The 102,049-nt window shown below is 34.0% G+C and overlaps 1 protein-coding gene across 2 annotated transcripts; it reads left to right on the top strand.

Annotated features, from left to right (window-relative positions):
* Positions 1-13,962: 13,962 nt before the first annotated feature.
* On the top strand, positions 13,963-101,215 carry LOC129005074 (protein abrupt-like). Of its 2 annotated transcripts, XM_054433865.1 has the most exons (8): positions 13,963-14,063; positions 19,663-19,896; positions 49,722-49,910; positions 51,848-52,102; positions 65,378-65,461; positions 67,189-67,257; positions 70,660-70,759; positions 100,613-101,215. In XM_054433865.1, the coding sequence occupies exons 2-8, from the start codon at positions 19,663-19,665 to the stop codon at positions 100,831-100,833; spliced, it is 1,152 nt and encodes a 383-aa protein (XP_054289840.1). In that variant the 5' UTR covers positions 13,963-14,063; the 3' UTR covers positions 100,834-101,215. The 2 variants fall into 2 exon arrangements, with proteins under 2 accessions (XP_054289840.1, XP_054289841.1); XM_054433866.1 differs by lacking the exon at positions 67,189-67,257.
* The last annotated feature ends 834 nt before the right edge of the window (positions 101,216-102,049 follow it).

Genomic DNA, 102,049 nt, shown 5'->3' with positions numbered 1-102,049 from the left:
ATTTATTAAAACGAAATAATATGTATGCACAAGTAAATTTATTACATTTTTGGACTGAATACTTTAAAAATGCAGGGAGCATGACTTTTATGTTTAATTAAATTAAACGTTATAGAATAAAACATATTTTGGCTAATATCAGGTTATATAATACACACTTGTATGATCCAGATACAGAGCTACAGACAAAACCTGTGGTCCGATTTAGATTAAATTTTGTATCTGGATTTATCCACGAGTCACTAATTTTTTAAGCACGGGTTGAGAAATAATGGCAAACATTTATAAAAACTGTTCACCAGTTTAGAATATTTCTCAGTTACTGTGAGTTGCAAAAAAAGTGTATACAGAAGCATTTGTGTACACAGAAAATATAGAGGACTAGATGTATACAGAAGATATATTAAAAATACAATACGCACACAACTATCAACGTTTACATATGTAAAATTAATGAATTTGTTGTATTGAGTATTTTTAACATTATGACGAAGCCTTATTAAAAAAATATTTTTTTAAAGGAGTTCTAGGGTGTTAAACTATATTGTATTTATCTTTTGTGGAAGATTCTGTCCACGATTTATGATTGCTAACAATTTAATACAAAGATTTAAGTCTCTGTACGTGAAGACTAAAAACACGAAACAAACTTTAAAGTGATAGAAAAGATTTGCTCAGGAGCTGGCGTTTGATACCTTTTGGGAATAAATATAGCCTCTACTTCAAAGGTATATACATGGTGAGGTAGCCTCTGGATCACTAAATTTAAGCTAAATGGTTTAAGTTACCTGGCTTCGTCAAGTGATCCTTCTTCAGTATTACACTACTATAGTTTCGGACTTGAAAATAAGTCCATCTTCAGGTTAACAAAAACGTCAATAGGTCAACTAACCAATTTGGTTAGATATTGACGTTTTCTGAAGATGGACTTATTTTCATTCATCCAACGGCGATAAATTGGGTGAAATATACATATTTTGAGGATTTAGCATTGTTTAAAGAGTAATAAGTGTAAAAACAATAATGATATTAAGTTAATTGCGTTGAATGAAATTAAATTGAATGAAATTACTTCCGTGATTTCATCAGTGTAATATGATTTTATTTCAAAAGAAAATATTTTTTGGGAAGACATATTCTAACTTCAAAGAAGGGTATATCCGTTACAGTGTAAGTTTGATTTTTCCTTTGTCACGTCGCGTGTCGCGTCAGTTCATATCGTACTTATGTGCCAATGAATAACCATCTAGCATAGTTTTGAGAAATTGACTGTGGGGTTACTGAAAGCTGGAATTCCTTGACATGGGGGATGTCAGTTAGTTGTCTCAGCCTTATCAATAACATAAAGTTGTCGAATATAATTTTTCTACGGAATGTTAGGTGTAGTAAAATACTTGAGGTAAAGTTGGCTTTTATTCTTGAACTGTTAGGGGCCTCCTGGTTCATTATGGTCTTGCAGCTTCATTGGCAACAAATAATGCAAATGACATAACAATGGGACATTTCCAAAAAGCAAAAATACTGTAAATTGGTTGTTACGTATATATTGACGTTTACATATTGTTAATCAACGTATCTTATAAAGGATTTTGTGATCTAGTTTAAAAGGAATACAGTATGACCTTTCTGTCATGATAGTAGCTGCTTAAATAGTATTTTCTCTTTGTACCATATTTTACAGCCAAAATGTCATGTTATTTTCAATAATGTTACCAACCCAGTGCGCCAAAGTCCTTATAGGCAGGTGCAAATAATTTGTCAAGATGGGTACCATTTTAGGCAAGGTTTCTATGTTTTAATTGTATTAGACTTGATAAGAGCAGATATTTCTACATAAATATTTGATATGTGTAGAATAATATGATAAAATGTAGGCAAAAGTGGTAAAAAAGGCAGACACCAACCCGTATAATAGATATAAGATAGTTCAATGAGAAATGATTTAAGAATTGCTGATAAAAGGATTTTCCACTGATTTCGCAATGGAACGTTATATTGCAAAACATAACATGATAAAGAAGAAAATCAATTTTAAAATCAGAAAATAACATTGCAAATACTTATTTGGTAGAATTCAGTAACTCCAAATAAATGTGTGTTGTTTGAAATACAATTTAAATAGCTTATTCCCTATGCGAAATTCCCTAATAAAAATGAACAGCTGTTTCATTAAAAAGTATTATTCACATGACCAAAATGTAAACAACTCTGTGGAGGGATCTTTAAAGGCTTATGGGGCAGAGTCCTAAGGAATTTTGCTTAGTTTTTCTTTTGATAACTCATCTACAGACCAAGACCTTTCTTTGGACACCCCTACCAAGTTTCTACACCCGTTCTCTCAAATTAGTGGGGACAAAGTATCCAATAAAATATTTAGATTACCCCATGTTAATCTTATGGGAGAAACTCCAACTTTGATGGCCTGTGGGGCAAAGCCCGAGGACTTTTATTACATGAATTGGTGAAAGGGGGCGACTACACAAAAAATACTTTATTTTGACACGTCGTTTGTAAAAATCTCTTTCACCATCTCCTCGTCACTATAATCAGCAAGATCAGTGGGTTGAAATGTACTTTCATAAAAATCTGCCAACAGTTCACACTTCTGTGAATCAGTCTCACAGATTAGGTTGTCTTTTTTCAACGTAGGTATGACCGAAGGAGTACTTAAAAGACGTTTAGTTGCTTTCCACATATTTGGGTCACTCGGATGAATATCAGAAACATACTTCTTATAGTTGTCTATTCTAAATTCCTCGACGGTATCGCTGCCAAAGTCGTCTAACTTTATGTTTTTCTCTAATCAGACGCATTATTCTCATCGGAGGATGATAGTAGTCGTTATTTGGCGTGGATTGTGAGGGATTTAAGATAGCTTTCCTGGCACAAGTTTTTAATGATTCGGTAAATATTTTTACAGAGTTTTCTATTTCGATGGAAGACGATAATTTAGGCATACCTTCTAAACATTTATCCGATTCTGCACTGAAAATTTCCCAATTTATCTTTCCATTAATTAATTAATCGTTGAGGTGGACAACTGAATTGAGGTTGCGTGAAGAAAGTTACTATAACAGGAGAATGGTCAGAGTCCAGCTCGGGTAAAACATTTTGAATGATTGGAGCTGTAAAGTTTTTGTGCAAAACCAAATCAAGTATATCTGGTTGATAATTAGGTTGCCATGGAAAATGTGTTGGTTCTTGTGGCGCATCAATCATTACGTTTGAGTTATTTGTGAGTCGTAACAAACGGTTTCCATTTGGGTTTGTGGTTCTGCAACCCCATATCTGATTTTTACAATTTAGGTCCCCCATAACAACAGTCAAACAATTTTCTGCAAACAGCACCTGCAAGTCATTATTGTGTAGCCGTTTGTTCGGGGGTTTGTAGACTTAAATTAATTTTTACACCAACAGCTTCTACCGAAGATAAACGAGGTAAAAATATATTATGATGGTCCAAAGTTCTTCGCACAAAAATTGCAACGCCACCTGAAGCTACTGGATTAGGCCTATCTTCCCTGTATATAGAATACCCATTAATTTTGAAATTTTCCACATTGGTCAGGTGTGTCTCAGTAATACACGCAATATCGATGCTATGTCTAACCATAAACACGATAAAAGTAGCACGTTCATCTCTAAGCCCATTGGCATTCCAGTTAAGGAGGGTTAAATTGTTAATTTGAAAATAATTGACCTGATCCATTTGAGAGAATAGAGCTTATCACATTACTTATTATCTTTTTGAGAGTAGGAATGAACGATTTCACCACATCTAGGATTATTTGTTCAAGGTTTTGAAACACAGACGTATCAGGAGCATCATCAGATTGTTCTTGTGAGAATGAATTATTAATGTTATTCTTAGGTTGTCGGTTAATAATAATAATAACATAATAAGAATAACCTTAATAATGCCATCACGAAGGAAAAAACATACCGGAATGAATTAATGAACTATTAATATTGCGGCGGCTCGTAGCAGTAACTTTAGCAAATGAAACTCGTGATGTAGAAGGTTCCTGAGGCGAAAAGTTTGTATGAATCTCAGGAAAATGAGTAGCAGAATTCAAATCAGGGGGAGAATGAGTATTTTCTTTTTTCTCAGTAGCATTTTGAGTGCGATTGCGAGGACTACCCCGATTGTGATCTTTGTTGGTCATTTTCTGGTATACTTGACAGCCTCTGTAGTTAGCTGTGTGGCTTTCGCCACAATTAACACATTGAGGAGCTGCAGTTTTTTGTTTAGGACATTCAGAGTAGTGATGTTGACCAGTGCACCGCACGCACCTTGGGTCCAGCTTACAAAAGTTCTTCGTGTGCCCATAGCGTTGACATCGAGTGCATTGGGGAATTTGCCTAGATTTTCTTTTCATTTCGACACTTACAACTGCAAAACAGATAGTGGTTAAATTAAAGATAGCTTTGCCGTCGTCGTTGTTTTCTAAGTCTACTGCACAAAGAGGGAGTGGAAGTTTGTTTTTGTTGAGTAACCTAGTGACTCTAATGACAGGATAGTTTTGATCTGTTAGCTCAGTTTTAGTTTCATTCTGAGATAATGATGTAGGGACGTTCCTGACAATCACTTCTAGTTGTTTGTCATGTAGGGGTTGAAAAGTATGATATTTAATGTTAGAAGAATCATAAAAGGCTGTCAAATTTCTAAAGTCATCTATATTAGACAAGTTCACTTTAAGGGACTGCCCTCGAACTTGAGTTGAAAAAGTTGCCTTTACCATATTTCGGACATCTTTTATTATTTCTTGGTGGTTGTTTACGTTGTCCAAAAATATAGGAGGTATTTTTAACTTTGGGTCATTTACTTGGTTTTCCAAAGTAGAATCATCAATCTCGTGTGATTGATCCACGCCATTGCCATTACCATTAGAACAATAAGAATGTTCAGATAGAATTTGATATTTATTGCCATTACATAGTTCACTTGAATCTAAAACATAGCGTTTCGGTTGAGATTCAGAGGAAGAAAAGGTAAGTTTACGTTTTGGGAAGACATAATCATCATCAGGATCACTTACATTTTCATCATAAGGCATAGCAAGGAACTTGTTTGTTTGTTGTACATTATACCATAGACAAATAGAATAAATATTTATTCTATTTGTCTATGATTATACTTAGCTTTGTTTACATTAGATGTTGACATTCTTGTAACAGGAGGAGCTTGTAGGTTAGACCTATGTTTGAACAAAGTTTTGTTGTTTAATTTAACTATTTCCACTATACTATGAAACAAGTACAAGAACAAACAAAGAATTAAACTTGTCACAACTTTAAAAGAGAGTCCGAGCTCAAAAATACGTAAAAAAGATAATAATTCACAGAGCAAAAATCAACACACTCACTATAAATAAGAACCAGCTCGCACTCCGAAACGGCACACACACACGGAAGATTTCTAAGGTGCCGTTTGACGTCACTAACTGCTGACGTCACTGAGGGAACACCAATACCGCAACGATACGGTTTGAGCCATCGGCCTCGGTGGTGCAGTGGATAGCGTTGCGGGCTGATAATCCGAATGTTCCGGGTTCGAATCCCGCCGGCGGCACTAACTTTTTATTAACAATTTTTTCACATCAGCAAGTTTGGTTGGTTTGGTTAGGTTATGACAGTTTAATTTTATAATGAAAAATTATAAAATTGAATTTTAGGCAATTATAATTTTATTTTATGAACAAAACTATTTTTTAGATTAGTAAACCTTTATTCGATTTTTCCATTATCAGCACGTTTGGTTAGTTTGGTTAGGTTATGACAGTTTAATTTAATAATAGAAAATTATAAAATTGTCTGTTTCTTCAGACGCAGCAGTTAGTGACGTCAGCAGTTAGTGACGTCAAACGGCACCTGAGAAATCTTCCGTGTGCCCCACCGGCTCACACTCCCACAAATTTTTTTTTATCAGAATTTATTTTACAATCTGTTCAAACTTCAAATATGAGAACAATAAGTAAAACATATATCAAACAATGTCAGGAAGCAAGCACCTGTTCATCAACAAGTCTTGCCAAAAATTGGATCAGTCATTTAAACATTTACACAAAATTTAAAAATTTAAACAATCAGAACTAACTGTCAAATTAATTTTGATTTCACAATTCCACACAGCTGGTTCAAACATATTAAATACTGCATGATTATTAGAACAGGAACGGTAGGGATCATAAACATTAATCAAATATGTCACTCGCCCGAATCATTTTTGTCTATGCCCGAATGTAAACATTTAACATTGATTAAATTGAACTGTCAAACTATATGTTAATGTCATTAGTATGGAATTCTTTCAACATCATTTGTTGATCGAGTTAGTTTCAATATTTTTGAACTGCTGTAATAATATTTTACAGGAAATAATTGTTAGATAAATTCGTGGATATAAGTAATTCAGATTCTTCAATCTTTGCTGTTATTAAAATTGTGTATCTGCAGCAAACCTTCAGACTAAGCGAATTTCCATTTACCTGGCTTAATTAATACAAAGATTAATTATTCCCTTAAAATGGTCATTTTTCCTTTTTAAATAACATTAAGTTAATTTTAATATGAGTACTTAGGTTTGCTGCTACAGGGAAGATAGGTGTGTTTTTGTTGAAATGTTGATAGCTAAGTATGATTGTTATTGGTTTGCCAATCCTGTAATACTTTACAATTGCTCGAATTCGAGCATCATGTACACTAGTACTTATTTAATACGCAAGAAGGATTTTTGTGACGATTACTCCTCCGAAACTACTGAACCGATTGACATGTTTTTGGTCTCATTGGAAAGAGCGTAACGTGAAGTTGTGCAGGAGACTTTCATTTTAGGGGAATAATTATAAGTTATTCACATCGAAATACATTAGAAATGAAGATTTACCATCAAATGTCTCATCCTGAGTAATATTTGTTTCAACATACTTATTTTTTGCTTCACTAAATCGTTTTGTACATTGACTTATTCCCCCTTGTATGCCTTTTTCTAGCATAAGATAGATTTCATAATCTAGTATAAGATCTAGGGTTATGTTTGTCATTTTAAGACATGCATCTCAAGACAAACCGGGTGCTGTATAATACCAACATGGATCAAGATTATAACTTGTATTACAAACAGCTCTAAAGTTTTGAAACACATCAGTTAAATTCAAGACGTCGGTAAGCAAATATAGGTCAGAATACGATCCTATTGTTAGGACATTAAAAGTATCCCATACATTTCTAGCATGTTCATATTGCTGTTGAGTAATATCTGAATTAGTTAATGAACTATAAAACTGCTGAATTGGAGGCAGAGATTGTTCATCTAGTTTATTCCAATCTGTTATGTACTCATAACAGAAAATACCTTTTTTGCTTACAAGACCTATTTTGTCAATCCCAAAATGGGATATAGTTTCCTTAAATTGCTGCTTAGTTAAATTCTTTGCCAGTGATTCTAAGCTACTGCTCATAAATCTGAAAGTATCTACATATCGAATTTCAAACTTTTGACATACTTTTTTGCTTAGTGAAATATATTTCTCTTCCGTACTAGGTATAACTGTTATATCATAGTTATCAATATTTAAAATTTGACAGATGAAATGAAGATCGTAACTACTTGAGTTATGCATAAAACAGGTAAGAAATTAGGACTTTGAAATTGTAAATTACAGCTATTGTGAGCCGCACCTCTGAATATGCCAGTTAAATGGCAGTGATCTCTAACCTTGATATCATCTTGATAAAATTCAAGTTCACATATATGACATTTAGTTGATGAATTAAATTGATCTATTATATACTAAACTTATACTATATATATTATATTATATATTGACCACTTATACTAAAAAACTATGTTTACCACAAACATTTTTGTTTGGGTTTTACATCAAAATTTCCTGGGCTGCTTCCAGTTCTATGTTTATTTAGAAGCAGCGTCAACAAAGAATCGTCAAAGTGTCAAATGAAAGTAACGTAATTTGTGTAACCACTATGTTTACTAAACACTCGCTAGAGGTTTTGTTTGGGTCTTTTACCTGAAAACTGCGTGAGTTGCTTCCGGTTCAATGTTTATTTGGAAGTTGCGTGAACCCAAATATATAAGTTCAGCAGTCAAATCCTGAATTGGTAATTTCCTATCATAAATTTCTTTAATTTTTAAAGCTTCCTCTTTCAATTTTTCAACAAAAACTCTAGCAGCATCAGGACCACGATACACTACTGGTTCGTATTTTAAACCTAACGTGTTTACTATGTAATAACAAAATGACATAGGTACATGTTTAGTTTGTAAGACAGTACTTGGTTTATTTTTGCTAGCAATATTTTTATAATTCTAATGAGCAAGTTTTTGGATTTTCACAAGTTGCCTTATTACATACTGGACATTGTATTTCTTTTAGAAGCATGACTTCAAAGTCTGCATAAACAACAAAAGGAACAGATTGTTTGTTTTTAAAGTTTGTGAATCTTAGTTTACTTTCTGTCGAATCAGGCATTTTTACTTTTAGAGGTGTGTGAGAGTCACAAAGTATTTTATGTTTATCATAAACCGTTTTTGTGGTAAAATGAATAAGGCAACTTTTACATATAAAAATTCTACCATGATGCCTAGTAACCTGTGAGCAGATGAGCCGTTCAAAATTATTTTTATACGCATAATGCATAGTTGTATCATTCTTTAACAAAGGCAAGTCTCTATGATCTATTTTTTCATTTTTACATATCTTTATCGGGTGAACAAAATGGTTATTTCCCTTGGGATTTTTTTCAAGGCCGAACACATTGATAGAAATATTATTTGCTTTTTCAAATTTTGGTATACTTTTAACAGTTACAGGATATGAAATTACATCCCAATTGTATCTTTTTTCCATATCTTCATTATTCAAATATTTCCCTATTCTGTGAGCATTTCCATCGGTAATGAACATTGCATAAATTGAATATTTAAAACAGTAATTATCAGTATTTTGAACATTTATGATTACTTTTTTAGACGCAATATCTGGTGGGAGGGATATGTGTTTGTGACCCTACAAAGGGTTATAACGGTTTATCCTAAGTTCCATACTAGTTATTTCATTTAAAGTCCATCCTGATCCACGCCCCATAAAATTACTTTCTTCTTTCACCATCTTTTGTTAAACATCATTGTAATACACTTCTAAGTCAGTCGACATAAGTATAGGTTCATTTTTAGTTTTAAAGTTCAATTCACGTTTCTCAGTCTCTAAACTATTTTTTATGTACATAGATTTCACTATAACATTACACTTTATAGATTTGTACTCATCAACTTTTTCATCAATTTTGTCAATTACAAAAGGTTTGCAATATTAAAAAAAGCTGGGGTAATCTAATAGCCCTTGTCCATTTGGAAGGTGAAATGTTTGTAATCTACACTTAGCAGCAGATTCAATCAACACGATTGGATCATAGACGAATAAGTGTCGCGAACTTTTAAAATGATTGTCTTGGTTGCGATACCATAAATCACACACGCGACAGGGTTTGAGTGTTAGTGTAGAAATGTATTTCTGCATTGTTTTAATCTTATATTGTCACTTGCACTGCACTTGTAAAATTTAAATTTAATTTTTATGTCTTTATAGTTTTAAATTTATAATCCACTTTTTTACTAACACCAAAATAGCTAACTAATACTACACAGTTATTTTTCTCTTTTACTGACCGTTGTTGCGGCGCTGGGAAATTTTTCTCTTTAGCTCAGTGAGTCGCTTCGTCTGATCAATTGACAGATCCGCACCAGCGCTGACAACGGTGACAGCATCAGCATAGTCAGCAAACTTTGCCTGCACTGATGATATCTTTGTGCAGTACGGCAATTTCATCCGGTACGTGATTTCATCTCGCTTGGTTATCTGAAATAAATCAAACAATTAATTAGTAAAATAAATTATGATCAATATTCAATCCATACTTTACATTTTTCAAATATTATACATACAAATTATAAATACAATTATATCATTGTTTTATATCATAAATATGGATATTACTAATTATCAAATTTAAACAGCAGTATTTTTGTCTGTTTATATTTTATTTATGGTTTTTAAGGTACATTTCTACTCAATTAAATGTAATATTTGTCAAGATAATTATCTCTATATAATTACTTTACAATATTTGTTCCAAAATAATCAGTAATATATTTATAATATTCATATTGTTATTATTTAGCATTATTTGTTTCAACATGATTAATACAGTTCGTCCCCATCCAGATATTATTTAAAAATTACTATTTATATTAATAATTATTCAGGTGTATAATAAAAAAATACTCTAATATAAATCTCAACTAAAACAATTATTTCAGTTTATAAAATATATTAAAACTATCTTACCTCAACATTTGCCTGAGGAAATATAGATTTAATGACGATGTACAGGTCCTCGGTGTTGTCCAGTCCTGCACCCTCCACCAGGCTGATATCCCAAACGCTGGGAGTGGTAAGGGCCGATGATGCCATGCTGGAGATGTAGGTAGTGGTGAGCAGAGTGACAATTCGCAGTGAAGATACTGACGTCGGTATCCAGTCATGGGGTTATATACCATTCAGCAATCACAGTAAAGGTCATTGAATCAGGCTTTCGTGGCGGGGAGGGCAACGCGTGCAACCAGCGAGGCGTGCACTTGGTGAGAACATCATGGTCATTTACACAGACACGTTCTCTAAAAACACATCCAAGGTTGTGATAGCGATAAGTCGCGCCCATTAGCGCGAACAAAGGCTACTGCGATAACACCTCGCTCATTATGCAACTTCCGTCCGATATGTAAAACGCAAAACAGAACTTCAACAATAGCAGCAAGTATTCTTTCACACAAATACTAATTATTACAATTAACCAAATCTGCTTTAGCAAATAAATCAAAAATACAAATAACTAATTACTAAAAAATATAAAAAAGTTAGCACAATTAATTATTTTAAACAAAATAAAATATACTTTTGATTTAAACATAAGTTAATTATACCTTCCCACACAGTTACGCACCAAACCGTGCCAAATTACGCTCCACCATCTGCACGCTCCTACCGCCTGGGCTCGCCGGTCGAATTGAATTTTATTTTTACAAAATGGATTTTTTCACCATTTGTTTTGCATGGTGTTTCAGCTCACCCCTTTTACACCTACTACTATCACACATTATCAATGGAGAAGAAAGGCCCATTGCATTCGTCTCAAGCTCACTTTCAAAATCAGAGTCCCAATACAGCCAACTTGATCGCGAAGCACTCGCTATTGTATTTTCTATTGGAAAATTTTTCAACTACCTCTATGGAAGAAAGTTTGAATTGATAACAGATAATCAACCATTCACACGAATATTTCACCCAAAGAATGTTCCTCCAATGACAGCTGGTCGACTTTTACGCTATACAGTTTTCCTCAGAGGATTTGAATACAACATCAAACATCGGAAAGCAGAACAACACCAAAATGTAGACTTTCTATCCAGGACTTATCAAACAACGGAACATCGTGGTATCGACACAGCACTGAATAAAGAAGAAGATGAAATAGAACAGAATTCAATCCTGCAAATCTCATCAATCAACATCACGAGTGATTCAATTTCAAAAGAAACTTAGTACGATCCAGGAATGAAAGATCTTATGAAACAAATAAAAGAAAGTGCAAATGATCCAATCTACTCAACCAATCAAGGAATTGTATTCAGAGGATAACGTGACTACATTTCTAGATCACTACGCTCTTATGTTTTAGAAGAGCTTCATGCAAGACACATAGGAATGGTAAGAATGAAACGACTCGCAAGACTCCACTGTTATTGGCCCGGAATCGACAAAGACATTGAAAATAAAGTTAGATCATGTGCAGCTTGCGCTTTACAGTCATAACAGCCAACAAAAGTTTTTCACCCTTCGGAAATCCCTAAGGAAAACTTTGAAAGAGTTCACATCGACTACGCAGGACCATTTAAAGGACACCATTTCCTAGTAGTGATTGATGCTAAATCTAAATGGCCTGAGGTTCGAATAACCAAAAGCGCACCATCCACTGCTACGACCATAGAATTTCTAAATGATATATTCTCTTCACATGGATATCCTGCTGCACTATTTATCCTGCGGTATAAGTTATAAGTTACAAGTTATAAGTTATCCGGTTATAAGTTATCCTGCGGTAACTTATCCTCCTGGCCTGATAATGCCACAATTTTTACTAGCCAAGAATTTACAGACTTTTGCCGACAAAGAGGCATATTTCAAAAATTTATCACCCCAGGACACCCAGCAACCAATGGATTAGCGGAACGCTGTGTGCAAACGTTAAAGACATCTTTGAAAAATTGTGCTGAAGATCCTCGAAAGAATATTAAATCACAAATTCAATACATACTGTTTCGCTACCGAGCTGTACCTCTACAATGCGGACAATCACCGGCTGAACTGTATTTGAATCGAAAGATCAGAACAAAACTATGCTCTCAAACCCCCTAAGAAAAACACATAATTACATCCAGGCTTTCAACAAGTGCCTTTTGAGGGTCTCAAGTCGGTGCGTTGACCCATAAACCCTTGGCAAGCCCTCAAAGTACGATTTTTGCCCATTTAAATAACATGGGATTAAAAACAAAACAAAAGAAGGGCCAGCTGCGATTAAATCTCAATTAATTTAAATGTTAGAGAAATTCATAGGAACAGTTGAAAAATTATTTTAAAACTTTTTTAAAAGTTTTTTTTTCAGGTATACCGAATGATTTGAACTACTTACTATATAAAATTACTTAGACCAGTGATATTCCCCGATACTTTCCATTGACAAATGCAGTGTACCGATGGTACACTGGTACAGCAGCTCGTCATTTTTAACAGTTTAATACACACACAACATACACAACGGTTTCAAACTTATCAAAACATATGAAACCTAGGAACTTGAAAATTAGTACCAGTACTAAGGTTTGTTTTATGTTTTGATACACTAAAACAAGTAAACCGATCGGGAAAATCACTCCACGTATGTTAAACAAGCAATTAAAAAGTTTTTATGTAAATTTAGGATAAATGAGTTTTTCAATATTTGTTTTGCCTTATGCTATTTATAACAAACCTGATCTGTTTGATTACATTTTTACTTCTCTAATAAGGGCTCAATTTACACTAGTCTTTAGATACACGGGTTTAATTATCAGAACACTTATGTAACACCAACGCATTTTATGTTGTTCAAGATGACTATTGATGAAATTTGAAACTGAGTATAAGCCCAGGGGGTTTGTTAAATAGTAATTTTGGTACGTGTGTCAAAAAGTTTTTAATCGGTTTAAAGCAGATAAGACCAAAAATGTAGAATTTAGTTCTACACGAACAATATTATTGAAATTAAATGAGATGTAGTTGTGCCGTGGTCTATATATCAGAGAAAAGAGGATTTTTATTTTAACTGTTAGTTTTCTACAAAAATAAATTTATTAAATTTTTTGGATTGCTGACTTGGCGGGGAAAGTGTTTTACCACTTAGTGGTTTTTTTTGTTACATTTATTTGTAAACATTGTAGTTCAAAAAGTCTGACATTGACCAACTTAAACCTCTAGGGCGGAGCTGTTTTGACGGATCTCCACCAAACTTCACACAAACCATCCTTGAATAATAATAATGCCTAAAAGTTTCATTACAATCTGTCGAGGGGTTTCGGAGTCCATAAGGTACATACATACATACATACATACATACATACTAGTTCCTCGTTTATAGATATAGATGTATTCGTTAATTAATTTCCATACATTTAATAGTTCAGTAATTAGTAAACACCCCTGGCATGGTATAAGAACGCCAGAGTATCCATGTTGTAGGCGTGTTGGACCGAAGGGTGTGTGGTGAGCAAAAACCAGATCAATAACGTTGCTCACGCAATTTCTCAGTTTTGGGCAGGCTGCGCGCAGCCGTCTAACATTTTGAGGTCTTCTGTCTTTCTTGCAGGTGTTTGAACAAAACGAGTCCAAATTACGAGTGGCAATCAAATATCCATTTCGATTTTATTCTCTACCTCTACAAGTAATAAGGTTAGCTATGAGTTGTTATCATCAACGTTTTTTATAACTAATATTAATTTTTCGTGAGTGAGCTAATTAATAGATACTAACAATGTGTTGATAAATAAGTTATAGGCTTAATTTTCAGCTGTCAAACATTGAACTGGGTTTAAAAGGTTTAAGCTATCTCGACTATGTTTAGATTAGCCTCAACATTATTTTAACGGGTAAAAGTAGTTTTATAGGGATTTGCTTTGATGTTGATATAGTGAATTTAATTATTTATTATTGTTTCCATATTGCTTGACCAATAGGTGTTGTATGGTTTTTAAATACTGGATTCTTATAATTAGTTTACTTGTTTTTTAATATGTTTTTTTACAAGATATATTTCAGGATTGTTTGTTCCAAATGCCAAACCACTTAAAACTCATGTATACGATTTTAAAGCAATCTACGACTGTTATCAAATCAAATAATATTCCTGTATTGTTCCATTATTCTCTGACTCGGATCAACACTCAAGTTGTATTGTATGCAGTATTTTATGTTAATAAAAATGTCAGTTAAATAAATAGGCGGTGTATTTTGATGTCGTCGAAACTCTGCAAGATTATTATCAAGTTTATGATTATGAAAGCACATTTCCCTCATAATTCACAGACCTGCCTTCCGATGGTAAAAACATTTTGGCTCTAAAAATCAATACTGTAGTGTCCGTGTGCGAGTACCGCATGCCCGGCATTCCTGAACCAAATAATCCTCTACAGTCTACAGTCTCAACGCGTCTGTTTACCTACTGCTCATCTGTGTTGACCAAACGTAAAACTTTACCTCTGTCTGGCATGCTTTAATTTTTAAACTGGTAGGGATTTTTTTGTAGGTACCCTTAAATAACATTAACATACATATATAAATAACATATTTTTCGCCAAAAAACAGCTTTGTCCGAGTCCGAATATAAGTTCGTTTATATATATAGTTCCTGTGGGACCGAGCTTTGCACAGAATTTAGGATATAATGAGAAGAACAGTAGTTATCAATTTTAGCAATGCGTTTGGACGTAGTTAGCAAAAAGTTTGAAAATCTTCGGTTTAAGAAAAAAATAGTAAATTAAATTCCCTACATGGAGAAATATCAATACATTTAGAATGATCCTAAAAAATATAATCAGGGTGTCCCACAAGTAAACAGCCTAACTCATGGAAATGGTTCTATATTGGTCAAAATATAACAAAATCCAGAATAACATTTTTTTCCAAAATCGCTTTGTTAACCAGATATTTGCCATTTTGATTATTTCACATTACCATTTTTATATTTTAAGTTTTTCAACCGATTATTAAGAAACTTAGTATTTATATTAAAGTACTAGCAGAGTACCCGTCCTTCATACGGGGTTGGCATATAAGTATAAAATGTTTATTGCAGCTATGCTTAAGCTTTCTGTTTGCAATGGGGAAGGACACAGTTTGATAACATTTGCTTCTTTAAATTTAAGGTATACTATGGTATCACACATCTACCATAGCCATAATGTTCTACCACTAACAATAAATTATTGAAAATTTGCAAAATATCACAAATTATTCATGAAATTAAAAACATAAACATAACTGTAATCAATCCTTATTTGACAGTTCTCATTGTGTATCACAGTTTTTTGTTTCTGCTTAGTTCAAACTAGTGGAACCCCGTCGAAATCGACGGTTAATCTTGAGGTTTTATGTAAATTCAGCTAACTGCGATAGATAGAGTGAAGTCATTAAAATCTTAGTTAAATGATGAAGGGAGGATAAGCATAATAATAAGTATGACGATTGTGTTCCCTAAAAAACGTGATTGTTGAATTCGTTTAACACAATATTTCCTACCTTTTATCGGCTTTAGGTTGCCCAAAAGGTTTTTTAGGAGTCTTTATAATTGTTTGTTCATGAGTTTGTTTCATGTCAAAGCCACTTTCACTATATGGGAGAATGAGTTCATATAATTAGTCTATCATGTAACGGAAAGAGTCAATATTTATTACTAACAACTAATTCCATCTGCTTTAGAAAAATCATTCAGATTGTATCCAGATTTATAAGTAAAATCTTCATCTTTCTTTGGTCATAAAAATACAGAATTTTATCAGCATTTAAATAATTTTTGTTTTGTATTTGATAAAAATATCTGATTCTCCAGATAGCAGTAACATTCTTACTTCGATCTAAGCAACTTTAATTCCTTCTCTTGCCATATCGACCCATGTATTTAATCATCCTGTTCTTACTTGATAATTCATTAACTTATGGGGTAGTTTTGCCTGGCCATATCGACCACATAAAGCTGTGCATGTTTTTCGTGGATGGAATGAACCATAACTGTAGGAAATTTGATCACAAATCTTGAACATTTGCGGAACCAAATCCATAACCTAGTCCAGCCTTGATAACAAATCATGCAAATGCGATGAGATGTGATGACACTGTTGTGTTTCCGAATGTTTTGTATGTAGTGAGGTTTAGATGCATTGTTCGACCTAGCTACATGTGTACATCAAAGTAAAAACCCTGTAGGCCTACACTTTTTTTTAAATACCTGAATTGACATTAGTTCACCTACTCATCATTTTCATCAAATTCATCATTTTGTAGAAACTATAAAAAACTTGCCATGCAGTGGAGAATCAATTTAAAATCATAAATAATAATGTAAACATTTAATTTTGGCAGTTTCAGTAGACCTTTGAATACAATTTGAATATTAACAGCTGGTCCATTAATAGCTGGTAGTGTAAAATTATCCATATGGTCATAATGTAAATACAATTGCTGAGTGAACTTTAAAGGCCTCTGGGGCAGAGCCCCAAGGAAATTTACCTCGTTTCTCTTTTGAGGGCTCACCTACAGACCAATACCTTTCTTTAGTCACCCCTACCAAGTTTCTACACCCAGCCGTTCTCTCAAATTAGCTGTGACAAAAACCCCATTTTCCTTCATAAGAACAACATGGGATGGGACTTTAAAGGCCACTGGGGCAGAGCCCCGAGGGAATTTACCACGTTTCTCTTTTGATGGCTCATCTACAGACCAAGACCTTTCTTTAGACACCCCTACCGAGTTTCTACGACCAGCTGTTCTCTCAAAATAGCTATGACAAAGAAAAACAGTTTCAAATTAATATATAGATTATATTATAGTTGTTTTCATAAATGCAAAAAAAATTGTGCTGCACCCTTTTGGTAAATCTTATAACTTTAATGCTATTGCATATCATAGAACATACCTTTTTATTGGAAACAGCTGACTAAATTGTTTTATTCCCTTTAAATATGAATACTCATAAAGTTAACATGGGGAACTACAGAGCCACTGGGGCGGAGCCCGAAAGGATTTTTGAGATAGGAATATGCCTATATGTTAATCGGGAATGTAAGCTATCATCATGCCAAATTTCAGCAAAATCCGTCCAGTAGTTAATGCGTGATTGAACTTCAAACAAACAAACACACAAACTTTCACATTTATAATATTAGTAAGATTAGAGACCTATGTTAGGAAAAAATTCATCATAAAATTTCAAAATGGCTGCCATTTTAATTTTTGAATTAAAATTACTAAAAAATGGCTGATTTTATGAAAAAATGACGAGTACACTTTTATTTGTCATTTTTAATTCCCTATCAAACGATACCAAATTCAAAAAGATGGAATAAGAAATATTACGATTTTTATTTGTAAAATGTAGAAAAAGGCTAAGCTAGTCAGGTTTGCCCTATTTTACAACTAAAAATCATAATATTTCAGCTATTTCTTATTCAATCTTTTTAAACTTGGTATCGTTTGATAGGGAGTTAAAAATTCTAAATAAAATATTCTTGATCTTTTTTCATGAAATCAGATATTTTTTGGTAATTTAAGTTTAAAAATTAAAATAGCCACCATTTACAATTTTTCTAGTTAAACTAATGCTATTTAAGTAGGGAATAAAGTAAATTATGATATTTTTAAGGAGACAAGTTCATCAAGAACCTGGCTAACATAATGTAAACAACATAATTAATAATTTTTTCTTGAATCTGGGAATACTACATAAATTCTACATTTATTTTAACAAGTTTGCGAAACCAACATGATCGGACATTGGGAACGAGGAATTGTGGGGGGTTTTATGGGGTAAAAATTGGGTTTTCACATTTTTGACCCAAAATACTTAAAGTTTTGCAATTTCTTTCCAAACTATTTTGAAGCTTAAAAATTAAATAATTTAGTATGTTGAAGCGTTATCATGCGCCTAATAGTTACGAAGAAAATTTCAAAAAAATGGTAAATTTTAAATTCCCATTATTCTTAAGGAGAATAGGTAAATTGTTGTAGTTTGCTTGTTAATGAACATATTTTGATCAAATTTGGAAAATGCATTTATTTCTTACTAAACTATTAACAATTTACAATTTACAAAAAAAAACACACTTTTACCCTCCCGGTTGCAGCAAACCTAAGTACTTGTTAAACTAATTCTATTTAAATAAGGAATAAATGTAATATTTTTAAGGAAACATTTTTGAAGTGTAAATCCAATCAGGCAAATGGAAATTCGCTTGGTCTGCAGGTTTACTGCGGCAGGGGTATTCAGTCTTACAACATGGTATGTAGTGAAATTGAGAAATTATATGTTATAAGGGTCAAAAATGAGAAAACCATTTTTTACCCACCCCCCATAAGTTCCAATCGTCCGATCACACTGGTTTACAAACTCTAAAGTAACAGATTTCTAAATTATACCAATTAAAAATAGCAACCATTTACAAATTTCTATCTTAACATTTTGACAACGAGATATTTTATTAAAAACTATAAAGTGTGAGCGTTTTTAGGAAATTGTATGACTAATAATCTAACGGTACATCAATAGTAAAGATTGGTTAATAAAGAACAAAGAAATCACAATTTTTGTGATACCATGTATACGAATTTCGTGCCTTCACTATAGGTGGCCCACCATCAACATATCTGACTCAGGTTTAACACAAGCCGAAAATCTGAATATGTTTCGGCGTGCTCTCTGGACGTAAAGTTATAGCATTGACTATAAATCCTTAAGGATTTATAGTCAATGGTTATAGCCTAAGTGTATTGGCTGCCGCCAACTGCAGACTCTCATGGCCTGTAATGACTTTTCCTAATTGGTTTGTTTTTAGTATTGAAATCACTTGTTTATGTTTATGATCTATACTGTCTCTGTTGTAATATTCAAGCTGTGTTAACAAACTAAATTAACTTGTGTTCAACAGTAGGCTACATAGTGCTAGTATCGGTAATCACTATCAAGCGTTGTTTCGTTGTTAGTCACGGTAAATAAAGAAATTTAATTTAAAATTGGTTCCTAAAAGCGAGGGAGAATACTCATTTTAAGATAGGCTACTGTGTATCGAAAAATATTTGCGGTCATTGCTGGGTAACATCGCTTTTGTTCATCATGTGGTGGTATTTATACTTCTTAAAACGCTACTGGATATTTTACCAGTTCATTCTAAAAAACAAATTCTGTATAGGCTTACTTTAAAAATTAATTTAAAATATGTAATCTAGGCATTAATCCTCCTAACAACCATGACACTGAACTATAGTGTGATATATTTTGTAGATGCTCTCACATTACGTTGTCCACTGGGCTGGCTACCAGGCTCATCTGCAGTCTGCATGCTGTGATCAGTTTCTGTCAGAGAAGTTTGTTGATGTCACATTGGCAGTTGATGCTGGTCTGATCAAGTGCCATCGTGTCATATTGAGTGCTGCAAGTGGTTATTTCCATCAACTTCTCTCCCAGCATGATTCTTCACATCCTATCATCTTCATGCGAGACATGCAGTACTGGGAGGTATGTTACGTATATACATAGATAGCAATTTAATTTTGATTATAATGGAATGTGGAATCAAACCATCATTGTGGGTCTTACATGTTTGACCAAATATATTTTGCATACAATCCCCTCATTGAACTGCCATTTATGCTGAGGCTGTGAGGACGGTGCGATGCTAGGTGGAAAAAGGATTACACTCTAAAATATATATGCGTTCCCGGTTATGTTTGAAACGCGTGAGAAAACATCATTTGCCATAGTGAGTGTATAACCGCATGTATGAGTTCGTCAATCTCAAACTTGCATGGTATCAAGGAGCTTTCTAGCAATGCTCTCAATTATTTTAACATGACATAGGTATAGTTTCAAAATTCTATGTAGGGGAACTCGGGGCGGAACGGGATACTTATTGTTTACTTTACCATACACAGTGTAAGGTGTAAAATAAATACGACTTAAAGGTAGAAAACGAAACCTTATTTTATTTAGTACTAAATGGTAACATTACTAAAGGTTAAATTTATTTATTTCATTTTTATTTTTTTATTTTAAATAATGTTTACATATTTCCCGTTTCGCCCCACCCACGGAGCAGAATGGGATTTTCCTGTGGGGTAGAATGGGATATGGGGAATTTAATGAGAAAACATTAAGTGAGAAAAACAAACTAAAAGAAAACTAAAATGTAAATAGACATTTAGTTATAGATTCAAATGTAAAGAAAACAAACTTTGTTTTGGTATATATCTTTATTCTGAAAAGTATTCATTTACATGATTACATCACAATATTAAATTCGTCAACATGAAAGCAATTCAAAATTCATATATTCATCTTTTTCACGACCCACTTCAACGGAAATAACCGCTTCAACTGCTTCTGTCATTGATTCTTCATCTCATTTCTGTTGATCAGTTTTCTGGTATAATTTCTCACACTCTAGAATATTAAGACAACACTTACTTTATATGTTTGCAACAAAAACATAAGTAGAGGCAATATAGTGGTTTAACGTCACTTTAGGCACGTTTTCCCCATAAGAATAACATGGTGAGCTTTTTTTGACCACTTTTTTAAAAATCCAGCTCTCGGCCAATACAAGCCTATATAAATGATCAATACCATTGTATAACTTCATTACTATTTCAAATCCATATCCATTCACATGTATATTCTCAAAATCGAGTGAGGTTTGCACGCGCTCCCGGCTCATGGCGATCTCCCCAATACGTGCTACCCATATAAAATAATGTTACATTTTTTTATTACTTTTTGATTTTTTTATGTTGTAATATTGTTTATAATCAAAAGTTGACACCCACTATGTGTGCTAGAATTTCAACCGTTGTGCCGTATCTCAAGCCGTTTTCGAGATATAAGCGTTTTTAGACAGTTTTACGGACTTAGACGATTTTTCATGGTAAATTTTATTTGTACCCATATAAAATAATGTTAAATTTTTTTTTTACTTTTTGATTTTTTTATGTTGTGATATTGTTTGTTATCAAAAGTTGACACCCACTATGTGTGCCAGAATTTCAACCGTTTTGCCGTATCTCAAGCCGTTTTCGAGATATAAGCGTTTTTAGACAGTTTTATGGACTTAGACGATTTTTCATGGTAAATTTTATTTGTACCCATATAAAATAATGTTAAATTTTTTTTACTTTTTGATTTTTTTATGTTGTAATATTGTTTGTTATCAAAAGTTGACACCCACTATGTGTGCCAGAAGTTCAACCGTTTTGCAGTATCTCAAGCCGTTTTCGAGATATAAGCGTTTTTAGATAGTTTTACGAGCACTGCCACAAGGGCCAAGTGAAGCGGTCACAAGACTGGGGAATCCCCAGGTGGTGACGTCACCGGGGACGAGTCTATATATAGAAGTGGCATCCGGGTGATATTTCATTCTCGAGCGTGATGCCGACCTGTCAACACTGCTCCGCCTCGCTGTCCAAGAAGAGCAATTTGGTCCGCCACTACAAGTTAGTACATCAAATGAAGGTGAAACTGTGCAAGGTATGTGATTTAATCTGTGATGATAATGTGGTTCTAAAATCGCATATATTACAAAGTCATAAGAATTGTAATTTTTGTAAGAAAAATGTGGTTGGTCATTTTAAAAGACATATCAATTCTTGCAATAATTGTCCATACACAATGATAAAATTTGTTGGTGAATCGATTAGAGCTGACCTAGAAAGTGCTCTGAAGTCTTGTCCTCTGCCAATAAAATGGACTTTAGTTAGGAGAATCAAATTTATAAAATATTCAATGGATCAAAATGGAAAATTAGTTAATGAAAAAGAATGTATTGCAGATTTTAGAAGCCTTACTACCTTAACTATTGAGAAGAGAGATTTATAGTCTCAAATTCAAAATGCACTTTTAAAGATTGATACATCTATACACAAATATCAAGCCCAAGGCAGTGGATGGATTTATGACCATACTAAATATTGGCAGTTACATGTTTACAAGTATAAGCCCCTAACTCCAAAGTCATACATTCCAACACAAGAGAGTATTAAATCGAAACATGCAGTTTTAAATATAAAAAAACACAGATAATAAATGCTTTCTTTGGTCGATATTAGCAGCTTTATATCCAAGGAATGCTAAAAATGAAAATGCTAATAGAGTCTCCAATTATGTACCCTATGAAAATCTGTTGAATATGACAAACATAAAGTATCCTGTGAAAATATCTGATATAGATAAATTTGAAAGACAGAATAATATAAGTGTTAATGTATTTGGAGTTGAATATGATAAATTTATATATCCATTAAGAACAACCAAACTAAATAGTATTACTCACATCGATTTATTATTATTACAAGAAGGTCGTAAATCACATTACTGTTTGTTTAATTCGTGATTTTGATAAGTTAATGTTCCACTCTACAAAATACAATTGTAAGAAGCATTTTTGCAAGTTGTGTTTGCAACATTTTTACACTAATGATAAATTAGAACGTCACACAACATACTGTAAAAACTTTGATGCCCAACGAGTGGAAATGTCTAAACAAGATACATTACAATTTAAAAATTATAAATATCAACTTAAAGCCCCTTTTGTAATTTATGCAGATTTTGAGTGCTTTATAAACTCAAACAACCATACTCCATCTGGATTTGCATTTGTTGTAGTGAGAGATTCTAAGATTATTTCTGAAGAGTTATATAGTGGTGCAAACGTTATGGATGTTTTTTTCAAAAGGTTGTTTGAGACTTATGACTTCATTAAACGTCAAATGTCAATATACATTCCCCTTGTAATGACTCCTGAGCAAGAGGTATCTTTCAAAAACTCAACACATTGTCATATTTGTGAAAAGCCCCTATATTTTGATAGGGTGCGAGATCATTGTCATTCATCTGGCCGATACCGTGGAGCTGCCCACAATGATGGTGGAGCTGCAATCCCAATATTCTTCCATAACTTGAAAAATTATGATGGACATTTAATAATGCAACACTTGGGAAAATATGCAAAGTTAGATCGTAAATTAAATTGCATAGCCAAGGATATGGAAAAGTACATTTCATTTTCAGTTGATGATTTAGTATTTTTGGATTCCTATAACTTTCTGTCCCTTCCATTATACAAATTAGCTTCCAATTTAAATACATTTAGATTCATAGACAATCCACTACTACAACGTAAAGGCGTATTTCCCTATGAATATATGACGGGACCAGATAAGTTTGCAGAGTCTCTACCCCCCATTGAAGCATTCTATAGTACTCTAACTAAAGAACATATCTCCCCCATCGAATATGAACATGCAAAACATGTCTAGACCCATTTTAATATAAACAATTTACAAGAATATCATGATTTATATCTTAAAACAGATGTATTGCTGTTGGCTGATGTGTTTGAGACATTTAGAGACCTGTGTTTAAAGGATTATAAACTTGACCCCGTACATATGTATTCACTTCTAGGCTAGGCATATTAGGAATATAAGTGGCAGTTAGCGGAAAGTTTAGGTACAGTCCTAATCACCATTGTTCTTTATGTTTTTTGGGTCGCTGAACACGAATATGAGGTTTGCTGACAGATATTATGCCCGGAACATTGTTTTTTTTTACGAAAAAAGTCAAAATTCGGGTATTTTTTTAGGTTTTTGGGCTAAATCTTGGTGTAAATGGGTTTTCTGAAAATACCCGGGTTTGTAAAACTAAAGAGCATAAAATTTACTACAAGTTTTATATATAACACTTGTTTCTGCGACAAACCGTTACGTCACTAGAGCACACTAAAAATAGGTAAAAATACCAAAAATGTAAATAAACGCTAAATTGTGCCGTTTTACATTTAGTCAGAGAAATATAGGACATGACTTTAAAAAAATTGCATGAAAACGTTTTATGGTTTTCTTTTGTAGTGTTGGGTCTGCAGAGTGACATACTAAAAGTTGCCAAAAATCGGTCCACAGGAAACCACCTAAAATCACGATTAAAAATGGCGGCTTTTCCCAACATTGGTCAAGTTTGAAAATAGATACCACATGCATTCTTTGTTTAAAATTCTTTGAGATATTGAATTGGGACGGCCACCGATGTTTATTGGGTGGTTAGTACTTCATTTCAATAGCAAACTCATTTTTGGCTGCCATCTTGGATCCGCCATATTGGATATAGATAAAAATATGTAAAAGTAATGATAACGTTGTGACACATCATTACAAACTAGATTTTCACGCTGATGTCAATGCCGAAATCCGTTTTTAAATATCTTTTTACGTTTTGAAGATATATTCAAACGAAAACTCTTCCCCATACATTTCTTATGGACGTTTCGTACTTCCGTAGATTTTTTAAGATAATTTTTCTTACATCTCCAGTTCTGATCAACGCTTGCAGTTCAGTCTAGCCTTTAAACATTCTGTGATGTAAGGGCTTTCATTTGACCTATTGATCATTCAAATCGAACAAGTTAGAGACGAGCTACAATCCTAAAAACAATATTAAATTTAACTTTTGTTATTAAAAGATTTATATCTTGAGTTGATTTTGAATTACTTAGTAAATGGTTGGCTTTAATTTTATTAATCACTATATAAATCACTATATAAAATCTTACAAATCTAAAATGAGTCGTGGACTTTCATTTAACATTAAATTATTTTTTTTTATAAATTTGTCTTTAGTTTAAGACATATATATATATACCCAATTATAAATAACAATCAATAAGTAATCTTTAGCTAAAATAAAACTCAATACTTTGATGAATTATTTAAGATCATAAAGAGTTTTGGAAGTTATTTATAATTGGGGATATATGTATTTAACTAAAGACAAATTTCAAAATAAAAATTATTTTATGTTAAAAGAAGGCACACGGCTTATTTTAAAGTTGTCAGATTTTATTAAATGATTAATCAAAATAAAGCCAAACATTAAATGAGTAATTTGAGACCACAAATAACTTGGTGACATATTAACAACCCGAGATATAAATCTTTGAATAAAAAAAGATTTATAAAAAGTTAAATTTAATATTGTCTTGAGGATCGTAGCTCGTCTCTAACTTGTTCGATTTAAATGATCAATAGGTCAAATGAAAGCCCTTACATCACAGAATATTTAAAGGCTAGACTGAACTGCAAGCGTTGATCAGAACTGGAGATGTAAGAAAAATTATCTTAAAAAATCTACGGAAGTACGAAACGTCCATAAGAAATGTATGGGGAAGAGTTTTCGTTTGAATATATCTTCAAAACGTAAAAAGATATTTAAAAACGGATTTCGGCATTGACATCAGCGTGAAAATCTAGTTTGTAATGATGTGTCACAACGTTATCATTACTTTTACATATTTTTATCTATATCCAATATGGCGGATCCAAGATGGCAGCCAAAAATGAGTTTGCTATTGAAATGAAGTACTAACCACCCAATAAACATCGGTGGCCGTCCCAATTCAATATCTCAAAGAATTTTAAACAAAGAATGCATGTGGTATCTTTTTTTCAAACTTTACCAATGTTGGGAAAAGCCGCCTTTTTTAATCGTGATTTTAGGTGGTTTTCTGTGGACCGATTTTTGGCAACTTTTAGTATGTCACTCTGCAGACCCAACACTACAAAAGAAAACCATAAAACGTTTTCATGAAATTTTTTTAAAGTCATGTCCTATATTTCTCTGACTAAGTGTAAAACGGCACAATTTAGCGTTTATTTACATTTTTTGTATTTTTACCTATTTTTAGTGTGCTCTAGTGACGTAACGGTTTGTCGTAGAAACAAGTGTTATATATGAAACTTGTAGTAAATTTTATGCTCTTTAGTTTTACAAACCCGGGTATTTTCAGAAAACCCATTTACACCAAGATTTAGCCCAAAAACCTAAAAAAATACCCGAATTTTGACTTTTTTCGTAAAAAAAACAATGTTCCGGGCATAATATCTGTCAGCAAACCTCATATTCGTGTTCAGCGACCCAAAAAGTATAAAGAAAAGTGGTGATTAGGACTGTACCTAAACTTTCCTTTAATTTTCCTAAGATGCCTAGCCTATTCCAGGACTAACATGGGAGGCCTGTCTTAGAATGACTGGTATAAAATTACAATTATTTCAAGATATTGACATGCATTTGTTCATAGAAAGTGCGATCAGAGGAGGAGTCAGTATGATTTCTACACGTTACGCTAATAATAAATAATATAATAATATAATAATAATAAATATAAAGCCAATAATAGATATATGGGCGAACATTATGATTCCAATCAAGAGAGTGTGTATTTAATATATTTAGATTGTAACTCGCTATACTCCACAGCTATGTGCGAGCCACTGCCTGTGGATAAATTCCGTTGGACTAATGAGATAGACTACAAATATAATCAAAATGATGAGTTTGGATACATTTTAGAAGTTGATTTAAAATATGATAAAAGCTTACATGATTTACATAATGACTATCCATTAGCACCAGAGAAAATGAATGGCAAATTAATACCTAATTTAAATGACAAAACTAAATATATTTTACATTATAAAGCATTACAAAAATATGAGGAATTGGGTTTGACTGTTAAAATATACCATAGAATTTTAAAATTTAGACAATCTAAATGGCTTGCACCCTATATTAATTTTAATATTGAAAAACGAAAAAGTGCTAAAAATGATTTCGAAAAAGACTTTTACAAATTGTTAAATAATAGTCTCTTTGGTCGAACAATTATGAATCAACGCAAGTTTCGTGATATATATCTCAAGGATGAGTCACTATTAACAAAATATGTCACTAATCCAAGGTTTGACTGTAGCAAAAAGTTCGATAACAATTTACATGCTATACATTTAAATAAATTAGTTGTAAAGTTTAATAAACCAATATATTTAGGAATGACAATTTTGGATATTAGTAAAGTAATAATGTATGATTTCCACTATAATTATATGTCAAAATTTAAGAACAAAAAATTTCTTATGACAGATACAGATTCTTTAATGTATTCTATAGTTACAGAGGACTTTTACAAGGAAATAGAATGTGACTTGCACTATTTTGATACCTCTGGGTATAGTAAAAACCATTTCTTATACTCTGATAAAAATAAAAAAGTTACTGGCAAGTTTAAAGACGAATTAGATGGTCATATTATGTGTGAATATTGTGGTTTAAGACCAAAGTTATATTCTTACATTCCTCTAAAATGGTTATACGAAGAAGACAAATAAGCTTTAGAGGTGAAGAAAGCTAAGGGAGCTGATGGTGCTACAGTAAAACATCTCCTCAGACATCAACATTATTTGAACTGTCTTGCAACTGGGCAAGATTACTACGAGAATGTGACGAGAATTAAATCTACAAATCATCATCTTCAAACCTTGACCATGAACAAGAAAGTACTATCATTTGACGACGACAAGAGGTTTATTCTGGAAGATGGCATCAATACTCTTGCTCTTGGTCATTATAAAATTGATCAAACATAGATTGTATGTGTAGATATAAAATAAATGCAAATGTTAAAAAACTTTCATAGATAAAAGTCTTTTATTTATTTACCCTTACCATCCTCTTGATAGAATTGGTCAAACATAAATCTATATTTGCCATTATTCTTTGACCTTTCTTTGTCTATTACAAAAAAGCCATATTTAGTTTTATCCCAACATTGATGACAGAGATTTTTAAATTGGTCAAATGAAAAATCATTACCAACATGATTGTGATATACATGTTTTAAATTTTAATCATCTTGTTTGAATAATATTAGGAAATTTACATTATCACGTAAATGTTTGTGTACTTTGCTGTAAGATTGACACAAGTAAAAACAGTTAATATTTTTATGTCGACCCATTGAAAAAAATTGTGTAATATTTGGTCTATTTATGTCATCAAATACAACAACTGACTGTGATTTTACATCATTTGGTGTGATTTCACAGTCAGTAAACGTGTGTAATTTCACTTCATCACACAAACTAAATATGTCAATTATTTTTTTATATTTTTCTTGTTCTAAAGATTTAGATATTAAATATAAGTTTTCAAATTTTAATCCTTCCTTTCTTACAATTAAATTATAAATTACAACCGTCTTCCCACTTCCACTTGGACCACAAATAACACATCGAATATTGGTAGGAAATAGACCCAACTTCTTTGGTATATTTTCCTTGGTATGTACTATTTTAAATTTGTGTTTTTGTTGAATAAAAGACATTTTTTATATAATAAAAATGGTAAAAAATGTCAATAAGAAAACATGTAAAAAGGGCAAAGGTTTATTCCTAAAGCCTTACAGGGGTCGAGGGTTATTGAATACTCTTATAAATAACCTTCCATTCCCACTTCACATACCATCATATCGGTACTGTGGACCTGGAACGAATATTCGTGAGAATTTAGCTAAAAATGTACCTCCAAAAAATAAACTAGACTCTTATTGTAAAGAGCATGACATATTCTACATGAATAATCCTGATACCGCTGCTCGGAACAAAGCAGACATGAGATTAGCAGATTTAGCTTGGACAAGAGTTACGGCCAAGGACGCAAATCTCGCTGAAAAAGCTGCTGCTTATGCAGTGACAAATTTGATGAAGGCAAAAGCAAAAATGGGAATGGGATTAAAATTTAATAAAAAAGATGGACAACTACCAGCTGTTAGAGGCCGCAAAAGACGTGCCTCACTTCAGGGGGGTGTACCTAAAAAACGAGCTAAAAAATCTAACACCAAGAGTAAAAGAGTGTGGAATAGTTAACTTAGACAGTTCATCTGGCACACATTGGACAGCATATCGTAAAAATAAAGATATTGTAATTTATTTTGACCCATTTGGAATCCAACCTCCAAAAGAAGTAATTAAATATTTTGAGGGATATAAAATATTCTATACAACTGATCAAATACAAGATTTAAATAGTTCTATTTGTGGAATTTTATGTTTATCATTCATAAAAAATTTTTGTTTATAAAAATGGATTCATTTACTATAACATTTTCGGGTACAGAGCCAGAGCTTAAGTCAGTGTTCTTTCCTCCCATAGAATTAAATGATGATTATGTAATTGGATTAGTAGATTTTCAAAGTTATAATTCTATATTTAATGTTAAAAAAACTCTAAATACTTTAACATATTACAAAGTAGAGAAAAAAACATTGCCAAAGGGAGAGATCTCAGTTGATGATTTAAACCAGTTATTAAATGGTAAACTTAAAGTTATAATAGATAAAAATGGAGAAGCATTAATTAATACTAAATCCAAACTTTTATTCAAAGGGCTTATTCCAAAATTAAATCAACTTAAAGGCAACAAATTAACCATTGGAGAAGGTGATGATGTTTTCTATTATGACCACAATGCTCCAGTTACAATAGAAATTTCTGAAGGAACATATGAGGTGGTTGAGCTTGCAAAGGAAATTCAAAAGCAAATCCCCGACTTTTTCCGTACAGCTAATAATAAAACTATGAAAGCAACACTACTTTCTAGTCATGTGTTTGATTTTACAAAACCATGTTTAGGGTCTATTTTATTGGGATTTAAAGGTGTTTCTACTCCTGGTGTTCAGTTTGAATCTACAAATAAAATAAACATTAATAATGTAAATGTGATTAGAGTAAAATGTAATATTGCAAACGGGTCCTATTTAAACGGCAACAAATCACACACCATACATAGCTTTTATCCAGAAGCTCCTCCTGGCTACAAAATTATTGAAGTTCCAAGAAATATTATATATTTTCCTGTAAATAAGAGAAGTTTAGATGTTGTCAGTATTACATTTGTCGATCAACACGACAAGGCAATTGACTTTAATGGAGAAGAAACTACAATTACTTGTCATATAAAAAAGATATGAGAATTTATAAGAATTTATCTATAAGTGTGCAAAATGCTAGGTTCCTAAAGTCAATAGGACTAAAGTTAAAATTTTCTATTAATAAAAATGGAAGATTTTCTAGACGTTACAGGGAAATCCCAATTCGACGATAGTGTGGTTAAAATTACAAATCACTCCTATGTTCCTCACAACACTTTAGCAATAAATAATTCTGATGAAATTCGAATATGTATTAATAATCAAGATTTGCTAACTCTCCCATGTAGGAGTTATCTGTATATTAAGGGAGAAATTGAAAATCATGATAAAGGTCATTTTATAAATAATGCATTTGCGTTCTTATTTGATGAAATTAGATACAAAGTCGCAGGTAAAGAAATAGACATTGTAAGAAACCCAGGAATTTCTAGTCTTATGAAAATATTGAGCTCTTACAATAAAACTACTAAATTGTCAAATGTGGCATTTGATTCTGACACAAATTTAAAAGAGTTCCATAAAGTTGGTAAGTTTAGTACATGTTTGCCATTAGAGCTGTTAATGGGTGTATTTGAGGATTTTAATAAGGTATTAGTAAATGTCAAACAAGAATTGGTGTTGAAAAGATCCAAAAATGATTTGAATTGTATATTAACAACCACTAGTGCTCCAGCCAGTGGCACTGCTGATACAATTCCTAAAATTACACTTAACTCAATTCAATGGGTGATGCCACATGTGATACCATCAGATGGGGAGAAGTTACAATTACAAAAGATGTTATTGCAAAAAAAAATTGGCAAATTGCATTTAGAAGTTTAGAGCTGCATGAACTTCCATCATATCCCAATACCACAAGACATACATGGTCAGTAAAGACCTCTTCAAGTTTGGAGAAGCCTAGGTATATTATATTTGGTTTTCAAACAGCTAGGGATAATAGTGCACGAAAAAGAACTGATGAATTTGATCACTGTAAGTTAAAAAATCTCAAAGGATTTCTAAACTCTGAATATTATCCTTTTAGTGATTTAAATCTCGACTTTGAAAATGGAGATGTCTCTAAAGCTTATGAGATGTTTATGAGGTTCAGAGAGACTTACTATAATACTATCCCAGATCCTATGATTAGTAGGGCTGAGTTTATGAAGAAATATCCACTAATTGTAATAGACTGTTCTAGACAGAACGAAACAGTGAAGGAAGGAATTGTTGATATTAAATTAGAGATTGAAACTGCAGAAAATGTGCCAGCAAATACATCTGCATATTGTTTGATAATACATGATAAAGTGTTTGAGTACAATCCTTTGTCAAATGTGATAAATAAAATGTAAATAAAAGATGAAAAACATTCAACAAGAATTGGTTGACTCTGCAAATCAAATAAGAGAGAAATATAGAGCTTTAAAACGTGGCAAGTTTCTAGAGGCTGAAGAGAGGTTCCAAACATTCCAACCTTTAATAGAGCCATTACAAGAATTAAAAAAATCGCATCTATTGGTAAAACTGAGAGACCTCGAATGGAGATTCTCCCAATGACTCCATCTAGAATACCAATAATACCAAGATTACAACCATTACAACCATTACAACCATCAACCCCACATAAATTAGATTTTGGTCTTTTAGCATCAGACTATTTAGGAAATTACCTCAGTAAAAGTAGTATGACAGACACTACATATGGTATTAGACGAGAAGCAAATAAATTTTTTATTGGAAATAAGGAAGTTGATATTGCCAATGATGATGTTACAGTTGCAAATAAAACCTACAAGGGGACAAAAGGTTTGTGGCAGTTGTTAACTTTAAAAGAACCTGAGGATTATACTAAGGTTGATTTGCAAAATTATAAAGACATTTTAGAAGCTACAAATGGACATTTAAAGAGTTACAAAGATGGTGCACCAATTTCAAGTAATAGACATACTAAATCTAATATATAAAATTCTCGTGTCACAGTGTTTGTCTGCAAACTCCTCCAGAACGACTTCACCGATCGTTATGAAATTTGGTGTGTAAATTCTGTAGGTATGCGAATCGGACGTAAACTATTTCCCGTTTCGAAATTCTTAAAAGGGCTCCGCCCCAGTGGCTTTGGAGTTTCCCATGTTAACCTTATGAGAAATGGAATTAATGAATCTTAACAGCTGTTTCAATTAAACAAGTTGGTTCTGTTCTATGATGTTCAATAGCATTAAAGTTACAAGGATTACCAACAGGGTGCAGCACTATTATTTATTTTACATTTATGACAACAGCTAATTTGCAACCAAAAGGTGAGTGAGCGTAGCGAACGAACTTCAACCTGGAGGCGAGTTAGCGTAGCGAACGAGCTAACCTGAAGGCAAGTGAGCGCAGCGAACGAGCTCCAACCTAAAGGTGAGTGAGCGTAGCGAACGAGCTCCAACCCAAAGGTGAGTGAGCGTAGCGAACGAACTTCAACCTGGAGGCGAGTTAGCGTAGCGAACGAGCTAACCTGAAGGCAAGTGAGCGCAGCGAACGAGCTCCAACCTAAAGGTGAGTGAGCGTAGCGAACGAGCTCCAACCCAAAGGTGAGTGAGCGTAGCGAACGAACTTCAACCAGGACGTGATTGAGCGATGCGAACGAGATCATCTTGAAAATTAAACGTAACGGTACTTTCTTTCCATCGGTCTGTCTTAGGGGAAACCTATAACTTAGGCGATACGAAGTTCGCCGGGTCAGCTAGTATCTTAATATAATTAAACCTCTTTTTAAATCTGTTGGTGAAGGTTTGAGACAAGTGACTGGTATTAAAATAGACTATATTTATTGGGATGATCCTAATGAGCTTGTAGATAGGTTAAGACTTCTTTGGCTAAGTCGCCAAGCCGGTAACTCAGGAGTGGATAATGAAATAGATTCCATTATTGAGGAATTGAGAGAAAGTGGTATTATTTATTAAATAAAAATATGTTTCTAGATAAATTTTATCATTTATATAATCCATATAATAAGCCTGCAGAATCCAGGGCTAGAAGTGAACCTACTTTAAATTTAAAAGACGATAGTTGGAATTGTTTAAACCGTAAAATTGGTAATGTTAAAGATGGGGAGTTTGTAGATGATGAATCAACTTTGGGACAGACATTAACTAGAAAAGGTGATGTCTTTTTACAAGGTAAAACTAAATATGAGTTTTTAGAATCTAAGAATAAAAATTGGAATGCTAAAAAACAGAAAATTACTAATGTGGAAAAGGGTGAAAGTTTAGATGATGTGCCCACTTTACAACAGACTTTAATACGTAAAGACGGTGGTACATTTGTACAAGACAATAATAATTATGAATTTTTAGAATCAGAGAATGGTGTTTGGAATGCTAAGAAACGGAAAATTACTAATGTGGAAAAGGGTGAAAGTTTAAATGATGTGCCCACTTTACAACAGACTTTAATACGAAAAGAAGATGGTAAATTTGTACAAGACGATAATAATTATGAATTTTTAGAATCAGAGAATGGTGTTTGGAATGCTAAGAAACAGAAACTTAGCAATTTGATAGAAGGTACAGATAGTAAGGATGCTGTGAATGTTTCACAAGTTCCAAAAATGGAAGCAGGCTATTGGGATTTTAATAATAAAAGGTTAGTACGTGTTAAACCTGCCATTGATGACACTGACTGTGTTACAAAAGAACAGACTATAACTTTTGATAAAAAAGAAAAATGTTGGGATGCCAAAACAATATATAAGAAATCTACCAATGGGGGAATATTTAGATGATATTTGTTTAATGTCACAAGCTATGTATTATGACGGATCAAAATTTGTATATGGAGGAAGAAAATTTAATTTGATGGAATACAATCCTGATTTATTAGTTGCTGACCCCACATCTTTGAGCGGATTTAAGTATATAGATAATAGACCATATATACCAGAAAACTATGTATTTAAAAGAATGGAAGATAATCTATTGATTGGGGCTAATGGTAATATATTTACAGTACAAGGAAAGAGTGATGTTATAAAAAATGAATGAAATTGCATACGAACTTCATAAGCCTGCAAGAAAGAATTTCATTAGAAGATCTTTTAAAGTATTAGGTATAAACGAAACCGTACAAATAGATTTAATTGTTATGCAAAACTATGCTAGAGAGAATTCTGGCAATAAATATATTTTAACTTTAATAGATACATTTTCTAAAAAAGCTTATGCTGCTCCGCTAAAGAATAAGACAGGGTTGGTGGTTACAGAAGCCATTAAAACCATTCTACCAAAGGGGGTTAAAAACATTCAATCTGACAATGGAAAAGAATTGTTTAATCAATATTTTAGCAAACTAATGAAAAAATTAAATATTAATCACTATCACACATTTTCTACAACTAAGGCTGCAATTGTGGAGAGGTTCCAAAGAACTTTAAAGAATTGGTTATATAGGGAATTTAGTGCTCAGGGGAGTTATAAATGGTTGGATTTACTTCCAAAGTTAATTCGAAAATATAATAATAAGGTGCATAGATCTATAGGTATGAAGCCTAACCAAGTAAATATTAAGAATAGTAAATATGTGCATGAGAGGTTGACTTCTTAAGTAGTGCAAGTTAAAAAGCCAAGATATAAGGTAGGTGATAGTGTGAGGATTTCTAAGTATAAACATGTTTTTAGTAAAGGATATACCCCAAATTGGACAGGGGAGCTATTTACAATAGCAGAAGTTAAGAATACAAAGCCTGTGACTTATATCTTGAAAGATGAAAATGGTAATATAATCAGAGGAGGATTCTATACAGAGGAGTTGTTAAAGACCAAGTATAAAGTACATGTATTTAGTAGAGAAGGTAATTAGGAGAAAGGGTGATTTATTGTATGTCAAATGGCTTGGGTTCCCAAGTAGCCAGAACTCGCCCAAGTTCGCGTACAAACCTCGCACTGTCAAGTTGATGATTTTGAGAATATACATGTGAATGCATGTGGATTTGAAATAGTAATGGAGTTGTACAATGGTATTGAACATTTATATAGGCTTGTATAGGCCGAGAGCTGGATTTTTAAAAAAGTGGTCAAATAAAGCTCACCATGTTATTCTTATGGGGAAAACGTGCCTAAAGTGACGTTAAACCACTATATTGCCTCTACTAACATATTGGGGTAGAACGGGATACCAATGCATTTTGCCCTATCCCGTTCCACCCCGACAACACAGTTTAGGTTATCAAATTATGCTGGATTCAAAAGACGTCTATTTCACCTTAGAATATTACTAGGCTAGAGCTGAACAAGCATACTGTAAGGATATATGTAAGTAAAAGCTACAAACTTGATATTAAATAACTTACCTTACGCAGAAAACTGCTAAAAGTTGTAAAAAGTTGATGAAATACCCATGTCACAACAATTCAGATGCGTAACACTTTTCCAATAGAACCAAGATGGCCTCCGAGGCTGCCTTTTGAGTTGAATAGTTAGTAAAACGCTTCACTACTAGGTTACAGCACCATACAACAAAAATAATACAGCTATCCCGTTGTACCCCAGTATCCCGTTGTGCCCCGACTTCCCCTACAGAAAAGTTATTAATTATTTTGCTATTAAACTGTGTGCTACATAAAATGAGAACACTCCATACCTCTAGAATGGATCGTATTAGATCCATATACTGGGTGTTCAAAAAAGGTGGGGACATATTTTACGTACTGATTCCTTGGGCCAAAATAAATAGAAAATCTAGAATAACTTTTTTTTTATCGCTTTGATAACCAGATATCCAACTATTTTGTATTTTTTTACATAAACTTTTTATCTTTGATTTTTTTCAACTGATCTTTATGAAACTTGTTATGTATGTTAAGGTAGAAAAGATCTATAGAAAGAGTTTTATCTCAATTCAACTTAAATTTTAAAAATAGTGGCCATTTCAATTTTTAAAATTAAAATACCTAACTAAAAAATGGCTAGTTTTTTTTTAGAATGTCAGGAATACTTTTATATAGCGTTTTTAATTCCCTATCATACGATACCAAGTTTAAAACTATGAAATAAAAATACTTGAAATATTAAGATTTTTAGTTGTAAAATGGGGAAAACCTGACTAGCTTAGTCTTTTTCTATCCCATTTTACAACTAAAAACGTAATATTTCAGCTGTTTCTTGTTTGATCTTTTTAAACTTTGTATCGTTTGATAGGGAATTAAAAATGCCAAATAAAAGTGTTCTTGACATTTTTCATAAAATCAGCCATTTTGTTTGTTTTTTAAGTTAAAAAAATTAAAATGGCCGTCATTTGTACTCGTATTTACAATTAGATTGTTGATTCCACTTAGTTTCGAGTTAAATGAATCTTGTTGAATGGACAAAAGTCTGTGAATTATCTATAGTCCAGGAGCTGAGGGGGTTTAAGCATGCATGAAAGTAGTACGCAATGTTATTGCTGATTATTATGGACTGTGGTGATCAAAATTACGTATGTCGCCTATTTCAAAAGTGGTGGATAAGGTGGGGGGGAGGGGGCAAACATGGCGGATTGCGCTATACGTTAAAAAGCTGATAGTTTGAAAACGGTAAAAGATAGAACATCGGTTAAAACGTCGTTGGAATTCTAAAAATGTGGACAAAGAACAAAGACAAAGGAGTGTCGCAAAGAATTAATATCAAATATCTTTGCTGATAGTTGTAATATGGACTGTGGTGATAAAAAATACGCATTTCGCCTACTTTTCAGGTGGTCGAGAACTTGGGGGGAGGGGGGCAAAGATGGCGGAACGCGCTATGCATCGAAACGACTTTAGCTCGAGAACGGTACGAGATAGGACATCGGTTAAAACGTAGTTTTAATCCAAAAAAATATTACCAATAGAAAAGGTCATTGGGTAAAAAGTTGTATCTTAACTAATAAAAAAGTTATAACAATAATAAGTTTAACAAAATCTACATCGTACAGCTATTTTTTTCGAAAATCGTACGGATTATTGATAAATAATAGTGTAATTACTTAATTACTCGGCTAAATATTAACTAGATGCATTTTCTTATAAGAAAAAAAAATATCATTACGTATACATTAGGTTTAAAATGTAAAACACGGCCTCCTAAGAATTAGTGTATTAAAGTGTTTTTGTACGGTGAACGGTTACGGAGAAAATTCAAAAAATCTTTAATTTAAAACTAGAGGACCCATGCTGCTCCGCAGCGTTAAAATAAATATAACATCAGGGAAATAATCAAATTCATGATTTTTAATTGAGTAATCTATCTTGAGCTTAACTGATTCAAACAAAAATTAACGCCATAAATTTATTGATTATTTTGAGTCTATAACATATAAAAAAAAATACTTGGAAAGATTGATTTTTTATCATAGAAAAACCTTATGAAAAATAATTTTTATGTTGGTTATTCACCTTATGTTTGCTTGAAACTCGTCCGATTTGAATAACTAATAGCTTAAATGAAAGCGGGTATTTCACTGAAGCTTCTTATACCCAAATATATAGGATTACATAATTATAACTGGTGAAATGCATCTTAAATTGAAGTAAGAATTAAAAAATGAATCAAATTATGTTTTTGGTCGAGTTATACTGTAGGTAAATATATGCCGAAGCTTGATGTGAAATCTTTGCGTGCATACCTTCAATTTGAGACCTCAATCATGAAAATCTGTCGGTTAGTAGAGCCAAACAAACGAACTCGGAAAAGGAAAACAAAATGTAACTCCCATAAGAAATACATGGGGAGCAAATTTCGTTTACGAATAAACCGAGTGGAAAGATAAATACATGCCAATGGATGATGGCAAATCTGCGCGTGCATACCTTCAATTTGAGACCTCAATCAAGAAAATCGGTCGGGTAGAAGAGCCAAACGAACTCGGAAAAGGAAAACTAAATTTAACTCCCATAAGAAATACATGGGGAGCAAATTTTGTGTACATATTGTAGTGAATAAAATCTACAGTCAATGATAAATACAACTAAACTTAACTCACATGATTGATTATTTAATATGTTTACTGTCATATGTTATTAGTAAATACTCAGCTTTGTTTATATTCTAATTACATATTACAATTAATCTGGGTTTACTTTCATTACAATTTATTAATCTGAATTATTCAAATGTTAGATTATTTATAATTTAATTTTCCTTACCTCTAACTCTTAAAGTATGGAAAGATTTCTAAAACCAGATAGATTTGACACTGATCCAAGTTCTCCCAACAGTGCTAAACTTTGGAAACATTTCCTAAAAACATTTGAAAGTTTTGTAAACAAAATTGGAACAAATGAAGAAAGAGTAACTTCAGAGGACAAACTGAACCTCAATTCAAATGGATTTTGGAGGACATAAATCACCATTAAACATATGCGCTCTAGCTCATGCTCAAATTGATCCTCCGCCGTTATTCAGCAATCTTACTGAAAACATAAGACCTATAGCGACTAAATCTCGCAAACATTCAATGAATGACAGCCTCTTCATTCGAAGCGAAGTTCAAAAACTTTTGTCGGAAGGAATAATTGAAGAAAGTCGATCACCATGGCGGGCTCAAGCTCTAGTCACAACCAATGAAAACCATAAGAAACGAATGGTTATAGACTATTCTCAAACTATAAACCGCTTTACGCTGCTGGATGCTTATCCACTTCCTAGCATAGAAAGCGTAGTTTCTAAAGTATCAAAATACTCAGTGTTCAGTACCATCGATTTATCTAGTGCGTACCATCAGATTCCTATTAGAGAGGATGAAAAGCAATATACAGCTTTTGAAGGTGATGGTAGACTTTATCAATTCACCAGGATTCCATTTGGGCTCACAAATGGAGTAGCTTGTTTTCAGAGGGTAATTGATGATATCATTCGAACTGAAAATTTAAATGGAACTTTTGCATATCTCGATGACATCACAGTATGCGGAAATGATCAATGTGACCATGATGCAAACTTAGACAAATTTCTTGAAGCTGTCAAGAAATATGGCCTTACTATTTAATAAATACAAGCACTTGTAACTTGTATAACTGTTTATTCATAACTGGAGAGTCAATATTATTGTATGAACAATGTAAATAAATAATTAACATATGGATTAATACAAGAAGTACAGAAGCAAAATATCTAACAGTGGTCTCCCCCTAAACTTTCGTACGCAACATTTGATCGATGTGGCGTCTCCAAATTTGTCCATCGTCCATCTTGATAAAATAGTGAAGGTGACCGTCTCTACTTTGGACATTTCCGTAATTCCACTTACAATTTCCGGAATAGTTCCGTGCTTGTACTCGTTCACCTGGGTTGAAATATCTCACTATTCCTTTGGGTTGTTTAGTTTCTTCCTTTGTCTTAGGTAAGAGTAAACTTAAGTATGTGCGGATCCTTCTATTGAACATCAAGAAGTATGAGCTGTTGCCAGTTGAATTCGGAGCTTGACGTATTTTCATCAGCAGTTGGTGAAGCTTTTCTTCAAGTGTACCAGATTCATCTGACATACAGTTGATTAATTTCTTTATCGTTTGTACGAAGCGTTCGACTTGGCCGTTCGAAGAAGGATGGTAAGGAGCTGTCTTTTTGTGCAAAGTTCCACATTTCTTCAAAAAGTTACTAAATTCAGAAGAGGTGAACTGACGACCATTAAAAGAGACAATAACACTTGGTAGTCCAAAGGTGGTGAATATTTTACGCAGCTCTCTGATTGTCCATGAAGATGTAATACTCTTCGTAGGTATGACTTCAACCCACTTGCTGAATGCGTCTACTACCAACAGAAAGTAGTTTCCATTGGTTGGCCCAGCAAAATCTATGTGGACCCGCTCCCATGGTTCACTTGCTGGCTCCCAAGGATGGTTAATTTCTTTCTTCGGTAAATTTTGTTTTTCCCTGCACTGTCTGCATTTTGAAATATTATCTTCTATATCTCTGTCCAAACCTTTCCAGTAGCAAAAGCTCCGTGCTAAGGCTTTGGTTTTTACCATACCCAAATGACCAAAATGTAGTTCTTCGAGGACATGTTTTTGTAAAGATCTAGGAATCATCACCCTCCAACCTTTCATGATACAACCATCATGTAGACATAGCTCACCATTATGATAACCATAGTTCTCCAAGGATTTTCCAGTTTCCAAAGCTAGTAACAAGTGTTGCATGTTTTCATCTTTTTTTGTTTCTTGAGCAATTAGGTTATGGTTAAGGTTGATCGTTGCAATTTGGTTCATATAGAAAACATCAGTCTGGTCCATGCTGGCATTTGAATGTTTTTCAATTGGAAATCTTGAAAGAAAGTCCACATTTCCATGATCATTTGTTCGTCTAAATTCTATTCTGTAGTCAAAACCTGATAAGAAGTGTGAATAGTTAAAAAGTCGTGTAGCTGACATAGAAGGAAGGTTTTTATCAGGATTGAATATTGTAACTAACGGTTTATGATCCGTTACTAGGATGAATTTACGTCCATAGCAATATTGGAAGAACTTTTTTAGTCCCCAATAAATTCCAGTGGCCTCTTTGTCAATTTGGCTATATTTCTCTTCTGGTTTTGTCAATGTTCTTGAAGCGAAGGCTATAGGTCTTTCACTTCCATCTGGAAATCTATGTGACAGTACTGCGCCAAGTCCCACCGGAGATGCATCTGTTGCCAATACCAAAGGTAAGACTGGATCAAAATGAGTAAGGACAATTTCATTTGTAATGATCTCCTTGACCTTCTGAAAGCTTTGTTCACATTGATCTGTCCACTTGTATTTCTTCTCCTTTTTCAGTAGTCCATGTAACGGATTGAGAATCGTTGCCAGGTTCTCGATAAATCTGTTATAATAGTTGACAAGACCTAAGAAGGTTCTTAGTTCACTAACATTCTGGGGTCTTCTTGCTTGCCTGATAGCCTTAACTTTATCTTCTGATTTGTGGATTCCGTGGGCATCTATAGTGTGACCTAAGTACTCAATTTGTTTGTGTAGAAACTTGCATTTATCTCTATTTACTCTTAGTCCGTTCATTTTTATTCTCTGAAGTACCATTTCCAACCGAGTGAGCAACTCTTCTTCTGATTTTCCTTGGATGATTATGTCATCGAAGAAACATTGAGTGCCTTCTATACCCAATAAGACCTTGTCCATGATTCTTTGCCAAATTCCAGGAGCTACTTTAACGCCGAACATGAGTCTATTAACTCTGAACTGTCCCTTATGTGTACTTAAGGTTTGTATGTCAGCACTTGCTTCATCCATTTGTAGGTGTAAGTAAGCCTTTTTTAAGTCCAGAGTACAGAAAATCTTGCCACCGCTCATATTTGCAAAAATATCTTCAATTCTCGGTATTGGATAGTGTTCGTCTTGAATTTGTCTGTTCACCGTAACCTTATAATCAGCACATATTCTAATTTCACCATTGTGTTTCATTACTGGTACTATGGGTGTTCCCCATTCAGAATTTTCCGTCTTTGTTATTATTCCTGCAGTTTCTAAGCGTTCTAGTTCCTCTTCTACCTTTTGTTTCAAGGAATAAGGTATTGGCCTTGCTTTCATAAATATTGGTCGAGCGTCAGGTGCCAGTTGTAAGTGGCCTAGTTGATCAGGTATTTGGCCTATATCTGGCTCGAAAACATCCTTGTATTTGTTTAGAAGTTCATCTAAACGTCCTCCAGTTTCTTGTTTGATTGTTTTTACTTCTTTCCAGTCCAACTCTACTTCCCGTAGCCAGTCTCAACCGAAAATAGGATCCAAGTGGACGTCTACAATATAGAGTTTACCCATAAAACTCTGGCTTTTGTATGAACATTGAACAAACACAACGCCTTTGGGCTTGAATAATTCACCTGTATAAGTTTTAAGTCGTAGCTGTGTATTGAAAAGTCTTCTGTTCGTATTAAGTTTCTTGAACATATTATATGGTAACGTGCTGATGGCTGAACCTGTATCCAGCTCCATCTGGACTGGATTCCCTTCTAGCAAAATATCAATAAGTATTTTATCACTACTGCTATTGTTCAATTTGTAAATTTCATGAGTTTCTTCTTGATAACTATCGTTTCCATCTTCTTCAGTCTGGTGAACTTTTGTTTGCTTCGCTTGCATACAGACACTGGCAATGTGACCCTGCTTTTTGCATTTGTGACACGTTTCAGAAGCAAACTTGCAGTTGTTGGCTCTATGGTCCCGTGAACCACAGCGGTAGCATCTTCCTTTCAGTTTGTCAAAGGGTGAAGGCTGAGATTTCTTAGGTATATAGTTCGATTTTTTGTTTCCAATCATGTGAACAGTATTGTTTGTAAAATCCGTTGATGTTTTGACCAGAGAACTTTCGTCTTTGGCTAGTTCCATTGCTGTTGCCAATTTAACAACGTCTTGAAATGATTTAGTTGTTTTTTCTTGTAGTATCCTTGCTCTAACATCAGCATCCTTAATTCCTCTGATGAACTGCATGCGTAAAAGTGTGTTGGCTATGGTTTTCCCACAATTCTCACATGAAAAATCACAATCTGTTGTTAATTTTTGGAGTTCAGCAGAATACATTTTCACCGATTCTGATGGGTCCTGTACTCTTGATAAAAACCTATGCTGCAGTGCCCATGTACTTGGCTGAGGGTCAACATAATCTGATAGTAACTTTACCAGATCTGAATAGGTCTTATCCAGTGGGTTCTCAGGCGCACACAAATCATACAATTTCTGATGTAGGGTAGGAGACAAGGCGTGAAGAAGGGTGTAAACCTTGTCCCTGGGCTGTAGTCCGTGTCCATGTAAATGCATAAAAATCTCTAAGCGCCTGATGAAGTTCTTGAACGTTTCATCGTCTTGAAAAGGAGTGAATGATATAGCCGAAGTAAGAGAACGGTACATATGATTACTTCTGTTGGTCGTACTACCTTGTTGCAGACCTTTTTCTAGTTCTATTTGTGTTTTTCTAATTTGTAACTGATCTTTTACTTTGTAATATCGTTCTTCCATGTCAACTCTGTATCTAACTTCTTCATCAACATCTTCTTCCTTTGACTTCAATTCTATCTTCAGTTGAACCGCCTCAAATCTTTTCCAGTTTTCTTCTAATAAATCCATTCTGTTTTGTAAGACTTCTGTTGGTATGGTGGATACATCATCTAAAAGTCTGTCTGCCTTTGTAATCTGGCCTTTTACAATAGCCCGTACTTTCTTCAAATCTGTTATTGAATCAATGTTATGTAATATTTCCATTATGTAGTTGACTAGTACAGATATGAACAATTAAAATAGGTAATTAAATAATAAAATGTAAAAAATTGAAGGTAATAAAGTGTAGTTTCTTTTTTTTTATCCTCGTCGCCAATTAATAAATACAAGCACTTGTAACTTGTATAACTGTTTATTCATAACTGGAGAGTCAATATTATTGTATGAACAATGTAAATAAATAATTAACATATGGATTAATACAAGAAGTACAGAAGCAAAATATCTAACACTATTAATGAGAACAAAAGCAGGTATTCGCTAAAGTCAATAAACCTCTTGGGATATGAGATAAGTAATAAAACCATCCGGCCCGATCAAGATAGACTGAAACCATTACAGAATCTACCGCTGCCTACAGACACTGCTTCACTGAGAAGAACTATAGGTATGCTGTCTCACTACTCAAAGTGGGTCCCACATTACTCAGAAAAAGTACATTGTTTAATACAAACTAAAACGTTTCCAGTTTCATCTCAGGCTGCCGCAAGCTTTGAAAATCTGAAGCAAGAAATAATCAAATCAGCTATTTCTGCTATTGATGAGGATATCCCCTTTGATGTTCAATTGCAGCAAGCCTTTCCCAGAACGGTCGACCTGTTGCATTTTTCTCAAGAACCTTATCATCAAGTGAACAAAGACACTCTGCTGTTGAAAAAGAAGCTTATGCTATAGTCGAAGCTCTGAAAAAGTGGCGACATTTCCTTATTGGTCGACACTTCAAACTCATTACGGACCAAAAATCTGTGTCCTTCATGTTTGATAACACCCACTCAAGCAAAATCAAGAATGAAAAAATACTTAGATGGCGTTTGGAGCTTGCATGCTATAGTTATGATATTATTTACAGGCCGGGAAAACAAAATAATGTTGCTGATACCTTATCCCAAGTCTGTGGATCAACCAATTCAAACAAGCTGCATCAACTGCATGCTCAACTTTGTCATCCAGGAATCACAAGGATGGCACATTGGGTGAGAAGTCGGAATTTACCATACTCCTTGGAAGAAATAAAGAGAATGACTGCTTTGTGTCCCTCCTGTGCGGAAATAAAACCTCGTTTTTACAGACCTCAGGAAACAACTCTTATAAAAGCAACTGCTCCATTCGAAAGGTTGAATATAGATTTCAAAGGACCATTGCCAACAAATTCTAAAAATAGGTACTTGCTGACTATAGTAGATGAATTTTCATGCTTTCCATTTGCGTTTCCGTGCCAGGATATGACGACTAACACAGTGATAGAAAAGCTATGTGATTTGTTTTGGTTATTCGGTCTACCTTCTTTTATTCACACTGATCGAGGCGCATCATTCATGTCAAGAGAACTAAAAGATTTCTTAAACACTAAAGGTGTAGCGACAAGCCGAACCACGCCATATAACCCACAAGGAAATGGTCAAATCGAGCGGTATAATGGTACAATTTGGAAAGCAATTACACTATTGTTAAAAAGTCGCAATCTTTCAGTACATAATTGGGAACTTGTATTCAATGATTCCCTGCACGCTATTCGTTCGCTTCTATGCACTGCCACAAACCAGACTCCACATGAACGGATGTTTATTCATTCGAGAAAATCCTCCAACGGTCAGTCCTTACCAACTTGGCTTCTTGAATCCCAAAAAGTATTATTGAAAAGAAATGTTAGACAAAGTAAATATGATCCATTGGTTGACGAAGTTGATCTGATTGACGTTAATCCTAACTACACAACAATACGACTAACAAATGGAGAAGAAAAGACAGTCTCTCTTAGACAGTTGGCTCCAAGGGGAGACATTGAGCTCACAAACCGTTCTGAAGAGTGTACGGAGCAAAGTGTAGATGAACCTGAGCTTGCTGACATCAGGGAAGAATGTCATTTGACCATAAATGAAGACACCATCTCTCAGACAAAACAACAGCAACTGAACACACATGTTCAGTCACTTCCAACTGTCTATCAATCTCAACTAAACACCAACCAGACCAAAGCTGACCAGTTGAATAGTTTAAGTGATGGTCAAGCAACACTAAGGCGAACATCAAGAATCAGATATCCTCCAAAATACCTGAAAGACTATTCTCTATCTAGGAGGGGAGAATGTAGTGAATAAAATCTACAGTCAATGATAAATACAACTAAACTTAACTCACATGATTGATTATTTAATATGTTTACTGTCATATGTTATTAGTAAATACTCAGCTTTGTTTATATTCTAATTACAATTAATCTGGGTTTACTTTCATTACACATATAAGCCGAGTGGGATTATACATAAATATGTCGATGCTTGATGGCAAATCTGTGTGTGCATATCTTCAATTTGAGACCTCAATCATGAAAATTAGTCGGGTAGAAGAGCCAAACGAACTCGGCAAAGAAAAACCAAACTTAACTACCATAAGAAATACATGGGGAGCAAATTCCAATTAAGTATAAGCTGAGTGGGATTATAGAGAAATATATGCCAATGCTCGATGGCAAATCTGTGCGTGCATACCTTAAATTTGAGACCTTAATCATGAAAATCGGTCGGGTAGATGAGCCAAACGAACTCGGAAAAGGAAAACAAAATGTCACTCCCATAAGAAATACATGGGGAGCAAATTTCGTTTAAGTATAAGCTGAGTGGGATTATAGATAAAAATATGCCGATGCTTGATGGCAAATCTGTGCGTGCATACCTTCAATTTGAGACCTCAATCATGAAAATCAGTCGGGTAGAAGAGCCAAACAAACTCGGAAAAGAAAAACCAAATTTTTTTAATATACAAGATTCTTATGTTATTCTTATGGAGAATATTGTAAAATGTTGTAGTTGGCTTGTTTATAGATATGTTTTGATCAAACTTGACGGATTTATTTATTTCATACTAAGCTATTGATATTTTAATAAAAAACACACTCAATTAGTTCCCCTCTGTGGTAACCTAGGAACTCGTTAAACATAAATGTTAATTTAATAGATTAATTGAAAATCAATCCAGGGAAATGGAAATTTGCTTAGTCGGCAGGTTTGCTGCAGCGGGGTTATTTATTAAAAGAATATTAAAATAGGCTTGGACATGTAGTACTTCATTTTAAAACTTAACTACCACATAAACTACACATAACAAAACAATGGATACTATTTCCGTCATCCTGTTTGAAACGGTCTTAATGATAAGGATTTCTACAATTTTTAAAACATTGTAGAAATTTCTTACATTCTGGGATTTTCAGGGGCCAATTTATTATGACTTGCTTGAAGGCTGAACCAGGGGTGCCCATCCCCCCCAAAGCTCACGTCGCAGAATCCCCCCCAAATTCGTTGTTTAACCCATGCCGGAAGGTCTGGGGGCTAACCCATAGTTATGTTTATAATGCGGGGAGGGAAGGGGTGCCCCCGACACTTCTTTAAATTTATGGGAATTTAAGCATTTGAATCAAACTTTTAGCCCAATTTAAATGGACAATTTTGCTTTATAACTCTAGTAGCAAACTATTTTTTAGTTTAGTTTTAATTTAAATGAGTTGGATTTTTTACATGCACACAATTTGAATCAAAATTGGCCATGTAGTTTTTTTTAAATCCGATTTTCCGTGAGTTAATAGGTTTTAAAAGGGAAAATCACAAAAGTTGCAATAACTTTTGAACCATAATTTTTACGGCATAGAGGGTTTGTACAATTTTTGCCATAGTCAAAAAGTATAACATGTTAATTTTTAATCAAAATCGTTCGGGCCAATTCTGAGAAAATTTTATTCATCCTTTATTTTATAGGGTTTTATGGAATATCACTATTAAAAATCCAAAATGAAAAAAAAAACATCTGGAGAGACCATGGATTGGTAGGTACCTAAAATACCAAATTTCATCAAAATCGGACTCGGACCATAGGCGTGGTCTGTAGCTCTGTACCATTACCATACATACACACATACAGACAGACAAACACAACACTTCGAAAACCACTTTTTTGGGATCAGGGTTTAAACAATTCTTTTACCATATTAAATTGTAGGGGAGAAAGTACTTAAAGTTATGTCAAAAAGTTTGCGATATTTTCTAAATTGCCCTTTAATCCACTTCTGAGTTTCGTCCTTTTTAAATAAGTGTAAAATTTTCAGTCTCAAAAATATTACTAGGCCTAAACTTAATAGTATATTTCGTGCCTAGGGCCAAAAATGAGGTTTTGCTGGTTCGAGATAGTTTTTAAGTTCGATACGAAGTCGAGGACTTAAAACGATCGAGAACTGCAAAACCATTTCAGTCCGTGGTACGAACGCTATTATTCACCACACTATACCCTATTACCACTAATTCACCTCAATGATAATGCACTGCACACTGATATAATCAACACAAACAACTACAACTTTAAGGTCATGTGGATAAATAATTTGAGGAATCAGCAAAAATAATAATAAATAGTTGCTAGGCAGCGGTGACAATAAAACAACTCTATTGCAATGCTATGGATACTGATTGTGTATTTAATATGCATTCATGTTTTAAGAAAGTAAGCGGGCAGCTGATTTTGCGGCCCTAGGGATGTAAAAACCTGCTCAATCCCCGAATGACGATGACAGCTGGCATGGCCTGCAAAACGTAACTTTCAGCCACCAATTAATGTATCTATATGTAAAACAGTTAAAAACATCATAGTGTGGTAAAATAGTATATTACGTTACTAGTCCTGAATCCCGTGCGAGACGAAGTCGAGTAGTGGTTTTTTTATACGAGTCCGGCCAACACATTTTGGACGAGTGACGTACGATAGTTTACGCTATACTACTAAATCAGTTCAAATCCTTATACATTACCACCAGCAACTAAAGGACTAAAAATCACTAGTCATAACCTCTAAGAGAGGTTATGTTTTTGTTATAACCACTCATTGCCACCCAAATACAGTATTATCAGCTGATTGGTGTCCGGCAAAACTCATTACAGTACAGTAGTACTGTATGAAACCCCATTTGATTAAGCTGGCGACAAACAGCTGTTTTCTGGACTAAATCCTTGCATGGGAAGTTCGTCAAAATAGAGTAGTGTGGCGTAAAAAATAATTATATATCTATTCTAAGACTAGTAACATTTGTTTGATGCTCTTTCTAGATTCAAGAAAAGACAATATCAAATACAATTTAATTAATCCAGAATCATGTGTTTCGATTCTTGAAGTTAACGTAAACACATAGCCTATCAAAAGCCTTAATTAAATTGTCACAGTACTGTATTTCAATTTCTTCCAATGAATAAATGACCCAGGCATAATTATTTGGGAGAGCGAAAATATTATCACAAGCTTTCATGTTGTTGTTCATGTTGTAAAAAAAGCAAAATGATTATCATTATCATAATACTGGTTTTTTATGAATCAAGCTATATATTATAATAAACAAACCTAAAAAAACCATCAATAGGTCCTCAAGGCATGGAGTTGTTCTCACTGTCAAACATGATACGAGTCAGAAAGTGGAAATCCACATAAAAGTATCTATATATTTTATAGCAATTATAAAATGATTTATTAATCAAGATAAACTGTCAAACGGGATTTTGATTGCATAATTACCCCAGTAATAAATTAAGAAGGTCGTAAAAATTATATGATTAATCTTTTATGTGCTTTTAACCAACCACTGGCTTGAATCCCCCCCAAATAAATTTCTGATGTCACATTTTGCGACATCAAACCCCCCTGTGGGCACCCCTGGGCTGAACAATCGACAGCCAGTATTACAGTATGATGAAAAAAAAATTCAAGATCCAGCCATCTGCTGGTAAATTCTTATAGTATTATGGGATTTTCAGGAGCCAATTTATTGTGACTTGCTTGAAGGCTGAACAATCAACAGCCAGAACTACAGTATGATGAAAAACAAGATAAGGCCTGCAATTTGACGAAACACGATGGGCCACCTTGACTGAAGTCGTGATTTGATTTTGCTTCATGACAACGCCCGTCCACATACGGAACAGTTGACGAAAGAAAAATTTCAGAAACTGGGATGGGGGATCCTTCTACACTCCCTCTCTTCAGCCCAGACCTTTTCTTATCAGACTTCCATCTGTTTGGACCCCTAACGTGGGAACATCAACATATTCGTTCCAATGAAGAGGTAAAAAATCAGGTGCAAATTTGGCTTTGTGATCAACCTAAAGAATTTTACGCCATGGAAATTTACAAGTTAACAGAAAGAGGGGACAAGCAGTGTATAAAGTGTTGCTGGGAACTATATTGAAAAGTAACTAAAGTTTTGTATTGATTCAATAACCAATACGGTGTAATAAAAAAGTGGGTATAGGGCCATACTGCCAAGTCTCAAACAAATACTGTAGAGGGAAGATGGGATTATTGACTTTGTGTTTGTATGTCAGCTGATTGCGCTGGTGGACTTTATGTATCGAGGGGAGGTGACAGTGGAGGCGGACAGATTAGAGCAGCTCATGTGGTCTGCCAGTCAACTGCAGATCCATGGATTAGCTGCCTGCCTCAAGGCATGTCTCCAGCGCAACTCCAATGCCTCAGAACAAGAAATGCCCTCATCGATTGATGAAACTCAACAGGTCAGTTTTTCCTATAATTTGAATTTAATTTCTCGACAAATCCAAAACACTCGCTAACCTTTTCCCTTGTTGGTCTTCTTTGAGAAGCCTGGGTTCCACACAACAATTACTTCTGAAATGGCCATTTTTAAACTCCCTAAACCATTGCTGCACTTTACCCTCACATAGGGTCATAAACTTATTCAGTCATCTGGCAATGAATGTCTGCACCTATGTTACTTAGAGTCAAAAAACATCACTAACCACTAACCTTATTTCACATGCGGCGGGGTATTCCAACATTTTTAAGTTTTTTAAACACATATAGCAAAGCATATACGTTAGCTACGGATCTGCATATGGTGCCATTCTGCCATGGACAAAAATAATTAAATATAGACTGTCAGCCTTGCTGCGGTTACCATGGTTACCATAGGTTCTGGTGCACACCGCTGGGAGCACCATAGTTAAGTAGCGCTAAAGCCATAACTACAAGGCGCTCCCAGCTGTGTGCCAGAACCTATGGTAATCGATCGCAGCACAGCTGACGGTCTATATGTAATTCTTTTTGTCTATGATTCGCTGCTCACCATCACCACCATGGTCTCACCATGTGGTGTTTCGCTATTCTGTTGCGAGTAAACAGCGAGCCGCTTTGTAGTGGTGTACACGTGAACTACAAAACTATACTACAAAACGGCCCTTACTTTAAAAACAACCATAATTACTACTAGATTTTTTTTCGATTCTATGTTAGATGGGAACGGTGGCATCGTCCTGTAATCCAGCTGCTAGGAGGGAATTGTGGATATTTAGGCATGCACTGTGGATGCGATATTCCCTTATGTGGATTAACGTCCATACTAGTGAGTACTATAATTATCCGCAGTGCTATCCTGATAATTATACCAATTTCTTAATTACAAGGCAAAAATGTGGTTCGGATTCCACTATAAACTTTAGGCTAGGTCCCTTAGTTGCCATTGGCTGTATGGGATATTAGACATCTGTGTCCAAAGGACAAAAAGTCGGCCTTGCCTTAGTCACTAACAAAAGGCTACAAGATCGCGCCACTTATTCTACACTCATCATTCACTCATATTTTGGTTAAAATACAGACATAGTGGCGTCCCCATCTTAAATAATTATTTGATTGATTGATTGATTGAACCCTCGTACCTTAGTGAGTACTACATATTTAGACAAACCCAAATATAAAAAAAAACTTGATCTTATTGCAATTTCTACCATAAAAGATAAGTAGTGCACAACTTAAACATCCTAATAGTTAGACTCACCCTTATCCGGACTCCTCGGGACCAAGGCCAGTCCAGATATCGGTTTTTCCGGTTAAACGGACGTCCCCAAAAACTCGTTAAAATGGACTGTTTACTGTGATATTTGACTTAAATTTAGGAGAGCATTGTATTTAGACACATTTATCATTGGTCTCAAATCTTTCCCACGAGAACAGTGGTTTCAGTGCTGCCCACTTCCTGCCAATCTAGTCCGGTTAAACCAATGTGCTGATAAAAATTGTCTGGTTAAAGAGATGTAATTTCCACCGAGTGTAGTCCGGTTAAAAGGTGTCCGGATAAGAGGGAGTCTACTGTATCGCATACAACAATGGTTTGGTGTTGATAATACGTATATGTTGGCCATTTTCCATCATGAAAAGTCCAAAATATGTCATGCATGATGAAAATTTCTCTCAATATCTCTCAAATACATGTTTGTAAAAATGATAAACTTATGTGGCCTACCAGGTTACGTGAGCATCCCTCTGTCACAAAATTGGTTCTTCTCCTGCTGATTCACAATCTCTCACTCAAGGCTGGATTCCCTCAAAAGTAAGCACTTAGGCCATTGTTGCGCCTCCTCTATTCATTTTTATGGACCAGCATTTATACTGAACACAGCACCATTATAGCTCTGTTTCAATAATCAACTGGTTTCAGATGGTAACTGAAGCAGAACTAGAGGAAGACTCCCAAGAAAGTAACGATTTAGGAGACACTGGTATACCTCATTCCCTCAGCAAGTTGTGTGAGTTAAACTGTGAACTGGAGCTTCGGCCTATAACTCCATCCACTTCCAGTAACTCAGCTCCTTCCACCAGTGGCTCTGGAGTGGGTAGTAAAGGTAAAAAGAGGAGTTTACCATTACCTCCACTTCACGCCCTCAGCACTGAAACTGTGCCTGTCTCACAGAAGGTTTGTATCATCCAATTACTCTGGAATGTTGTAGTTGCCAATCATATTGGCACAGTCAGAGGAACAGGGGTGTCACCCAAGGGGAGGGGGAGTCCCCAATCATTTTTTAAAAGTGCTTAAGTTGGGAATTTTCAGGTATTTGGAAGTTGGATTTGTTGACTTAAGTGAAGGTAAATTACTAAAAACTAAGGTTTTACTGTTACAATAATTATCTTTTATTTTACTGAAGTACACACACACAACATTTTTTTTTTCAAAAACATAACTTATTCAACAATTCTCATTACAATAAAAACAATCCTAACTATTTACACATGATCAGCTGTTACCAACATAAATTAAATTAAATACAGAACAAGTAACAGCAAACATATTATATAAAAATAAAATTACATTCAACACCTTCCCTTAATTATAATTTTATATAAGAAACAAAAAAATAAATATCTCGATAATCGTCTTCTGTTCAAGATTTTGGATAGTTGATCAAAGCTTTGCTAAATTTATGAAACTTAACATTGTTCAAGGGTTTTGTAAACATATCCGCAACATTCTCGGATGTAGAAACAAAAGAAATGTTTATTTTACCTTGCCTTACATTTTCAGTCAAAAAATGGTAGCGAACATCAATGTGTTTGCTTCGCTTATTAAAAATTCCATTTTTACAAAGCTTAATAGCACTTTGATTGTCCATGTTTAGGTTTTTTAACATTAGTTCCACTCAACTCTTGCTTGCTAATTATAACAACTCTTTGACACATTCCGCCGCTGCAATGTATTCTGCTTCAGTACTGGACAAAGCTACAATCGGTTGTCTTCTTATACACCAGCTTATTGGATCTTCTCCATACATTATGACAAATCCAGTAGTACTTCTTCTTGTATGCTTGCAATTTGCATAGTCTGCGTCACAATATACATTTAGGCAATTTTCTCCTGATGCTGAAAATAATATTCCTGCGTCTTGAGTACCTTTAATATATCTTAAGGTTCGTTTGACATTTACAACATCTTCATTGCTTGGATTCTCAACACGTCTACTTTCTAATCCCACAGCAAGTGTAAGATCAGGTCTGGTTTTATTGGATAAGTACAGCAAACTTCCTACAACTTCTCTGTAAGGATAATCTTTTGTCAGGCAGCTTACTTCTTCATCAGGTTTGCTCGTTTTCACTGGACAAATGGGAGTGTCTACAGGTTTACAATCTATCATTCCATATTTTTCGAGAATACTGTTTGAATAGTTCTTTTGTGTTAACAATATCCCTTCCCTTGAATATAAAATTTCCATTCCAAGAAAGTTTGATGGGTTTTCGTCTGTTTTTATTTTAAAATCTCTAGACAGCTCGTTCAAAAGTTTCTTCATCTCTCTTTCATCTGAACCAGCAAGAATTCCATCATCAACAAATACAGCAAGATGAATACTGCCATTTGTAAAAACACAACGGTCAGACTGAGTTTGTTTTAAGCCATATTTTAGTAAGCATTTTGTAAACAACTGGTTCCATTTAAATGGAGCTTGTTTAAGTCCATATAAAGTCTTTCTTAATTTCAAAAAGATTAGGCCTACTTCTTGTTTTTACAGTTATGGTTGAATTAATGAATTTTTCTGGGCCCCATAACCTGTTGACTTAAGTGAAAGTAAATTACTAACAACTAAGGTTTTACTGTTACAATAATTATCTTTTATTTTACTGAAGTACACACACACAACATTTTTTTTTTTTTTCAAAAACATAACTTATTCAACAATTCTTATTACAATAAAAACAATCCTAACAATTTACACATGATCAGCTGTTACCAACATAAATTAAATTAAATACAGAACAAGTAACAGCAAACATATTATGTAAAAATAAAATTACATTCAACAGGATTTGGGATTTTGGGAGGTGTTAAACTGTAATTTAACTGTCAACCTTAAGGTTTATTTAGGCCTGTTTGAATCTATATCTATCCATCTTCCATCTATATATTAATAGGCAAGCATGTTTCTTTAAAACCTTTTTTCTCAGCTCGTGTGCGTTGCAGGGAAAATCTATGCATACTGTTAGAAAGATATTTGCCTGTAGATGTGCAGAATCCCTTAGTAAATTAAAATAGGCTCAAAAATAAGCACAAAAAATTAATTTAATATTTTGCCGTGATGGTGACGAAATAACAACAAAATATAAACAGAATATCAAAACAAATGGAATAAATTCCAATTAAATGTTTTATTTACAGCGTGGGGTGAAAATAGAAAAGCCTGTACATTACATATTTTTGTATTAGTAACACTGGACGACCACTAGTGTAATTAATACGCCAACATGAAGTCAGTTCCAAACGCAATTTCTTAACCAATTTTGACTATTCACAACTCGAAGAGAAAGAGTGTGTTGCAATGTCGTGAAGATGTGCAAACGAACCTTAAATTTTTGATAAAATCCCTTGGGCTCTGCCCCAGTGGCTTTTAAAGTCCTCATGTTATCCTTATAAAGAACATATATTTTTTTTTAATTATCAGCTGTATAATTTAATTGCTGTTATTTAAAAAGTTTCAATTCAAGGAAACACATATGCTACAAACATAAAATTTTACTGACTTGGTTGGAATTAAATATTTACTACTATAAGTGTTGTACCCGTGCTCTGCAACGGGAAGAGGATACGAAATAGAAACATTTTGATCTTTATAAAATTTTTACATCTGTTTCATAAAATAGTTAGGTACACATCCGCCAACCCTTGTAGAAACAAAATTCAACCTTTAATTATGACCTTTATGGAAATGTTGTGGCTTTTAAACCTGGTAAGTAGTGGAAACCGCCATTTTGGTTTTGATTGATTTTAAATCTTGTATAGGCTGATAAGAGAAAAACTTACCAAATTTTCAAATAAAATTTTCACCAATATGATTTACCTTAATCTCCCTTATTTAAATTTTGATTTAATTTTTAAAGTTTTTTTTTGACATTTTAAATTTTAATCTTAAAGTCTTAACACTAAAAATAATTAAATATGAATGAAAAATTGTTTAGGCCAATCTTCTTCAAATTAAATTACAAATCCTTCCACCTACACAATAAATCTTAGCCATACTAACATCAGCTGTTATAGACTTTAGAAATATTGTTGTGCCCTACCAATAGTCTTTTGAATTAAATAAACAATAACTAATGCAGAGTTATAAGTTTGTTCTAATTTAAGTTTATGTCGTCACTGTACGTGATTCAATTCCTTTGATATCACGGACGATTAATATCAAACATTAGAAATGACAAAATAAATTTTAACAAAAACTAGGTACCTCTTTATTTTATTCAACAAAACAACACACTAAACTATTTACTGTTTTTTTTAACAAAACAATTGAAAAACATATGATTGTTTATTTATTAATCATGAAACAGTCTTTGGGCAAATTTATATAGAAATATCTATTGAGGGTTTTCTTTATAGATATTAATCATCGTAAGTCAAAGTAAATAGGCCTATATAAATTTGGAAGCGTGAAAGAAGTTTTTTTTTTCACAATTAAAGTATTTCAGTTTCAGTTAACATTATCTTTTTGCTGATAACTCAACTACTCCAACTAACACTTTATTTTCGTTTTATAATCACAGCATGGTATTGAGAACATGTTAAAAACAGTCTTATTGGAACGGCTTTGACACACTCCGGTCACTTGAGAAATTTCTTCAACACACCTGGTTAGTCTCATCACGGTTAATTGCAAGAGGGTAGAGTAATTTTTAGGTTGAATTATTTTCTTTTTGCCGCTTAACATGTTCGCTCCGATTATGTTTTTACCGATTTATTACGTTTTTGAAAACTCCAACGTGTACCACCGATGGTTCACACAGTGAACCCTACGTGCGCCACCGCTGGACACCGTTACAGTTTTCGTGTTTGTAGAAGCCACATGAAATGTGCAGCTAATTTGGACAAAGCAGAAACAAAAAGCTGTGATACATGGAATGGATGGATTTTGTACAGTTATGTTTATGTAGCCAGTTAATAATAGTAGTAAATTAATAAAAGTCTGTCTACATACAGCAGATCTAAGGAACATAATAATTGTTCTATAGCGTTGTCAAGCTGCTTGCCATTATTTTCAAGGAACCAAAATTGTCTCTTCCGCATCTTGACCCCGTTGCAAGGCACGGGTATAGCGGCTAGTTTAATATAAGACAAGATTTTTATGATCAAAATACAAGGAATAATCAACAGTTAGACATAACGGCTCATAGACTTAAAAAGAATAGCAATATTCATAGACTGATAACTGCATTAATTTTTTAATAAATTACCTGATTCAGCCAGAACTATATCCTTCAAGATTTCAAATCTAAATTATGTGAATGGTTGATAAGCAACCCTTTCTATGGCATCCATGAATTTCTTAAAACAAGAGTTGATATTGAATTTTGATGTGTATCTACATGATCCATATTCTTTAGACATATCATATTTTAACTAAGTAAGTATTTTGTAAACTTTGTATTTTATTTGTTAATTTGGAATGTTGTTTATGTGTTTTGACTATGTCTAATTCTATTCCTTTGTAAAAAGAAAGGTCAATGGCAATAAAACTCCTATGACTGGTTAACTGATTATTGATTCTTGTTTAGTGTAGTATGAGTGTAAAGTGTTTTTCTTGTTTAGAAGATATAAATTATGAAAATCATGTCTCATGCTCATTAAGTAAAAAATGTAAGTTACATTTCAACTGTGCACAAATTTCCGAAAATACATGTAAGCAAATGGGTCAGTCTAGACAAAAAAAAATACATCTGTATTTTATGTAGATGAAATAAAATAGAATTCTGTGATGAATTAGAAAATATTTAATCTCTTCTTTCTGAAGCTCAGTTTTCAAAATTATAATCAATTATTGATCAGACAGTTCAAAAAAAAATGTGTATCTACTTATTTGGACAAAATAAATAGGAAATTGAAGGGAAAATGGTAGAGATTCAGCAACTTGTGGATTTTTGATCTGGGAAATGTGATGAAGTTATTGATAACTCAAAAGAAATGTCAGTTACAATGAAAGAAGTTACTAATGAAAATAGCATACTTAAAAAGCAATGTGATGAATTTGAGAAAGAGGTCTCATTACTTAAGATGCAGTGTGAAAACTTGGAGCAATATAGTAAGTTGGATAATATTCAAATTGATGGTGTTCCAGAGATGAAAGAGGAGAATGTTCTTGAAATCTTATACTAATATTATAAACTAGCAACAGTGCCCGTTGTGGTTAAATACTGTACAACGGTATCTAGTAAAATAATGGTTATGAAATCCATACACCACTTTACTCACTGATATTAATGGTACAGATTAAGCACATCACATTAGAATCACACACTTAACACTTTAAACACAAATGCAAATTGTTAACAACAACATTAATCAAAGAAAAATCAATTAGATAACAATATAACAATGAGCTGTTGAATTATTAACCCATGTTTCGTATGATTAGAATATGCATACTGGTAAACCAATTATTGCCATATATAAAAAATATTGGTTTTTCTTTTCCAAGTCAGGTTAGCTCTTCTACCCAACCAATTTTCATAATTTTGGCCTTAAACTAAAAGGTATGGACGTACCACAGATTTGCCATCAAGCATAGGCATTCATTTTGACGTATATCTCGAGTTATATACAAACTGCCTCCCTGCCGCACATTTCTTTTAAATTTGTTTTTTTTTAGTTCGTTTGGCTCTTCTACCTGCCCGATTTTCATAATTTTGGTTTTAAAATAAAGCTATGCAAGCACATATTTGTCATCAAGCATCATCATCTAATATATTACTCGACGAAAGAATTTAATTTTATTTTTATTTTTCACTTTAATTAAGGATGTATTCCAGCAGTTCTAATTACATTACCCTATATGTTTTGGTCTAAAAACCTTTAGTGAAATACCAGCTTTCATTAGAGTTATTTATCATCGATTTATAGTCAAACGATCTTGCTTGCAACCTCAACAGTAACTGTCGAATTTGACGGGTTTCATATGGTTTCACCTAGTAAATCTTTAAAAAAAAATCAAACTTTTATAATTATTTGCAAATTTACACAAATTAGGCTTTCCAATGACCTATTAATTAATAAAATTGGTTCAGTAGAACTGTAGATTTAATTGTACAAAGTTTAACAACAACATCTTTAATTCAGTATTTTCTCACCACTATAAATTGGGAGGTTGCTTAACGTTTTTGCAAATAACTTTGAAACAGTGAGGAAATCGACCAAAGTGGAAGGTGATATTCTGAAAGAGAATAAAATTTCCTACAAATTACTTATATGTATTTTTTTGAAAATACTCAATAAAGGCAGCCTAAAGTTGGCTAAAAATATAAACTTGGAAAAAATTAGTTTTAAATGTACTATTGTTTATTTTGATTTTTTCACCTTAAATATCTAATAAAATCAAACTTTCATAATTATTTGCAAATCTACACAAATTAGGCTTTCCAACGACACATTAAGTAACAAAATCGGTCCGGTAGAAGTCTAGATTTAGTTGTACAAAGTTTAACAAAAATATATCTAATTCAGTAGTTTCTCACCACTATAAATTTGGAGATCACTTAGCTTATTGCCAATGACTTTTAAATTAAGGGAAATCGATTAAAGTGGATGTGATATTCTGAAAGAGAATAAAATTTACTGCAAATAACTACTATGTATTTCTTGAAAATACTTAATAAAGGCAGCCAAAAGCTGGCTGCAAATAGAATCTTAAAAACAGAAACTTGAAAAAAGCAGTTTTTAATGTATTGTTCTTATTTTTACTTTTTCACCTCAAATATTTAATAAAATCATAATTTTATAATTATTTGCAAATCCACATGAGTTAGGCTTTCCAATGACCCATTAATTAACAAATTCGGTCCAGTAGAAGAAGATTTAGTTTTACAAAGTTTAACAAAAATATCCCAAACTCAATATTTTCTCATTACTATAAATTCGGAGGTTGCTTAGCTTTTTTGCAAATAACTTTTAAATGGTGAGGAAATCGACCAAAGTGGAAGGTGATATTCTGAAAGAGCATAAAATTTTCTACAAATTGATACCATGTACTTCTTGGAAATACTAAAAAAAGGCAGCCAAAAGCCGCACCCAAATAAAAAGTGTGCAAAACACCTTTTTCAATGTATTTCTTATGGAAAACATGTTTTTTTTAAAATTTTAACCATAAATCATAACAAAAACAAACTTTCATAATTATTTGCAAATCTACACGACTTAAGCTTTCCAACATTTTTATTAATTAATAAAATCGGTCCAGTAGAACTCTAGATTTAGTTGTACAAAGATTTTTAAAACTGAATTATATATAGAATAGATGTGAAAGTTTGTTTGTTGAATTTCAATCACGCATTAACTACTGGACAGATTGGGCTGAAATTTGGCATGATGATAGCTCACATTCCCGATTAACATATAGGCATATTCTTATCTCAAAAATCCTTTCGGGCTCCACCCCAGTGGCTCGTAGTTCCCCATGTTTGTGTCTTGCTACTCACTCACCCCCGCTCACCCCTAACCCCAGCACTGCCAATATCCGGTACCTGTATGTTTTAATTTGGATAGAAGTAACCCGTCCGCGCGCACAGAAGTATTGGCCGAACTGTACCCACGTCGGCCACCTCAGGACGTAAGGTATGAAGGTCCCACTGTTTTTAACATCCCTTCTGACGAGAATTTCTTAAACTTGGACCCTTTAAATGAAATATAAAGTCTAAATTAATTTAATTGTGGCTTTTGAATTGTACACCCGTGAATTTGCGGGTAGAGCCTCTTGTTTTATTATAAAGTAAAATATACTTTGATTAACTTATATACTTTAAAAGGAAGCTATTAATCTCACATGGTTCAAACTATGCAAATTACACTCATAAATTAATAATAGGCCTGTGCAAATACATACATACATCAAAATACTTCAAACTCAAGGTGCCTAGTTGTAATTAAAATAACAAAATTATACATTTCTATTTTGGTCACCACGTGGTCTAATTCCGCAATCTACAAACTTGTCTATTCAAACTAACTTTAAACATTCACTTTAAAAATTAAAAATTCACTTCTCAATCTCTTACTCTGTTTCCTGGAGTATAATACAGTAGGTGATTTAAATAAACTAAAATTTTCTTAGAAATCTTACCTCGTTCTGGGTTATATCACATAAGACGATCTGCTTCTCTGGATGCGAACAACAAGAAATGACAAAATGAGGACATTACTGTAGTCTGCACTCGAGTGAAAATTTAAAAACGTACGTTTTCATGTCGCTGGCCTTTTGCTTCGTAGATACTGGATTTGTAGTTTATTATTATGGGTTTTAATATTTTTTGGCACGGGGGCAACATGTTACACACATTTATTTGGTTTTAAATAGGTTCTTAATTAGGTTTTTAAAGTCTTAAAATTCACAACCAACACGTGTCCCTAGGGTACATTTTCCAGCTTTCACGCTGTTTTTAGACTAATTATTCATGCCGAAATATATAAAGCCATATTTTTATGTCGTCAATGGTTATTAAACTTACAAAAAAGGAGCATATTATAATTTTATTGTCATTGCAAACTGACTACCATGACAAAATAAGTCTGTCCCTCGATTTGGCGTCACGACCATTTGGGAAAGATTTTCAACTTTGGAGCACGACAGTGGCAAGCCTGGTGTCGATGGAGTCAGTTGGTTTTAGAGACTAGTTCGGGGTGTACGTCAGGATTGTAGTGCCGGTCGTTTCGAGTTGAAAGGAGGAATTACAAGATTAATAAAGGAAAGGTTGTGTTTTTTGTAATTTTGGTGTGTCCATGACCGTACGTAGTCATTCGATGAAGTAGACATGGTGTTAATTTTTGTTTATAAGATATTTCAATTGCTAGATTAACCTAGAAATCCACTTTGTATTCTCGAACATGAGGTGCAGGGCTACCGCCAGAACAGAGCCAAATAACACGTAATTTCACGACCAAAGTTTCACGACCATCGCGGGTTTTTTCACGACCAATCCAGCCTTATGGATTATAGTGTGTTTGGTCGTGACAATACCTTTAATATAATTGTAATTTGAACAGTTTAGTTCAATTGAAACACATATTTTTATTATAACTAACAGTATAATCGAAGGATTGTTTAGAAATATTTAGATTATTTCAGAAAATTCACGACCATACCGCTTGTCCCTGACCATCACGTTTATGATTTCTATCATAAAAATTTTAAAAATTAAAATATCGTCATATTTCAATGTTTTATACACAAAAGAAGCACACCTCTATACTAACATAACGATCTTTCGGGTCTCGGGTAAGTTTTTTCGGAGTTATACAAACTTTAAAAAATTTTATTGGCTTTTTTAAATTTTTTTTAGTTTTTTTTTTCTAGAAAGACCAACTATAACAAAAGCTCAGTGACCTTTTTATTGTATAATGGTCATAAAAGTAAATTAGTTTATAGCAAAACATAGTTATAAAAATAATATTAGCTATTTTTAATATTCATTTAAACGTCTGTTATGGTCGTGACAGGATTTTGTGTTTTTCCAATAAAGATGATCTTTTAAAAAAAAACTACCAAAGATATTGCGTTACCATGGACATTTTATGAAACTTATAATGTTAATGAAATAAAAAAATAATAAAAGTTTTGAAAAAATTTGCAAAGTGCTTTTCCTGAAAACGTACGTTTTTAAATTTTTACTCACTCCCTAATATAATCTTGGAGTACACCCACAAAGACTCTATCTGTCTGCAAACCATGAAACTAATCCCCTTCTTGCATGAATAGGTAAATAACTTAGTCCTTGGACGGCTGACTTACCTACATATTATGTAAATCCCTCTGTGAAAGCAAATTATTGAAACCTATCTAAATCAAAGACTTACAACAACAACTTCTTACAAATTTATTGTAACAAATAATTGTTACAAGGCTAATCGATAATAAATTCTTTATAAAACATCATCTCTATTTCTCCTACTTGGTGGTGTTCTATAACTTTTCTATGTTTCCATAGTTTGCTAATGGGTTCTTTTAATAATCGCTAAAAAAATACAGTATACTGTGTAAATTCAGTTTTCTTATTTGGTGATATATATCAAATTGTCCAGGCTTTCTCACTTTTTTCATTGTAATATGTACGCAAACCCAATTTAATTTCAACCAAGTCAGTTAAATTTTATGTTTGTAGCAAATGTTTCCTTGAATTGCAACTTAAATATTAACAGCAATTAAATTATCCAGCTGACCATAATGTAAACAAATATGATCTTTATAAGGATAACATATGGGAACTTTAAAGGTAGAGCCCATGGGACTTTTTCAAAAATTTAAGGTCAGTTTGCAAAACTACAAGACATTGCGATACGCTCTTTCCAATGAGACGTGAATGGTCAAAATCGGTTAAGAAATGGCGGAGGAGTTCAACTGACAAATTTTGTGTTGGTATATGACTGAAATTTTTAATTACAATTTGTAATGTAGCAAGAATGGGGGTACCACGTAGGCTATATACATTATCAATAGAGATAAACATGGACAACCTTATGCGGCTATGGGTATGTCAGGAAACATCTCCATAGAAAACACTAAAAAACAAGATGAGTTTGGAAAAATTATCAAATATTTACATGAAATTTTGATTATATCAAACTGTTATGTACATCATGAGTATTAGCGAATTTCCCATATAGGGAATAAGCTATTACCGTAGTACTCATGGTAAGACCTGGACGCGGGACCGATTTTTTTTTTTCATTTTGAGGTCCCTAGAGGCCAAAAACACCATCCATTAAAATTCATATATATAAATATATTTATACATATATATATTTATATATATATTTATATATTTATTTATATATATATGTGTGTCCGTTAGCACGATAAATCGAGCAAAAATGATCCGATTTTGATGAAATTTGGTACAAACGTGTAAACCTACGTTTATTCTAACGAGTTCCCGATCCAGCATGATCGGACCATGGGAACGGGGGTTTACGGGGGGTTTTATGGGGTAAAAATAGGTTTTTCCCATTTTTGACCCAAGAAAACATAAAATTTAGCAATTTCTTTCCAACCCATTTTGTAGAGCTTAAAAAAAAACAAATAATTTAATATATTGAAGCGTTATTATCCGCCTAATAGTTATGGAGAAAATTCCAAAAATTGTAAATTTAAAATTCCCATGTTATTTTTATGGAGAATAAGTAAACTGTTGTAGTTTGCTTGTTTATGAAAATATTTTGATCAAATTTGGAAAATGTTTTTATTTCTTACTAACTATTAACATTTAAAAAAAAAATGGTTTTACCCTCCCTGATGCAGAAAACCTAAGTACTTGTTAAACTAATTCTATATAAATAGGGAATAAATGTTATATTTCTAAGTAGACATTTCATTGTGAATCCAATCAGTCAAATGGAAATTTGCTTAGTCTGCAGGTTTGCTGCGGCGGGGGTATTTCCATTATTAATTAGTTACATAATCTTTTAGTTGACTCTTTTAAGCTCATCAGAAATTATGACTGTTATTCGTTTTGAAATACCGTAACTCCTGTAATACTTGGCAATTGTTCGGATTCGAGCAACAGGTATATGCACTAGTTAATAATTAAAGTAAAAAAGTGTTGGGAGTTTTGTATGTTGAGTAAATAAAAGTTTGTTATGTAACGTATCCGTAGTACACAGTAATTCAAAGCTTTTTTGGGAAATTTACCAGGCCTACGCACAGGCACCTGCCCATGTAGGCCTATCCCATAAGTATGGCAGATTCATTAACAATTAATTATAATTGTACTACTATAGTTATCTTGCTCTCTGTTTTTATTTATCTGTATCTTTCTGTATATATTGGGATAAATAAACGTATTTCATTTCATTTCATTTCTTTCTTAGCTGCTCGTGGAGATCCGTATTCACTGAGTGTATTCAAAGAGGCTGTGTAAACTTAACGTATTATTGATCAGTACAGTGTAGTGACAGATTAAACACAATTCTGTATCAGAAAAACCTTAATTTCTTGTTTTTTGTGTACCGTATATCAGCTATAAAGATGTGGCTTTAAAGATGAAAAATCCTTCTTTCTGTTAAAACTTAATCTATTAATTAGTTTGGAAATCTGAGTAATATATAGGCCTACTAGTTGGGAAATTCAAAGTGTCTCCCCCCCCCCCCCCCAGTATTTTTTCTGTGTGACACTCCTGCTAGAGAATATTTGGTCAACCTTTGATTTAGTTATTAATTGCATGATTTATATGATACGGTATGTATATTTATTTTGTATAATACTATTTACCTAAAAAAAAGTTACTAGCTAATCTAACAACGATACCCTCATTTCTGAGTCTAAATTGGCTTATTGGTCGAAATTCAAAATTATCTGTTGAAAATAAATTACTTTTATACAAAATTATATTGAAACCTATTTGGACCTACGGTATCCAACTCTGGGGAACCACGTCAAACTCAAACATAGAAATAGTTAAAAGATTTCAATCCAAAACCCTAAGAAACATTTTACCAGCACCTTGGTTTGTCACAAATAAAGTTATTCATCAAGATACAAAATTACCCTATATTAGAAAAAAAATTAAAAAAACTAAGCAAAAAATATCAAAGAAAATTAGAAAGCCATCCAAATTTCCTGGCAGTTAACCTCCTTGATAATAGTGAAGCTACATATACGCTCAAAAGAGTTAATCCAATAGACCTCCAAATCGTTTTTAGTTAAACTTTTATAGGTTTTTGTATGTTAGTGCACTTGAAGGAGTGTAACTAACCCATGCTAAAATTTTCATGAATTTTACTTATTGTTCTAGTATAGAATAGATTGTAAATAAATACTTTAAAAAAAAACACCTTTTTGGTGTTCAAACTGTAGTATGGATGGCCAAATGCGTAACTGCAGAAGACCTCTCTGTGTGTAAGAAGGAGTCAGCCAAAAGGAAATAAAAAAAATTGAGTTTGCAAACCCTATTTTGGAATAGGGACAGATCTAAGAGATAACTCATTATGGACGATTGCAATTTATGTATTGCCAAATTAAATATACAATAATAATATTTTATTTTATTTGCTCGTTTATATTTAAATCTATTAATCATCCTATCTTGTACAGCACAGTATTTAATATATCACTATTTTTAAGTGTTTGAAAATTAGATCCTATAACAACAAAATAGTAAATACGTATACTTTTAAGCTTTTGATCATTTGATATCTATATAAACCCATTCATATTAATTTTTGTTAATTCAGAATGTTGTCAAGGAAGAAATTGAATTCTTTGAAGAAAAGCCACCGCTTTCACCGACTGGATTAGATACTCCCATTCAAATTCAGGTGACAGCATAATTAATCATTTTCTCTTAGATGATGGTTTATGTTTATAATATACTAACTGTTAACCAGCAGGCTTCGCCCTGTTTGACTTCATAAGATAGTATTAATAAAACTATTGATTGCCGTACCGGGTTGGGTGGCATCTCGAGTGGCTTTTCATGGTTACTTCGAGGAACAACATTGTACTTATTGTTGGATATTGCAACCAACTCATCTAGTCTGGATTAGTGATGGACCATCATATGTTTTTTACATTTTACATATGCAGTTGTTTACCAACACTTAAGCTTTCAGAGCATAGCCCTAGGAGAGTAAAATAATAAAAGATGACTATCTCCATTAAGCCTGTGGTGTTCTTGGAAAAAATTGATCAAGTAGATTTCCATGTTATTGACATAGGTACTCCAAACATTCATATCTATAGTATTAGTTCCTTCCATATTTGTCATTACCTTGATCAGTAAATGCTCTAAAACTATTAACATGCTACTCCGTTTCCCAGTCATTATTTTGGGCAAAACAAACATGATACTTTTTAATCAAAATTTGGGAAAAAATTAAAGTCAATAAGTTGATGATTATGCACTTAAAAAATAAAATTACCCTATTTGCACAATACCACAACAATTTAGTTTTTGACAGTTTTCATTGTGCATCACCGCTTGTTGTTGCTGCTTTGTTCAAATTAGCTGTTATCATAAATTGAAAAAAGCTTATCGCTTCCCTAAGATCTTTATTATGTACGGCCGCTCGAGTGGCTCGCGACTGTGACTTCTCAGTCGCTTGGGGTGGCCACAGGTGTGGCTAGGTCGCACATCTGGCCGAATTGTATACAGACTTATATGAAGTTTCTCACTGTGAATGATGTAGCTAGTCGTCAAGTGAAGAAGATGAACTATTTCTTCTACTTTTACATTTACTTAAGCGTCATATACATGAGACAACAAAAATATTAAAATATCAAATACCCAATGAGGCAAACAAAAGTATTGGAGTCCATCCGTTACTAAAAGAATGACCTACAAAAGTAGTATTTTTCACACTTTATGATGATCTCAGAGAGGATGACAAGAGGTATTTTTTAACTTTCAGAAAAAATACATTTGACTTACGTGTATCCCACAAGAATGTGAATAATTTGATTTCAACTAAGGATAGGCTAGTAATTGCCTTAGTAAATAATAGTTTTGACAATAATATAACCATAATTTTAATAATATAATAAATATAATATAATTTTAACACAATAATTGTGACTGTGGTAAGGTAGGAAGTGGGGGGTGCGCTGTGACCCACGACGGTGGCTGCTTGTAATAAGCAGCATATGAGAACATTGCCCGCTGGTGGCGCAACAGTCGCTCGGGCTCGCCACAGTAGTGAGGGTGCGCCAGTCGTGATTGAACCTGAGGTCAATTATTCTGTATGGTAGAGCTTTGAACCTTCTTAAATTGTGCAATTTTCGAGAGGTCCTCTCGCGTTCCTTAATAGGTTAATATAGTAATCTTTAGTAGTAAACGAGTAAACTTATACATTGTTTGGCTTTTATAGTCAGCCACCAAAATCAATGGAAAAATGAAAAATACTAGTGCAGGCCTAACTTATTCTTGGTAAAAACAGGAATACAATTTTTAATGATACAAGAACATTAGGGTACTTTGTTGAAGCTGTTTGTTTATTCTTAAGTAAAGAAAAGCTAATCATTTTGTTTTGTACATATTTTTGTCCAGAGTGTGTTTTCAGAGCGTTCAAACTCAGATGATAAGGGGGAAGCTTCTGATGAATGTATTGATATTGAGGCAAGTAATAATTAACCTACTAATGAACTGTTAATAATTAAACAACTTCATGATAAGCATCGTACGTGTTATTAAAATACCTGAAAGCACAAAACATAGGTCAAATAACACTTGTAATTACCCAAGATTCACCTATTGGGTCTGTTGATAATTGGAGTGTCCAATCAAAATGGATCACCACTTACCATCTTATCTTATATATATGTATTTACCTTCTTTTGAGTAAACAGTATAAGTTAGTGTAAATATATTATTACAAGTGTTATTTGACATACTTTTTGTTAATAATTAACAGTAATTTTATTTTCTTTACTTTTCTTTAGTATTGCTCCAAAATAGCTATCCGCCCATGAAAGGCAATATTTTGAAATAAATAAAGGTGCGTATTGAAAATAATTTATATACAGTTGACACCCTCTTATCTGGACTCCTCGGGACCGGGGCCAGTCCAGATAACGGGTTTTCCGGTTAATCCGACGCCACTAAAAACTCGTTAAAACGGACCGTTTACTGTGATATTTGACTTAAATTTAGGAAAGCATTGTATTTAGACACGTGATCACTGGTCTCAAATCTTTCCCACTAGAACAGTCGTTTCAGTACCGCCCACTTCCTGCCGATCTAGTCCGTTGCTGTGCACATTTTCACATTTTCATATTTTTATAATAAGTCCTATCTTTGGAGTGACTCTTTAATTGAGGTCTAGCTAGCTGTTTAGGTTTTTGTTATTTATTTATTTATTTATTGCTCTTGACAATTTTTACATTGTGTAGCATATAATAGTTGTTCTAATATTTATAGTTACATAGAGGTTATTTTATAAAATTACACTTTAAATTAAATGTATTATTCTTTTACTCTTTTATGAAAAGTTGCAGTTTTGCTTGATTTTGAGCAACGGGATATCTAGTACCGTAGTAATAAATGTAGATACTGATCCAGTACAAAGATCATCCATAAATTTATTACAAAATATTACCTCTCACAGGCGGTTAGCTATTTTGGAGCCATCCCAAAATCATGTATTATAGTATTACTATATTGTAAAATTATATTTATAACTAAAAATTACTTGAACATTGTACACACAAGTTACGAGAGAGGAAAATATTGACTGCAGAATTTAAAAGCAAGAAAAGGACAAGAAAGGAAGGAAGGCAAGAAAGGATCTGCAGTAAGAAAAGGATGTACATTATCATTACATTGTTGTCAAAGATTTTGTGATTTAGTGGAACACAAGTTTGACTAGTTTGTTTTGTTAACACGTTCGCTACTGAGCGTCGCATATATGCGACGCCGCGGTTTGCCACAGACCGAGGTATACATTTGAATCTTATACACATAGACCGGCTGTAACTTGGTTAACAATACACACAGACCATAACCGTTTGTAATGTCGCATATTTGCGACACCCAGTCTACAGGGAAGACAACAGTGAAAATTATCATAGTTTTCTTACATGCGACAGTTCATTTATGTTTGTGTTTTGAGGTGAAAGTAAGTAAAACAAACAGATTATTCAAGAACAGTTTATAACTGAACAAATATAAAAGCTACAAAGGATAATGATAATGCAGCATACATACTGCATACATACATACAGTGATGCAGAAAAGTAAAGACCAGTTTTTCCAACTATCATATGACGTCACCAATCATCATATCCACAGACCAAGCGACGCAGTTGTGCGTCAGACATCTCTGTAGACCACTGCGGTGAATTCAGTGCCTTCAAATAGACCGTTACAAAGATATAAGCATTTTAATAACATTAGAAACCCGACGCAAAAAATATGCGACGGCAGTCTATTTTAATGTGACTAGCCGTCGCATATGTGCGTCGCTGGTCCATGTGAATGAAAAATTTCGTACTATTGCAGTAGCGAACGTGTTAATATGCTAGAAAATGAGAACACCTTATTATAACCCTGCAAATTTTTCTGTAAGAAAGATAACTCTAGTAAGAAAGTTTAAATTTTCATATGAAATTTGTATCAAACATTTCACTCAAGGACTATTAGAATTGACTCATCTACCAGCCCAATGGATACATGGCAACCCTGTGTAGAAATGTAAACAAAATACAACTTTGTTTTTATTGTGGGTTTTTGAGTGTTATGACTTAGGTCCAAAATCTAAAGCCAGTTTGCCCATCTGCACACCTAGTAGAAGTGTGTTAAATATATAATACAGTAGAACCCCTGATAACCGGCCTCAGTTTTACCAGTCCTTGGTTTATCCATCGATATATAACTACTACTACTAGTATAACTATAGTTCAGTTATCGATATATAACTACTAGTAGTAGTTATATATCGATGGGTTTATCCGGCCTCTTCCAGGAAGGCAATATCAAGATTTTTTCTCACAGCTCACAGACATGTAGATGCAAGCACTAGTCTATGCTACTTGAGTATTCTCACTATTTATCTATTTGTTTACATTTTACCTTATTTTAAAGGCGTAACCTCTATTATTGTTAGGTATGAATTATCATTTTCATAGGAGATTGGTTTATCCGGCCAAGGTCTTGGTCCCGTGGTGGCCAAATATGTGGTGGTAGGGTAGGACATAAGCAATGAAACAATGTTTGCATGTGGCATAATAAATATGAAGGTAGCTATATAGATGTATACAGAAAATACTTGTTTTTTAACTTCATAGTCTTTGTTAATGTTGTGTATAAGACTATTTGTATGTCTAATTAAATATATTTATTTGACGGTAGTACATTTGACAATGTATTAACTAGATATTGATATAAAGAGGATACTTGTGGAGAGGTAAGGTGGGGGTTGTACATTGCAGGGGCGCCAAAAAATACCCTCACATGTTCAAGAGAAATACTTTGCACAGGCCCTAACTGCTTCTTTATAAATACACTTTATTCAATTTTGTAGAATTTTAGTAGAGGCAATGTGTATGTGCATGAAATGTTAACACAGTAGAACCTCTCATACCTGACCATGACAAGACCGGGGCATGGTCGGAACGGTCAAAAGGTGGGATATTGGAAGGAGAATATATTTGCGGTCTCAGCGATACTGGTTATGACTATGATCATGAGCATGTCTTGCGATATCAGAGAAACCGGTAATCGTTTCCCGTGATCAGGGCAAAGGCCTTGAAAATGTCTTGCAGGCTCTGTGACACTAGTATTCGTCTGCCGCAATAACCGCAACACCCATGGCCCATGGCCTATCGGATAACCAAACACGCTCAGTGTAGCAGTGCTATCGCCTATGAGGTAACAAGTAGATGGACACTAGGTCAGATATCCAGTGGAGTCGGTTATGCCGAGGTCGGATATGAGGGGTTCTACCAAATACAATATCATTAATAGGTATGTTTTTGGAATATATTGGGATTGACGAATAACTGTTTTTGATTATTGCTTTAGGAGGAGTCAGCTACATCAACAGCTCCAGCAGACATGAAAAAATCAAACCAAACAATAAGACAGTTTCTGCTACTGAATCCAATGCAAGGACACTTGCAAGGCAAGTAATACCACTACATACCAGTATTAAATATTGTTACATATTAAGTCATTGTTTACTGCTGATAGTTTTACTATTATTAACATTCTTTAATCATTTAATATATAAGAAGATATGTATAAAGTTCTGTTTTTACGGTATTGCTTTAGCCTTTAAGTATTGCTACCTTGATTGGCCTTCAATCTTATGAAAGCAATCCTAGTAACATAATAGGTACTATAATATTAATAATAATAAATGTTTATTTCTCCACAAGTAATACAATAAAATTACAAAGATCTATAAAAACAAATTATTTTACAATGTAATTAAAACTTATTGTTAATTAATTAAATAATAATTTATAAATAAAAAACTTTTTTAAAACAAAACGTTTTACGCACTAAAAAGTATGAAATAATTTATGAATATGTGGAGAGTATAAATACTTTTAAGATTTAAAACAAAAAACGTGGGGTGCATGCAATAGATAGTTTACAATTGTCAATTACATTCACCTGTTGAACTAATGTATTATTATCAACTGCATGCACCCCACGTTTTTTGTTTTAAATCTTAAAAGTATTTATACTCTCCACATATTCATAAATTATTTCATACTTTTTAGTGCGTTTAAAAACGTTTTGTTTTAAAAAGGTTTTTTATTTATAAATTATTTTCTATTTTTTAGTTTTTAATGTGTGTGGATGTTAAATCTATTTCAAGCGTCTATAACAGATTAAGACAGAGGCACGTGGGAAATCTAAGGTTTATTTGAGTTTCTTTTCATAGAATTATGTATTAGATTGAATGTATGGCCTACCTACTAACTATAAATATATCAATCTATTTAATTTATTGTTTACTTTATAGAATTCTAAATAAATTACAATTGACATTATTAACAAACACCTTTATATATGCAATCAGATTGTTTATCTTTATTTTGAAGCTTTTGTTTGTATAAAGAATCTCTTGGGAGCATAACCTGTACCTCTTAACCTCTGCTCTTGGAACTGTCAAATTTAAGTATTTACAGCTGACTTAAATTAATTTATATATTTACATTCTTTAAAAATGTAAACATGGAAAATTTGGAAGCCCATGGGGCGTAACCCAAGGGTAATATGAAAATTAAATGATATAATGTTGCATTGTCATCCATTTGTGAGCTATTTTTCAAATTTCAAGTCTCTAGCTCATTAGGAACTTCGTTTATAATTGATATCAAAATTTGTAGGAAAGCGAGCTAATAAAAACAAGCCCATGGGGCGTAGCCCAAGGTAAATATTAAAATTAGATGATATAATATTGCATTGTCATCCATTTGTGAGCTATGTTTCAAGTTTCAAGTCTCTAGCTCATCGGGAAGTATCAAAATTTGCAAGAAAGCGAGTTAATAAAAACAAGCCCATGGGGCGTAGCCCAAGGGAAATATGAAAATTAAATGGTATAATATTGCATTGTCTTCCATTTGTGAGCTATATTTCAAGTTTCAAGTCTCTAGCTCATCGGGAAGTTAGTATAAAATTGATTGCAAAATTTGTACCGGACAAGAAAGCGAGCTAATAAAAACGTTTTAAAAACAGTTTGCTTTAACTTGCGAAGAAATATACACACCCAAAGAAGATTAAAACTTCTGTGTGTGGGCGGGAGTCTCAACTAATACTTATCAATAACAAAAAATTCTCTGAAAAGGGTAACAAAATTAATTATAAATTAAATTTACCTTTAGTCCAATAACTTTTGTGGAAAAGACAACAAAGAAAACAAAATTCACCAATATCTAGGAAGTAAAACAAAAAGTATGTAACTATAATAATTAGAACATTTTAAGAAATTGAAGGAAACAATGAAAACCCAGACTCTGAAATACAGATACTTACAAAGATAAAGCAAATACTTAGAGCTAGACATTAGGCCAGTAAAATATTAGTTAAAACTTGGCTGTGCCTGGAAATAATTCTTGGAAAGCTGGAAATCTTTTTAATCTTTTTGTTTTGTATAGAAGTAAAAGGATTTGAAGTTTGTCCCATTTTTCCAGGTGAGCTTCTTACCTGGGACCACAAAAACCTTGAAATGTAGGGTTGTTTTTTAGTTTTTACTAAAACGTCAAAGAACCGTCCAGCCTACAGAATAACACATAATAAAGGAATCGTAGAGTATAAAATTACGCATCCATTGAGTATCTGGTGATAATATCAAACCAATATTAAGTTATTTATAGTAATTTAAATCAAGTTATTTTATTAAGAAATTATTGAACATTGCATATTTAACATTTATATTTCTTCTAGAAAATGGATTCCAAGTACATTATTATTTACAAAGTAATTAATACGAATTACAAATACCCTCGCCGCAGCAAACCTGCAGACTAAATGATTTTCCATTTACCTGGCTGGATTTATACTAAAATACTAGTGAACCTGTGCGGCTCAATGCCCCGCAAAATAACATATGAATTTAGAAAACAAATTCATCGTGTTATATATTTACTCGACGTCGAAAATTAAATACAGTAATAATAAAACCTTAGAAGGGAAGCAGTCCAGCCATTTTCTAGCTGTATGTGTATTACATTTAGTAAATTAATAAGTGTTCAAGTTCAAGTGTGTTCCTAGTTATTTTTTAAAGATTTTTAAAACACATTTAACAAAACATTTTATCATATCAAACCAATAGGCCTATGAAGCATATTTTGAAGGTCTTACAATGCTGTGTGAAGAATATACTTTTAAAAATAAACACTAAAAAAACAATATTTTTACCACAAAAGCACTTCCACGAATACTACGATTTTAGTCTTAAATTTGCCTTCAGGAAGATTACCCTGGTCAGAATTTTCCGTAATGAATATGCGTTTCCTATTAAAGATGTAGCCTTACTTAAAACAACATACAATATAGTTGCTCATGACTGAAATTGATCTGGGTAAGAACAGTTCTGATCTTTAATAAAGGGCTTGTGCTGCAAATGCCAAAGATAACATAAATTAGCATCTTTCCATTTTAAAAGGTAACTTAAGTTTGTTTCAGACGGGCACATTTTTATCCTCGGAATCAAAATATGTCCCCACTCACTTGTCCCAGTTAAGACTTTACATTCTATTAAGTTGTTAACCATTCTGATCACATGAAGCCTTGTGCCGTTAATGAGGCCCTTTTTGATGTATTAATATTCCACATCAATAAAACCACTGCCCCATTTTATTAGTCTAATCTGTGTCTTGGCCTTGGCAATCCACTGACCTCTATATTTAAAAACTCAGTTGGATTTCTAGATGGGTGTCTCCGCCTTCGTCTGTTTTCGAGGACCCACTCTTCTTCCCCTTGGCATACTGACAAATTACCTGACTTGTCAAGTTCATGTACTAATTCATTAATACTGTTAGTTTATAAAGAAAATTAGATAAAAGTTACTTGGCTCGGTGCTTTCATAACTGCAAACTCAAAATACACCCAGAAGTAAAAAAGACTCAAGTTATTGGTTAAAAAAACTATGTTTGTGTAACAACATTATTCACATGAAGTAGATGATTTTTTTTATTTGTCAATCAGCTGTTTTGTTTAAAATGATTTAATAATGTCAAAGATTTGTGATTTTAAATACATAAATTATTATAGTAAAGTTTTCTAAATCATGGTAACTTATTCTCAACTAAATTTGACTATTCCCAGCATTAAAATAAAGTAGGGCCTATTAAGATCCATTATGGGTAAACTTTTAAGGTACACAATCCTTGATTGAAATGTAGTATACATTAACAGTCATAACACAGAGCAATTATTATGTAGTAGACTTTGACTATTTTCAAGTAACAAACATATGTTTCTGTAAATAAAAATCATCTCCAATGTTATCCTTATGGAGAAATATGAAACTTTAAAGGGCCCTAGGGCCTCACTCTCTAATTATTTCCTTAAAAAGAAAGTTTCCTGCACAACTTCACGTTACGCTCTTTCCAATGACACCAAAAACATGACAATCGGTTCAGTAGTTTCGGAGGAGTAATTGTCACAAAAAATCTGCTTGCGTATTAAATAAGTACGAGAGGTCGTCCAGTGGTCGAAACTCGACCATAAATATGTAATGTAAACTTACTCACTTCTCTATTTTCACCCCACACTGTAAATAAAACATGTGATTGGAGTTTCTTCCATTTGTTTTGATTTTATGTTTATATTTCGTTGTTATTTCGTCACCAGCATGGCAACGCATAAGATCCATGTTAATTTTTTCAAATTTTTAAACTCATTTTTTGTGCTTATCTTTGAGCCTATTTAAATTTATAAAGGGATTCTGCACACCTACAGGAAAGTAGCTTTCTAACGGTATGCGTAGATTTACCCCACGATGCACACGAGCTGAGAAAAAAGGTTTTAAAGAAACATGCTTGCCTATTAATATATAGATAGATAGATTCCCTAAAAATTGTCAGATTTATTTCCTTTTTAATTAACATTAATGTTAGTGAGTCCTTAGGATTGCTGCTACTGGGAAGATATTGAGATGTATTTTTTATTGCAAAGCAGATAGCTTAGTATTAAATAAACACAGTTTTCAAATTTGGTTTAAATGTATCCATAAACAAGCAAACTACAACAGTTTATTTATCCTCCATAAGAATAATGTGGGAATTTAAATTTACAATTTTTTTAATCATCCCCGTAACCATTGGGCGTACAACGCTTCAATTTACAAATAAATTATTTATTTGTTTAAGCTCTACAAAATGGTTTGGAGAGAAATCATGAAATTTTGTACTTTTTGGGTCAAAAATGGGAAAAATCAAATTTTACCATATAAAACCCCCCATAAACCCCCGCTCCCATAGAACGATTATTATGATTCTTATTTACTCATTATGATGGTTCGTGAACTCGTTCGAATAAATGTAGGTTTACACGTTTGTACCAAATTTCATCAAAATCGGATAATTTTTGCTCGAGTTATCGTGCTAACGGACATATATATAACATATGTAAATAAATAAATATATATATAAATTTAAACGGATGATGGTGTTTTTGGCTTCTGGGGACCTTAAAACAAAAAAGTAAATCTGTCCCGGTTCTAGGTCTTACCATGAGACCTGCGGTAATAGCTTATTCCCTATATGGGAAATTTGCTAAAAACTTATCAGATTTTTTTGTCTCTTTCGTGGTGAATCCGGAACTGCAGGTCTAACTGCCTCCTCCTCTGTACGCGTGTCATAGCTTATTTGTGGTTTTTCTTTCTCTGGTGGATTGGTGCGTTGAAGCTGCACTACCAGATCCTCTTAAGAGGCATCCACACCCCTTCTCGTTTTAGAATCGAACAGACAGACAGACAGACATTGGTCGCGCAACAGAGATATAGAAAATAGTGCGGCAGAGCACAGCGCAAGAGTGACGTGTCGGCCAACCCTCCTCCCCCCCAACCCTCCACCGTCATGGCTCTCTCTCTCTCTCTCTCTCTCTCTTTCTCACTCCCTCTCTCTCACACACAACACAACACACTCGTCTACTGTACTGAGCTCTGCTAGCTAGTGCCACTGTCCTCCATGCCCTGCGTCCACACTAGGCCTACATTACATCTTTTTCTGTCTTCATTTAATCCTGCAACCACGCACGTGTTTTTCCTTGAAGTAACATTAACAGTTAAAGGTTACTGGAAAAAATCTATTTTTTTACCTTGCGATGCTAATTCCCACCACAGTAGTATCCAAATAAAAACGAACTAGCATGCGAGGTAAAACACAATGTTTGTTTAAAAAGTGTAAAAATCGGGATTAATTAAAAATTTCAGCAATACAGTTCTGTAAAAAACAACTTTAATTATGTATAAACTTAATTATATGACATAGGCCTAATACTTTAAGGCAAAACATGTTTTAGAATAGTGCATAGGTTACATCAGAAATGTTTTCCCACGAAATGTATCCGAATATTACCAGGATGAAAATGCAATAAAACATTATTATAAACACAAACGAACAAATGTATTACATTATGACATGTTGTTTGGACAATAAAGCGTTTAGGTTGCATAATTTATATTTACATAATAAGAAAATGCAATAACATTACATTGTGAACACAAACAAAATACTATATAACAGCACAGTATATAAAAAAATGTGTCGTACACACACAAAAGGACCTTACTTGAGAAATATATTACATAATTTGTTTCATAATATTAATAAAATAAGAAAATGAAAGAACAGATTATTGTAAACACAAACAAACTTATATATTAAAGTGTACAAAAAAATTGTTTGTAAACACAAACAAGCCTTTACATAGACTTCAGAAATATATCATAAAATGAACCACAATAGCAAGAAAAAAATTAGTAGGCTTAACTAACATTTGTAAATACAAAAAACCAAAATATAACACATTTGTATAACAAATATTAATATTGCAATTAACCTTTAGCGGGAAAATCTAATACTATTTTGGTTCTGTACGTTCTTAGTGTCATGTAACGTCTGAGTGATGATCCGTCCGCATTACTTTACGTACATATATCACACAGTGGAGGTACATATTCAAAAATGACAAACTTTACTTTTTTGCTCGTTTATTTTTCTTGTTTTTCAATTTTTCTTCCCTTTTCTCAATAGCGGCCAAAATGTAGTACGGATTTCTGATAGGCATACTTCTTGTCTTCCTGGGGTCAATAAGTTCAGGTAAAATGCAGTTCATGTAAAACTGTGTCAATTTATCAACCATTTTCAATGACCAGAAACTATCGTCTCTTTCTATTTTTTCGATTTTCATCCCCTTAGGCGTCCAAACAATAAAATTACAATAGCTTCGTCTTGTGATGTGTAGTTGTCCTTGCATTTGGAAGTAGTAGTCATGGTTTACATTTATTTCTTTATTGCCAGAAGTTTGGTCTTCTTTCCAAAAGTTTGCAAAAACCCCTTTCTTTTGCTTGATAGCTTCATCTGGAGTCATATCTGCTGCTGCTGATGGACATTTTATTTCAATTATTCCATCATCACCCAAAAGTCCATCAGGTGAAGCTGCCAGAAAGGGAAGTTCTCGGTCGATGAAGAGGCCACATTCTTGGATCTGAAGACCAGAAGACTGCAGTTCTTCTCGGGCCGCTGCTTCATTTTCCCTTCCATACTGTAAACTAGCAGAATCCACCTCGTCACTATATAATAGTTTGGTAACAAGTTTGTCACATTTAGTGTGTGGCAGTCTCTTACAAACCGCTGCAAAGTTGGAGGCAGTGAGCAGTTTTCGCCTCTCCTCTCTCCACAAGGTGGATTCGTGCTGCAACCTAGTCGCCGTTTCGATTTGAACGATTTCCTCGTCAGTTTTATTTAAACTACTTAAGAACTCGATTTTCCTGGATTGAAATTCCTGTTCGTCAATATCGGGTCTTTGGGCGTGTCGCCCGTAGTGTGGATCGTTTGTTGGTTTTGTTGTTATCAAAAGCCGCCTTTTACTCTTTGTAGCTGATCGTCGTTTTATTGCAGCTTTGACAATTTTAGCTTTTCTCCTCTGTTCAAATGTCTTGGCGAATTTGCCCGGGCTGTTCTTATACAAACATTTGTGCAGTTTGTAGTGTGGCGTGTTAGTGTTGTGACTAACAACTGCTGCAGCGCAACGAGCCTGGTAAGAACCCTTCTTAGTGTAGTTCACTCGTTTTCCACCAATGAATTTCGCTACTAACGAGTTGAAGTGTTCGGCATAGTTACTGTTTACATTTACCAGCAAACTTTTGGCATTGTCTACCAGGGAGCCGACAGCTGTCATGATTTTGCTGTAAAGACCCATTTTCTTCAATGTTGGAATGAGATTCTCTTCTTCAGGTTTTTTTCCATTACAAAAGTAATTTCTGTCGGAGCAATGGAGGTGTTCTCCAAAAATGTGACTTGGGCCATTCAGAAGATCTTTTTTTAGTTCTACAGATTGGATGTTTAATGGTTTGTTTTGGTTTTTCCTATACTCCACAGCCTTCGTAACGGCCGACCTAAACTTTTTTCCAGCACCTGCAATCTTTTTTCTCATGTCTAGTGTGGATAACATCTCTCCCTTCTCGTTTGTGTATTTTGAGGTGTCTCTAGAAATGTCTTTGATTTTGTTACAGTAATTCCTTAGTAAATGATTGGTACATTCTATTTTTTCTATAGTCAGGTTTTCGTAGGGTCTCTCTTCCAGTAACTGTTTGTAAACACTACTGTCTCCATCAGCAATTAGTCTAGCATATTTGATGCCGTACATAGATTCGCTCTGCCTGAATCCTTCAACGATAATAGCGGCCTCCATGCTGCTCGATGAGTCACTCCAATTTCTGTAACAGGCATGGCTTGATATCTCTTCTCCTTTACTTTCGAATCTCGCACACGCTGTGCAATATTTATTTTTCACTCCTATGTAGAGGACTTTTCGAGTTCTGTACCCCAGGATAGCAGCCTACAACAAGGGCAAATCATTGAAATAAATCCAGTCGTGATAATATACTTCAGCCGTGAATAACATTAAAAATATCTGCCAAAGTTGTTATTATTATTTTTTAATTCAGTTTATCATTGAAATATGTATAGCTTTTCCAATATGGCCGACAACTTTATTTTTGTAACAATTAACAATTGTCAAGAACAATTCTATTTAGTATTTAAAATTCAGAATCTACTGAAATTTCCAATTTACCAAATTAATTTTTTCCCCAAATACTGTATAAAAATCTTTTACTGTACTTGTAACAATTAACAATTGTCAAGAACAATTCTATTTAGTATTTAAAATTCAGAATCTACTGAAATTTCCAATTTACCAAATTAATTGTTTCCCCAAATACTGTATAAAAATCTTTTACTGTACGGTAATAAAATACGAGGTTTCATAAAGACCGGTTGAAAAAAATTGAAAGATAGAAATGTTTATGTAAAAAATACTAAATGGCGGATATCTGGCTAACGAAGTGATTTTAGAAAATGTTTCAATATTGTTGGGCTCTTTATAATGATGGAAACATTTCCCGGAGTGTGTCCTAGTAGAAGCTGGACACCCTGAATATAAAACAGTTGCCAATACCACATATTTGCCATACAGTTTCCTCAACCTGCTATTTCCCGACTGAACTACAAACAGCAAACACTTACAACTCCTGAAGCTGAGTTGTAGTTTGAGGATTTGTAGGACCGTTTTGCCCAGCTGGCATCTGCGACGACGGTGATGAGCGGCACGCCGTCTCGATCCACCTCGCCACTCTCCAGCGCCAATCGTGCTTCCTCCACCGCCGCCTCGCGCATCTCCTCTAGTGCTGTCTTCTGCCACCCTTCTGCAACCTGTGAACCACCATTACCCGAAACTTTACAATTGTGGTCAATATTGCCGTTTGGAAGGTCACATTGAAGTTGTTATCAACGTCTACAATAATATCTATAGGATAAGATTTAGTCCTGTAAGTTGGTATTATATAATACACTATACTAGCAGAGAACCCGTCCTTCGTGCGAGATTGGAATATAAGTATAAAATGCTTATTGCAGTTATGGGAGAGGACACGGTTTAAGAACATATGTTTCTTTTAATCTATACGGTAAGCTATAGTATAGCACATCTACCATAGCCATATTGTTCTACCACTGCACCTAAACCATAGAAAAAAAGTAAAGTACCACAGCTTTTGGTTGCTAGTTGGTTCAAATTATCTGTTCTCATAAATGCCAAAAAATAATAGCGCTGCACCCTGTTGGTAAACATTATACGTTTTTAATGCTAAATATCATAGAACCAACTTGTGTAGTTGAAACATCTAAAATAATTTGCCCATGTAGCACAGATGGTTGGGCCAACGTTGGTAAATTGTGGAGCCACACAGTTGGCCAACGGTAGAAATGTCACCTCTTTAAACTGTTTTCCAGCCAACCTTTGTCCAACAATGGCCCAACCAAAATTATTTCACACAAAATAATAAAGATTTAGTACGAAAAGCATAATTATTAGTTGAGTAAATTGATTAAATAGTTCATAAAAACAAATTTTGAAAAAAAGCTGGAACAAAATTTTTTGGCCCAGACGGGTCTCGAACCCGGGTCCTTCGACTTATGAGCCTCTTACCTTACCACTGAGCTATCTGTGATTGTTGATACAGAGAGTTTTCAAGTGGTGAAAGAGTAGCCGACAGTTGCAATGGTCGCAATACTTCAAACATTTTTGATACTACACAGTATAATATGATTCTGTTAATCTGTTAAGGCATCATAAGTAGTTATTTTTTTTTTGGAGTTAGAGAGGATACTGGTATTTGAATATAGATTAATTAATTACCGTTAGATTATTAATGCTATTATAATTGACTGTTATATGATTAATTACTCTTTCCCCTTAAATTGTTGCAAATAAGTTAAAGAATATTAATTTAAAAAATATTTGCATTATTATAATTATTAAAATTCATTGTTGTAGCCCCGGAACTGTAATATGTAAAATATCTGGTTTTACAATACCTTTATCAGTTCCAAAAACTTTTGGAAACTTTTGGAACTGATAAAGGTATTGTAAAACCAGATATTTTATTATAATTATGTTGTGAAAGCTAGACCCAGAGAATGAAAGTCGTGTAAACTCAACTATGGACCATCGTTGGTCCAACAAAAGTATCTTTTGTTGGTCCAACGGAGTGAAAAACGGTTGGACAACGGTTGGCTTGATGTATGATACCCAACAATGCATATTAATGTATTTCATTAACAATGAACCGATGTTGGTCCACAGTTGTAAATATTGGTTGGCCCAACTACGAGATATACAGTTGGACAACGGTTGGTTGGTTGTGGAAGCTCCAACCAACCATCGACCAACTGTCCCACAGTTGGCCAACGTTGGCCCAACCATCTGTGCTACATGGGTGTTAACTCATACTAATTGTCAATACGTACTAATTGACTTACCATAGAATGATAGCGGTCATAAGTAGTGTTGCTCATGCAGTGGATGTCCATGGATCCTAGCAGCTCCTGGAGACCGGAGTATCCACTACCGATGGACATGATGCCGGCCACCGCTGCAGTGTTGACGTCCATCTGCTGGTTGTTGTTTTCTTCAGACCAAATCACGTCACTCAAATTGCACATTTCACACTTAAACTTGTACCCAGATTTCAATCCGTTTGTTATTTCACCTTGGAAAACCATGTTTCCAAAATGGCAATCAAAAGGCCCGTCATGGTGGCTAAGCCGCCGGATTTCGTCGAAGAAATGTTTTATTTGCACAATGCGCCGGCCGGTCAATTCAGGGAGGTTTTCTCCAGCGGAAGAGGAAGTTTCCATGGGCAAGGGACTTGAGGACATTACGGGTGTTTGGTATGAAGGTGTGGTTAGGGGTGACTGAGGAAGGGTCTGTGTCTTGGGGGGAGTTACTGGCAGTGGTGCCGGTTCAGATGGAGTTGGTGATGTTGACGTTGACGCCTGGTTTCTATAAGCCGCCGTATGTCGCAGCATCCGCCACTCCGCCAACCTTTCACCTCCACGGTTTTTTTTTCGTTTTACCCTTTGGGGCCTCACTTTACGCACCATGTTTTCAAAGAAAGATAAGAATGGCTAGTCTACTGTAGTTGTATAAGATTATGTGTAGTGGCCTATACTAAATAATATTCAAAACACAACACAAAACAAAAACACGACACAGAAATGTATAAATAGATAGCCCACTATTTATACATTACACACACGATCTATTTATTTATACAAACACGATGTATTCACATAGACAGGTACAGAAAAATAATATGAGAATCTATAGTGTGTACTATGCGAGCGTCCGAGTGCTACTACAGGACAGTATGCCAGGTAGGAACTGCAAAAAACAATATTTCTTGCGAATTTCTTAGAACTGAGTGACTCATCCCTCACCCCCCCCCCCCACACTCTCACCCCAAACACAACTCTAATCAAGTTGAGACTGTCAAGTTTGGCCGTTCACTTTCCTAAAATGTCTAAGAATATTCGCAACTGCATTTTAGCTACTTGTTTATAATTTGGTTGGAAATAGGTGTGCAAGATTTTGTAGGCCTGCTGCGAAACCAACAATGAATAAACAGTTTTACGTAAAGTGATTAATCTCGCCATTGCCAATTTCAAGTGTTAATATACTGTATCTGTAAAGCTTTATTTTGTAGTAAGGCGTAGTTAGAAACATTGTTGCACCAATATACCAAAGCTATAGCACTTATAATAATAGTAAACGTTATTAAAATATCTAGGGAATTGTGCATAAACTATATTTTTACTACAGTAGTACTCGCAACTTAGGCCTACCAATAAGTGTAGTGCTTCTATCACACCCACGATACGATGAATGTCGTAGTTACTGTAGGGATAAGGCTGTATACGTCATTTAATAATAACGTCACGGAATAAACTACGTCATTCTTAGTATGAACAAAAATTACTGCGCGAATATATGGAAGCGCCTCACTTTGCCGCTAGGATCGCTCGAATCAGTGCGCATTCCGCGATGTAAGGGTTTGCGCGGTCCCATTTTGTGCCCGTATTTTTCAACATATCAATGTAATACAATATTATTTGAATAAATAATACTCTAAACTACTCGAAATGCTTTTTTAAATTTTGAAAAAAGACATAAAATAAGCGATATTAATATCCAAAGTTGATGATTTTCAGTTGACAATATAAAAAACCTATTTAAGTTATCGAAATTTCCAAAAAGCAATTCTAGTAGTTTGGACTTTTCTCGTTATGAATATATTTAGTTTATAATTTTCGCTCAATTACTGGGGCGTCTATATGGGACCGCGTGAAAGCTGTTTTTGGAAATTTGCGACTGGGTGTGGAGGACTCTTAACAATATCTCATGTAAGTGTGCGGAAGGGTGTTAAAGTGGTTGCACTTGTAGGAAGTACAGAGTCAAATATACAACACTCTTAAGGCGTTTCTTGCACCAACCCACCAGGGAAAGAAAAACCAAAAATAAGTTATGACGCGCGTACAGAGGAGAAGGAAGTTAGACCTGAAACAATTCATGATTCACGACAAAAGTGACAAAAAAATCTGATCAGTTTTTTGTAATTCATATTAATTACTTTGTAAATAATAATGTACTTGGAATACATTTTCTAGAAGTAATATAAATGTTAAATATCCAATGTTCAATGATCCGATTTTGATGAAATTTGGTAAAAACCTGTAAACCTACATCTATTCTAATGAGTTTACGAACAATCATAATGGGAGCGGGGGTTTATGGGGGTTTTTATATGGTAAAAATTGATTTTCCCATTTTTGACCCCAAAAGCACAAAATTTTATAATTTCTTTCCAAACCTATAATTATATTTATATATAATTTATAATTTTGTAGAGCTTCAATATACAAATAAATAATTTATTTGTATATTGAAGCGTTGTTGTATGCCCAAGGGTTACGGGGATGACTCAAAAAATTGTAAATTTAAATTCCCATGTTATTCTTATGGACAATAAATAAACTGTTGTAGTTTGCTTGTTTATGGATATATTTAAACCACATTTGAAAACTGTGTTTATTTAATACTAAGCTATCAACATTGCAATAAAAAACACATCTCAATATCTTCCCTGTAGCAGCAAATCTAAGTACTCCCTAAAATTAATGTTAATTAAATAGGAAATAAATTTGACAATTTTTAGGGAATATTTTAGTATAAATCCAGCCAGGTAAATGGAAAATTACTTAGTCTGCAGGTTTGCTGCGGCGAGGGTATTTGTAATTTGTATTAATTACATTGTAAATAATAATGTACTTGGAATCCATTTTCTAGAAGAAATACAAATGTTAACTATGCAATGTTCAATAATTTCTTAATAAAACTAGGTGGCGTTTGCAGAGGCATCCACAAAATTGAGCGGAGTCATCAAGGGTTCATATTATATTGTTTTTGTAATTCTGCAGTAAAAACAATCGTATGTAGCAGTTAAAGTAGCATTTTTACTCTTTAGGGAGTAAAAATCTTTTTTAGTCTCTATGGAGTAAAAATCAGCTGTTTTCAACTTATTTGTAAATGTCTATTGTAAACTATTGCATTTATCGACATATGTATCGATTCGTGCTTCGTAATAGTTTTAACCTACAGTCTACAGTCTCTTCCCATAGCATTTTAGAATTGTGGATTAATTAATTCATTCCCACACTCAACACATCTCACCTTTACTACTTCCTTCACCACCCCCTACACGTCTAGACCTGTTTTCCCCTCTTCCCATAGTCTTTAAGGATTGCAGATACATTAATGTAATTGTCAAAGACAGTTCCCACACTCTGCACTGCAAGCCTTACTACTTCATTCGCCATTTCCAATGTCATAGACCATTTCCTTCCCTTCTCATAACATTTAAGTATTAGATACATTTATCTATCTGCCCAAACGGTTCCCCCACTCTGCACTGCCAGCCTTTACTACTTCTTTCACCACTTCCTACGTCGAGGGGCCTCTTTCAATGCCTTCTCATAGCATTGTAGGATTGAAGATACATTAATCTAACTGCCACAGACGGTTCCCACACTATGCTCATACTTTACTATTTTCTAAGCCATTTCCTACATCGTGTACCTGTTTTCATCACTTTCCATAGCATTTTAGTATTTTAGATACGTTAATCTAATTGCCACAAACATTGACCACACTCCACACTGCTAACCTTTACTACTTCTTTCACCATTTTCTATGTCGTGGACATGTTTCCATCCCTTCTCATAGCATTTTAGCATTACAGGTACATTAATCTAACTGCTACAAACGGTTTCCAGTTCCCACACTCCACACTGCTCACCTTACTACTTCCTTCACCTCTTCTTACGTAGCGGACCTGTTTCCCTATCTTTCCATAGAATTTTAAGATTGTAGATACCTTAATCTAATCGTCATAAACAGTTCCCACAACCCCGGACAGCTCACCTTGACTACTTTCTTCACCACTTCCTACGTCACGGACCTGTTTCCCTCCCTTTCCGTAGCATTTTAGGATTGCAGATAACTTAATCTAATCGTCATAAACAGTTCCCACACTCCGGACAACTCGCCTTTACCTGTTTCCCTCCCTTTCCATAGCATTTTAAGATTGAAGATAACTTAATCTAATTGTCATAAACAGTTCCCACAGTCCGGAGTGCTTGCCTTTACTACTTCCTTCACCACTTCCTACGTCACGGACCTGTTTTCCTCCATTTCCATAGCATCATAGGATTGCAAATACCTTAATCCAACGGTCATAAACAGATCCCATACTCCAGACAACTCGCCTTTACTACTTCCTTCACCACTTCCTACGTCACGGACCTCAGGCTAGTGACGTCATTTGTTTATATTTATGATGATCCATACCGTTTCTGTTCTAATATCTGTGGATTAATGCTATCAGCTATTTCTTTATCTACTGCATTCAAAAGTCAACAGCTGATCATATGTTTTTGTTTATGTGTCAAATACTGCTTCCATAAGGATTACATTGAAACTTTGAGACCCAGTGGGGCGGATTCCTGAGAGATTTTTTTAACGCCATTTAGATGTTGGCACTCTCCGATATGGTCTTTATCACTATGCAAAATTTGAAAACGATTGATTCAGCCGTCTAGGAGGAGTTTGCGTATTACGAAATGCATAAGAGTCGACGTATAAGAGCTTCGCTCGCTCCGCTCAATAACTTTATTTAAATTACTACAAATAACTTAATATTGGTTTGATATTATCACCAGATACTCAATGGATGCGTAATTTTATACTCTACGATTCCTTTATTATGTGTTTTTCTGTAGGCTGGAGGGTTCTTTGACGTTTTAGTAAAAACTAAAAAACAACCCTACATTTCAAGGTTTTTGTGGTCCCAGGTCAGAAGCTCACCTGGAAAAATGGGACAAACTTCAAATCCTTTTACTTTTACATAAAAAAAAGGATTAAAACGATTTCCAGCTTTCCAAGAATTATTTCCTGGCAAAAACCTATTTTTACTGGCCTACATGACTTACTAATATTATTAAGAATACAACTGTTATATTTCATCATATGACTTGGTTAATAGCCACTTTTTCAAAGATTTCTTAAAAACACTAAATGACCTAATCTGCTTTACAGAAACAGGAATGACATTAAAAATTTCAATTGATAAATAAATAAAACCCTTCTTAAACAGGGTACAGTTTGGTATGGGTAAACGTAGAATGTTATGTGCAGTTTGTCTAGTTGAATAATTGTGAATGTTATCAACTTTTGGTCCTGCATTACCACTTAATTTGAAAAATATAGTAAATACTTTAAAAATATATAAATATCTGAAGGGAAGGATATTATGACTTACAAATAAAGGTAGAGAATGAGAATAAAAATTTACATTACATATTAATCTGACAAATTTCTTCTGTAAAGTTATTAAAGATTTTAAATTCGACACATAGGCACCTCCATACAAAGAAATTCCATATTCAAGCTTAGAATTGATTAAAGAGTGGTAAACCTGTTTTAAGATGGGAAGAGGACAGCAGTATTTGAGGTGGAAAAAAGATCTAAGTGAGTAACGTTATAAATTCTTTAAATTATTTACGTGCATCTTACATGATAGATTTTCATCCAAAAGTACACCTAGATATTTGGTAACATTACATTGTTTTATAGAATCACATAAGCAACTAGTTTTATTACAATCTGTTTTATGGAAAATTAAAGGTGCGTTAAAAACGTTTGACTGAGATAAAGAAAAATTAATAAAGATTGTTTTAGGAACATTTAGACAAAGAGTTTGTTGCAACTGAACCAAAGTAATATTTTATGTAGATCATCCTGCATTATGTCATGAAGCTCATCTAAAGTGCTTGCACAATATGACAATGCTGTATCATCAGCAAAGGCTGTTAGGCATCCATTCAAAAGACCACTGCACAAGTCGTTGTCAAAAATTAAAAATAAAATAGGACCAAGGACTGATCCTTGGGGAACACCCAAGTTAATACTTTGGATACTACTTTTGCTCTTCTTAATTTTAACCAGCTGCCTCCTCCCAGAAAGATATGACCTAAACCATGAAAGTGGTACACCTCTTATCCCTGCTGATTCTAGTTTGTTCAAGAGCAAAACATGATCGATAGTATCAAATGCCTTACTAATATCTAAGAACAAACCAGCTGTTTTATTATGAGTTGTGCTATTTAAGTTTCCGTAAATGTTTGTAAAAAAGTGTTGAAGTGCTAACTCTGTACTAAGGCCTTCTCTAAATCCAAACTGATTTGGTGAAAAAAGTCTATTGTTATCTAAAAATCCAGTGAGTCTATTTTTAACTAATTTTTCTAGTAATTTTGAAAGCATAGGAAGCAGTGATATTGGACGGTAGTTCTCTTCGTTACACTTATCTCCTTTCTTAAATATGGGAACTACTGTGGCAATTTTTAAGATGTCAGAGAAACAACCACTAGCAATATTTAAATTGAACAATTCTGTTAAAACTGGAGTGATCTCGTCACATATATTTCAATAATAGCTGCAGAAAGGAACTCATCACCTGTACTTTTGTGCGGGGAAAGAGAACTAGTTAATTTTGCAACTTCATGCTCAGTGATGGGGTTAAAAAAAAATAGAATTTAAGCTATTCACTGTCTTAAAAAATTGGGAATAGACTAACTGATACTGAGGAGAGGGATCTTGACATGAGGCAGCAACTGTTTCAGGAACTTGAATGAAATATTCATTAAAAATATTGGCTACATCTCTATCACTGCTAATAAAAGAACCCTCTTTCTTAAGCAATATATCACAGAATGTTTTGAACCTTGACCTTTTATAATACTGTTTATTACTCGTCATTGCTTCCTACTATCCTTAAAATTATCATGAAACAATTTACTTTTAGTACAATTAGTACAATTACTTTAGTACAAGGAAACAATTTACTCTGTATTGTATCCTTGTATAAGTACGTGAATAAAACATTGCAGGCCTACCCTGCAGATTTATGTACATTTACAATGGAAAAAGTCAAACGTCTTGGTTTGTCCATTGGTTAACGTATATTTGCTATAATTTCCCAACTGGTTGGTAGGCTATATTTACTTTCCTGGTTAATTCCTTTCATAATAATTCCCTATATTCTTTGAGTAAATAACCTATGTAAGTGTGATTTAAATGTGTACATTTGTATTGATAAACAAGTATTTTGCCGCATCAAGCGTTTATTATTTTACTTCTGTTGTCTACAATTATTGCGTATAATCAATTGTATCGTATTGTTACATATAATTTTAAAGAATGGTTATTTGGTATCAGTCCACATATAGCTTTACAATACCTAATCAATGGGTATGCACACCTTTAAGGGATGAAGCGCCATGTGGGGATGGTGGGGGTTGAAGTGTGAAACTGAGGGGGTTGGGGGGGGGCTTGCACATTTAAGAAGCGTGCGCAGTCACATTCGCTCAAACTTGACAAAGCGTGCTTGAAAAAGGTTCTTGGCTCGTTCAAGGCACATACTAACGAACACATAGCTTCGTGGCTGGATATGTGTAATATTAAAACAAAATAGCATCATTTTAAAATGTAATCTTAAATTGTAAGATAGTTATTAGATAAATTGTACAACTAACATATGTAGCTCGAGCTCTCGTTGTTCATCAAGGCACCCAGTGGGAAGTGTTGGAGTAAATAACGAGGTTTGAAAAGATTACAGAAAAACGATGGTTTATTAAGCAAAAGAAATTTAGATGCCAATTACACTTTTAAGGATTACACTTTATACTACACTATACTGTTACTGTTACAATTTAGATACTTTTACATCCATTTTAATAGTTATAATAATAATAATACCAGAAGGTCATCGTGAACGCGAAGGGAGAGAGAGAGAGAGAGAGACGCACTAGGGTTACGGTCAGTTATTCACGACACATGATGGAGAACGACTGAGAGTGTTGCATGGGCTCCACCCGGCAAGGCGGAAGTAGAGGAGAAAAAAGAATGTTAACCGTTCAGTGCTGCGCTCTATCAAAAACTCTGAACATTGCGCAGCAGTGATACCAACCGCATGCGTTGCGCATGTGTCACGGTTGCGAGCTCTGATCACATATACACCTCTCAACTGAGTTACGATTTATAATATAATTTTGTCTGATGAATGTTGTAACGTTACTAAAATGAATCCATAGGAAACCTGTATTTCCTAATACTTTGATATAGGTTGCTAATCAGTTATTTGAGTATACTGTATTATTCCTGATTTTTGTAAAAAGTGAAGTTAATGCCAGTGGCCAAAATTGGGGGCTGGCGGCGTTTGAGCCGTCACAAATACCCTTTTTGAATTTTGAAGAGTGTGCATCTAGCCTCCTATATCAACAGAGTTAACTACCTAGCTCGACAAGTTTACTAATATGAATTGAAGTGGCCTATTTTCAATCCATGTTCACAATTAATTTTGTATCTTCTTTATAATCAGACTTAAGTTAGACATTCAATTTACGCTGTTATATGATAATTCACCAATGGCAAACAACTAATGTACAACTTAACATCATCGACTATCTACAACAGTTAATAAATTTAATATGAAGACTTTTTTAATTATTTTGATTGTTGAAATTTTATTTCTTTAATGGATATTCATTATTCATTATTTTCTAAAATGTTGATTTTTTATATTTACTCAATGAACTATTATTCAAAATGATTTAGTTATTTTTTTAATGTGTTATCTGTTGTGATCATTTATGGCTATATTATGTCCATCACATTCAAGTTTCATGTTACTTTGAAATGAAATGAAATGAAAATCCTTCTTTATTGAGGCGAACTTAGGACCTCATGGTCCTTTCTTACAGTTAACCTCTAAACTTACTAAAGTTACTTTGTTGGCTTATAATGTGTTGTAAGGTTGATTATTTTTTTTAATTTTAAACTTATCTTTGAGATGATGTTTAAATTACAAATCAAAGTGTAGGTCTATTTGAAAAGGTTTTTTGCTCGTACTGAATGATGATTTGTATGTAATGTATAACTTATTCAGTCTTTTTCAAATCCTTTTAATTACTGTTATAGGATACTTGTTACATAATTAAATGAAAAATATTCAGCCTATGCTATCTTTTTACCAGTCATGCGGTTTTATTTTCCATCTACCTTCCCATTATCTATGACGTATAAACTATAAATGACAAAATAAATAAGGTCTTTATTTATGAGCGTATCGCTCCCGGGTCAAGGTTTTACTGTGCCACCTACAATAACTAGTATAGTTTATTTCCTATAGGGAAATTTGCTAATATGAGATACCAGGGCCGATTTACCGAATAGGCACGGTAGGCACGTGCCTAGGGCGCAAGGCAATTGGCTTTTTTGGGGGGCGCCAAAAATTTTGAAAATAAAAAAAATTGGTGGTTGTTTGCATGCGATTGTGGCAAACTTCTGATAATCCCTCGCGGCCGTGTAGACATCGTAATCGTCTACCGCGTTTGCGGCGAGATTCTTACTATTTTCAGCGGTCAGGTCGTTTAGACATATTTATCGTCTTCCATTATCGAAGCAATATATGAGCATATACCGCGGTCGTGAGGAGATTATCATCGTCTACCGTGAATGAGGCAAAATTCTGATCTTTTCCGCGGTCGTAAGGACATTATCTTCGTCTTGCGAGATCGCGGTCAAATTCTGACCACCCCTCGCGGACGTGAAAACATCATTATATCGTCCCCCGCGGTCGTGTGAACAAATTAATCGCCTCCCACGATTGTGACAAAATGGTTATCATCTCCCTCGGTCTTGTGGAGATCATCATTCTCTTCCGCAAATTAGGCAAAGTACTGAACTTTTCCCGCGATCATTATCATCCATTATCATCGTCTTCCGTGATCGCGGCAATATTCTGATCATCCCTAGTGGCCGTGTAGAAATCATTATTGTATCTCCCGCGGTCCTGTAGACATCGTAATCTTCTCCTGCGATTGTGGAAAAATTGTAATCATCCCCTGTGGACATATGGAGATTATCGTCTTCCGTGAATGAGGCAAAATTCTGATTTTTTCCCGCGGTCATGTGGACATTATCATTGTCTTGCGCGATCGTGGCATAATTCCGATCGTCCCTCGCGGCCGTGTAAATCATTATTGTATGTCCCGCGGTCCTGTAGACATCGTAACCGTCTCCCGCGGTTGTGTATACATGGTAATCATCTCCCGCGATTGCAGCAAAATGTTAATCATGTTCCGCAGTTGTGTGGAGATCATCATCGTCTTCCGCGATCGCGGTAAAATTCTTGCTGTTTTGCGCGGTCGTGTGGACATTATCATCGTCTTCCGTGATCGTGGCAATATTCTGAATATCTCGCGGCCGAGTGTAGACATATTATCGTCTCCCGCGATCACGGAAACTGTTGTCATGCGCGATCACGGTAAATTGAAAACTCCAGGTAGAAATACAAAATTCACACATAATTCCCGGTTCATAAAATTCCCGCATGATTGCCGGTCGGTGGACACCCTTTGCAAAGGGGCGCTACTATTAGTTGTGCCTAGGGCGCTAACAGGGTCAAAAACGGGCCTGGATACTACGAGTTGATTCAATTCAAGTCTATTTAATGCATCAAATGTGAAATAGATAATATTGGGAAATTTTGTATGAAGATCTTAAAAAAATAATTGATAAAATTGAAAGCTACTTCACACACTGGATAAATTAGTTCACCATTGCAAACTTTATTCCGTTTGATATTTTTATTAACAAAGGTGTTCTTGTGTTTTTCGTGATCCACTAATAATATGCACTCTAATGCGTTCACAAAAGAGATACACAGTATACACAAAAGTACAGAATTTAATCATGACATGTAATATGCTTTAACTTAATGAAAGTACAGGTAAATTAAGTATCGCAACGTAAACAATGTAAAGCGTAAATATTTCATGACGGTTTGATAAAAAATGTTCACTCATATGTGTTAAAATTTTCGTAGCATGAACTAACATTTCAGAATCCAGACAGAAAACGCAAAACTTGTACAGTACGGTATGACATAAATTAAATGTAACAAGACTGTAAGAAATAAGATAGAACAACAACGATAATTAAGTTAATAGTGATGTGCTTGTACCTAAAAATGATTGCATTTGCAATTAATTAAATCCGTTATGTAAGGCGAAACGTTTTTAATCTCACTTGGTTTTGGATTTTTTTACAGAACGTGATCGGAAATGGTTTGCAGTATTTGTAAACATCATTTAATGTAAATATATCAGTGACAGCTAGATAAAATAATCCATCCAAACAGATGTTCGTTATTTCATAGATGTCGTATTCTACAAACAGATGATTAGTATTTGATAAAGACGTGTGTGGTAGACATAGGGAGAAAACTTGACAAAAATCACACAAAATTGGGTTTTAAACGTCATCAGTCAGGTTATTTCAAGTGTAGCGATGCATATTTTAATGGCTAAATACACTCTCGCCAATGCAGTGAATACAAAAAGAAGCTATTTGAATCCCTATCGTATTTCGTATTCGTATTTCAGGAGAAGACCTCTTGTTCATTTTTACATGCAAAGACTATGTAAAATGCCTTCTGGGTCATGACAAACAGACAGAGAGAAAGTGAGATAACACGTTAAAAGCTTTTTTAAAGTATAAATGCAAACATAACCGAAATATACATAATTCTGAACAATGTACAGACAAAACTCTAATTTTATTTCTAGATATTTTATATACACAACCTTCTGATTAAGTGTATTTTTTTCACTTCTATAAACAATTTTCTTTCTCATGACGCTTGATGAACGACTTATACACCTAATAACAACTTTCTTAAATAGACTTAAATAGACAATCCTAATGAACTACTGTTGCAGTACCCTAAACAACCATGGGCGAATATTTCTTACTTTACTGTTACACATGTTTGAAATTTACACCTTGCATAATATACTACTTTGTGCCTGTTGGCTACTATGAATTGTTCGGATTAATTTCAGATATTAAACTTTGTTGATATACACAAGGTAAATTTACCTCCATGATACCCATAATTATACACCGGTACCATATTACCACACTACAAATTTAAGTCTACAATATACGGTACGTAGGTTTATCCAAACAAACTATCAAAAACCCCGAATAAAATTGTTATTTGACTCAATAGTCAATGGAAATAAGCGAGTCTCAACTTCCGATGCAGTTAAATAACACAATGGCAGAGGAATGTGCGAGACCGAGGACAAGGTCATGGGACGGTTGCCATAGAAACTTACAATAGCGCGCCAATAACTACAGTACGACAAACTTCGGACGGCGGATTGCATAAACAAACATGCCGCGTGTGTACTGCTCGACGGAGCTAGTACTTTCGGTTGGCAATACTGGCTTCTAGCCTCGAGCGACGTGGTTTGACCATGAGAAGCGCCTCAAACTCCTGGGTAATCCCGATTAGCTCCTCCCCCTCTGTCCCCTACCCCCACTTAAAAGACGAGCAAGTGGTTTTGTCGGTAACGAAATAACTTGTTGACGTACTGGTTTTCAGTATTTATCTGTTTGTTTAAAAAAGACGGTCTAGTGGCCAGACGACCAAGTATCTTGTCGGTCTACTGGTAGGCTCCCCTAAGTTACTGCAAGTAGTATTACCGGTACTATCCTTTTGTAAAATTTAAAACATTGTTTGGCCTGTGTTCACTGTTCATGTGTGGTTACGTTTGGGTGTGCTGATCTATCCAAAATATCACTTTTATTTCATCTAAATATCTTATAGTTTGAATAAATGAATAATGGGAAATTGTACATTGATTCAATGAGGGTGGGTAATTATCACGGATATTAGAACAGATAACGGAATGGATAATAAACATAGAAAAATTATGTCACTAGGTCTCTAGCGGGTTTACTTTTTTAAATTTCTTCTACCAGGTGACAAGTTCTTTTTCTAAATGAATATTATTTTAACAAAACATCAATTTCAAAATAAACTATTAGGCCCTATATCTGTCTTCATGGATAGGTTTCCACGGTCGTCACTTATATATATATAATCTTGGTCTTCGGGGTACGACCCCGCGTCCTTAGGCTATGTACACTATGTACAGAAACTACCGACGTTTCGGCCACATAACAGTCAGCCATCTTCAGGGTGAGCGAGCACTATCACCGTAGTACAGAACTCAACTGGCACAGGTGGGCCGGGTTCGTAGGTTATTATTACCCTCTTGATGGTGGTGGTGTTCTGGAACTTTCCACTCCGTTCTAGCTCCACTGGACTCCGGCCGCTTCTAGAACACTCTCTGCTTTCTCTGGCGTGCGGGGAATGTTGAATATCCGTTTTGCTCTGTATTTTTAGTTTACTTAAAATCGGATTCCATGTATTACTTAAATCTATTCCGTTATCTTTGTTGAAATTGTCAGCATGTTTCCTAATTTCTATAGCTTCTAGAATCTTTCTTTCAAAATACTTATCGGAATGTGCCAAAACTTTTACATTATCAAACTGTATTGCATGTTTAGTTTGGAAGGAATGGTCAGCAATTGCCGAATGTTCTACATCCAGAAGTTTTGTGCATCTTATATGTTCTTTTAATCTAGTCAAGACCAATCTGCCAGTTTCACCTACATAACATCTGCCGCAGCTACATTTTATATGATATACTCCAGAAACTTGTAGTGGAAATTTTTCTTTGGTGGGACGTAAAAATTGTTTTATTTTTGTTGGAGGTTTAAATACTGTTTTTATGTTGTGTTTTTTCAAAACCCTGCTCATTCTTTCTGTCGTGCCTTTGATGTAAGGTAAAATGGCATAATCCTTCTTTCCTTGCTGTTCTGTAGATTTTCTTGATTTTCCCTGTCTATTTATAGCTTTCTTAATATCTTGTTTCTTGTAGCCATTACTGTTATATATACACACACCTTCCTGATAAGGTTGTTGGTGATTTATATTTGTAAGGTTGGCTACACAGCCTGTGTAATATGCTAGGCTTCTCACTTCCGGATAACCTCAATGACTGATGTAAAAATGTGACTCTCTATCTAGTAATGTCCAAGTGGTTTTGATGTTAATAAATCTAAACTTAAAATGTTTAACTGTGTTTTTATTAAAGAAAACCTAAAAACATAACAATTACGTATAGAAGAACTTTCAGTAAATGAAGATTCTCTGATTTTTTGTTCTCTGAATCCGAAATGTTGAACGCTCGATTTGCCAAAGTGTTAAGAACTGTAGTCTTCTGTAACGGGTGATGATGCAATTCAGCATGAAGGTAAAGATCTGTGTGAGTTTTCTTCCTATGTACGGAATGGCCTAGGCTACCGTCTGGCTTCCTAATTACTAAAACGTCTAGAAATGGTAACTTCCTGTTGTCTTCTACTTCCATTGTAAACTGAATTTTTGGGTTAATAGAATTTAAATGTTGGAGAAATTTGTCCAAGGTGTGTTTTCCGTGAGGCCAAATCACAAAAGTGTCGTCCACAAAACGTAAGAAGACCTTTGGTTTTAGATCTATGGTATCCAGGGCTTTATTTTCAAAGTTTTCCATAAACAGGTTGGCTACAACTGGTGATAGTGGTGATCCCATAGGTGTTCCATCTATTTGTTCATAAAATCTCCCATCGAAATAAAAATATGTGGAGCGAAGACACAACTCTACAATTTTAGCCAAATCTTCTGGTAACAGTTCTTGTATTATTTTAACAGTATCATCCAGGGGAATTTTTGTGAACAGAGAAACTACGTCAAAACTGACTAAAATGTCGGTAGGTTCAAGTTTGATGGATTGTATTATGTTTATAAAATGCCGGGAATCCTTGATGTGTGTTGAAGTTTTTCCTACATCCTGACTCAACATCTTGGCTATGTAGCGCTATGTGGCTGTGTTGTAGGTCAGTGAGTTGATTGCACTGAGGACGCGGTCGAACCCCGAAGACCAAGATTGTATATATATATTATATCTGTCATTGTTTATACTTTTCTTTGTTTAAATATTTATTTGAGCAATTACTGTAGTGACATTTATTTAAAGGATAGGTATGGACGGTTTATTTGATAATGTCAGAACTATGTCGGCATACCATATTTTTGCTTTGGTAAAGCAAATGTAAATTTTTTGGAGTGGTAGGTCTCTAGAAAACTATCCAATGAGCTGCAGTGTGTCAGTAGAAACCAAATTTGATTCATACCATACCATATTATCCCAGTAGTAGGCCTACTGTATGGTTCAGAAACTTGGGCCCTGAACAAAGAACCAAAAAACCTTATTGCTGGGTTTGAGAATAGAGTGCAGAGAAAATATACAGGCCATTTCAAGATAGCGGTGGTTGAGATACGAAAGAACAGAGAGCTAAAAAAGTTTAAACACCCAGGTATATCATGGGTGCTTTCCAGAAGTAAAAGGCTCGGATGGACAGTCTATGCGTGGAGGAGAGGAGATACATATACTTAAATCAAATGTATTCCAAGGAGTACCACAAGTAAGACGGCCACTTTGGAGGACCTAGCAATGAAAGACTTCTACAGACTGGGATCAAAATTATAAGAGGCAAGGGATGGAAGAAAACGGGAAGCCATCATCCTCTTAAAGTTTCAGTGGCCACTGAGGTAAAATAAGGTTCTATGTAAACTGATAATATGCAATGGAAGGTAGCGTAGCTACTGTGTTTCAAACCAGTAACCAGTGTGTGTGAATCAACCGCCAATCTTACTTCAAGGCTATTCAAATCAACACAATTACGTTTTATTGTAAAATTATATGATGATTTATATGTTGTTCACGTGATATTTGTTTACAAGATTTTCATCTATTATGACCAATTAATAAAAAACTTATTAAAGGGTTTGTATTCATTGTCAAAACTGCAAGAATGTTTCTTCTGCACGTAAACTAGCTGTTCTGAATTATATTCAGTTTTAATTTAGGCTACCAATTGGTTCCCGTACATAAGATGGGCCAAAACCTAGTTTATTTAATTTCAAAATAAATAAATGTAATTTTATTAGCTAGACTTGACCAATGCAAAATTTGTGTTAATCTGGCAGAATAAAGGACTTTGACTTTGATTTCTTTGGTAAAACCAATGGACGAATTTGTAATCTAATAAATTGTAACCGTGATGTCCTCGACTCCAGTTTATTCTTTAGCTCCTTTGGAAAAAGAGCTATTTTACCCCCAAACTGTAAGCATTTAACACAGAAGATTTTGTTAATAGTATGGAAACAAGTTCTTTGAGACCGTTAATTTAAATACCCTCGCCGCAGCAAACCTGCCGACTAAGCGAATTTCCATTTGTCGGAATTGATTTTCAATTGAATCTATTTAAATAAAACGAGATGTTAGCCCGTCCTACGTACGGGAATCGAGTAGTCAATTAAAACTGAATATGATTCAGAACAGCTAGTTTACAACTTGGTGGCCGATTCACACACACTGGCTTTGAGTACAGTAGCTACATACCACCTTCCACTGCATAGGCCTACTATCACTTACCGTACCTTATTTTACCACCTTGGCCACTAAAACCTCTAAAATGATCCTGCCTCCCGTTCTCTTCTATCCCCTGCCATTTCTGGATGACAGGAAGACAGTAAGATACCAGTCTGAAGATGTCTTTCATTACTTGGTCTTCCAAGTGGTCGTCTACCTTGTAGTACTCCTTGGAATACACTTTTAAAAGTTGAAGTATCTTCTCTCCGCCATGCAAAGCCTGCCCAGCCCATCCGAGATTCAAGCCTTTTGGTCTACTTTTGGAATGTACCACTTTTTTAAATTTCTGAATCATACAGTACTACTGGGATAGTTATGATATGGTATGAATCGATTTTGGTTTCTACTGACACCCTGCAGCTTACTGGTCAGTTTTCTGGAGACCTACTACACCGGTTGACATTTTCATTACGAATAAAATGTGTACTGTATGCAGTCATACTTATATTCAAACTTCTAGAAAAAGATGTATCAACAGTAAACCACTTATATCTTAAAGGATTAAGCACTTACACTTAGGCTAGACGGATTGTATTTATGAAAAAACTTGATTATACGTTTAAAATGTTTAGTTCAAAATTACACAATCTCCTGATAACATAATATAGATCTTTTACGGTAGAAAATAAACTGCATTTTAAAAGTAAAATAGTGTTTAAGCAAACTCTGACGATCAATATTTTTGTATACAAACAACTTGTAACATAAACATTTCAATGACAGTTAGAAACCAGCTGTTAGTTAAACCACCACTAAAACGACTTTAACTCGTCCGTCGGCTGCTAGACTTTTTGAAAATTAAAACTTAATTTCTAAAAAACTGAAACCCTAAACTAAAATTATGGCTTCGACATTCCCTAGTTCTCAAAATTATCTTTCTTTCAACACAAAAATCATAAAAATCCGTCAAGTGGTTGATTCAGAATCGTGAAATAAAAAAACCCTGTTTCGTTTTAATATATAGGATAAGGTTTAACGAGTACCTAGGTTTGCTGCTACAAGGAAACTGTTAAAGTGGGGTTTTTTTAGTAAAATATTAATAGCTTAGTAAACAATAAATAAATTTGCCAAGTTTTATCAAAATATATCCATAAACAAGCAAACGACAACATTTTACAATTTTCTCCATAAGAATAACAAGGGAATTTTAAATTTACATTTTTTTAAATTTTCTCCGCTACCAATAATCGTACAAAAACACTTTGATATACTAAATTATTTGTTTTTTTAAGCTCTTTAATAAGGTCTAGAGAGAAATTGGGAAATTTTGTGTTTTGAGGGTCAAAAATGAGAAAAACCATTTTTTACCTCATAAAACCCCCTGTAAAACCCCGTTCCCATGGTCCGATCATGCTGGTTCGCGAACTCATTCAAGTTTATCCCACCTTACACTTTTAAACCAAATTTCATCAAAATCTGACAAAAATTACTCAAGTTATCGCGTTCACGGACGTATATATATATATATACAGGGTGACAAAAAAGTCTGGAAACGGTTAAATATCTTTTTAAATAAAACCGTTAGAATATTCTAACCTTTCACATCAACTTACATGAAAATACTTTTTCCAAGCATTATAATTTTTTTACCTCTACCAGGGGACGACCCACGAGGAGTAGGTACATAATCTTTAATGTAAGCATAGGTTGTTATGCACATCATTTTAAGGGTCTGGTCAAGTGGAGTTCATTGCCGGAAACCGCGTCAAAAAAGGTTCATCCGTTACGAAATGGCGGCTGTCCAAAGTTCTTGTGGAAAATACCCGCACAGGCCTTAGTATTGGTAAATACTCGTATTAAACATTAGCTTGAGAGCTGAAACTGTATTTTAAAGTCAACTAGCTCATAGACTAATATTATAAAATCTTCAAAACAAATTTAACCGTGTTTCAGATTTCCCGGCTAATGTTGAATATGAGTATTTACCAATACTAAGGCCTCTGCAGGTATATTCCGGACAGCCGCCATTTTGTAACGGATGAACCTTTTTTGACGCGGTTTCCGGCAATGAACTCCACTTGACCAGACCTTTAAAATGATGTACATATCAACCTATGCTTACACATTCAAGATTATGTACCTACTCCTCATGGGTCGTCCCCTGGTAGAGTTCAAAAAATGGTAATGCTTGCAAAAAGTAGTTATCATACATATAAGTTGATGTGAAAAGTTTGAATTTTCAAACTAATTGAGTTAAAAAGATATCAAGCCGTTTCCAGACTTTTTTGTCACCCTGTATATATAAATCTATATATATATATATATATATATATATAAAAATTCGAACAAATGGTATTTTTGGCCTCTGGGGACATCAAAATGAAAAAGTAAATCGGTCCCAGGCCTAGGTCTTACCGTGCCACCTACGGTAATAGCTACTTCCCTATAGGGAAATTCGCTAAAAGTTAATTTTTTATTTACATCTTATTTTGTCTTTGTTATTTTAGATGTCAACAATCAACGAAATGATTATAGTAAAATGAGCCTCCATGACCCTCCACTGTACAAACGCTACTCACCAAGCGTTTTAGAGCAAGCTCTTCTGGACCTGAAGACAGGGAGATTCCAGAGTATAAGGGCATGTGCCAGACATCATGGGATACCAATGACTACTCTGCGCTACCGAGCCAAGGGCAAGACCCAACGGCCGGCCTGGCTAGCTCAATAAACCAGCCAGAAACTCAGTTTGTAATTACACCATTATTACCCTCAGACACTATTTTAGAAAAAAATGTGATTGAAACAGTTGACAATAGACATTGTACAACATCTGACTTACATCATAGGACCGGTACACAGTTCATTAAGGAATATTTGTAGACTAAGAAAATCATCATGATAATTGGTATTAAGAGATTTGAACCTTTTTGAATGCAACTAAGATATTAGGTACTTAAAATTGTGTGTGACTATTTTTTGTAGCTCTCTGATGTCACGAGCTGTGTTAACATATACAATACTTAACTCTATTATTGTTGTATTTTAGTATTGTTTTCAAAAAATACTGCCAATAAAACATGCATAAACTGAAAAGTTAAAAAATAAATACCGTAGAGTGTTGCTAGAATTTGGAATTTTTACCCTGTTATTATAGTAATGATATAAGAGCTCACCCCGTGGTCGAAAACTTGACCAAAAGTATGTATTTTGCAAACTTCTCCATTTTTAATCCACGCTCTAAATAAATCATGTGATTGGAATTTTCTTAATTTGTTTTTATTTTCTGTTTATAACTTATTTTGTTATTATTTCGTCACCAACATGGCAACCCATAAGACCCATGTTAATTTATTTATTTATTTAAAACTAGATGACCCATGCTGCTCTGCAGCGTTAAAACAAATATAATATCCGAGAAATAATAAAATTTACCATTTTTGATTGAGTTATACAGTATCTTGAGCTTAACTGATTTAAACGATCAATAGCTCAAATTGAAGCATATAATTTATTGTTTCTAAAACATATAAAAAACATGAACAATACTGGAGCTATTGATTTTTAATCATAGAAAAACCATATGAAAAATAATTTTATGTTGGTTGTTCACCTATTTTGCTTGAAACTCGTCCAATTTGAATACCTAATAGCATAAATGAAAGCCGGTATTTCACTGAAGGTTCTTAGACCAAAATATGTAGGATATATAATTAACTGGTAATATACATCTTAAAAATGGAGTAAGAATTCGATAATGAATCAAATTATGTTTTTGGTCGAGTAATACAATAGGTATATGCCTATAGATATAATATGCCGATGCTTGATGTGAAATCTGTGCGTGGATACCTTCAATTTGAGACCTCAATAATGAAAATTGGTCGGGTAGAAGAGCCAAACGAACTCGGCAAAGAGAATCCAAGTTTAACTCCCTTAAAAAATAC

Source organism: Macrosteles quadrilineatus, unplaced genomic scaffold, assembly GCF_028750875.1.
Source record: "Macrosteles quadrilineatus isolate MER2022 unplaced genomic scaffold, UCM_ALF_1.0 Scaffold_15__1_contigs__length_3749704, whole genome shotgun sequence".
Lineage (NCBI taxonomy): Eukaryota > Metazoa > Arthropoda > Insecta > Hemiptera > Cicadellidae > Macrosteles > Macrosteles quadrilineatus.
The sequence above is the reverse complement of the archived record's forward strand: the minus strand, read 5'-3'. Positions and strand labels throughout refer to the sequence as shown.

Excerpts from the sequence above, each read along its gene's own strand:
- LOC129005074 (XM_054433865.1), top strand. The coding sequence starts at position 19,663 with ATGCTCTCACATTACGTTGTCCACTGGGCTGGCTACCAGGCTCATCTG. Across the intron at positions 19,897-49,721 it reads GAGACATGCAGTACTGGGAG|CTGATTGCGCTGGTGGACTT; the intron begins GTATGTTACGTA and ends TTTGTATGTCAG. Across the intron at positions 65,462-67,188 it reads ATACTCCCATTCAAATTCAG|AGTGTGTTTTCAGAGCGTTC; the intron begins GTGACAGCATAA and ends ATTTTTGTCCAG.